The 102,374-nt window shown below is 43.2% G+C and overlaps 1 protein-coding gene across 2 annotated transcripts; it reads right to left on the reverse strand.

Annotated features, from left to right (window-relative positions):
- Positions 1-12,568: 12,568 nt before the first annotated feature.
- LOC144498650 (protein Wnt-7b) lies at positions 12,569-99,934 on the reverse strand. Of its 2 annotated transcripts, none has more exons than XM_078220097.1 (4): positions 99,404-99,934; positions 91,420-91,646; positions 22,066-22,337; positions 12,569-13,816 (listed from the first exon to the last, which is right to left on the reverse strand). In XM_078220097.1, the coding sequence occupies exons 1-4, from the start codon at positions 99,472-99,474 to the stop codon at positions 13,337-13,339; spliced, it is 1,050 nt and encodes a 349-aa protein (XP_078076223.1). In that variant the 5' UTR covers positions 99,475-99,934; the 3' UTR covers positions 12,569-13,336. The 2 variants fall into 2 exon arrangements, with proteins under 2 accessions (XP_078076223.1, XP_078076222.1); XM_078220096.1 differs by lacking the exon at positions 99,404-99,934 and adding an exon at positions 92,538-92,620.
- Positions 99,935-102,374: the final 2,440 nt, after the last annotated feature.

Below are 102,374 nucleotides of genomic sequence, written 5' to 3' on the forward strand. Positions count from 1 at the left end.
TTTTCAGGAGAGAAATTAGGAATCACTTCTACAAAGGGTGGTAGAAGTTTGGAATGCTCTTCTACAAACATTAATTGATGCTAGATCAGTTGTTAACCTTTAAACTGGCATTAATAGATTATTAGGTGGTCTTGTGGCACAGTGGTAGTGTCCCTATCTCTGGACCAGAAGCTTTGGGTTCAAGTCCAACACCAGGACTTGTTGGCCATGAGAGGAGCATTCATAATGCTCTTCATAACTGCGGGCCGATTATCAGCTCGGGAATCCTTCCACCACTTCCCCACTATAGGTGTGTGTGCATAGATATGCTGAAAAAAGACCGATATTTGTTAATCAAAGGTGTTAAGGAACATGGGCAGTGACAGCTGTATGGATTTAGAATGCAAATCAACCTTGAGCTCGTTAAATGGTTGAAAAGGCCAAATGGCTTACTCCTGTTCTTATGATGTGCTCATTATGCCCATTTAGTGTCAGCCCTGGCTCAGTTGGTGGCACTCCCACCTCTGAGCCACAAGGTTCTGAGTTCAAGTCACACTCTAGAGCTTGAGCACAAAAATCAAGGATGACACATCCAGTGCAGTATTGGAGGTGTCCAGCATTGTTGAAAGTTCCATTTTTCAGACGAGACATTAAACTGAGCACCCCCCAACACCCACCCCAACTCAAGTGGATGTTAAAAGACCCTATGGCACTATTTTGAAGAAGAGCAGGATAGTTATCCCCAGTGTCCCGCTCAATATTTATCCATCATTCATCACAAAAGAACAGGTCATCCACTTAGAAATCCTCATCTCAGTATAACACATCTATATTGGAAACCTGAGAAGCTGAGACGAGAGACATCAATCCCACCCTGTTCAGCTCCACACCAAAGCTCCTTTGGAAAGAACTTCCAGGCAAATATTGTGACCAGTGATCCATCGCCGCACGGAGGAACACCAGATCAAAAGCGTCAAAACCCTTCAAGCTTCATCCTTTTCATAAAGTTTTCCCACCTTTTTCCCAAAAGGTGTTTTTTTTCCCTTAAACACCAACTTCTGTCAACACCTTATTTGTTATGTCCTTTTTTGTGTAATTGTGTGTTAAGATTTAGAGGGATATATAGTTACACTTCCGGGTTACAAATTATATGTCAATCAGTTTTTGCAACTTATTTTTTAAATGTTTTGTTTCATAATAAATCAATCATTCTGAGTTTATTGAAAGGAGCCTGGTTAAAGTCTCTTTTATTCCAGCTCTGACAATAGCGAAAGTAAACAATTGGCCATTTTGGTGAGTGACTAAAACATTTACACTTACGGTGCAACCTGTAGGTAGTGGAGTTAGAGAAATGCCTTCCTCCCGGTTGTAACATGATCAACATTTTTTCCAAACTTTTAAACCACAACAAAATAATTGCTGTCAATTGTTTAAAAAAGAAAGTTCATAGTTTTGTGTTCCTCATTGAATTCCTGTAATTAAAATATTCTGAGAGGTTAGGCAGCTTTAACATTATTGTTACATGGCTATTAAATTCAGCCCTTTCTTCTGTCATGAGTTAAGCTGACATGCGATCCGAGGTTGCTGGTCCCTGACTCTGTGATCAAGATGAACTCACATTGCCGGTTCAGTGCAAGTGGAATTTGCAACATGAGCTGCTCAGGTGAGATCTTGATTTTCCCTTACAGAAAAATTCAAATACTGTATCGCTGAGCCAACCATGTGACAGACAATTATTCTCATGGGGTGGGGGAAGTAACTACTGGCAAAAGCATACTGTTTAACCCTCTTGTGTTGGAATTTACAGAGAGTCTCACATTTCAAGGCCTATTGCCTTTAATTTTTAAAACATTTTCCCTCTTTCCTAAATGTTCTAAAGGTATCAAGATTCCCCTTTTACTCTGTCCCAATTGGTCATACTTAATCTGTAAGCCTAATTGTCTTGTATTTATACTTGGAGTGTGCGCATCATTGGCATTAATTGTCCATCCATTGTTACGCTGAGAAGGTGGTAGTGGGCTACCTTCTTGAACAGGTTTACTCTAATACTCGCTTTGCTATAAAGGGCAGTTAAAAATCAGTCGCATCCAGACTGAAATCATTCAATGTGAAATGACTGCATGTTTTCTTGCCGAAAGGACGTTGGTGAACCAGGTGGAACAAACTGTGCCACAAGGTGCCCTGGAGAGATCCAAGATCAGGGCCTTGGCACCAGCTGGTCCCAATCATCACCAGATGGGAATCCCTCAAGAACAGTCTTAACACATGTAACTACCATCGCACTGATTATGTAGATCATTCTCTGGTGTGCACCAGGGTTAGGATGCAACTAGTGAAGTTTTTACATTCAAAGCAGAAAGACTGTCTTTGTATCAACATAAGCCATAGTGCCGACCCAGATAAGAACAAACAATTCCTTGTCTTGATTGAACAGGCACTTCTCAGCATTCATGCACAGAGTGCATAAGTGAAATGGAACACAGTTTGAGACACCATTAACAATACCACACTCTCAACATGTGTGAAGCAAGAGTGGAAAAAACGCTGACTGGTTCAAGGTTAACATTGCTGTGATGGAATCTGACACTGAAGTCAAGCAATCCGCTCTCTCTGTTACAAGAGAGACCTGAGCAAGCAGACTCTGAATTCACTAAGAGCTACTCAAAGTAAAGTCCAACAGACTGCCAGGCACTGCGCCAATGGTTACAACTGTGCCAGAATATTCAGATATCCTTCAACACAGGGAATGCTAGAGGAATGTATGATGGGCTCAAGAAGGCAACGGATCCAACAGCATAGAAAATGGCTCCATTGAAAACAAAGCGGGGGAGGGGTGAATCATCAACAAGTGCAATAAACTGTTGAAGAAATGGATGGAACACTACCTTGAGTTGTACTCCAGAGAGAACACAGTCACCATGAAAGTTCTAGACTCTATAGGGAGCCTGCCTGCCTGCCTTGGAAGAATTGGATTTTGAACCCACAGTGGAAGAGCTTAGCAAAGCTATTGACTCTCTTGCTATGGGAAAAGCTCCAGGTGCTATATGACCTGAGCTCATCAAGCATAGAAAACCAGCACTCCTGCAGCGTCTGCACAAACCTCTCTGTCTCTGCTGAAGGGAGGGGGCAATCATTCAGGATACTTCTGATGCAAAGATTGTGATCCTGTACTAGAACAAGGGTGACTGCAGCAATTGCAACAACTAGAGCTGGCCATTGTAGGAAAAGTATTTGCCCATGTTGTCAGATTGCAGATTTTGGTTGAATGTATCTATTCTGAATCCCAGTGTGGTTTCAGAACTGGAAAATCTACAATGGAGATGATCTTTTCTGTCTAACAGCTGCAAGAGAAATGTTGTGAACAAAAGTGGCCACTATATGTTAACTTCATCGATCTCACAAAGGCATTTGACCATGTGAGCAGAGGCAGTCTATTTAAGCTGCTGGAGAAAATTAGCTTCCCACCAAAGCTGCTCAATGTGATCTCTTCTTTCCATGACAACATGATGACTAAGATTATGGCAGGCAACATCAGGACCCATTGAGATCCACAGTGGGATCAAATATGGTTGAACACTGACACTGGCATATTCTTTGCTGCTGACATGTGGCTTCAGTTCATCTACAAAGGTTGCCTACTTGCATATTCATTAGATTGATGATGGTTGTTTACCCAAAGACCCTCTGTACAGTAAACCGAACACTGGGTCGGGAGCTGCTGGGTGTCCATACCTCCACTACATGGACACCTGCAAGTGAAACATCAAGATGGCAGACATTAACTCTGACAACTGGGAGACAGTCGCTGATGACTATGACCTCTGGAGACTGACTGTTTGGAAGGGCATTGGAAGGGATGAGCAGAAATGGGAAGCACAGCTGACCAAGAAGAACACCCAGAGAAAACAGAGGCCAGTGAATCGTGCACCTCTTGGCCCACTGTCTTCCTCTACAGTAAATGCAGCAGAGACTGCCATGTCAAAGTGAGGCTCCTGAACCACATCAAGTGATGTTTAACAGTTAACAGCCAAGGTGCAAACCATCATCGCATGAGATCGAAGGCTGCCAAATAACCAGCTTTTATAACAGTAAAAAGGCTTTATGGTCTTTTTAATAGATTTTTAAATTTATTTACATATTTTGAAAAACTGAATTCAGATTCACAAACTAACATGATGAAATCTGAACTCAGATTTTCTAGATAATTAGTCTAGTAACAAGTAATACACACTGCAGTGTCGAATTTTCTGTTTACCTTATCACAAGAGGAGCAGCTCAGCAGAGCCCTTTTCTAAGCAGGCCTATTGTGCACGCGCACATTTTCCAGCAAGGATCACTGAGTGACTTTCAGTAACTGTTTTTCCCTTCCTAATGTAGAGAGACTGAGTAAATTGGTTAACACCCCTATTGTGTCAGTTTGCTGTGATGATAGCCCTTTCATCTCTGGGTCAAAAGGTTTTTGGTTCAAGCTTCTTACTGGGGAACATAACCAATGTTGATACTCCCGTGCTGTATTGATGCTATCAATACAGATGTTATCCTTTGAATGAAATGTTAACCTGAGTCTCTGTCTGCTTGTTCCGCTGGCTGAGGTGAATGATAAGGATCTTTGTCACTCTCTGAAGAAGTGCATGGGAGTTCCCAACTGTCTGGTTAGCAGTTTTCCTTCAACCAATATCACCAGATTGGCTAAATCTTCTTCTGAAGGTTATTGTGGCACAATGCTGGTGCAGAATGCTTGCTTACATAACAATCATGATGCTTCAGTTTGTGTTCTGATGTGATGCTGTATATAAACAATTATATCAGGATCTCTGACTGAGAGCAGGTAACTCAGCATGGAACCAGATACCCGAACTGTGATTTTTCCTTGTCCTCCTGTAGTTGAACCTCATAATGCAGTGCACTTACTCATTCAACCATTAAAAGCAGTTATTTCTTAACTCTTAGGATTAGATCCAAAATTGAATCTTCAACACATTTGATTCCAAATTGACAAAGCCTATCAAACGTGAATCTGGAATGAGAGCCCTTGTAAGGTGGACATCCAACAGCTTCTTAAAAAGCAGATGAATGCATTTCCTACGAGTCGCATCAAGCACGTTCTACCTGTAATCTGCATGCTTATGAAGTCAGCAAACTTCACATTGCTTTGTTCTTTTAGTCTCGGCTGACACTTTTAAAAATATGCGAATATGTGCAGGAGAAATTCTGGACCACGGATTGAGTTTGTTTTCACATTTGCTTGAAATATCTTTGGGCCGCTTCCCTGACAAACACAACGGGGGGGGTGGGGGGGGGGGAGCGTGACCAACGGCAGTGAATTTCCTTGTGGGGAAGAGTTGAGGGAGAAAGGGGCCAGGGGGTATTTTGGGGGGGGCTAATTGGACTTGTGCAGGGATGAGAGACTATTGCAGATCCCTGGCTGGGAGAGCATTGACTCTGTTTCACCAGTCCTGTCACTTTTAGCACATTTTTTTTCTCTCTTTTCAGTCTGGGTTTTATTTAAGCAGCAGACACGTCGTCCCCGCGGTGAATTACACCAGAAGCATTAGCTTGCAGAATATATGCCAATGAACTAATGATTCTGACACTTTGACAATACTAGCCTTACAGCAAAGCACCCACACAGCAAAGCCCGTTTGTGTATCTCATATTTTTTAATGGTGAAATGTTTGTCAGAAAGAAACGGATTTACTTTCTGTCAATCCAGGCTATAATATCAGGGGTTATCCGGTTCCGGTCCTTAGGGCTTCAGACAACTAACAAAACACATCTTATTTCTGCTCCGATAGTTCCCTGTTATGCCTTTCAGATACAGGAAAAGTAGTGAAAGCATAAACTAGTTGAATGTGGCAGTGTCGCCTGCCATTGACTGCTTATGAAGCACCACGTGATATGCCTGCATTTTCGAACAAAAAAAAGTGTACCTGCAAAAATGGGAATAACAATTTTAAGAAGAAACAAGTTACAAAGAGGTACGTGGTTATTTGCAAGTATATAAATAAAATATCAAATAGAAAAATATTCTCTTTGAAAATATACTTAGTTGGGTTTCTAAATGGAGGGAAGCTCATTGCTGAAGCTAGCAATGAGAATTTTTTACATGCCAGGTAGAACGCTGCTGTTCAAATAGAACTGCCCTGGATCTGAGTTAGCAGAATGCTGGAGTATCTCTTGGTTGGTCTATATGTGAGACTGAACTTTAACATCACTTAAACACACACAGTTCCAAAATATACGATGTGAGCCTTTCATTCATCGTCAAAAATGTACATTTTTAAAAATCCAAAAAGAGCCATCATACAACTCAACTAGAAATTGCAAATCAATTCAGTAGGATTTACATTTTATTCTGGAGGATTCCAGATCAGAATATAAATATTCTATGCCAATATGATGTCATGAACTTCAATGACGGACTGTCCCCATCACAAATCATTTTAACCCAATAAATGAAATTATCAGCAAACTTAAAGCAGAATACTTGTGTCATGTTCTTTTTGGTAAGTATATTTATATGCTTTTTTTTGCAGGTCTCCTGCCATTTTTGCTCAGGCAGGTAACACCAGCCTGTTCCCAGACCAATGGCTCCAACAAACATAGAAATATTGAAAATCGGAGTAGGAGGAGGCCATTTGGCCCTTCAATCCTGCTCTGCCATTCATTAAGACCATGGCTGATCATCCAACTCAATAGCCTGATCCTGCCTCCCCTCCATGTCCTTTTGATTCTCTTTGCCTCAAGTGCTATATCTAACTGCTTCTTGAAAACATTCAATGTTTCGGTGTCAACGGCTTTCTGCAGTAGTGAAATCCACAGGCTTACCCCTCTCTGGGTGAAGAAATTTCTCCTCATCTCAGTCCTAAACAGTCTACCCTGTATCCTCAAACTGTAACCCCTGGTTCTGGACACCTGCACCACCAGGAACGACCTTCTTGCAGCTACCCTGTCTAGTCCTGTTAGAATTTTATAGGTTTCCATGAGGTCCCCTTCTCTTCTGAACTCCAGCTAATACAATCCTAACCAACTCAATCTCTCCTCTTATGTCAGTCCTGCCACTCCAGGAATCAGTCCGGTTAGTACCAACCTCAAAAGAATTGAATTGCGGTGACTTGTGTACCAATGACTTTTGGTCCCAAAGGGGAGAAAGCACAGGGCTCCTCTGAATACTCACTCTATCCAGTATCAACTGCTCATGTTTTGTGAATTGGATCTCATCACATTATGGCACTCTCTATGCAGTAGGGTACTGATTTCATTATAATCGTTAAACAGCTGCACAAGTTCTTGACATCCATGAGGCTGCTTACTTAACACCTGTGAAATTTGGGAATCTGGTACTTTGGGAGCTTTGTAAAGTAACTTATTCCCTTTGCTTCTTTGTTAAATATTGGAAAAAAAGGAAAATAAAAATCATTGGATGTCCCTTAGTAGATCCCATACAAATAAAAACTGAATGCCTGAGCTTAAAGTAGGTCCAAAATGTTAGCCTGTTGTCCCAATGAATCTGACGATTAAAACTGAGGGCTATGTTCAATCCCACAGCAAGACATCCTGTGGAGCTTTCCCGTTTAAATTGAGCAGCACATCAACACAATGCTCTCATTTTACAACTTCTTCAAATTTACCCAAGAAAAGTTACAATTTGCATCCAGAATGTGCCATGCTGTGCTGTCTTTGCAACATACCTCTTTGAAAGGGGCATTTGTCAGCAGAAATATTGCAAAATAAGACTTTCAAACAACTGAAAGATATCCAGTGAGAGTATTTATCAGTATACCAATGTCCAATGCCATGGGGTTATTATACCATATCTCTGTGTATTTTTTAAAAGGGGCCTTGAAATAGATCCCTTCAGCACTACCATTTCAATGTGAGAGTAATCTGTGCTATCTGAACCTAAAAGAAGGTGGAGCAGGGCATGGTGTACTTCTGTTACAACATAAAGCATTGAACACAAGAGCATAAGAAATATGAGTAGTAGACCATACAGCCCATCAAGACTGCACCGCCATTCAACATGAACATGGCTGATTTTGGGCTTCCAGCACCATTCTAGCCGCTCCCCATATCCCTTGATTCCCTGAGAGACCAAAACTCTATCTATCCCAGCGTTAATTATTCAATGATGGAGCACCTGCAACTCTCTTGGGTAGAGAATTCCTTTTAGTGAAGTAATGTTTCCTCATCTCAGTCATAGAATCATAGAATCCCTACAGTGCAGAAGGAAGCCATTCAGCCCATCGAGTCTGCACTGACCACAATCCCACCCAGGCCCTATTCCCGTAACCCCACATATTTACCTGCTAATCCCCTTGGTACTAGGTTCAATTTAGCATGGCCAATCAACCTAACCTGCACATCTTTGGACTGTGGGAGGAAACCGGAGCGCACGGGGGAAACCTATGCAGACACGTGTAAACTCCACACAGGCAGTGACCAGAGTTGAACCTGGGTCCCTGGTGCTGTGAGGCAGCAGTGCTAACCACTGTGCCATCGTGCCGCCCCAGTCTTAAATGATCATCCCCTCTTCCTGAGCCTGAACTCCTGTGTTTTACAAGTCCCGACCAGTGGGAGCAATCTCTCAGCGTGCACCCTAACAACTTCCTTCAGAATCTTAAGGTAAAAGCAAATTACTTCAGAATCATGTATGTTTCAATGAGGTTACCCCTCATTCTTCTAATTTCACGCTATAAGCCTAGCTTACTCAGCCCCTAACCGTATTACAGTCCCCCTCATCCTCGGGTCCAAGTTAATGAACCCCTTTGCTGTACCACCTCCAATACAAGTATATCCTTCCTTGAATATGAAGACCAAAAGTGCACAGTGTGTTCCAGATGTGGTCTTACCAAAGCCCTGTACAATTGTAGCAAGATTTATTTATTCTTATCCAATCCCTTTCTAATAAAGGCCAACATGCCAGTTGCCTTCCTAATTGTTTGCTATACGTGCATGCTAACCTTTTACGTTACTTGTATGTGCACACCCAATTCTCTCTGAATCTCAGCATTTACAAATTTCACACATTTAAATAAATATTCTGCTTTTCTATTTTTACGACCCAAGTGGATAACCTCACACTTTCTTATATTATACTCCATCTGCCATCATTTTGCCCACTCACTTAACCTGTCTGTATCTCTTTGCAGTCTTTCTGTTTATGCCCACTCCTCTACAGGGCTTAGTGTTGGGGTCCTTGCTGTTTGTGGTATATATTAATGATTTGGATTTAAATGTGAGAGGCATGATTGGGAAATTTACAGGTGACACAAAAATCAGCCTTGTATCTGATAGTGAAGAGAATTTCTCTGGACTCCAGAATGATATAAATGGATTGGTTGAGTGTGGACAAGATAGAAAATGAAATTCAATCTGGAGGGATATGAGGTAATGCTTTTTGGGAGGGCAAACCAAGCAAAGGAATACTCAATAAATGAGAGAATATTGAGAGGGGTAGAGGAAGTGAGAGAACTTGGAGTGCAAGTCAACAGGTTCCTGAAGGTGGCAGGACAGATAGATAAGATGGTGAAGAAGGCATCTGGGATGCTTTCCGATAATGGATAGGTATAAAATACAAAATGAGAGATGTAATGCTGGAACTATATAAAATGCTGGCTAGGTCATTGCTGGAGTTTTGCGTACAGTTCTGGTCACCACGTTATAGAAAGAACATGATTCCGCTGAAGAGAGTACAGAGAAAATTTATGAGAATGTTGTTAGGGCTTGGAAAATTGCAGGTGTGAGGAAAGATTGGATAGGCTAAGGTTGTTTTCCCAAGAGCAGAGGAGGCTGAGGCATAGCTGATTAAGGTGTACAAAATTATGAGGGGCGTGGATAGAGTAGGTAGGAAAGACTCGTTTCTCCTACTGGATTGGTCGAATATTGGGGACACAGATTTAAGGTGATTGGTAGAAGGATTAGATGGGATGTTAGGAAAAGCTTTTGCACCTGGAGGGTGATAGGTGTCTGGAGTTTGCTGCCTGGATTGGTGGTTGAGGTGGTACCTGGATCTGTATCTGAGCTGTTGTAACCTGCAAGACTGGGGGCTGGGTGCTGGAAGGTGGCATTAGAACGGGTGGTCAGTTTTTTCAGCCAGCGCAGACACAATGGGCTGAATGGCCTTTTCCTGTGCCATAACTTTTCTATGGTTTTTATGATGTTCAACTGTTTTGAGCCACGAACAATCCAGCTGTACAACACCAGAATAGGACTGGCTTCCCATCGAACTGAGTTGCTTGTTCCACCCCAAAATCCTCCTCCCCTTCATTCTTCCTGAAATGATGGCTCATGCTTCTTTGGATGTGATATCCACTGGTGTTTCTCCACAAGTAACCATTACTTTTATGGGAGCCTAGGCAATGGGTTTCAGCCAACAAGTTCAACAGCTGTAACACTACAGCAGAGCCCATTCTTGATGTCACTTGACACACAAATTCAAGCTGGAGTTTTTGCTCTCTCTAAGGGTGCTGAAGACGATTGTAAAACCTGTTAATGTTTCAGATGCAATCAGCAAACATAGATGTTTGGATGAATCCTATATCATATGGATGTATGTGTTTGAGAAAGCAGAGAGATTTTACACAGGATTCACTGATCACGATGAGTAATTCTGAAGGTTTACAGATTATTGCAATCTCCAGCATAAATAGGGCCACAAATATCTGAACTGAATTATTTCTTGTGAGCAAGCCACTGGAAGCAAAGAAAGAACTATTTATAATTTACCTGGAAAAATATATTTGAACTGAGTTTAGTACAATGTTATTGCCCTCTGATAGGTAGAGTTTGATTTTACAATACCTAAAATTTTTGAATGTTTGTACCTGTTGAGGCTGTGACAGCCAACAAAATTCTCACTCCTGGAGCGTTAATACAGGACGACCTTACTTCAAATAGGTTCACTGGAAAGTGAATGAATGTCTCCTTGAATCATGCTCTCAATCCAAAAGGTTGATGAAAAGCTGTTTGACATTTAGGCATGTTCTTTAGTCCTATGTCTATGGTAGAGCTTGGGGTCCACATTCAGCACTTAGTGATTACTGTGTGTGTGTTTTTGGTCAATTAATTCAAAAGGTTGAATTGTGGAAGGGAAAGCAGAAATGGCAGAACTCTGTGTACCTACAATGGTAAATTGTACAAATACAGATACAACTGGTGTCCTTAATGAAGAAGTGCCAGTCAATTTTAGAAGTGTAATCATGGAAGCAGTTTTCCTGTTAACTGACACAGATTGACACTGACATCAATTGTGCCACCATCCACACTCCCATCTATACTGCTTGGAAGGCCGAAGGGCCTGTTCCTGTGCTGTATTGTTCTTTGTTCTTTTGTTTTGTTCAATCAGGTGAAGGACAGTGTCAAAAGTGGAAGATATCAGAGACTGTAAAAGGAATGCTACTTTCAAAATTGAGGTTGAACAATGTTTGCATTTGGTCATTGATTACAGTCTGGAAATTGTAAGGACCAAGAGAGGAAGTATAGTTGTCAGATATTTAAAGACAATGAGTCATCTCATTTCAATTTCTCAGTCATGCTGTTATGCACTTTAGGGCTTCCTGCATGGCATCAAAGCTCTGGAAATGGTATACCAGAGGGCACCACGTTCAATTTCCAGCCTTGCCCTTTCCCCAAACCCCCACCTTCCCCCAACCGTGCAAGGGATTTCAATAAGATAATGCCTACAGCATGACTTATCTGCTGAGGTGTGATGCTCTGTGTGCTGTATGTCCCAGGGTAAACAAGCTGACTGGGTCTATTCGGCTGCCTGAGCAAATCCATACCTTTCATTGGCCAAACCTGAAGTGGCAATTTGTTTCCACTTTGTAACTGAAGAGGCAAAAGAGAAATGGGGACCAAAAGAGGGAACCAAGGGAAGGATGAAATAAATCTATCTCATCAAACCATAAGATGTGTGATGTTTTAGAATTCAGGGTTAGTTATTGAGCTGTCTGCTCCCATGACAAACATCAATAGGCCAGACATACTGTAGGTAAAATGAGAAAGCACCTACTGAAACCTACAATGCATTGTATTCCGCTTAATGCGTGGTGAGGAAACAAAGCTACATATAGACCAACCAATGGGCAAATTGCATTACAGTCACTTAGGGAAATACTTCTTGTAATAACCAACAGGACACAATTTCAGCCAAGATCACCTTTCCTAGGATGTCCCATTTCTGAAAAATGTAACATGACCAGGGGAAGTGGAAGAACAATATAAATCAAATTAAGTATTAATGTATTGACTTGGGTAATGAGATTTCCATAACTATAAAAAAACATTTTTGTCAATAATTATGGTCAGCCATACCTGTAGCATATAATATCCCTTTGTCCCAGCATTCAGGAACTTCCTTTCAAAATAAATTAATTATTTTAAAGCATATTTGAATCTATGAATACCTTGATGTAAATTTTAAAATTAATTTGTTCATGATTCCCTCTATATCAGTCCAGCCATGCTTCTTGTTAAACAATTGATGTATATGCAGAGTAGTGTCAGAGAAATATTGGGGAAATATCCAAATGAATGTGTTATAAGTCAGGAAAGAATCTAACAAGTTTACCTTAAAAAAAATTACAATATTACTACCCGTTAGTGCTTAGTTTTACTTTCATTCTATAACATAAATAAAATTTTCTTTAGGTATCCAAACAGCTCCAGTGAGACTGGACAAGACACATATTTAGTCATTTTCAAATGAAATGATCTGCACGTCTTCCTGTTTTGCTCTGAATGTCAGCACATCATTTCTGGGATGATGCAACTCAGTCATTTCCAGTCCTCAATAGCACTGAACAATGTTTGTGTTCCTTTGCCATCTGTTGACTCTCCTAGTATTCAGTTACTCACTTTGCTCCACACTTTTGTTTGATGTGCGCAAGTATTATTTTTGTTTTCTCAAAGCATAGGATTGTGCCATTGTCGAGCAGAATTTCTTGTGGAGAATATGAAAGTGGGGAGAGATTGTAAAGTGCACAGCATTCTGGGAGTTGTAGCTTGTTCACCCACTACTTGCCATACAGATATCAATAATACTGCCCATAAGAATGGACTGCAGCTCCCAGAGTGCATTGCAATTGTTGCAGACTCACACTGGTATTACTTAATGTCAAATTGCATCTGACTCCTCTTCTCTGATGATCATGAGATGGAAAGGGCAGCCAACCTATAACATCCTTTTAAGCAAAGAGTGCATTTTTTAAAAAAGTAGATATGCTGTGGTAGATTGGTATTAAATTCCATTCTTCTTTTGTTGATTCCTTCTCATTTCTTTCCTCTCCGTTTCTCTTTCATTGTGTCTCTTTTCCCCCTAGCGTTAAATGTCTTTTTTTCTGTCAGGGTTACTTCCTCACTTGCAGGTGAAGACTTCAGTCCTTTCGCTGCATGTGTTGCACTTGACAAAGCAGCACCAATGGAACTTGCAGTTGCACTGCCACACTTTGGTATACTGGTGGGTATTGTAACCTCGACCACAGCACATCAGGTCGCAACCATCTCCATGGTGAGAGGTGCGGTTACATAATCTTCCCTGTGTGCCCACACTACCTGTTGAGCTGTCCTCCTCGCAGTAGTTCGGTGATCGCTCTATGTAAACTAGATCTGTGTCCATGGGTTTTCGATAGGTCCTGGGTTTCTTGATTTTAAGAAAGGTGGGCTGTCGTAATCTGGTGGCCCTGACAGCTTCAACATGAACAGCCTCGCTGTACTTTTCTTTCAAGATGTATCCAATCTCTCGGAATTTGGGAAGAGTTGTCCAACACGTCTTGGTTGTACACGAACCAGAGACGCCGTGACATTTGCATTCCAACTTCATTCTTTCTTCCAAAATCTATTGAAGTTAGAATAACAAGTATTACATATGAACATTAAATTACTGACATTGTGCTCTTTATCAATATCTTGACTTCAGTTTTGCCTTATTTGAGATTTGAGTTATAATGAGAAAGTATCCTTGGTTGCTCTGCAGTAAGTATTGGGGGGTGCTAGTCTTTGATGGTAAGGCAAGATTTGCATAATTTGCTGGTTTGTAAACTTATAGAACTGTAAAAAGCTATTCAGTTAATTTATTTGAACAAATTTGCTGTCAGTGTATTGTCTTGTTTTTTTCTTTAACTTTTGTTAATATTTGAAATAACCACCCTCCATATTTTATCTTTTCAGTTAAGACAAGTCTGGCTGGATTTGCAGAAAGAAGAAGGAAGGACCAGGGTATGAAGCAATTAGGTGGATGGGTGAAGTGTTCACTTTGAATTCCAATTACAGGCCAGGCCTGCAGAATTTTAAGCTGCCTTTTGCATTTCAGACATTAACAGACTTGAATTTTCAGTTTTTTGGGGGGGATTCTTTAAGACCACTTTAAATCGATGAGAATGAGTTAAACCCTCAGGATTCCAGTGCAATGTTACAAGTTTTCTCCTACCTACTGATTTCTTGAAATTCTCTATTCCATCATCACTTTACACAACCATTTCAGTGTATTTTTCCTTATTAGCTCCCTGTATTATGTAACTACCTGGTCCCTGGATTTTCCTTACACATGTGATTCCTCCATTCTTTGCTTTCATTACATTTGATTTAGTAAAATTGTATATGTTGAAACCATCTTAGTGTATGTTGGAATTTTCTGGGGAAGGTCCACCTAAAAAGTCCCAATAAGTCTTTTAGACTAGTTTTGTCTCATGGCAGTTAACTTTGATACCTTTGAAGTTGTTTGACTTGATGTACACCTAGTGGAAGGTTTCCCTTCCCACCATCCGAAGAGTCAGCAGGGAACACATCCCCGGCCAACATTGCCTGTCCTGCAGCCATTTCACTCTCGAATGAATATTAATGGGCTGCAGAAGGGACTTCTGCAACTCGCTTGGGAGGAGGTCCTGCCTTAGAGAGTTGCCAGCCTGTCTGATTGGTCATTAACTCTCTAGCCCATGCAGCAATAGGAGCTGCAGTGGACGGAAGTGGAAGTTCATGAAGTGCATGGTGCTTCGGTCCTGGGAGTGCACGGAAAGGGGCGTTTATGGGAGGGGCAGGTAGGGAAGGCCTCGGGATGGATAGTGCAGGACTCGGGTGTTGGGGGAGAGGTGGTGTAGGAGGAGGGAGATCCAGTGGCCACCGGACCTTGGGGGTGGGGGCTTCGGATGGAGTCACCACTCCCTTCTTCCTGTCTGAGGCCTAAACCTGATCACTTTTGAGTTTCCCTCACATCACACCCAGGAAATTCTCCTGCCCCAGAAATTGAGGCTGGGTGGAAACTGGCCCTTAAGTGGTCAATAATTGGCCACTTTAGATCCTCATTTGGGGCAAGGTCTGCCAACCTTGTCCAAGCCTTGCCCGCCACAGCATGAAATCACAGAATTGGGGCAAGAGCCCAACAGGAAACCCATTTGTTCTATTTCATACTCCCCCCACCGCCTAAATACCTGCTCGCGGAACAGCGTGAAAGAGAGGCCCTAGGTTAGAGGTACTACAATTCTGCCACTAAATAAAACTGGTTTCCTTTCCCAAATATGTGAACAGCATTCCTTACTGTATTTAATAGGAATGGTTTGATTTTCCACATCAGTTTGTTCTCCATGTTTGAGGTACTTGTACACTGGAAATTGCTTTCTGTGTCCAACCACCAGCCACTAAATTACAGCTACTTAACCCAGCAGCAAAGTCATTGGATCCACCAGAAACTGGCTCTGAGTTTCTGCCACTAGAATTAAGCAGTTTAAGCTAATCTCCCAGAATCTAAACTAAACAAACTCCACAAACCACCTTGTGGTAAATTGCATCAGCACTTGGATTGATCCTTTAAATCTCAGGTGTGTTGAGGTACATGACAACCAGTGAGAAAAGGCTTGTGTGCTCCAGTAAACTGACAGACTCTTAGACTGCACAGAGACAGAAAATTACCGAAAAGCATGAAGCTCAGCCTTTTAATTGGATCAACCTGTTCTCTCACATCACTGATTTGAGTCTTTGACACAAGTTCAGGGTGAACCAGTTTTGCTATTTACTCCACCTGCTTCCTACAGTTAAGAAGTTTCAACTGTTATTCGGAATGCAACGTTTTTTTGTTTCTGCTTCTTTCTGTTGTCAGTCAGGAATGTGGAATATGTCTCGCGGAATGTGAAGTTTGTGTTTGCTCAGTTCCTGTACTACTGGTTATGAATCGGTTCTTCAGTCCACTCATCTCTTTGCCAGGAACCAATGACCCCTAACTAACCAATCAATGGACTTCAGATAGTATATTAACATGACCTAATACTAATTAGAATATGCAGATTTCAACTGGAAAGATTGGGCTTCTGAAACAATGGGATAATAATTAATTATGATATAAGTTGATTAGCTAATAAGCAATCTGCAATGTATCCCTTTGCTTTTCTTACCTAACTATTGATTGTTTTGTAACCCAGATGCTGCCCATGTACCATTCAAACTAAATAAATCCCACCCCAAATAAGTGTAATAGTCAAGTACCCATTATAAAATTATAGATGCCCAGTCTGTAAGGGGTGTGTAAAGATTGGATTTTTAGCTCTTTAAGTACTAGTTGCAAATGTTCATGCTTACATGCACTTAGCTGACATGACAAAATTTAAACCATCTGTACTTCAAACTGTAAATTATAAAATTATATCACAGATAATTTCTCCTATATCAGATATTGACATTCTGAAAGTTTGACTTAAAAAAATTGAAAGATTTGGTTCCATGTTACTGCATCCAATGAAGACAAATAATAATTCACATTGTACATGGTTTTTATTGTCATACTTGCTGGACAGCTAGCTGTAAATTAGTTTAGCTAACATATTGACTAACCAAACCAAAAGTGCACAAGCCAAATTCCTGCAGAATCAATGGTGTGCAGCCAGTGCTGAGGAAACCCTTAGCCAAAGAGCAGACTGGCAGCAAGTAGCAGTAATGTAGTATTCTGGATTTTTGGCTGAGCACATTGTTCATTGAAATTTCCACACTAACGTAACCCTTCAACTTTATGTAAAATTGCTAACTGATGCATCTTTTGTGTATGCAAGGTTTACTTTTGTCCTTCTTCTTTCATATCCTATTCAACTGTGATGTTTCCATCTTCACATCCACTCCCTTAGAACATAGAACATAGAACAGTACAGCACAGAACAGGCCCTTCGGCCCACGATGTTATGCCGAGCTTTATCTGAAACCAAGGTCAAGCTATCCCACTCCCTATCATTCTGGTGTGCTCCATGTGCCTATCCAATAACCGCTTAAATGTTCCTAAAGTGTCTGACTCCACTATCACTGCAGGCAGTCCATTCCACACCCCAACCACTCTCTGCATAAAGAACCTACCTCTGATATCCTTCCTGTATCTCCCACCACGAACCCTATAGTTATGCCCCCTTGTAATAGCTCCATCCACCCGAGGAAATAGTCTTTGAACGTTCACTCTATCTATCCCCTTCATTATTTTATAAACCTCTATTAAGTCTCCCCTCAGCCTCCTCTGCTCCAGAGAGAACAGCCCCAGCTCCCTCAACCTTTCCTCATAAGACCTACCCTCCAAACCAGGCACCTTGCGACAGACCAGTGAAACTTCCACTTCTCACAGGCACTGATCTTTTCACTCTGTGACGCCTAACAGGAGGACTGTATTTAAAAAATAGATTTGAGTTTGTATCATGTCTTTCACAACCACAGGATGTCCCAAAGCATGCTACATTGAATTAAGTACCTTTGAAGTATAGTTGCTATTGTATGGGGCCAACCTTTGTTTCCCTACACTCTCTCTAACCATTCAGAGGTGGAATCATAGAATCCTACAGTGCAGAAAGATGCCATTCAGCCCATCGAGTCTGCACCAACCACAATCCCACCCAGGCCCTATCCACATATCCCTACATATTTACCCACTGACCCCTCTAACCTATGCATCCTGGGACACGAAGGGGCAATTTAGAATGGCCAATCAACCTAGCCCGCACATCTTTGGACTGTGGGAGGAAACTGGAGCACCCAGAGGAAACCCACGCAGACACAGGAAGAATGTGCAAACTCCACACAGACAGCGACCCGAGCCAGGATTCGAACCCAGGTCCCTGGAGCTGTGAAGCAGCAATGCTAACCACTGTGCTACCGTGCCGCCCCAGAGTATTGCACTGACTTGGGGCAAGCTCTTTGGTTATGCTGCTGAAATCTGTCAAAGCAAAACTGAAACCTGTGTGTCAGCTTGGCTCAGCGGTATCCTCTTATCCTCTGCATCAGAAGGTTGTGGGTACAAGCTCAATTCTCAACATGAGACATATTGTAGGCTGACACTTCAGGTGGTATCTTAGAAACCTATGGTAGCATTAGAACAAGAACAGGGCATTCTCTCCGTGACCTGATCAAGTAATATCATCCAAAAAAAAACTAAACGCATTGTGGGATTTTGTTGTGCACAAAATGGCTGTCATGCTCAGCAATAAGAGTGACTGCACCACAAACGTAATTTACTGAGTAAATTAGATAATATGGTATGGAGTGAGTCAAGTGTCGGTGGGGGACAGCAATCATATCACAAGGTTTAGGTTGGCTATTGAAAAAGACAAGGAGAAATCCAGAGTAAGAATAGTTAATTGCGAGGGGACCAGGTGAGAATGAATCTGGCCCAAGATAAAATCAAAGATAGGCAGAGAAAACTAATGGAATAAAGGGCTGCCTTTAAAGAGGAGATCATCATGTACAGTCAAGGTATATTCCCATGAGGTGACAAGATAGGCCAAACAAATCTAGAGCTCCCTGGACGACAAGAGAGAGACTCAGATGAAGCAGAATATGACAGATGTTAGCTGGATAATACAATTGTGAAGCAGGCTCAATATAGAAGGTTCAGAGGAGAAGCGAAAAAACACTTGATTAACCCCGATAAAACAATGGTCTGGATGTGGCAAGACCTGCTGTAGAGAATGCAGCAGACGGACCAGCAAAAGGTCTGTTGGCTTTCGGCAGGACTGGATGATCCCACCCAATGGTTCAGTCTCATCTGGAGTATTGTGTCCATTTCTGGGCACCACACTTTTCAAGGATGTGAAAGCTTCAGAGAAGGTGGAGTAAAGATTTTCTATAATGGAACACCTGTTATATGGATATACTGGAGGAGCTGGGACTGTTCTCATTGGAGAAGAAAAGTTTGAGAGGAGATTTAATAGCAGTATTCAAAATCATGACGGATCAGGGCAGAGTAGATATGGAAAAACGTCCTATTCGTAGATGGATCAAAAATCAGAGGGCACCAATTTAAGGTGATTGGCAAAAGAAGCAATGGTGACATAAGGAAAGACTATAGAAGTTCTATAAAATCCCTACAATGCAGAAGGAGGCCATTTGGCCCATTGAGTCTGCACTGACAACAATCCCGCCACCCCACATATTTACCCCGCCAATCCCTCTAACCTACACATCCGATGACACTAAGGGGCAATTTAGCATGGCCAATCAACCTAACCCGCACATCTTTGGAGTGTGGGAGGAAACCGGAGCACCTACAGGAAACCCACACAGACACGGAGAATGTGCAAGCTCCACACAGACAGTGACCCAAGCTGGGAATCGAACCCAGGTTCCTGGAGCTGTGAGGCAGCAGTGCTAACCACTGTGCCACTGTGCCACCCTTTTTAAGCCCTTTTTAAGCAGCAAGTGGTTAGGATCTGGAAAGTTCTGCCTGAGAGGAAATTCAATCGATGCTTTCAAAAGGGAAATGGATAATTATCTAAAGGGAACAAATTGCAGGTTTATGGGACGAAGGCAAGGGAGTGGGAATAGATTAATTGCTCTTGCAGAGAGCTGACACACACATGACAGGCTGAATAGCCTCCTTCTGAGCTGTAAGCATTCTATGATTCAATGATTTATAAGAACTTTGAAATGTTTCTGAGAGATATGATACGATGTTATATAGATACAGATTCTTTCTTTGAGAATCAAAACTCAACTCAGCAATCCCTGAATAAACCCTTATTACAACCTGCTGAGCATGTTCAGCTGTTAAAATATATTCATGCTAAGCAGCACGGCAGTACCTTTTATAATGCAAAGATCACAGGTTTGAATCCTAGGGCAGCTTACCAATCAAATCTATCTGTTCTACTTGTGACCAGTGTTTAGCATGATACCCTTGTTTAGTACAGTGTTACATGTTATTGGGGCAATTCATAATGAGAGGGTGTGAAAAACTGAGCAAACTTGGCATGGAAAATGGTCTTCTATCATGCCACATTGTGGAGGAAATACTTATTGTGGAAACTAAGCAAATATTCCTAATCCTGAGCTAAATGAGAGCAGGGAATTTAAATGCTGGTTGCAGCTGGCTTTTGATTGAAGATTCTCTGGACTGATTGTTTAACATCTCCTCGATATTGGGGATCATATCAAACCACCTCCCAGAAACTGTTGTAGACTTATAGGTATGGTGCTTCAAACTGATGGAATAATAGTCTGCTGAAGTAATCAGGCCAGGGGCTGAGCAGGGGGGTGCCCCAAACAATATGATGTGCGGTGCAATTCTGGTGTAAACTGAGCATGCACCTCACCATTTTGGCACTTGCAGTGCTGTCTTTCACTGACTAACAAGCACAGTACAATCAAATTTGCAGGCTCTAATGTTCTGGTTGCATGGAATGAGGGATGAATATTGGTCAGGACACAGGAAGAACTCCAGCTTTTCATTAACTTGCGGCAGGTGGGCTTTTATATCTAATTGAGAAGGTAGGCCTTTAATATCTAGAGTACCTCCCACGGCGTAGCATTCCCTCAGTACTACAGTGAGGTATCAGCTTGTATTAACTCGGGAGTTGTGCATCTCTGCGGGAGGAAACCGGAGCACTCAAAGGAAACCCACAGAGGTACGGGGAGAATGTACAGACTCCGCACAGACAGTGACCCAAGCCAGGAATCGAATCCGGGTCCCTGGCACTGTGAGGCAGCAGTGCTAACCACTGTGCCACCATGCCACCCCAAGGATTGTTTGCACAGGTAGAGCAACTGCAATCTAATGTAATGTAAAATAGTTCATTGTACATGAAGGAACATGTATTTGTGTACACCGAAATCTTGCTCCCATTCCTGTCGGCAGGATCTTACGATCCCACCAACAATGCACCTTGCCGTGGGTTTCCCAGTAGTGAGGGGTGTGTTCAACGGAAAAATCCATTGACAATGGCGGGACTGTAATTTCTCGTTGCCAGCAAGCATGCGCCACCTCCCGCCCCTGTGGAGAGGGAGAAAAATCCTATCCATATTCCCTGCCACAATTTCAAGATATCACAAAGTATTTTCCAGCTAATGAAGCATTTCTGAAATGCAATGCAGGAAATGTGAGGTGTTTTGAGATGTTTCTGGGAGATGTAATAAGGCACCAGATAATTGCAAGTCTTTTATTTTCTTCTGGCTATCTTCAAATATTAAGTTTGTAATCTGATTACGTGCTCCCTCCATCCTTGTGATTAACAAGCCTTTCAGTCCTATTTTCAGATGGCTGTTCCTTCCTTGGCCAAATGCCAAACCATCTGCTGAGAACTGTACAGAAGTGGCACAAGCTGAGTTGTCTTCTTATATTCCTTATGTTGAAGCACCGAATCTCACCCTTGGGCTTCAGTTTAAATATCTTGTAGCAATTGTTAAGGGGCTGGAAATGTTTCTCTGTTTATTTACATATTGGAAGATTTACTGCATCTGTTTGGGTCCAGCACAAATTAACAGTGCTCGTGTCTCTCAAATTAGCACTGGAAATGCTAATTCTTGGCCTAGCTGTTGTTGCTCACAAGTCTACAGTTCAATTTTATCCCCAAAATGACTGCATTAAGACTAATGGTGGGCAGTCTCACTGAGGGCACAAAGCAGGCAGTGTGGAGATTGTGCTGTGACAGTATAGGGCTCAACATTGCTGAAAAAACGTGAGGGGTTCTCTGAACTTTATCTAACCCATGCTTGACTTGCTGTGCAGAGACAAAAGAATTTCATCTTGGAATATCTCACTGATGAGCACAAATACACACAAAAAGTCTACATATGCATCAGATACATTGGAATTGAAGTTCTCCCTGTTCAGTGTGCAAGACGCACAGATTTTACCTTTCTCCCAGCCTCATTGTTATGCAGATTCATCAGCCTCCTGGCATTTTTTTTTATTTCCCTTGCATCCACGAATTTCCTTGAGAAATCGATTCCATATTTGATGTCTGCAGAACAGCCTCCCCATTTCCAGCCTTCCTCTTGGTTGTAGTAGCCCTGTTTCTCTCGATCACAGCCACAGTTACTCAGGTTTCCTTGACTACATGCAGCAGTCACTGCATGAGCTACACCAGCCGCGGTGATGGCATAAGTGAATGCTGCTTCTCTGCTACCTGTAGGCACAGGATGGCAACCATTAGGACATCAGGCACCTGTGGGCTTTTTGATAACCAAATTATTTTTAAAGCATTAATGAAACAGTGCATGGGCTGACGCTTCATTTCATCACAGAATATCTAACAATCCAGCAGACTGAATGAGAAATGAACATTCTTAGTCTGATATTGTGGAGACCATTCACTGAAGTTCTTGGAATGCGCCATCTAAAATGAAAAAAAACTTTCTCATCATTAGAAGCAAGAACAGACATGAACTCATCTATTTATTCATTGAAACTAAACAGGCTGGCAGCAAGAGCAGCTGAGATTGAGATGATAACGTTTTTGAATAGATGTTAGATAGGTATTTAGTTGGGAAAAGGATAACTGTTTCTAGGGATAGATGCAGGCTGGAGTTTTCCAGCCCCTCTCCCGTGGCAGGTTTTCCCGGGCGGAACATTGCTGCAGAGGCAGGCGCCAATAGTTTCAGTGGGAGAACAATTTTGAAATCTTACTGAACTCGACAGGCTGAGTGAGTGATGTAATATCACAAAAAGGTCAGCAACATTAATGCAGAGCATCAATTTTCAGGATTTACTGAATCTAAGAGATAAATTAATAATAGAGGATACGAGATGATAGTGGCTGACTGTAACAATATAAAGGAGTTGGATTATCACTGAAAAGTAGTCATTCCTGCAGCAGCAAGCTTAATAATCCGTACACTGGTCGAGAAACTATCTGCAGCTTAGGGTTAGTGTCCTCTACTCGCCCCCCCCCATCCCCCCCCCGGCTCCCTCACCCCCAACACCTTCGCCCCCTCCCCCCCCCGACACCTTCGCCTCCCCGACACCTTCGCCCCCCCGACACCTTCGCCCCCCGACACCTTTGCCCCCGACACCTTCGCCCCCCACCCCGACACCTTCGCCCCCCCACCCCGACACCTTCGCCCCCCACCCCGACACCTTCGCTCCCCACCCCGACACCTTCGCCCCCCCCGACACCTTCGCCCCCCCCGACACCTTCACCCCCCCCCGACACCTTCGCCCCCCCCCGACACCTTCGCCCCCCCCCCCCGACACCTTCGCCCCCTCGGACCCCTTCGCCCCCCCGGACCCCTTCGTCCCCCCGGACCCCTTTGCCCCCCCGGACCCCTTTGCCCCCCCGGACCCCTTCGCCCCACCGGACCCCTTCGCCCCCCCGGACCCCTTCGCCCCCCCCGGACCCCTTCGCCCCCCCGGACCCCTTCGCCCCCCCGGACCCCTTCGCCCCCCCGGACCCCTTCGCCCCCCCGGACCCCTTCGCCCCCCCGGACCCCTTCGCCCCCCCGGACCCCTTCGCCCCCCCGGACCCCTTCGCCCCCCCGGACCCCTTCGCCCCCCCGGACCCCTTCGCCCCCCCGGACCCCTTCGCCCCCCCGGACCCCTTCGCCCCCCCCGGACCCCTTCGCCCCCCCCGGAACCCTTCGCCCCCCCGGAACCCTTCGCCCCCCCGGAACCCTTCGCCCCCCCGGACCCCTTCGCCCCCCCCGGACCCCTTCGCCCCCCCCGGACCTCTTCGCCCCCCCCGGACCCCTTCGGACCCCTTCGCCCCCCCCGGACCCCTTCGCCCCCCCCGGACCCCTTCGCCCCCCCGGACCCCTTCGCCCCCCCGGACCCCTTCGCCCCCCCGGACCCCTTCGCCCCCCCGGACCCCTTCGCCCCCCCGGACCCCTTCGCCCCCCCGGACCCCTTCGCCCCCCCGGACCCCTTCGCCCCCCCGGACCCCTTCGCCCCCCCGGACCCCTTCGCTCCCCCGGACCCCTTCGCCCCCCCGGACCCCTTCGCCCCCCCGGACCCCTTCGCCCCCCCGGACCCCTTCGCCCCCCCGGACCCCTTCGCCCCCCCGGACCCCTTCGCCCCCCCGGACCCCTTCGCCCCCCCGGACCCCTTCGCCCCCCCGGACCCCTTCGCCCCCCCGGACCCCTTCGCCCCCCCGGACCCCTTCGCCCCCCCGGACCCCTTCGCCCCCCCCGGACCCCTTCGCCCCCCCGGACCCCTTCGCCCCCCCGGACCCCTTCGCCCCCCCGGACCCCTTCGCCCCCCCGGACCCCTTCGCCCCCCCGGACCCCTTCGCCCCCCCGGACCCCTTCGCCCCCCCGGACCCCTTCGCCCCCCCGGACCCCTTCGCCCCCCCCGGACCCCTTCGCCCCCCCGGACCCCTTCGCCCCCCCGGACCCCTTCGCCCCCCCGACCCCTTCGCCCCCCCCGACGCTTTCGCCCCCCCGACGCTTTCGCCCCTTCGCCCCCCCCGACGCTTTCCCCCCCCCCAACGCTTTTGCCCCCCCGATGCTTTCGCCCCCCCCAACACTTTAACCCGCCAACCTTTCCTCTGCTACTCACACCAAACCATCCTTGGCCCCTCTCCCCATTTACTGCACTCTTACCAGTGCTTGGCGAGGACCCTGACATTCTGAATCAAGTCTAACATCGATGAAGCTGAAGCTGAAGCTGCTGCGTGGAGAAAACCCTCCACCCTGCCCAACCCGTTGGACCAGAGGACCCACCCGGACTATGTGTTCCTTCAAGCTCCAGTAGCTTCAGGCCTCTCATCCTTTCTCTGGATGTCCGTGATGTGAACAAGGCCCTGAAGATAGGCCCCGACATTTGCACACATGGTAAAGCAGACGTGTTCTGGACCAGTACGTTTTCCCACTGGTGTAACGCAGAATCAGAAAGATTCCGGATGGGCCTTTATCTGCCTTCCATTAACAGGATGCAGATCGGTTTCATGCCAGCCTCCAGTGAGATTCCCAATCTGCCATGGTGGCACCAATGGAAATCTTACAGGAAATTCATGCTGGTGTGAAACCGAGATTTGGACTCCTGCTGAATTCTCTCCTTCCCACCACCCCCATTCCCCCAAAACCATTGAATTGAACCTGCCGGTGGAGACATGGGAGAATTCCTCTGCATCAATGAATTAGATTTTGAAGTTCAATGCTCATATTTGTAGATGGCACCAAATTATCAGAGGCAACTGAGTCTGAGAAGGCAGCTCAGAAAATACGAAATGAATTGGACAAACTGTAAGTGGAAGAATGACAGATAAAATATAATACAGGAAACTTTAAAGTACTGCACCTAGGGAGGAAAAATGGACAACACGCAATTCTCCATGAGTGGTGTTGAAATATCTAAGAGCTGAATGAGATCGAAGTGTAAGAGCAGACTTGACACTGACCATGGCAAGCTACATCAACAAAGCAGCTGGAATTTTGAATTCTACAGTCAGAGCAGTACAGGAGATTAGATGTTGGTGTTCTTATAGACACAGAGAGCAAATTAAAAGTTCCTTATATCCAACCATGATTGCTGGAAGCAAAGTGGATAGCTTTCAAACGAAACTGATGTTGAGTACAAAACATAGGAAAGCACACAAATTATTTTGCTTGCTAGTCAAGCCACACCTTAAATACTGTATTCAGGTATAGTAATCATAGGGATGACATTCAGGTGCTGGAAGCATAACAGGGGAAGAGCTTTAACATCCAATATCTGTGCTGAGGAAATAATAGAATAAATTTGCTTTTTAGCCTTCAAAGCAGACAATTAGAAGGTGATCTTATAGTGGCAGATAAATAGTTAATGATAGAAACAAGTAACTCTCAAACTGTTTCAAAATGAATTGCAAGTTTCAGACAAGGGGGCACACATTCTATGAGTAAAATATAAGTTAAGATGTCTATTGAATAGATATTTAAATAGAATAATTGAGGTAGATGCTTTGGAATTATATAATACATTAGATATTGCAAAGGTGAACACTGTGTCTTAATTTGGATCTCCTATCTTAATTGTCCATTATCTTCTTTATTTATATTTACTGTGATCTTTTAGTTTAATTTGTGTTTTTCCAATGCCTATTATCTCTTCTGAAGTCTTCACTAAGTTTGAATGACTGGAATTTCCTTTATCATCCTACTTTGAACCCTCTCCAATACAACAGCATCCTTTGATGGGTAGCATGCACAAAATTTCTCACAAGATCTTGCATATAATCTCACTAAAATCCCATTCCAGATAAAATAACATTCAATTTGCATTCAATTAGAAATCATTGCAATTAATCTGTTTGATCATTGCTTCATAAATACAAAGGGGACTTTTTTGGAGAGGAACAGATAATGTATGATGTATCCGAGTGAAAACATGAGAAGTAAACTGACCAGAAAAATAGCATCAAAAAGTTGTCTTAGAATTTCCAAAGTCTCTTATCACATTTTAATCATGCTAATTAGAAAGAACATGAATTTATACAATGCTTCAGGAGCTCCTCAAGACATATAAAATCACTTCACAATCAATGAGTTCTTATTGAAGTTCAATCACTATTATTACATTGTTAAACATGACAGTTGCAGAATTATAGTTTATAGCACAGAAAGAAACATTTGGCCCACTGTTTCTATGCTGGTTCTTCGGTAAAGCAATAAACCACAGTAAATTAGATTAATCTTTTCTTTTTTGTGGTGTTGGTTAAGGGAAAAATATTAGCAGAACACTGAGAGAATTCTACTGTGAAAATTGCCATGGAATATTTGATATCTGCCTCAAGAGGTAAGACAGATCCATGGTCTAAAGTCTAATAAAAAACATGGCATCCTCAACAATATCGCACTCTGTCAATATTGCACTGAAACATCAATCCCAATCACGGTGGCACAGTGGTTAGCATTGCTGCCTCACAATGCCAGGGACCCAGGTTTGATTCCCGGCTTGGGTCACTGTCTGTGTGGACTTTGCACATTCTCCCCATGTCTGTTTCCTCCGGCTGCTCTGGTTTCCTCTCACAGTCCAAAGATGTGCAGGTTAGGTGAATTGGCCATCCTCAACTGCCCTTTAGTGTCAGGGAAATTAGCTAGGATAAATGCATGGGGCTAGGGGGATAAGACCTGGGTGGGATTGTGGTTGGTGCAGACTCGATGGGCCGAATGGCCTCCTGCACTGGAGGATTCCATCATTCTATAATGTTGTGGAATGGACTTGAACTCACAACTTCCTGAGATGCTGCAAACTGAACTAAGCTGACACACTCTGAATTTGTAAACTTCTGAAGTGTAAGTCAAGTTAATAACTGTTATCTTTCCTGCCTCTGAACTTTGTGAAATTAGAGCTGAGTTCAAAAAGCGATAAATATGGACTATATGCCTCATTTTAAAAGATCAATTTACAAGGTGGGGCGCTCTGAACAATCACCCTCCTTGAAAGGAAAGTTTTGAAGGTTATGATATTATTAAAGGGACTAACTTGTCTCCTCAGGTATCGAGTGAAGTCAGCCAGTCCTCTGAAACAGCATGCTCCAACAGGAACATTCTTTGATGCTGCCATGGTAACGTTCAGTTTGAGACAAGAATGACAGCAGAGAGATCTAATCTGATGTGATTTAATAGACCCGATAATAGAATCGTTCATGAATCTAGTGGAAACTGAGATTATTCTTGGTGGGTTTCATGTACACTTAATCAGATTTATGTTAATTCTGTACTATGATTGGCTCTTCCTTGGATATTTGTTCACACCTTTCTCTGGATGTTTGTTCACACACGATCAATGTCCTAAGAAAATCAGCTGCCGCTTTAGTATTTTCAAACTAATCTAGAATCAGCATTCATTTAAAGCACAAAGATACATTTCTTTCTTTTGTTGAAGGAGCCACAGTCCTTAACTCTCTGAAGGTGTGATTGAATAGGAGCAACATGTTATACCTGTGGAGTTAGGGTTACCCAGCTAATTCAGATACTTGATTTCTGCTTTTACCATCCAATCATGCAATTATCCCAGGCAGTGAGCATGAACAGAGTTGCACACATCCCAGCAAGTGTGAGTGCGCTAACTAAACACAGTGGCACTTGGTCTGTCACAGAATCCAAAGAGTTATGATCTGTCATAAGTGAGTGCATGTTTTGAAATCATGGTTTGCTCAGTCTGTCGATCACCATCCTGACAGGTATTGGACGCAAACAACCATGTGCAAGTCAGGTTTACTTTGATTTTCTTGAACTATATTATCTTTTCCCCATTGAAAGTATATTTACAATTATCCTTTTTTATTGTAAAGGAAGGTTGGAGGTAGGGTGGCAGAAGAGTACTGAGAAACGATGAAACATAGAATCATAGAATGGCTACTGTGCAGGAGGAGGCGATTTGGCCCTGTGTCTCATTTCACTACACTTTTCCATAGCCTTGCACTTTCCCCCTTCAGCCATTTATTTAATTCTCTTTTGAAAGTCACGATAGAATCCACCACAATCCTGTATTCAGGCAGTGCATTCCAGATCCCAAGCACTTGCTGCGTAAAGGATTTTCTTCTTCATATCACTTTTAATTTTTTTGCCAGTCCCTTAAATTGGTGTCCTCTGGCTCTTAATCCTTCCACCAATGGAACCAGTTTCCCTCTATCTACTCTGTCAAGATCCTCTCTTGTTTTTAAAAGTCTGGCAATACGCCAGCTGAAGCCAAACCATTGTTTCATAAAGGTTTATCATAACCTCCATGCTTTTCTATTCTATGTCCCTATTTATAAAGCCCAGAATCTGGTACACTCTTTCAGCCTGTCACCTTCAATGATTTGTGCACACATATCCCAGGTTCCTCTGTTCCTGCACTCCCTTTAGAATTTATATTGTCACTCCCTGTTCTTCCTATCAAAATGAATCATGGCTTCTATTCTGTTCGCCATACAATCTCAGTCATGGCAAAAACACATGAATGCTGGGTTTTGCTGACAGGTAGAATGTGTTGGGGGAATAGGTGTGTTAGAACTCAATAGTTGGCATATTCACACATTCCCCATTGATCTGACAGCTCCTCTATTCTGATGATACCATGCTAATTGTTCACACACAACCTCAGCTACAAAGACTCTTGGATTGTCTTCCTACCTGTAACTTGTTCTTCCTTATTATAGACATCTAGAAAACCCTGGTTCTGGAATATGGTGTCACATTTCCTTGATCACACTAAATAACACCCCACTGGAAGTGGTTAAGCAAATTCTGCGACCTTGAGTCCACGATGACAGACAATCTGTCTCTTGATGCAGAACTCGATACACACATGGGGAAAGCAGCTTCCTCCTTTGGCTGACTCGAAACGTGTATGGAATTACATCAAGCGGATTCTTAAAAATGAGATGCTGTTTTATGAAGCCTGTATTCTTCACACTTTGTGTGGCTGTGAAACATGGACAACTCATGACTATCGAGAAAGGAAAGTCAACAAATTTAATTTTCGCTGTTTGTGGTACATTCCAGACATTTCATGGAAGGACAAAAACATGCCAATCACCTCAAAGGCAGATCTACCGAGTATGATGGCACTCACCAAACATTGGTAACTTTGCTGCTTCAGACACATTGGCAGGTTAGGAGATGGTTACATATCTAACTATTTTCTGACTAGAAAGGTAGCCAGAGACAGATGACCATTTGGCATGCTCTGTCTGATTAGTGGCCTGATTAGTTCAGCCTTATGGTGAATTTTGCTCACTCTTTTGTGATCTGGCTGGCTCCTTTGACTCTCTGCTCAATCAGGTTTGCTAGTAAACCTTCATGCGCTCTGCATGTGCTCTGATGCAGCCCTTTTCAGCTTTACAGTGGACCTTTCTTCTGCCCTTTTTCCTCCACACTTGCATTGGAGTTTTCGAGGCAATCTCCAGTTTTGTCTTCAAATTAAGTGCACTTCGCTCGTCAGGTGCTGTTCCTTTACTGTTTAATGTCTTGGATTTTGGGTCCTTCACTTGCTACCACATTGTAGTAAGGCTGTTGGTATATTACAAAGAGGTCTGGAGGCTTATGTGGTTGAACATAAATGTTAATAACAGACAACTACATAGCCCAAACTACCTGTTACCTTCATGCTGATTTCTCTTAGACCCTCTCTATGCACCATCTACTATTACATGGATCTCTACATTGTAATGTCGGTGGCACTTTTTCCCCAGTCTCACATTAACTCTTATTAACCCAAACATTCTTATGCTACAATGGTGATATCATCTATTGGCTAGTGTGCATCACCATGATGATCAGTGGCTACAGCGACTTGGCAACAGGCCTGAAAACAATAACCCAGCAAATCCATGAAATTCTGAATTGGTATTTTATATCCATTAGTATTTGCTGTTGAATACTCTGGGCAGGATTTCTGATGTAAGTGGATGGGTCCTGGAAATACTGGTGGTGGTTGGTGTGCTAATTTCCTGACCCCATTCTCAGTGCCAATAATTCTTGCCAAAGCATGTTCAAGGCTGGCAGGGTTTCCTCCAGTCACCCTCCAATTTCCATATACTATGGGGGAGGAAGACAGTTTAATTTCTTGGAGCAGGGCACCCAGCAGCACACTACCGTATGCCAGCACTCCAGGCAAGTCCAGAGAGCCATTGTGCCTGCCTGGGTGTGAAAGCAGCTACAGGTAGCCTTGTAGAATGATTACCCTTAGCCTCCACTCCTCCCAGCCCCTACAGCGCTGGCCTGTTGCAGGAACCATTTCTTATTTAAAGTTTCAGAAATGTTGGAGAGGACATCTCCCTGTTGAAGCGGTACTTGTCGTGCTTCATACCATGTTGCTCCTCTCAAGCTGGAAGACCTTGTTGGACCCCCCACCCCCAGCTTTCAGAGCCCACCCACCCATCACCCTTAATTGGATTGGGAACCCATCTCCTTGTCGAATATGGGGGTCTCCCTGTGAAAATTCCAATGTGACTTCGTCTTCGAGGGTGGGTTCAGGACCCAGAAACAGTCCCGACTCCAACTTCCCACCCCAAGAGGGAACCAGCCCTCTCTGTGAACTCGAACAGGGGTGATCTGATCAGCCAGTGATCATGCACAAAGTTAATTATAGTCTGTTAAATGTCCGATTGGAGTGGGGGGGAGGGCTTGTGTGCGTGTTCATAGCAACCACCTACAACAATTTCATTTGGAATCTTTACGACACAGTCAAAGATTCCAGCAATTTCTCTTATTACCTTCCTCTCCTTTTCATTGGATTTCTTTGCACCTCCCCCCACCTCGCCCCTCTCCTTAAACCACCCGAGGTGCTGTGTCAATTCTTTCTTGATGGGAATTATGAGTTAATGATGACATTCACAATTCTGTGGAAGGACGATCTATAATTTGATTTTAAGACCAAAGCCACAAACCATTGTTAGGTTAGGAAAAATATGTATTTTTTTGTGTATCTGTAACAAAATCTAACCAGGTGGCCTACACAAGTGAGCACGGTGTCCTCTCACTAGAAGAACAGCTTAGACTATTCACAGTATTTACATGAGAAAAAAAGCAGTGATGTGACTCAATGTCTGACTCCAAAACAAAGATGGCATGACTAACTTCATGCTTCAAATTGCTTATGTGCACACTGGGAGGAATTTCTGGTGCTGTTCACATGCATCAAAAATGTCTACACATTCCAGTTAGTTTTAAATGGGAATGCTTCTGGGTGGGAACGAGTTAAAGATCTGCAAATCTTTTGCTGCAACATCTAATAATTCTGGAATGCAAACACAAGCAACAGATAGTCATCAGTGCCGATAGCATCACCCCAGGCATCACACAAGGTGCAAGATTACAGATAAATCACTGGTTCGAAAAACACATTGAATTTGAAGTTCTAAAAATAACCCCTGGATGACCAAAATCTAAAATGTAACAAGATAAATTCCATGATGTTTTACAGCTCTCTGTATTAAATGTGCAATATGTAAGGGGAGAAGGAAAAGCTAGGAAATTAGAAAGCCATTCGTTTACCTCAGTTGTTGGTAAACTTGCGGAATCCGTAATACAAGAAGACGTTAGTAAGGTGCAGTCAGTACAGATTTGTTTGAATCATGCTTGAATAATTTAGCTATAAGAGAAAATCTAGCGAGCGATTTTCCAAGCCCGTCGTACTGCAGTGGGGAGGCCATGTCATGTGCTTCCTGCTGGGTGTCATGGCCTCTGCGCATCTCCCAGCCGAAGATTTCCAGTGTTGTCAGCTCCACGCCGGAAATCGGTACAGAGCTGACTTCACTCCAGTGGAATTTCACAGTAACTTCATTGCAGTGTTAATGTAAGCCTTACTTGTGACTAATAAACTTTAACTGTGCCCCACTAACGGGGAATAGGCGGCCCGACCCCGCTGGAGGGAACAGAGGCCTTCCCAGAAGGTCAGGGGTAAGGGAGGTTGGGCAGTGCCAGCCTGGCACCCTGGGACTGTCCAAGGGGCAAACTGGCACTGCCCACCAGGCATCGGGCAATGCTAAGAGGGTGAGGTCTATTGGGGGGCAGAGCCTATTGGGGGACGATTGGTGGTGGGAGGACCCACTGCCACTCTGCAGTGGCCGAGGGAGGGAGGACGGCGATCCGAGCTGGCCATCTGGATAGGGGGCATGTGGTCGGGGCTGCCAGGGTATTGGGGCTGTTGGGGGGCAGGGGGGGAGAGGTCAGGACTGTGGGGTGGTGTCGGGACTGCCAGGGTGGAGAATCAGGAGATGAGGGCTGGCTGGGTAGGGGGTTGGGACTGACCCAGGAAGGTCCTGGAGGCCAACGATGGGGGTGGGGGGGGGGAGGGGGGTGTATTGGAGAGGAGGGGGTGGGAGGTTCTGTAAGGCCAGTGATGTGGGGTTGTGTGGGCTGGCCAGCGAACTGGAGGCTGGCAGTGCGGGGCCACTGCATTGCGTCAATCTCTGTGCTGACAGATCGGCGCACACACAGTGTCCCGCTCAGCACTATGCTGCCGGCCTCTCCAGCAGGAAAAGGCCCCATCCCCCAGATTTTCAGAGTGAATCCCGCTGAGGCACTCTGCGATACTCAGAGTATCGGAGATTCATTCTGGAAATCCCGCTAAAAAAAATTGGTGGGTGTTACTCCCGTTTTCTCGCGAATTGGGGACTTTGAATTTTTTTGGGTGAATCCCGGCCTATAGCGTTTAGATGAAGGGAATCTTGTGGATGTTGTATATTTTGGTAAGATGCCACATAAGTGACTTATTATGAAAATTAAAGCAATGAGGGTAAAAGGAATGGTGCAGAACCAAAGCTAAGAGTAGGGATAAATGATTATTTTTTTAGGATTGATGAGATTTGCCCATAGGTGTCTCTCCAGGGAAGTGTTCCAAAAACATCACAAGACTATGTAACATCCCAGCTGGATTAAAACTTTCTCTTGATTTAAATTATGAATATTTAAGTTATGAATCTTAGATTTCTTTTAGGGGACACCATCAATTTGATTGTGACTTTTGCCTCAATTCAAAGCAATCTTTCTGCCAGTGAGCAGTACTGATAATGGAGGTTATTGGCATGTCAAGCAGTATGTCTGGTATTCATGTCAAATTGTGCAAAGCAAGGTCCCAGAGATGAGTCATGAGTTGATCCCTTTTGCTGGTTTTGGTTGAGGGAAGGACAACAGGAAAATTCCTGTTTTTTCTTCAAATAGTGCTGGGGATCTTTCCTATCCATCTGAGTCGGCTGACATGCAGCATATATCCCATTTCTGTTCATAGGTATTCTATAGCTTCATAGGGCACTAACTGGCAGGGTGAGCTGGGATATTTCAACCAGATTGAAACAAGGAAAGTCCTTCTAACAACTGACAGGCTCCTAAAGAAATGAGTTTGGGTACTGACTACACAATTTATCTCATGCCAATGAATCAATAAGAAAGAAACTGTCCCACATCAGCACCAAATGGGGGTAAATTGCTTATCTCCGAGAGACCAGAAATGTAGATGAAGGAAATGGCAATGCCAATTCTATGCAGCTTTAATTATGTCACTAATATGCACTTAGGTGTAATTAAAAGGCACAAACCTAAATTAGGTATTTACATAGTTAATATATGTCAAATTTATGTTAAACTTTTACATATATTAACACATTAAATCTCAGGGTCAAAGCTAATCAATAGATTCAGTTGATCTAAGTATAGAATAATGAAGGGTATCCTGGATGTTTTTGGGTCCAAGGATTCTGATAGTTTATATATAAAATAATAGGGACCAGGCAGTACGTTGATCAAAGGAATTAGAGTTTTTATAATGATAGATACCTTGGTGTTATGGGTAAATTTAATTATGGGATTTATACAATTTTTGTTTGGAATCTGAAATACATGTAAGTGAATTACAGGCTGGAATTTATATTATAATTATGGATGCCTAGAAGTAAGTTGAGCATCAAATCATGAAAATTACAGCATTAACAGAGACCATTTAATACACTGCACCTGTGCTGCTGCTCGCTCTCCAACTCAAGCTCTGTATTGTAATCCCATTGCCCTGCCTTTCCCCATTTGACTTAAGGTTCTTCTTTCAAAATTCTTACTGAGTTTCATTTACATTATATTATAGTCTCTGGCTTAGTATCAACTTGTGGTAACGTACTCTTCATTCTAATAAATACTCTTGTGAAAAATAATCTTCTAATTTTCCCTTTCTTTCAAGAATAACTTTTTCCTATTCTTTCATTGCATGTGAGCACCGTTGGTAAGGCCAGCATTTGTTGGTCATCCTTAAATTTCCTTAAAAAGGTGGTGGTGAGTCACCTTCTTGAACTGCCGCAGTCCATGTGGTGTAGTTATATTTCCAAGGCAGGATGGTGTGTGACTTGCAGGGAAATTTGCAGGTGGCGGGGTTCCCCTGTGATTACTGCCCTTGTCCTTATTGGTGACAGAGGTCATTGGTTTGGAAAGGATCATAATTGGTCAAGAGCTGACCCTAAGTTTAAAGAAGGAGCGATTAGCATTGCTCACTAAAAGCTCAGTTAAAGGGGTAGGGTTTATGGAAGGTCTTAAAAGAGGAGAGACAGATGGAAAGATTTAAAATAACAACAAATTGCAACTAAATAGACACTTAAAGCAAACTGTTACTTCAGAGGAGTCAAAAGAAATTTGCCATTGATCCAAATAAAGAGATGTTAGAACAGATTACAAAAAGCTTGATCAAAGAGGTAGATTTTAGGAAGCAAACTCAAGGAGAAAGTAGCAGTTGAGAGGTGAAGGAATTTAGGGATGGAATTCCACAGTTTAGGACATGGGCAGCTACTAATAGTGGAGCAAAGGAAATCTCGGTGCACACGAGATCAGAACTGGAGGAGCACAGAGAACATGCAGGGTTGTAGGGCTGGAGGAAGTCACAGAGATTGCAGGAGGGCAGGAGTTCCAGAGCTTGGAGCCTGATGGCCACGTTTAGTGGCAAAGGGAGAAGAAGGGTTAAGTGAAGAAACATCATCCTAACTTTTTACAGTGAGAAAAAAAAACAATTTTTCAAACCTTTATTCTTTCATTCCTAGTATCATTTCCAGTGAAGTATCACTTTTGCTTTTCTAATATGCTTCCCTATAAGAGAATGTCCAGGACTACACTCAAATTACAAATCATGATCAGTGGCTTTATGCAAGTTCAGCTTCACTTCCCTGCTTTTATATTCAGCATCCCTTTGAATTAAATTATATCTACACTCCCAGCTTTAAAGTTTAAGTTTATTTAAGTTTAAAGTTTATTTATTAATGTCACAAGTAGGCTTACATTAACACTGCAATTAGGTTACTGTGAAAATCCCCTAGTCGCCACACTCCGGCACCTGTTCGGGTACACTGAGGGAGAATTTAGCATGGCCAATGCACCTAACCAGCACGTCTTTCAGACTGTGGGAGGAAACTGGAGCACCCAGGGGAAACCCACGCAGACACGGGGAGAACGTGCAGACTCCACACAGACAGTGACCCAAGCTGGGATTGAACCCAAGTCCCTGGTGCTGTGAGGCAGCAGTGCTAACCACTGTGCCGCCCCTAGTCGTAGCAGTAGTTAAAAAGCTAATACTTGTAGCTTTCCACTTGTAATTTCAGAAAAGAGATATCTTAACATAGTTTTCAACAGCTTTAGGCATTCTCGATAAATAACCTAAGATTGCTATTTCAACGGGGTTTTTACTTCAGCAGCTTACAGCAGGAGATTTGGCCTACAAGAGGATTTAAGCCCCAACATTGTTGAGAAGTAGTGTCTGTGTATGTTATATTCATCAGATAACTGTAAAGTGTTGTGATTACCTGTTATGCAAGAAAATTCCAAGAGAAAAACCTCGATACTTCAGTTGCCACGTTAAAAATTTCATTCTCATCTCGAAGTCAGAAGGTTGTGGGTTTAAGACCCACTTCAGGGCCAGGAGGACTTTTAGAATGATGGGGTTTCTCTGCCCACCATCTGAGATGATGTGGAGATGCCGGCGTTGGACTGGGGTCCAAATCTGAATGGCCATCAGTTCCCTAATCCCAACAGTGCCAAAAGCTGCAGTGGACAGTACTGGGACCATCTGAGAGCCAGTGGAAAATGTATCTCCACCAATACTGGCTGCCCTGCAGCCATTTAATGGTCCAATGAGCACCAACAGACTGGCGATGGGACTTCTGCCCCTCACTCAGGAAGAAGTCCTGCGATAGAGAGCTGCAAGCCAATCTGAATGGCCATCAGTTCCCTAATCCCAACAGTGCCAAAAGCTGCAGTGGACAGTACTGGGACTGCAGGAGGTACCCAGCATCTGTGTCCAGGACCAGGTAAGTGTGGGGTCTCAGGGTGGGGAGGGGATGTGAAGCCTGACAGGGAGGGCAGAAGTGGATTGGTGGAGAGGCCAAGGTGGAGGAAGCACCTGTAAGGGACAAACCTTGAGTATGGCAGGTGGGGGGGTTACGGTGGGGGTGATTTTGATGGAGGCACCAACCCCTTCTACACCCACGGTCTGAGTGGAGTTACTTTCTGGGCTTTCCCCTGCCCCTGAACTCCCCCCATCAGCTTGTGACTTGAGGCTGGGCGGGAAATAGCCCTAAAGTGGTTATGAATACGTCACTTAAGGACCTCAATTGGGGAAAGGGTAGGCGGAGCAACTCTAAATTGTGGAGCGTTTGGGGCAAGTGGGAGTACATTGGGAAGGCTATCGAAGGAATTTTACAGCCCTCATTACCGCCTTCTTCATCTGCGAACCCACCAGCAAGGGGAGTAAGAAAATTCTGCCTCAGATATGAGCATATGTATCAGCTGAGACTTCAGTAGAGTGCTGAGAATGCTATGTTTTTGGAGGTGCTACCTTTTGATGAGATATTCACTGAAATTCTATCACCCCGGAATCGGAGTGGGCGAGGGGCAGACAACGGAAATATCCATTGACCTCAGGCGAGCGAGGCTGTAAAATCCTGCCATTAAATCTAAACCTCAACAGATCAACTGGTAATTCATTTGTACACTGTGGGGACTTGCTTTGGGCAAATTGGCTGCATTTACCTGCATACAAACAGTGACTATGGTTGAAATTTTACCGGCACGCATGCCCGCCTGATTCAGGGGGGGCGGGCGAAGCTCGGAAAACTGTATTCTCCGTTTGCCTCAGGCGGGAGCGTACGAACCTCGGGCAGACATGCTGGTAAAATTCCGCCTTTAAGTTCTGATGTAATCCATTAATTGTAAAGCACTTTGAGACATCCTGAGTTTGGGATAAGGTGCTTCATAAACAACAATTCTTCCTTTATTCAAGAAGCTAAGTGAACCAGCTCAAACAGTTGGCACCATGGTATTTATTTGACAGCCTCTGACAGTTTTAGTTTTATAATTGACAGATTGTTGATTATTAATTGGAAGCGAGTCAGTGCTTCGCCACCACTGTTGGGCAGTCCGAAGATGTGTTCATGATGGGTCAGATTATCAGTTTCTTGGCTGACATTGCCGGTTCATCTTGACAATTCATCTTGAAATGGAGAATTTGTCATTGATGGATATTTTGAGTGCTTATCCATAAACTACTTGATTTGGTCTACTCCTTGATCAATATTTTCCTTTTTATATGAATGAACAATGCCATCCCTCCTGGACCTCTTCTTCCTTTACAACAACAATCGTATGTTGCTGTTTCCTGTCCTCGCTGCAACCCTGGGAATTCCATTAACTGTGCTTCCAGTTTCCAATTATTCTTCACCTTCTGATCCTATAACTCTTTCCTACATTTTCTGGAATTTTTGCTCTTTCTATCTCTGATAATGTACTTTCAGGAGACAGGTCACAAGGCCAATGGTGCAGTGGGTCGCGTCTCTACCTCTGAGCCAGGAACTCTGGAGCCAAGTTCCACTCCAGGACTTGGTGACCATGGAAAGTGCATTCATAGTGCAGCAAAACAAGTTGCGTATCAATTTGCTGATCTTTCCAACATATACCAATGGCAGCTGACATTCCTGGTCAGCCATGTGATGGAAAGAAAATTGGTGTCTATATGATCATCATTCAGAGCTTTGAAGTACAACATGTATGTAAAAGTGTATGTTGCCACATCACCTTGGTCTCCGTGGGGGGGGGGGGGGGGGGGGGGCGGCGGTTGGTTGGGTTGGTTGGCTCAGTTGTCTGGACAGCTGGTGTGGATTAGATTGGTGCCAGTAGCACAGGGTTTGATCCCCATTCTGGTTGGGATGGATTCGGTACCTGCTCCTTGCCCTATCCATGCTGGAGATTGCAGCACTGTAAGCCAGACCTGCCTTTGGACAGAGAACTGAAGTAGAAGAAGTTACAAGCCCACTGACTCTTAGCATACCTGCAGTGGATGGCTTCCAACCCTGCTTCCTCAAAGGACACTATCGTGTTCTTTCAATTTCTTCATCGGAATTGAATCCGCTGTGATGACTTGTTCGTTCCCACCAGGGCTCCTAAATGTAATTGATCAACAAGGTCCTCCACTGGAATGGTTATACTTCTCTTGCTTGTGCTCCACTCCTTCCTTCCCCTTTCAACTGTGAGAGTGCCCTTGGTCCTTACCTTCTATCACACCAGCCTATGTATTGAACAGATCATTGTCCACCAATTCTGCCATAATCAAATATATCTTCCCTTCCTCATCCCTTGTATCTTTATTTTATCCAAACAGATTAATAGATAGCTGTGTTTGTTTTTGTGTGTGTGTTATACAGAGCATAGCGGACCACACACAGGTTAAGAAGGGAATGTGGCAGAGCTAAAAGACTGAGGAGTAGTAGCTAAGTGAAAAGAGGCTTAGAAAGGTTATTGAGAGGGCAATTGCTGAGTATATAAACTATGAATTGTAGGAAGAATAGGGATGCAGCTTGGATGAAAGAGGAGGTAACAACAGAGATAAAGGAAGGGAACTCCAATGTTGTAGGATATCTGGAGATAGGGGAGTATAGATCAGTATAAGGAGCAATTCAGAAAATGTAAAACGGTTGTTAGAAGAACAAAAGAGGCGACATTACATCAAAATAATGAAAGGATTTAATAAAACTGGGAAAAGAACAAATACTTTTGGAAAAAGGAATGAAACACCAGAGGTTAAAGTCACTGGTTACAGGAACAACAGTCACAATTAGTGACATAGGCAAAATGTGAAATGAGCTTTTCAATTCAGTACTTTTTTATTTTCTCGTGGGCATGTGAGGGTCACTGGCTAGGAGAGTATTTTTTGCTCATCTCTAATTGCCCTGAAAAGGTGGTAGTGAGCCATCATCTTGAACTGCTGCTGACCATCTAATATAGGCGCACCTGCAGTGCTGTTAAGGAGGGAGTTCCAGGATCTTGATTCGGAACGGCGATATAGTTCGAAGTCAGGATGGCGTGTGGCTTGGAGGGGAACTTACAGGTGGTGGTGCTCCCATGCATCTGTTGCCCTTGTCCCAGGTCTCATGTTTGGAAGATGTTGGCTAAGGAAGCTTTTCAGTCACTTGCAGAGATGGGACCAGAGGTAGGCAGGCCATCAATTTCCCGCTAATGGCTGGTTTACCCACATGTTCTCACTACCAGGCCATTTTAGAACAAGCTGGATCAGAGGGTGTAAACCATTCTGCCAATGCCAACTGGAATTTTAAAATCGGCATGCAGACCCTCTCTTTCTCCAACCTACATTGGCAGTGTTATCCTCCGACAGTGGGCTGCCACTCCTTTGAGTGCTGAAGGGTCTCCAATTGGCCTCCAAGCCTTGAAACCTGCCTGCTGTCCTTAATTGGACAGGGCTCTTGGAGACGGCCTTTTAATTGGCCACCACCTCCAAAATCAACTGCACAGTCCCCTTTACTGGTATCGCTGGCTTTGCAATCTGTTGTTGATGCCAGCATTGGGCTTGGGACCTTGGAATGAAAAGTCAGCCCTCTAAGTCAGATAGCTACTTAAGGACTAAAGCAAAATATATATTCCATGAGGTAGATTGAGGTGCACGATAGAATGACCTTTGCTACAATACAAAGGATAAACTGCAAATACTGGAAATATACAGCAAGTTAAACTGCATTTTTGAAGAAAAAAGCAGGTTAATAATGTAACAAAAACACAAAATGCTGGAAAATCTCAGCAGGCCTGACAGCATCTGTGGAGAGAGAATAGAGCCAATGTTTCGGGTCTGGATGTCCCTTCGTCAGAGCTGCTCTGACGAAGGGTCATCCAGACTCAAAATGTTGGCTCGGTTCTCCCTCCACAGATGCTGCCAGACCTGCTGAGATTTTACAAAATGTTCTGTTTTTGTTTCAGATTCCAGCATCCGCAATATTTTGCTTTTAGGTTAATAATGTAGGTACTCTTCATAGACATTTTAGCAAAGCTCAGAAAACGGATTTCCATAAAAATGAAAGCATTGGAAAATAAGGAAAAATTAGAGAAAGGAAGAAAATATAAGGTGCAAAAGCAGCCAATTTGCAATTAAAAATAAAAATGCAATTGAAACACAATGGATTCACTAGTGGCAAAAAAAAACAATCTTTACGGCAAGCTTAGACCACAGCCAAGATTAACATTACCACTGAACTGGTAGCTGGATACTTGAATAGGTGCCAAGTAATTAAATAGCCTGAGTCAGATGGGGTACAGTCTAAGGTTCTAAAGATAAACTCGTAACACCATTAGCAGAGATATTTAGGGATTGGCTGGAAAATTGATAAATGTTACACATTACTTGAAAAAGAAACTGGGGATTCTGGCTGACTGTGGATCAAATTATTTGACATCAAAACCAGGTAAATTCCTGGAATCAATTATCTGGGACAAGATGGTAGAGCATTTGGAAGTACCTGAAAACATTGGATAGAGTGAGCGTACTCAAGGAAAACCAAGTTGAAGGATTTTTTTGATAAAATAACAAAAGATTTGGACTTGGGCAAGAATATAGGGCAACATTTGGATTTTAATAATAATTCTGATTAAATGTCCCATAGAAAGGCAGTACACAAAATCAGCATTCTCAATGGTGGAAGTACATAAGACAGATCAAAACTTGTCTTAGTAAAAGGGAACAGAGTGTCTGTGAATGGGAAATGACCTGGACAGGGAGGTGTACAGCCAAAATACATATGCGATGTAGATCAAAAGAAGTAATTTACCCTTATATGGAGCATTAGTCAGACTCCACCTAGAATACCGTGTGCTGTTTACAACATATACCACAGAAAGGATGTAGCTGAACCAGAGAGGTACAAAATAAAGCTGCTAAGATAATAAGGGGGCATAGACTTTGGATATGGGGGCTATTCTTTTTGGAAAGAAGAAGGGGATTGGATTAATATGATTGAGATATTCAAAATAGTGAGGCTCGGAGACAGCTAAACAAAGGTGTGAGTTTAGGCACAGCAGCATTACATTCAGGGAACATTATATCACCCACAGAGTAGCTGGTGATTGGAATAGCTGAACGAGGGAGGATGTGGAGCAGAATACTTCATCTCTCGTCAAGGCAAAAGTGGGCAAGAGTCGCAGTGGAAACACATTATCAGATGCTACAGCTAGGTGGAGCTAGGTCTTTCCAGCTTTCAGCTTCTCTGTCTCTACAATAGCAAAGGTTACAAGGCAGAGAACAGAATATGGAAACTGTGTTGCATGGAGGTTAATGATGCGAAGGTAATGGAAATACATATTGCAAGGAATATGATCACGGGTTAGGAGGATGTTCAACAGAAGATAAGGGAAAGATTGGGGTGCATCAAACAGGAGCTAAGAGAGCTGTAAGTCACTAATCAATGGTTGAGGAGAAATAGGAATGTGTTTGACAGAATCTAATGGAGAGCTGGAGTTGGCTTATGCAGTGGGGAGCCCACTAAGCAGACAGCAACAATCAACAGAGACCAAGGAACCCATTAGAAAGAGGATAATAGCAAACTGAAGTTACGCTCAGGATGACAGGGCGTGGATAGAGGAGAGGTGAATGTGCTCCACAAAGAAACAAAACAATTACAAAGCATGACTGATGCGGTCAAGTGTAAATGGGAAGAGCTGGAAGTTTACAGATGTTGGAATCCTAGTTTTTTTTCCAGACACTTCTTCCTTATGAATAATGAGCAGTAAATAAACACTATGATTGATGCAATTGCTGTTTGTTTTCTGTAATCTGTAAATGTTCATACTACTGCAGCATGTTGTACGGTGTAATGTAATTTTAGATGAACCATGTAGCATGTAGTTGTTCATGAAAAAACTTGCCCACCAGCACTGCTGATTTTCAAAAAGCAGGTAAATATTTCCATCTAAAAAGCAAATTAAAACATCTCTGATTCTACTTTACACATTACTGGAATCCTTGCTGTTTGATTATTTGGAAACACACCTGCACGTTGTAATGTGCTCTTTATGCAGAAATATTTGCCTGCTTAATGAAAATCAATAGTGCAAATGGGCAAGCAAGTTTTCTCTTGAACAACTGTGCCGCATGACTCATCGAGTTATATTATACTGCACAGCATATTGGAAGTAATGTGAACATTTACAGAATATTACAGGAAACAACCTGTCTTTTATAGTAATTGTATCAATCACAAGATGCTTAATTACTGCTCAAATAGCTCACATGGAAGGAGAAATGTGTTTGAAAGATTACCAAAAGCTGGCTGGGTACTTGGCTCTGGGTTGCCAGCAAAGGAGGAGCATGGCTGCAGGTATCATGTATCGCTTAATGGCACTGGTGCAGTAATGCCACCAGCTGGCTGCTCCAGGCAGGGTCATAGAACCATATAATGTTACAAGGCAAGAACAGGCCATTCAGCCCATCCACTCCATGGAGCCTAACCTGTACTTTCTCCATCTTGTGCTGCTGTTGCCTTATACCAGGAGAGGGAGTGCCAATGATTAAGAAAATGGGCTTCAAACACTTGTACTCAGACAGGCTCTCTGCATGAAAAAAGATCAACAAATAGTTTGACTTGAGAAAGGGATAATAGTGCCACTGTCATCCAGTGCTGGTGAAAGATTGGGTGGAGGGGGTGGGGGGAGTTCAAATCATCAACTGACATATTTATGGACACAAGTAATAAGGGCTACGAGGCACAGTTTGCCAACATATGATTTCTCCATAGTTTCAAATGAACATGAGCTCTGATGTTCCATATGCATCTGTACTTGTAGCTTTCAACCTACTTTTAACAGTTCTTCACCCAGCTCTTGATTGGATGTGTCACTGATATGACATTAGTTTTACTGCAATTTTATTCTCTGCACACAGTACTTTGGGGAGGAGGGAAGAGAGGAAATTGTTGTCTAAACTTTAGTTTACTTGGGAGTGTTCACATTGAAGTGCTGGGATTCCAGTTTGATCCTCCCACACCAATTAGTTCCTACTCTCACCCATATAGCTATTAAATGCTAACTGGCAGCCAGAATATGCTTCCTGAAGTGAATAGAGGAGCAGTCAGCAGAAGCAATCTGTTTGTACTTTCTGGAAGCATTTTTTAAAATATTAGAATCACCTGTTCAGTGTGATCTCTGCTGGAGAAGCAAACAAGGGAATGGTGCCAATTTGCTTGGCTTCATGAAAATGACAATGATCTGGGTGGAAGCTCAGGACTATTCTCTCACAGAGCAAATTTCCAAGGAGCCTAGTACCACTGTCTTGTGTGAGAAATGCTTCAAAAGGATTTTGCACACCACCTGTTCTGCAAGACAAGCCTGTTGTAAACACTCTCAAAGGGTGGTGTCAGTCTGTTAACTAAAGTATTCTGTTTCTGACAGTGCGTTCCAGTTTATTTTTAAAAACCTAATTTCTTCAAAAGTAAGTGGTCTCTACTTAAACAGAATTGACACGTGAGGAGACATGGGGAGGAAAAAGAATCGACAAATCACAATATGGGCTTCTCTGCTCACTCTTGCCTTGCCTTGTTAGCGGCTATTTCTGAACATGGGGGGTTTGCACATTTAAGAGACTTTTTGGCTCATGACCAACTCTCTGTAATCTCTCCTTTTTTATGCCAATAGTTCCCTATTGCTTTCAATTGTTGTTTCCAACATATTTATTAAAATGAAGGCTGAACACATTTGAATGTTCCCGCATTGCTCTAATTTGCAAAAAATGCACATTTCAACTCTTATTGACAGGCACACAACTCAATTGTTTTGCAAAAGCTGCCAGCTACCAGCTAAGCAAAACCAGTTCTTCAGTGAGCATCCACTGTGTCACTAGATTCCCCAAGAAAATTTGAAGAGCAATTGGACCACTGTCCTTCCAAAGGTCATCCCTATTTTCAAAGCTCTTCACTGAGCGGTCCCACAGATCTGAATATTTCATCAGTTAGAGGCAGCCAGAGAGAACAGCAACAGAGAAGATAACAAACAGCAAGCTATTTTTCTTGTTTCATTTAGTCTCCCTCCAGCTTCCAGATCACTAGAATTGGGATAAACACAGTCACACTCTGACTGATATATGATTCCTGCCCAAAAGCATCTTGGTTCGTTCTTCCTTATTTAACTGGGGATGGCTGACAAATAGCAGTGTAGTGTGAGATATCAATACTTATACCAAAGCAACTTTAACACCATTCAGTATTGTATGGCTCTAATAAGTGAACGGCATCAATTTGCAATGTAACTGTGACCGTTTAGTCACAGGTGGCAAGGGTATTGGACAACACTTTTCTTCAAGCGTGGTTGTTAGGACAATATTAAACAAAACCAGTTTTCAGTCAGGATGCAGAAAAGCAACAAAATAGAATTTAACAAGATCAACAAAAATGGTAAAGGGAAAAGAATTTTCAAGATAGTAACAAAGAGATCAGTTTAAAAAATACATTTGAAAAAGGAATTGGACTCATTAGATTTAGATAGGGCAGTAGTGGAGGAGAAAGGCAGAACCGCTCAATGGACATTCTGGTTCAATCTTCACAATGGAAAGTAAGATACTCTACCAGAAGTTAAAAGAAGACTAGAGATAAGTGAAGAACGGGAAGTGGTATAAACAAAGAATAATGCTGGCTAACATAATGTACTGAAGCCAGACAAGCATCCAGGTACAGATGGTTTCCATCCAAAAATGTTAAAAATAATAGTCAAGTAAATTGGAGCTGCAATGTTTATAATTTATTCAGCACTCATTAGATTTGGCAACAGTATTGGGAGATTGTGAAATTGTAAATGTTCCTTTACTGTTAAAGTGTAAAAGGAAGAAACAACAGGAGATGAATTTATTGGGGTCTATAGGAGTGGGTTGGGAGGGGGTCCAAAAGATTGGGAAGGAAAGTAGGGGATGGGATGCCCATGATCTTCCCGTCACCATGGCATCTGCCAGAGGCATGGAAGGTGGAGAATGGCCCTTCTGCCCAGAGGCCAGTTGTGCTACTGAAGTGGCCCATTTGAGGACCTCTTCTCACTATCACTGACCTTTAACCAGCAGAGAGTGGGCCCTCTGGCATGTGGGGAGACCACTTGGTGAACTCTGGCATCTTTCAGTGGGCTGTTGAGGAGAGTGGGTGTGTTCTCCTATTCAGAACACCCTGTGGGCCACAAAGGAACCCCCCTCCCCCACCCCAAGCAGTAATGGTTGAATTACATTAGATACCGACTCCCCTCACCCCTTGCCCTCAGCAAACACTGCCCCCACTCCTCCTGACTGGTCCAGTTGACCCCACTTACCTTGTTCTGAGAGTGACGTCCATGTTTCTTCCCTCACCTGGGTGCAGTCCCAGCAGTGGCTACCACTCCTAATGGCCTTGCTGGGCCTAAGAAGCCTCCAGTCCTCTGGTTGGCCAGAAAATCTTGGAAGCAGGTTCCTGTCCCTTAAAGGGATGGGAAGCCTGACAGCAACTCGAGCTACTAAACTGCCATAGAATGTGGTCAAGGCTCCCCCAAACAACCAAAGCAAATTCCAGTCCAATAATAGCAGTCCAGTGGTAGGGAAAATTGCAAAATCCATGAACAAAGAGCATTTGGAAAATAGAAGCTAATTAGACGTAAAGATGAATTATTACATTCCTGATATTTTTTTCATTATCATGTACACACAGGGGAGTGTGATTAAAGGGAATAGCTCTTTTCAGAGCCCCTATACAGACAGATACAACAGGCAAAGGAGCTTCCTTCTGTGTTTTAAAATTCCATATCTAACTATTCTGAGTCCTTTTCTGTCATAATTGACATGCTAGGTAGAAAAAGATCAGTAGATGTCTCATGCAAATTTTGGATCTGCCATAAATATCTTATTGATTTCAATTGCGCAGGTCGTTCTTGCAAGAAGATCCATATCCTTATGTTCAAGAGGTTACCCATAAGGCTCAATATCTAGTTTCATAAGTCAGTGTTATTCACAGATGTGACCCCTATGCTGCTGCCATCACCTGCACTGGCAATGGGTCAGGATACTGTATCACGCAACATCTTTCATTCATTCTCAGTTCGTTTTGTAGATGTTATAATAAAGGAAAGCTCTGCAGTGATACTATTGTACAGCTCCTGTTGGTGATTGGATCCTTCAGCCATATCACATCTTAGTGCTCAAAGGGCTTCAAAGTGGTTGTGTAACAATATGATAGGGTTGCCAGTGATAGTTTAGAAGATATTCCAGCAACCTGTTTCTCATGATGATCAGTTTGTTGACGGCATTACGGACACTTCATCTGGTTCACTATATCTGTTTCTCTTTGCTTCTTCATCGTTAATATTTGTGTACAAGCACAAATAACAGTATCATAGTGTTTCTGTTTCAATGATAATCTCAGCCTTCAGGTATTCACTGATGCCTTGCTTGACTTTAAATGATGTACAATGTGGCTCCACTATAGGAAGGTAGAGAGGGTACTGTGCAGACTCACTAGGATGCTTCCTGGTCTGAGGAAATACAATGGAAAACTGGAAAATATAGGGCTTTGTGTTTTAGGACACTTTAGGGTGATTTGATAGAAGTGCTTAATTTTATAAAGAGATAGGACAGTGTGTGTACAAAAAGACACCGGTGGTTAAGGGATCTAGAAGAAGGGGAATTAGGTGTAAAATCAAATTTAAGATTTAGAACAAAGAGCAGGAGATGTCCCCTGTAAATGTACTGCCGAAGTTAGTGTTCGAAACAGAGATCACATGAACGTTTTGGAAATGATTAGATAGATGGTTGCAGGAAAAGGAAATAGAGTTATGCAATTAGAGCAGACAGTAAGGTGGCAGTTTGTGAGGATAATCACCAACATACTGGTTAGGCTTCATGTTTTAATTTCAGTATCATCCTATGTAATTGTCATTAAGAATTACAAATCAACAACACCTTGCATTTATATTGCACTTCTAACATCCCAAGCTGCTTCAGAGGAGCATGATCAAACAAAATTGATACAACGTCAAAGAAGTAAACACTAAGACAGGTGACCAAAAGCTTGATCAAAGAGGTAGGTCTTAAAGGAGGAGAGAGAATGTGAGAGGCAAAGAAGTTTAGAAGGGGAATTCAGATTTAGGACCTAGACAGCTGGAAGCACTTTGAGCCATTCCACTATCTTGTCCCAACAGCAGATGAAGGCAAAGTGGTAGCTTTTAAATTGTAACGCATGATGATCCAGAGAAAATGCTTACACACACTCATCACCTTAAGCAACAAATATCACTGAGACTGATCCATGGCTTACTCTAGGACGCTAACCAAACTTCCCAGAAATGACCGTTAGTTGCTTTATCTGTAGCGTTTGACTTTTCCAGGTGTGAGTGACCCTAATGCTAGCTAGCAAGACTACTGCTGGTGCAGCTCTTCATGTTACAGGCACACAAATTCCTTCACAATGCTGAGTTTGTAGACAACAATGAGACAACCAAATATCAAAGAAATCTAATACCATTTCCCGAATACCAGAATATTATGGACACAAACTATCCTGCTTGAAAAATGAATAAAACTCAATGCTAAGGTACTTGTTAATAAATCAAATGCTTCTAACTGTGATGAATAAAACCCAGAGTAACCATGAACAGTGTGTTTGCTGGTAAATCCTCATCATTCAGTGTGAGCACTGGAATGTGCACTTCACTTACCAGCCTTGTAGTAGCAATGCCTCCGAATCAAAGATTCTCACCTCAAACCTCACTCCAGAGACTTGAGTACATAATCTATGATAACACTTCATTACATGCTGAGGGACCTCTGCACTATTGAAGCTGCCACATTTTGGATTAAGACATCAAACTAATGTTTCACCTGTTCTCAGGTGGGGATTACAGGACAAAGACTTCTCAGAGAATCCTGATCAGTATCCATTGCCTACGCTTGTGGTCCTCACCACCTTCCTACATGGTGCTGAGTGCTGGGTCCTGTATGGCTGTTATGTATACCTTCTAGAGGGCTTCCATTAGTGCTGCCTCAGTAACATCCTCAACATTCACTGGCAGGACTGCATCATAAATACTGAACTCCTGGAAACAGCTATCTCCAACATCAAGGCTATCCTTCTGTGAAGTCAACTGTATTGGGCCGGTCATGTTGCCCAGATGGACAACATCTGGCTGCCCAAGATCATGCTGTACGGAGAACTGAGCACTGGCAATGGGCAGAGGGGCCACTCTCTGAAGAAGTCCCTGTCTGTGTGCCACACTGACCATCATCAGTGGGAAACACAGGCCCCCGATCATGATGCCTGGAGACACTACATCTGGAGTGCTACAGGCACCCTTGGGACTGAGTGAAAAACCATCATGATAGAGAAGGAGGAGAAGGAAAGATCAAATTGCCCTCGGCAGCAATTGTATCTCCACATGCAGCCGCTGTGGGAGAATCTGCAGGTCATGGTTAGGCTGACTAGGCACCAATAAGCCTGCAATCTCTTCCTGAAATCCTGCAGTGTGAAGAAATGCTGAGAACAGCAGCAAAACAGCCAATCGAGTCATTTACCTCATTGCAGCACGTGGTGTGGAAATTAGCTGCTGTGTTTCCTATTCACAACAGTGACCATTTCATCAGCTGCAAAGCGATATGGGACATCCTGATGATGTGGTCGGCAGTGTGTGAATGTAAATTCTTTCTTTACTATAAAATTTATTTCCTAAAATTGACTCCTGGAAGTAATTCAGAGCCAGAAATTGATGTTTTCATTGGCGATAATCTCATCTTGACACAAGAACCCAGTAGAAATAAAAAGAATCTCTAATGCAAAGGAGGCCTCATGATATTTGAAAAGAAAAATGTTAACCAATGAGAGGGGATGATTTTAAACCCCGAGGATGCCGTTGGGACAGACTATCAACCACTAGGTGTCACTGATTCACTTGATGAGTGCGCGGCTCCCTCAGGATACGGTTACGTTTGGGAATATTAGAAAAAACATGGAAATGCACAATATACTTCCAGGACTAGTTCATATACAGTTTACATAGTCTCCCTTCATTTATGAGAGCCGCATTGTGTGTTATCTGAGACTAAAATATATGCATGAATGTTAGAGATGCTGAAAGTGTTTGATGTTTGCTGAGGAAACTACAATTGCTGTGTGTGTAATATTAGAACATAGAACATTACAGCGCAGTACAGGCCCTTCGGCCCTCGATGTTGCGCCGACCAGTGAAACCAATCTATAGCCCATCTAACCTACACTGTTCCAATAGCATCCATATGTTTATCCAATAACCATTTGAATGCTCTTAATGTTGATGAGTCTACTACTGCTGCAGGCAGGGCATTCCACGCCCTTACTACTCTCTGAGTAAAGAACCTACCTCTAACATCTGTCCTATATCTATCACCCCTCAATTTAAAGCTATGTCCCCTAGTGTTAGCCATCACCATCCGAGGAAAAAGGCTCTCACTATCCACCCTATCTAATCCTCTGATCATCTTGTATGCCTCTATTAAGTCACCTCTTAACCTTCTTCTCTCTAATGAAAACAACCTCAAGCCCCTCAGCCTTTCCTCATATGATTTTCCCACGATACCAGACAACATCCTGGTAAATCTCCTCTGCACCCTTTCCAATGCTTCCACATCCTTCCTATAATGCGGGCGACCAGAACTGTACGCAATACTCCAAGTGCGGCCGCACCAGAGTTTTGTACACGTGATTGGAAGATGTTAGTCTGGTTTCCCAATTGCAGAGCTTTTGATAAAATCATTTTGTGAACAGGCTATTCAATGCAATTCAATAATTCAGTGTTAATCGTGATTTTTTTTGTCTGTTGAGGTTCACTATCCCAAGCAGCTTTCAGCTTGGGGACCACCCTCAGTAACACTCCTAAATACTGCTTTATACAGTGATGGGACCCAGGCCTGTCTCTGCTATTTCCAACATGTTGAGTATTCAACTCAGTTTCTGAGTGGAGGCCAAACTCTTCTCCACAGTAACGGAGTAAAGAAACCAGCACTCAAACCAGTTATTTAAATTGAATGATTGGTTTTTATGTTGCAATGAGAGCTTTCAATTTACTCTCTGGGTGTTTTCTCTTTGTTTGTGCTGATGAAAGAGCAAGAAGACAGGAAATAGCAAGGATTCCAGTTACGGTGATAACCCAGAGCCTAGCTAGGTGAAGGTTCATAGATACAGAGAGCAGCAAATCTGCAAATGGACACAGGTGAAGGGGAGGAATGCTGTAAGAGGAAAGTCTGCATTGTGAATGTCGCTGCACTGACAATTCAGCATGAGTGATAGTGATCAGAAAAGCTGATCACACACACCCCCACACTCTCATTCACACACACCCACACACTCTCATTCACACACACCCACACACTCTCATTCACACACACCCCCACACTCTCATTCACACACACCCACACACTCTCATTCACACACACCCACACACTCTCATTCACACACACCCACACACTCTCATTCACACACACCCTCTCACTCTCACTCACACACACCCACACACACTCATTCACACACACCCTCACACTCTCACTCACACACACCCCCACACTCTCACTCACACACACTCACACACTCTCACTCACACACACCCTCACACTCTCATTCACACACACCCACACACACTCACTCACACACACCCTCACACTCTGACTCACACACACCCTCACACTCTCATTCACACACACCCACACACTCTCATTCACACACACCCACACACACTCACTCACACACACCCTCACACTCTGACTCACACACACCCTCACACTCTCATTCACACACACCCACACACACTCACTCACACACACCCTCACACTCTGACTCACACACACCCACACACTCTCATTCACACACACCCTCTCACTCTCACTCACACACACCCACACACACACATTCACACACACCCTCACACTCTCACTCACACACACCCCCACACTCTCACTCACACACACCCACACACTCTCACTCACACACACCCTCACACTCTCATTCACACACACCCACACACACTCACTCACACACACCCTCACACTCTGACTCACACACACCCTCACACTCTCATTCACACATACCCTCACACACTCATTCACACACACCCTTACACTCTCATTCACACACACCCACACACCCTCAATCATTCACACACACACACTCTGAATCACACACACCCTCACACTCTAAATCACACACCTGACGCTGTCATTCCCACACACCCTTACACACACATTCACACACACCCTTACACACACATTCACACAGACCCTTACACACACATTCACACAGACCCTCACACACTCATTCACACACCCTCACATACTCAAACACACATACCCTCACACACTCATTCACACACACCCTCAAACTCTCATTCACACACACCCTCACACTCTGAATCAAACACACCTACACGTTCTCATTCACACACATCCTCACACACTCATTCACACAACCCCTCTTGTTCTCATTCACACACGCCCTTACACGCTCATTCACACTATCACTCACACACACCCCCGCACTCTCATTCACACACACCCTCACACTATCACTCACACACACCCCCGCACTCTCATCCACACACACTCTCACACTCAATCATTCACACACACCCTCACACTATCACTCACACACACCCTCATACTCTCATTCACACACACCCTCATACTATCATTCACACACACCCTCATACTATCATTCACACACACTCTCATTCTCATTCACACACCCCCACACTCTCATCCACACACACTCTCACACTCAATCATTCACACACACCCACATACTCTGAATCACACACACCCTTACAAACTCATTCACACACACACTCCCACTCACACAGACCCTCACACTCTGAATCACACACCCTGACGCTCTCATTCACACACGCCCTTGCACGCTCATTCACACACACCCTCACACTGTCACTCACACACACCCCCACACTCTCATTCACACACACACCGTCACACACTCATTCACACACACCCTCACACTGTCACTCACACACACCCCCACACTCTCATTCACACACACACCGTCACACACTCATTCACACACACCCTCACACTCTCATTCACACACACACCCTCACACACTCATTCACACACACTCTCACACACTCATTCACACACACCCTCACACTCTCAATCATTCACACACACCCTCACACACTCATTCACAGACACCCTCACACACTCATTTACACAGGCCCTCACACTCTCAATCTCACACCCTCACACATTCATTCACACACATCTTCACACACTCAGTTATTTGCACAGATACAGGGTTGGGTTTTCCAGCTGCACTGGCCCCGAGACCGAAAGATCCTACCCGAGGTCAATGGACCTTTGCATGGTGTGTGTCCCACCCACTACAATTCCGGCTGCTGGTGTCCGGGATCGGAAAATTCCACCCACACATTCACACCCTCTCACAATCATGCAGACACATACCCACACACACATAGGGCCCGATTTTACCATTTTCATTCTAAGTGCCGAATCTGGGCGTAATGCAGATCCGACTTAGAAACCTGCTTTCAGGCGCCCCCATACGCACTCAGCCATCTCCAGTCCCATTCGCACTGTAGGCGGGGCTTAGCGCGGCCGAAACGATCGAAGCTCTGAACTGCGCATGCGCAGTTGGAAACAAATTTGAAAAGCGTGCCCGTGTCAGATCGCTCCCGGGCCGCAGAAAGTGGAGAAAGTGGCCCGGGAGCGAAAAGCGGGAGCGATGGTGCACAGACATCACTGTCCCCCTTATCCACCCCCCCCCCTACCCACACACATCACTGTCCCCCTTATCCACCTCCCTACTACCCACACACATCACTGTCCCCCTTCTCCACCACCCCCCCACTACCCACACACATCACTGTCCCCCTTATCCACCCCCCCCACTACCCACACACATCACTGTCCCCCTTATCCACCCCTTCCACTACCCACACACATCACTGTCCCCCTTATCCACTCCTTCCACTACCCACACACATCACTGTCCCCCTTATCCACCTCCCTACTACCCACACACATCACTGTCCCCCTTGTCCACCCCCCCATTACCCACACACATCACTGTCACCCTTATCCACCCCCCACTACCCACACACATCACTGTCCCCCTTATCCACCCCCCCAATACCCACACACATCACTGTCCCTCTTATCCACCCCCCCACTACCCAGACCCATCGCCACCTCTGCCCCCCTCCCCACCTATCGCCCACAGAGTGGCAGCAGACCCCCCTGTCCCCCCCCACCAGACATCCATCTGCCCACCCCACCAGAGATGCATCTGCCCCCCCCCCCCACCACAGTGAGCGATCGGGCCTCTCCCCCCACCCCCCACCAAGATATGTCTTACCCGCCTCCTCCTCCCTCCCCACCAGACAACGATCGGCCCTCTCTTTCCCCCCCCCCACCAGAGATACATCTGACCCACCTCCTCCTCCTACCCCCCATCCAGACAACGATCTGGCCTCGCTTCCCTCCGCCCCCCAAACAGAGAATGATATGACCCGCCTCCCTCCTCCCACCCATCACTGATCTGAGTCAGAGTGCCGTTGGAAGCTCTGAACGCGCTCTTCAGCAGCTGGAGTGCCCGATTCAGACTTTTATTTAGCAGGTCCATTACGGCACGGTTCCAGATTGGCAAACGCGGTGGTGAAGGGGAAAATGCTGATAAAGTTGGGCGCGCAGTTCATTAATTCAATTTAAATGCATGCAAATGCATTTAAATCATCGTTGCGCCCGTTTTGGGCGCAAATCGAATCGCCGCCATTCCCGGGTTTCGGTAAAGTGGCAATCTGCGCGGATGTGGGTGCAGATCGCGTTAATGGCCTCACACCCGACTTTACCATGTTTTCGCGCCCAAAAACGGGCGCGACGCAATGGTAAAATCGGGCCCGTAATCCCATGCACATGCGCACACAGAGATGCAGCACACTTGCAAACGCACACATGCACAGACACATAGACAGTGAACAATGGAAGCATTCATGTTTACTCAGTAGAAATGTTAAATACGCCAGACGACACTAGTGTTATGTTTTTAAAAGGATCTTTTTGTGTGAGAAGCCAAGTTATTCATTTAATTATTTAAAATGTGTAACTAGTGCTAAAATAACCCTAACCAATTGTAAGAAAAAGTTACTTAATTAAAAATCTGTTTTAATTCTGTGCATGCTGTGTCCAAGGGCTTGTTTGGTTTGTTTTTAGGGCTGTCATCTCTCATCACTGCATGGCAGATTCACCTCCACCTTTCTGACAGCAGCCTGGCCTCTTACTGCACTCACACGAGTGACTGATTCTTCTGAAGGGAAGCAAACACAGGATATGTACTTCTCGACTGAATGTGCTCAGGGTAAATCTTCGCTGAATTTTGTTCCAAAGCTGATTTCTTTCCCCCAAAGCTAGAGTTATTTTGAGCTGTATTTGACATTCACTTTTTATTCTAGAATTGATTACATTGTTGTCTAGAGCTATAGAATCCGAATTTGATTCCAGTGCACCAGACAAGAAACAGTTGCTGCCCTCCAGCATTGCACCCCATCCCACCCTCTTCAAGAGCATGTCTTGAACAGGATTAATAATACCATTCTGAAAAAATCCACTGTTCACTTGTAGCTACCACAATGGTTAGCACTGCTGCTTCACAGCGCCAGGGACCCGGGTTCGATTCCCTGCTTGGGTCACTGTGAGGAGTTTGCACATTCTCCCTGTGTCTGCGTGGGTTTCCTCCGGGTGCTCCAGTTTCCTCCCACATTCTGAAAGACGTGCTGGTTAGGTGCATTGACCTGAACAGGCACCGGTCAGTGGCGACTAGGACAATTTCACAGTAACTTCATTGCAGTGTTAATGTAAGCCTCACTTGTGACTGATAAATAAACTTTAACTTTTAACTGTAGCTTTCTGTAGCATGGATTGCTACTTTCTGAGTGTAATTAGGGCAGGGTTTTCCACTTGCCCTCATGGTGTGCTTTACGAAGGTGGACCACCATTGGCCAGCGCGGGATCTTCTGGTCCTGCTGCTATCAATCGGGTTTCCCATTCTTCACACCCTCTGCTGCTGGGGAACCAGCAGTTGGGGGTTGTTGTTGGCAGAACCAGAAGATCCCACTGGTGGGAACTGCTGGAAAATCCTGCCCATTTGTCACTTGTTTCATCTGTTCTTTAAATGTTGTGAGGGGAGAGCAGTAGTGCGTGTTTGCTTTCACCTCCTGGACTGGGTGATACAAGAGGTTAATACAAACCCTTCACATCAGGAACCTACAAAGAGCCCAGACTGATGGGATAAACATTTCTTTTTAATGCTTGTATTGTCCGAGGATAAATAAATCTGGACAATCTTGATAGGCCAAAGAACCTCCCTCTATGCTGTCTGACTCTATAACTGAGTTAGTCAGGTATCAACGTGCCCTGATTGCCCAGAAACTAGTTTGTTTGGCAGCATTGTTGGAGGTTTACTGCAAGAAATAGAAATGTCACAGCCTCATCAACCCTTCTGACGCTGGGGTGTGTAATACTATGAAAAGAAAGAAAGACTTGCATTTATATAGTCCTTTTAAGAACAACCACTGTTTAAAAATAAGGGGTTGCCCATTTAAAACAGATGAGGGGTTTTTTTCTCTGCGTTGTGGGACTTTGGAGCTCGCTTCTTAAAAAGGTGGTTGAGGCTAAATCTTTGAGTATCTTCAAGGAAGAAGTAGCTAGATTCTTGATGAAAAGTTATCGGGGGTAGGCAGAAATGTGATGTTGAGGTTAAAATTAGATTAACGATGATCTTATTGAATGGCAAAGCAAACTCGAGGGGCCGAGTGGCCTACTTCTGCTCCTAATCATATGTCGTCAGATGTGTCAAAGCACTTTACAGCCAAAGCCTTTCTAAAGTGTACTGATTGTTGCAGTGTGATATTGGAACTGTGCTATGCTGCACCTGATTTATAAGCATCTGATGATACACTGGAAACATTTTCCATGCCCAGTACAATCGTCCCTTATCTTGAACAACCTCCTGTAAACACGTTTTTAAAACAAACCATTCAGATAGTTGTTTGGAGTACTACTGTATCCAGTTGCAGGATACAATATGGAAAAGTGCCAGTGGAACCGTGACTGCTGAAACAAAGCACCACACCAGGGCTGCCTTCCATTCATGTGCCTCTTCAGGTGTGAGTTCTGTGCTTGTTCACTCAAGCAGGAGGAAGTCACTGGCTGAATTATTTGGTACTTTCTCTTATTGAGGTAGCCGTACATTCAGGCTGTGACAGGATATTCATGCCTCCAGTATAAATAGCACGATGGTATCATGGACGAGTATTGCTCAAACATAAACACAGGTTTAAGTTGGGGTGGAGCTGAAACCGACAATTACATTTTTTTTTGCATTAATGATGCAACTACTGAAATGAATGTAACTTTCTTAAGTCACAGACTGAACTTTTCCAGCTATGAATGCAAGCAATGCTGAACATTTGGCTTTAGAGAAGGAGGTCAGTCAGAATCAGGAAGAAAGCTCTGTATTTCCTAGAGTCATACCTTGTAAAAAGAAATAGTTGTGGTTGCTGGAGGCCAATCAACTGGCTCCACAACACTGCTACAGAAGTTCCTCAGAAGGAGATAGTCATTGACTTCAGGAAGTGTAGCTGGGGACATGCCCCTGTCTACATCAATGGGGATGAAATAGAAATGGTCAAGAGTGCAAGTTTTTAGCTGTCCAGATCACCAACAACCTGTCCTGATTCCCCCCATGCTGACACTACAGTTAAGAAACCAACGCCTCAGAAGACTAAGGAAATTTGGCATGTCCGCTACGACTCTCACCAACTTTTACAGTTGCACCATAAAAAGCATTCTTTCTGCTTGTATCACAGCTTGGTATGGCTCCTGCTCTGTCCAAGACTGCAAGGAACTACAAAAGATCATGAATGTAGACCAATCCATCACCAGAAACTAGTTTGTTTGGCAGCATTGTTGGAGGGTTACTGCAAGAAATAGAAATGTCACAGCCTCATCAACCCTTCTGAGGCTGGGATGCGTAATTGTATGAAAAGAAAGAAAGACTTGCATATATATAGTCCTTTTAATAACAACCACTGTTTGAAAATAAGGGGTTGCCCATTTAAAACAGATGAGGGTTTTTTTCTCTCTGCGTTGTGGGACTTTGGAGCTCGCTTCTTAAAAAGGTGGTTGAGGCTAAATCTTTGAGTATCTTTAAGGAAGATTCTTGATTCTTGATGAAAAGTTATCGGGGGTAGGCAGAAATGTGATGTTGAGATTAAAATTAGATTAACGATGATCTTATTGAATGGCAAAGCAGACTCGAGGGGCCGAGTGGCCTACTTCTGCTCCTAATCATATGTCGTCAGATGTGTCAAGCACTTTACAGCCAAAGCCTTTCTAAAGTGTACTGATTGTTGCAGTGTGATATTGGAACTATGCTTGCAGTTCCCAGTCTCCCATCCATTGACTCTGTCTATACTTCCCACTGCCTCGGCAAAGCAGCCAGCATAATTAAGGACCCCATACACCCCGGACATTCTCTCTTCCACCTTCTTCCGTCGGGAAAAAGATATAAAAGTCTGAGGACACATGCCAACCGACACAAGAACAGCTTCTTCCCTGTTGCCATCAGACTTTTAGAATTATAGAAGTATAGAATCCTACAGTGCAGAAGGAGGCCATTTGGCCCATCGAGTCTGCACCGACCACAATCCCATCCAGGCCCTATCTCTATAACTCCATACAATTACCCTAGCTAGTCCCCCTGATACTAAGGAGCAATTTAGCATGGCCAATCCACCTAACCCACACATCTTTGGACTGTGGGAGGAAACCGGCGCCCCCGGAGGAAACCCACACAGACACAGGGAGAATGTGCAAACTCCACACAGACAGTGACCCAAGCCGGGAATCAAATGCGGATCCCTGGTGCTGTGAGGCAGCAGTGCTAACAACTGTGCCACCATACCGCTCACATGTTTTGAATGGACCTACCTCGCATTAAGTTGATCTTTCTGTCCACCCTAGCTATGACTGTAACACTACATCCTGCACTCTCTCCTTTCCTTCTCTAAGACTGGTATGCTTTGTATAGTGCGCAAGAAACAATACTTTTCATTATATACTAATACTTGTGACAATAATAAATCAAATCAAATCAAATTCTCAGGACAATGTCCTTGGTCCAGCCATCTTCAGTTGTTTCATCAATAGCTCTCCCTCTATCATAAGGTCATATGTTGGGATATGTGCTCAGTTGCAGTGTCCTGTACAACGTTCAGGCTTGGGCTGATAAATGAGTAACATTCACATCGCACAGATTCCTGGCAATGATAATTTGCAGCAAGAGAATTTCACCATCTCCCCTTGATATTCAACAGCATTACCATTGCTGAAGCCCCCATCATCAACATCCTGGGGGTTACCATTGATCAGAATCTCATAGCATAAATACTATGGCCACAAGTGCAGGTCAGAGGCTGAGAATTCTGCAATAAATAATTCACCTCCTGACTCCCCAAATCCTGTCCACCATCTATAGAGTCATAGAGGTTTACAGCATGGAAACAGGCCCTTCGGCCCAACTTGTCCATGCTGCCCTTTTTTGTTTAAAACCCCTAAGCTAATCCCAATTGCCTGCATTTGGCCCAAATCCCTCTATACCCATTGCATCCATGTAACTATCTAAATGCTTTTTAAAAGACAAAATTGTACCCGCCTCTACTACTACCTCTGGCAGCTTGTTCCAGACACTCACCACCCTCTGTGTGAAATAATTGCCCCTCTGGACACTTTTGTATCTCTCCCCTCTCACCTTAAACCTATGCCCTCTAGTTTTAGGCTCCCCTACCTTTGGGAAAAGATATTGACTATCTAGCTAATCTGTGCCCCTCATTATTTTATAAACCAGTATAAGATCACCCCTCAGCCTCCTACGCTCCAGAGAAAAAAGTCCCAGTAAATCTTTTCTGCACTCTTTCTAGTTTAATAATATTCTTTCTATAATAGGGTGACCAGAATTGCACACAGTATTCCAAGTGTGGCCTTACCAATGTCTTGTACAGCTTCAACAAGACATTCCAACTCCTGTATTCAATATTCTCTCCAATGAAACCAAGCATGCCGAATGCCTTCTTCACCACTCTGTTCACCTGTGACTCCACTTTCAAGGAGCTATGAACATGTACCCCTAGATCTCTTTGTTTTGTAACTCTCCCCAACGCCCTACCATTAACTGAGTAAGTCCTGCCCTGGTTCAATCTAACAAAATGAATCACCTCGCATTTGTCTAAATTAAACTCCATCTGCCATTCGTCAGCCCACTGGCCCAATTGATCAAGATCCCGTTGCAATTGGAGATAACTTTCTTCACTGTCCACTATGCCACCAATCTTAGTGTCATCTGCAAACTTACTAACCATGTCTCCTATATTCTCATCCAAATCATTAATATAAATGACAAATAACAGTGGACCCAGCACTAATCTCTGAGGCACACCGCTGGTCACAGGCCTCCAATTTGAAAAACAACTCTCTACAACCACCCTCTGGCTTCTGTCAAGAAGCCAATTTTGTATCCATTTAGATATCTCACCCTGGATCCCGTGAGATTTAACCTTATGCAACAACCTACCATGTGGTATCTTGTCAAAGGCCTTGTTAAAGTCCATGTAGACAACATCAACTGCACTGCCCTCATCTATCTTCTTGGTTACCCCTTCAAAAAACTCAATCAAATTTGTGAGACATGATTTTCCACTCACAAAGCCATGCTGACTGTCCCTGATCAGTCCTTGCATCTCTAAATACCTGTAGATGTTGTCTCTCAAAATACCTTCCAACAATTTACCCACCACAGATGTGAGGCTCACTGGCCTGTAGTTCCCAGGCTTTTCCCTGCAGCCCTTTTTGAACAAAGGCACAACATTTGCCACTCTCCAATCTTCAGGCACCTCACCCGTGACAATCGATGATTCAAATATCTCGGCTGGGGACCCGCAATTTCCTCCCTAGCCTCCCACAATGTCCTGGGATACACTTCATCAGGTCCCTACAAGGCACAAGCCAGGAGGGTGATTAAATGCTCTCTACTTGCCTGGATGAGTATGGCTCCAACAAGCCTAAAAATAGTCCACACCATCCAGAATAAAGCAACCCCTCGATCATCACTACCTTAAATATTCATTCACTCCACTACCATTACACAGTGGCAGTGGTGCATACCATCAACAAGATGCACTGCAGCAACTCAGCAAGTCTCCTTTGACAGCACCTTAAAACCCACAACTTCTACTGTCTTTAAGGTTACAGATGCATGGGAACCGCACCACCTGCAAGGTTTCCTCCCAAGTCGCACATCATCCAGACTGGGAAATATACCACTGTTCCTTCACTGTCGCTGGGACAAAATCCTGGAACTTCCTTCCTAACAGCACTGTGGGTGTACCTACACCACATGAACTGCAGTGGTTCAAGAAGGTGGCTCACTGCCACCTTCTTGAGGGAAATTAAGGATTAGCAAATGCTGGCTGTTTGTGACGATCGCATCCCGCAAAAGGATTTCAGAAAGGAAAAGATGAACAGGCTGGGAACTATTTTCGCCAGAAACACAAAGGCTGAGAAATAACCTGTTAGAGGTCTTTAAAATTATGAAGGCTTTCATTAGTGTAGAAGGAGATAAGATGTTTCCATTTGTTCAGGAGACCAAAACAGGGGGCCATAAATACAAAAGGAGGTTGTGGTTTTGCAGATCACGCGATATCCGAGTTGTTGTGGCAACAGGCACTTTGTAAGTATGTTGTTGTCTGGAGCTATGGGTAGTGATGATGGGGGCTCCAATCTTCTTTCCATCACGTGACTGACTAGGAATCTCTCCTACTCTTACCACCAGCCGTTTGCATGTGTTGGAATGATTTGCAGGTTGCCAACAACCTATTTGGGCACGTTTTGAGAGCACCTTTCTTGGTCTGAAATCCTGGGTTGACACCAATGCTGGAGCTTCTGGCTCAGAGGTAGGGACACTACCCACTGCATACAAGACCTCCAAATACAAGTGTCACTACTAAATCCAGCACAGAATTCAGGAGGAACTTCTTTACTCAGAGAGTGGTTAGGATTTGGATTATGCGGCCACAAGGATTAGTTGAGCTGAATAGTATAGATATATTTAAGGGGAAGTTGGGTAAGCATATGAGAGAGATGAGAATCAAAGGATATGCTGAGATGATAAGATGAATTGGAAATTGAGTCTCGTGTGTTACAGTCCACTTGGTCCAAATGGTCTGTCTCTGTGCTGTAAATTTGATATAATTCTATATAATGTTGCAGGAAAGAATTTGCATTCTCTTTTACTATAATTATTCAATGCTAATTCACCGCCGATCCTTCAAGAAAATTTGAGCTTGGAGAAGAACACCTGCTGGCCAGCCAATTGCACAATTGGAATAAACTATCGACTGCTTTGGGAAAATACTATCACAGCATTGAATAAACCAGTGAATTGGTGGATGTGAAAGATCTGAAGTATTTAAAACCAGTTTTGCCACATTTATTTCAAACAAGTTTGCCACAACTCAGTTTAAATCAAACAAGGAAGTAGAAATTTGAAACTTGCAGACTCATGACAACTTTCCTCATTTGTGACAACATGATGGCGAGGTCAGTTATGACTGGGCAACATTTGAACTCTTTGACATCCACAGTCGAGTCAAATGGGGTTGAGTTCTGGCACCAACACTCTTTGACATATTTTTCTCTTTGCTGCTATCACTTGCTTTCAAGTCATCTACAGAAAGTGTCAACATATACTGCAACTAATGGAAAGATGTTCAGTCGTGTTTGACTGAGATCCAAGACAAAAGTTGGCCATGTCTTCATCAGGCTCTATGCCAATGGTGCCACACTAGCAGTCCGTAATGAGGAAATGGCAAATGGCCAGATTTTCTCACACTGTGGAAAACATTTGATTTGACCATGAACATCGGGAAGACAAATTTTATAGTCCAGAGTGTTGCTGTATCACCATCGATCAGCATTGGGCAATGGGATACTGGAGATTGTTGCCAAGCTCCAGAATCACCAGCAATCTGTCACTTGATGCTGAAATTAACATGTGTCACAAAAGTTGCAGCCGTTATGTCCAAGCTGAGTAAGACCAACACAACCTGGCTGAGAATACCAAACTGTGAGTGTACCAAGCCTGGGTCCTCAGTACATTCTTCTAAGATGGTGAGACCTGGACAACATATGCTAGGCAGAAGAAACGCCTGAACAGTTTCAATCTTCACCGTCTCAAATGTATCCCCAGCATCTCTTGACAAGACAAGGTCAACAACTCAGAGGCCCTGCAGAGCACTAATTCCATCAGTATACACTCATTGCTAAGCCAACGATATTTGCACTAGCTTGACCACATTCATCAGATGGTTAATAACTGTATACTCAAAGACCATCTGTATGGTGAACTGGCAAAGTCCCTCATGGTAGGCTGGTGAAAAAGGTTGGATCTCATGGGATAAAGGGGGAGGTGGCTAGATGGGTGGAGAACTGGCTTGGTCACAGAAGACAGAGGGTGGTAGTGGAAGGGTCTTTTTCCGGCTGGAGGCCTGTGACTAGTGGTGTTCCGCAGGGCTCTGTATTGGGACCTCTGCTGTTTGTGATTTATATAAATGATCTGGAAGAAGGTGTACCTGGGGTGATCAGTAAGTTTGCGGACGACACAAAATTGGCAGGACTTGCAGATAGTGAGGAGCATTGTCAGAAGCTACAGAAGGATATAGATAGGCTGGAAATTTGGGCAAAGAAATGGCAGATGGAGTTCAATCCTGATAAATGCGAAGTGATGCATTTTGGTAGAAATAATGTAGGGAGGAGCTATATGATAAATGGCAGAACCATAAAGGGTGTAGATACGCAGAGGGACCTGGGTGTGCAAGTCCACAGATCCTTGAAAGTGATGTCACAGGTGGAGAAGGTGGTGAAGAAGGCATATGGCATGCTTGCCTTTATAGGACGGGGCATAGAGTACAAAAGTTGGGGTCTGATGTTGCAGATGTATAGAACGTTGGTTCGGCCGCATCTGGAATACTGCGTCCAGTTCTGGTCGCCACACTACCAGAAGGACGTGGAGGCTTTGGAGAGAGTACAGAGGAGGTTTACCAGGATGTTGCCTGGTATGGAGGGGCTTAGTTATGAGGAGAGATTGGGTAAACTGGGGTTGTTCTCCCTGGAAAGACGGAGGATGAGGGGAGACTTAATAGAGGTGTATAAAATTATGAAAGGCATAGATAGGGTGAACGGTGGGAAGCTTTTCCCCAGGTCGGTGGTGACGTTCACGAGGGGTCAAGGTGAAGGGGGGGGGGTTAACACAGATATCAGACGGACATATTTTACACAGAGGGTGGTGGGGGCCTGGAATGCGCTGCCAGGCAAGGTGGTGGAGGCGGACACACTGGGAACGTTTAAGACTTATCTAGACAGCCATATGAACGGAGTGGGAATGGAGGGATACAAAAGAATGGTCTAGTTTGGACCAGGGAGCGGCGCGGGCTTGGAGGGCTGAAGGGCCTGTTCCTGTGCTGTATTGTTCTTTGTTCTTTGTTCTGGCCACTGGGCAATGACCTCTTGAGCATCCATACCTCCACTACGAAGAACTCTGCAAGCAAGATATGAAGATGGCAGACATTGACTCTGATTTCATTACGACTATGATCTCTGGAGGCTGACTGGAAAGGTATTGGAAGAGGTGAGCAGAAAGGAAAAGTTCAGCTGGCTGAGAAGAGGACCCAGAGAAAACAAAGGTCAGCCAATCGTGCATCTTCTCAGCCCTCTGTTTTCCTCTGCAGCAAATGCGGCAGAAACTGCCATGTCAGAGTGGGGCTCCTGAGACCCACCAAGCAATAACTAAGACAGTTCTCCACCATACATACCAACATCTTACAAGACAGAAGGCTTCCACTGCCTTACAGACTGGACACTGGCTGGTTATACTTCCAGGGAAGCTTTGATTTTGTTCTGCCTTCACTGCTCAGGATCAAAAAAGCAAGTCAGTGATTAGTGCACAACAATACTTTACTACTTTCCTATGCAAGACATTTGCTCTCTTTCCTCTCTCTGTGATATTCTTGTAATAAGTGATATGCTCTGGGTGAATGGATGACCTGCTCCTGTCAATCGTTCTTCATAGTATACAGCTCTAAGCAAAGCAGCTATGGGGCAGTATTGGGTTGAAAACAGGTTCCAGGTTCAAGCTGAAGGATCCAGCTCTACCCATCACAACCTCCCCAAATCCAATGGAATCTCCCTTCAATCCCTTCTCGATACCCAAGAACTAACAAATCCCATCTCAAAACACTGTTCACCTCCATCCACCGTTAATCTCTGATCATGAAGGAGTGCTGACCTATGTTGGGCTTTGGGAAGTAAGTGGGGTGAATCTGCGCCAGTGACCTTCACAAACTCTTGCTGGCCTTAAACTGTCCAGATTGAAGCTGATTATCAAGCATGCATTAGAATGCAATTCAAACTAAAATCAAATGACCCTAAAGTAACATCATAACACAATTTACAGAAACACACTGATTCTACATCATTCATCTGTGACAAAGAAGCTATACACAACCACTCAACTTATACTTAACCCAGGGTCATTTGCAATCATTTGTGAGGCTTGTTTAACATATCATAATAAGGCAGTAGGGTAAGTTTTGTGCATCTGGTTCCAGTGGGTGGGAGACATGATTAGTCCGCGACTGATCAGGGTAAGGGACTGGAAATTCAATGACCTTGGCTGGAAGTTAAGGGGAGGCAATGGCCTGGTGGTATTATCGCTGGATTATTAATCCAGAAACTCAGCTAATGTTCTGGGAACTCGGGTTCACATCCCGCCACAGCAGATGGTGGAATTTGAATTCGATAAAAAAAATCTGGAATTAAGAATCTACTAATGACCATGAAACCATTGTCGATTATCGGAAAAACCCATATGGTTCACTAATGTCCTTTAAGGAGGGAAATCTGCCGTCCTTATCCGGTCTGGCCCACACGTGACTCCAGAGCCATAGCAATGTGGTTGACTCTCAATTGCCCTCCAAAGGATAGGCAATAAATGCTGGCCAGCCAGCGATGCCCATGTCCCATGAATGAATAAATAAAGAAGTGAGATGCTAAAGATTGGGGACTGGGGGGGTGGAGAAGGCAATCAGTGTGAAGATCTTTGTGGGCATAGGAGGAGCAATCGTGCTGCAGTGGGTTTTTGAAATGGACGGCATGAGCCCCCTTAAGGAGCTCATACAACTTGCCTAATGAGACACTAAAATTGCATCAGAGTTCCACAAATGGGATGACAACCCAATTTTCACATTCTAAACCATGCATTTGTAGCACAGACAGAATAAAAGATTAATTTTAAGCTATTAGGGCATGGCATTGACAACAGCACACCAGTTCAAGACTGTTGGCTCATGATATTGAATATAAAAGAAATACTTTAATTTATATAGCACATTTCATGATTTCAGGTGTCTCGAGCATTTTACAGCCAAAGCATTTTACAGCCAATGAAGCAGTTTTGAGGTGTAGTCAGTGTTGTACACTTCACACCAGCAAACTGGAAACTAATGGTCAATGGCACACTATAACAATATGCTGACTATAATCCATTGGTCTGTAATACTGCAAGGTTAACACACCATAACAATGCATTAATCATGAAGTATTTGTCTGTGGCACTGAGACTATAATACGCTTTACAGTTGTTGTTAGAGTTGAGAATGCTTTGGGAATTGAAGAGACAGAGACCATTACTTTTTAAAGAAAAGATTAGATAAATATTAGACGTGGACAAAGGTGCAAGGCTATGGGGGAAAGCATAGTTCTGGATTGTTATAGAAAAGACCTGTCATTTACAATGGAGCAAAGGCCTCTTTCTGAGCTGTAAATTTCTGTGGTTTCGAACCAAGAATCTGTAGCATAGAGAAAAACACTTACGAAAGCCACCAGTCTATAGCGTTGAGAGCACAACTCCCTTCACAGCAATATGTTGAACAGGAGGTAGTCATTTGCACATCATCAAATGTACTTTTCTAATCACTCTTCTGTATCACTGAGTATGACCTGATTCATGAGGACATGCTAAAGCCAACTGATTGTATTGAGAGCAGGATTTTCCAGTCCTGCCCACTGCTAAAATTGTCGTGGGCAGGACAGAAAATTTGATGGATCAGCAAAGGGTATGTTCACTTTGGGTGGGAATTTCCAGGCCCACAGTGGGAAAATCCCACTCAATAGATTTTTGTTGGTCCTTTTTTACGGGCCACATTAAAATTGAGATTTATGTGGTACCTTTAATATAATAAAACAGCCCAAGGTGCTTCACAGGAGCAAATAAAACAAAATATGACAATTAATAAATCTGGAATATAAAGCTAGTTTAAAGGTGACCGTGGCATCTACCATCAATTGTTGACTGATGTCCTTTAGGGCAGGAAATCTGCCATTCTTACCTGATCTGGCCTACATGTGACTCCAGACCCATAGCTATATGGTTGACTCTTAAGTGACCTTTGAAATGGCCTAGCAAACCTCTCAGTTCAAGGAAAATTAACGAGGGGCAACAAATGCTGACTTTGCAAGTGATGCCACATCTCATGAAATGAAAAGAAAAAAATTCAGTGAATTCTGTACTTCAATGCATTTCCATATTCCTGTGATTTGCTGCAATATATTTTGTTGTGTCTTGTCTATTTAACATGGAGTGATAGGCAGTCTTTGCATGCTCAGACTGGGGAAGTTTCATGAAGTATGCAATGGTCAAAGTCCCCAATGACAAGCCACCAGTGCTCTCAATTCTATAACAATACAACTATGAATTGGTCACTAAAGTGTCATTTTGTAATTCTCACATAATGGCTAGTTCTCTGCCAAAGTCTTAGAGGCAACAGAAATAGCTCCTAAAACAAATTACAGTTTATTCATAAAATGATATAAAAGTATCAGTTTACATTATCCAATGCTACTGCAGTACTGGAAGTCCCATGGCAGTTCATTATTCTATAAATTTTAAAAGAACATTGTCCATTTACAAAATGTATTTGACAAGTCCTTTTTCTCTGTTGAGAGGCTGAAAACATTTTTTGCTGTAAATTGATGGAATGATGAATGGACATGATTTATAGGATCACATATTTGTCACCAAACTGATCAATAAGAACAAAGAACAAAGAACAGTACAGCACAGGAAACAGGCCCTTCGGCCCTCCAAGCCTGTGCCGCTCCTTGGTCCAACTAGACCAATCGTTTGTATCCCTCCATTCCCAGGCTGCTCATGTGACTATCCAGGTAAGTCTTAAACGATGTCAGCGTGCCTGCCTCCACCACCCTACTTGGCAGCACATTCCAGGCCCCCACCACCCTCTGTGTAAAAAAAAAACGTCCCTCTGATGTCTGAGTTATACTTCGCCCCTCTCAGCTTGAGCCCGTGACCCCTCGTGATCGTCACCTCCGACCTGGGAAAAAGCTTCCCACTGTTCACCCTATCTATACCCTTCATAATCTTGTACACCTCTATTAGATCTCCCCTCATTCTCCGTCTTTCCAAGGAGAACAACCCCAGTCTACCCAATCTCTCCTCATAGCTAAGACCCTCCATACCAGGCAACATCCTGGTAAACCTTCTCTGCACTCTCTCCAATGCCTCCACGTCCTTCTGGTAGTGCGGCGACCAGAACTGGACGCAGTACTCCAAATGCGGCCTAACCAGCGTTCTATACAGCTGCATCATCAGACTCCAGCTTTTATACTCTATACCCCGTCCTATAAAGGCAAGCATACCATATGCCTTCTTCACCACCTTCTCCACCTGTGTTGCCACCTTCAAGGATTTGTGGACTTGCACACCTAGGTCCCTCTGTGTTTCTATACTCCTGATGACTCTGCCATTTATTGTATAACTTCTCCCTACATTATTTCTTCCAAAATGCATCACTTCGCATTTATCCGGATTAAATTCCATCTGCCACCTCTCCGCCCAATTTTCCAGCCTATCTATATCCTGCTGTATTGCCCGACAATGCTCTTCGCTATCCGCAATTCCAGCCATCTTTGTGTCATCCGCAAACTTGCTGATTACACCAGTTACACCTTCTTCCAAATCATTTATATATATCACAAATAGCAGAGGTCCCAGTACAGAGCCCTGCGGAACACCACTGGTCACAGACCTCCAGCCGGAAAAAGACCCTTCGACCACTACCCTCTGTCTCCTATGGCCAAGCCAGTTCTCCACCCATCGAGCCACTTCTCCTTGTATCCCATGAGCCTTAACCTTCTTAACCAACCTGCCATGTGGGACTTTGTCAAATGCCTTACTGAAATCCATATAGACGACATCCACGGCCCTTCCTTCATCAACCGTTTTTGTCACTTCCTCAAAAAACTCCACCAAATTTGTAAGGCACGACCTCCCTCTTACAAAACCATGCTGTCTGTCACTAATGAGATTGTTCCGTTCTAAATGCACATACATCCTGTCTCTAAGAATCCTCTCCAACAACTTCCCTACCACGGACGTCAAGCTCACCGGCCTATAATTTCCTGGGTTATCCCTGCTACCCTTCTTAAACAACGGGACCACATTCGCTATCCTCCAATCCTCAGGGACCTCACCCGTGTCCAAAGAAGCGACAAAGATTTCCGTCAGAGGCCCAGCAATTTCCTCTCTCGTCTCCCTGAGCAGTCGAGGATAGATGCCATCAGGCCCTGGGGCTTTGTCAGTTTTAATGTTCCCTAAAAAACCTAACACTTCCTCTCTCGTAATGGAGATTTTCTCTAACGGGTCAACACCTCCCTCCGAGACACTCCCGGTTAACACGCCCCTCTCCTTCGTGAATACCGATGCAAAGTATTCATTTAGGATCTCCCCTATTCCCTTGGGTTCTAAGCATAATTCCCCTCCTTTGTCCCTGAGAGGTCCGATTTTCTCCCTGACAACTCTTTTGTTCCTAACGTATGAATAGAATGCCTTAGGATTCTCCTTAATCCTGCCTGCCAAGAACATCTCGTGCCCTCTTTTTGCCCTTTTAACTCCCCGTTTGAGATCTTTCCTACTCTCTCTGTATTCCTCCAGAGCTCCATCTGTTTTCAGTTGCCTGGACTTAACGTACGCCTCCCTTTTCATTTTAATCAGATCCTCAATTTCCCTGGTTATCCACGGCTCTCGAATCCTACCTTTCCTATCTTTCCTTTTTACAGGCACATGCCTATCCTGCAGCCTTATCAATAGTTCCTTAAAAGGCTCCCACATGCCAGACGCGGACTTACCCTCGAACATCCTCTCCCAATCAACACCCAATCAAAAAGGATTGCTGCCTTTGATCAGTAACCCATCAGAAAATCAGGACAGATCAGGAATTGGTGACATTATCCACTAAATGGGCAGGAAGAGATTCCCAGTGTATAGGAATGATATTCTGTGGTACTATGAGCTTTTCTTAGTAAAGTACTATAGTGTTTAGCAAGGTTGTTGATCCAGTAAAATTTTGGACCTATCAGTTGATGGTTGATTTACATGTTAAGCTACCAAATATGTTAACAATTGTGTTCCATTTAATACAAGATACCTGGAGTAAGGAGAACTTCTATTTACGATCAGGTCAATTTTTGCCTTGCCCATGCAAGCCAACAATTCATGGGCCTGATTTTACCATTTTCATTCTAAGTGCCGAGTCTGGGCGTAATGCAGATCCGACTTAGAAATCTGCTTTCAGGCGTCCCCATACGCTCTCGGCCATCGCCAGTCCCATTTGCGCTGTGGGTGGGGCTTAGCACAGCCGAAACAATCGGAGCTCTGAACTGCACATGCGCAGTTTGAAAAAAATTTGAAAAAGCGCGCCCGTGTGAGTTCGCTTCCGGGCCACAGAAAACGGAGAAAGTGGTCTGGGAGCGAAAAGCAGGAACGAAGGTGCAGACACATATCACTGTCCCCCTTATCCACCCCCCCCCCCCCAGTACCCTCACACATCACTGTCCACCTTATCCACCACCCCCCCACCCACACACATCACTGTCCCCCTTATCCACGCCCCCGCTACCTACACACATCACTGTCCCCCTTATCCACCCCCCACTACCCACACACATCACTGTCCACCTTATCCACCCACCTCCCCACTACCTACACACATCACTGTCCCCCTTATCCACCCCCCCACTACCCACACACATCACTGTCCCCCTTATCCACTCCCCCCGCTACCCACACACATCACTGTCCCCCTTATCCACCCTCCCCTGCCCACACACATCACTGCCCCCCTTATCCACCTCCCCACACACATCACTGCCCCCCTTGTCCACCTCCCCACTACCCACACAGATCACTGTCCCCCTTATCCACCCCCCACTACCCAGACCGATCGCCACCCCGCCCCCCTCCCCACCGATTGCCCGCAGAGTGGCAGCGGACCCCCCTGCCCCCCACCAGAGATCCATCTGCCCCCCCCCCCGCCAGAGATCCATCTGCCTCCCACCACCAGAGATCCATCTGCCCCCCTCACCAGAGATCCATCTGACCCTCCCCACCAGAGATCCATCTGCCCCCCCCCCACCAGTGAGCGATCGGGCCTCCCCACCCCCTCCAAGATACATCTTACCCGCCTCCCTCCTCTGCCCCCGCCCCCCCCCGACAATGATCTGGCCTCACACCGCCCCCCCCCCCCCGACAATGAACCGGCTTCACTCTCCCCCCCCCCCCCCCCCCAGAGAATGGTCTGGCCTCACTCCCCCTCCCCTCCAGAGGAACATCTGACCCGCCTCCTCCTCCCTCCCCACCAGACGATCAGCCCTCCCCCCCACCACCAGACAATGATCAGCCCTCTCCCCCACCACCAGACAACGGTCGGCCCTCTCGCCCCCCCCCCCCCCCCCCCCCCCCCGCCAAGAGATACATATGACACACCTCCTCCTCCTCCTCCTCCTCCCCCAAACCAGACAATGATCTGGCCTCACTCCCCTCCTCCCCCCGCAACCAGAGAATGATCTGGCCCACCTCCCTCCTCTCCCCCCCCCCCATGCCCCCCCACCACTAATCTGAGTCAGAGAGCCGTTGGAAACACTGAATGCGCCCTTCAGAAGCTGGAGCGTCCGTTTTAGATTTTTATTTAGCAGGTCCATTACGGTGCGGTTCCGGATTGGAAAACGCGATGGTAAAGGGGAAAATGCTGATAAAGTTGGGAGGGCAGTTCATTAATTCAATCTAAATGCATGCAAATGCATTTAAATCGTCGTTGCGCCCATTTTGGGCGCGAATCGAATCGCCGCCATTCCCGGGTTTCGGTAAAGTGGCAATCTGCGCGGATGCGGGTGCGGATCGCGATAATGGCCTCTCACCCCACTTTACCACGTTTTCACGCCCAATGGTAAAATAGGGCCCATATGTGTAAATATCAAAAGAACTAAAATTGGCCATTTTTAGTATGTTTTTTGTGTAAATTAAGAGCTAAGGCAAGACTTGCCTTGGTGCCTGGAATTTATAAGGTTTTTTAAAAAAACATTTTGTTCAGTCTTGGAACATGGGCGTCGCTGGCTGGCCAGCATTTATTGCCCATCTCTAGTTGTCCGAGGGCAGCATTATGGCTCTGGAATCACACGTAGGCCAGACCAGGTAAGGATAGCAGATTTCCTTCCCTAAAGGATATTAGTGAACCAAATGGATTTTTCCAACAATCAACAATGGTTTCCAGGTCATCGGTAGATTCTTAATTCCAGATTTTTTTTTAGTGAATTCAACTTCCACTACCTACCGTGGTAGGATTTGAATCTGGGTCCCCAGAACATTAGCTGAGTTTCTGGATTAACAGTCCAACAATAATACCATTAGGCCATCACCTTTCCATAAGGTGACCAACAGCCTGGAGTATTGTGTTCAATTCTGGGCACCACACTTTAAAAAGACATAAATGATTTGGAGCAGGGATAGAATGGATTTCCTAGTTTGGTTCCAGGGATAAGGGGTTCTCCTTAGATCAGAAAAGGCAAAACGGAGAATTGATAAAGATATTTAAAATCATGAAGGAATTACATAGAATAAATAAAGATAAGTTGTTACCAATGGCCGAAGGGTCAATCTTGTTCAACCTTGGTGAGGTGAAAATGACCATGTTCATTATCTGAGGTGCGTGGTAGGGTTTCAGTGGGTACAAGATTGCTAAGATTGATCTGTGCCTGGAAGATTCTGTGGCAAGTAGGGAGGAGACTGGAGACAATTGTGTTCTGGATGCATTGCTGGGTTGGGATTTCCTCTCCTTACCTTTTCTCTCTGCATCTGATCAGATGGCAAAGGGGTAGAGGTGAGAAGGAGAAAACCTTTTCCTATGCAACATGTGGTTATGATCTGCAGTGCACTGCCTGGTAGGGTGGTTGATACACACACAATAGGAGCTTTCAACAGGAAATTGGATAAATATTTGAGGGAGAAAAATTGCAGGGTTTATGGGGTAAGATTGGGATGTGGGACTAACTGGATTGCTCTTTAAAGGAGCTGGCACTGACAATGGGCTGAATGGCCCCCTGTGTTGTAATATTCTGGATTTAAACCATCTACACTGCTGTAAATGTTCTTTGTTCTCAAATTAGTAAATTTGCTAATCAAACCAGAAGGATCATATTTTTGAGGTCTGAACAATATTTATTTCTATGTGAATTGTATTGAATTCATTTTAGAGTTTGTTTGGCACAGAGATGGAATAGCAGTCAGAATATTAAGTCATACCTGACTTTTTCTGTCTTTATTAAACTCAAAGTGGTGTTTATGCAAATCAAATAGGATAGATACACACCAGACTTGGGGCTGCTGGAGGGAACAGGAAAGAAAAAAATGTGACATTGAAAGGTGAATTTTAACAGTGGCTAAACTTAGGTGGGCACATGTGCTGCCTGCCCATCCAAAGCCTTGGTGGCAGGACCAAATCATTTTGAGGGCTGAGACTCCTTTCCACAAATCTGATTGCTGAGCAGCCACTCATGGTCAGCTTGCCAGTTGGTGTGGAGGGTGGGGGGAGGTTGATGTGCTGAAGTTGAGTTTATAATTCTCTCCAGGGGTGAGGGGATAAATAGTAGGCAGTGAAGTAGATGTTGCATTCGTGGGCCAACAGTGGGGGAGAAACTTTCTTTGGGGCCTAGAAGCAACTCAGTGCCTCATTGTTTGGCACCAATGGGCGGAACATACATACTACACCTCAACAGTTACAATAGCGGAAATTAAATTTGAGCAATTTCTCTAATGGCCGTGGAACCCATTCTGCCAACTACTGCATCTATACGGTGAAAATGCAATTTGCTGTTCTGTACATGCTTTCACTTATCATGGTTGCTATAAATCAACTTAGTTTGGAGCCAAAAATTAACTCGAGTTCGGTCTGTTGCTATAATACTCAATGCAGTATCAGTGCGTGATGTACCAGCTGTATTACAGTGTTCAGTAGTGTTCTTGATGCATTTTAGTGCGTTGTTGTGCTCAGTACAGTGTTTCAGTATTAATGCAGTATTGCACTGATGCATCAGTGTAGTACTGGAGCAGTGCAGTGCTTTTAGAGAAGCTGTCTTTTAGATGAGACGTTAAACTGAGGCCAAGTCTGCCTCTCAGGTATATGCTATTTGAAGAATAGCAAGGAAGTTCGACAGTAGTTGTACTGTGGGTAACATTTATCTCTCAACCAACATCATTAAAAACAACCTGGGTAACATATTTCATTGCTGCTTGAAGAATCTTTCTGAATGTAAATTGGTGCAATTCTTGACAGGACAACAGTGACTACACTTCAAAAGTATTTTATTGGCTGTGAAGTAATTCGGGAAATCCTGAGTTATGAAATGTGTTATATAAATGCAACTTATTTATTATAATGCTTATGATATGACTGTGGAGTATTTGACAGTGTTGTGCTGCATTATAGTGCTCAGTACAAGATTTCACAATTTGATATAATGCTGTACTGTGCACTATAATACCATCTCATTTGTTAGTGTTGTAGCACTCAACAACAGCTACCAGTTAGATAGCATCTTTAACGTGGAACAACGGACCAAAGCATTGCACAAAGATGTAAGTAGAAAACATACAGTCTCTTATTCAATGTAACATCATAGCGCTCAATACTATGTTATTGTGATTGTGCAGTGTTTGATGCAGTATTAAATGTTTGACACACCTTAGTACACTATTACAACATTCAGCATAGTATTGTGTTGGATATTGCATTATAGTCAGTAAAGGATAATTGGCCTGGAATTTGCAGTGCTAACGATAGCAAAACTGTGAATGTTTACTATCATTACTCCTCTGAAACTGACAGCAACATCAGGAGTCCACATATGTACAATTAAATGTGGAAATTTGGAAATTGCTCTCAGAGATTCTACACTTCTTCAGAGGGTTTGCAGTTGAGGTTCCCGTATAATGCAATTTAAAAAACATTGAACAATTGAAAACTTCCACTGTGATGCTCTTAAATTAGTTATAAAACCTTTGGAAAAAGTTACATCTTGTTGGACAGAATGTAACTAACTGGGTTTTTTTATGGTGTACTAATTCAGTATTACTGCTAAATAGCTTCAATGGTTCTGAATTTTATATTTACTGAATGACAAATTTCCCCACTCCGGTAAGAAATTCTGCATATATTTAACGTATTGATTTTTAAAGTTTGTGATATTTTTGCTTCTACCTCAGTTCGACACGCATTTACTTCACTATCTAAAAAACTTAAAATTAAAAGTGAAGGGATTCTATGGTTGTTATTTCTTGTTTTATTGTCTGTGGGAATACTTCAGTATGATTGGCCGCTTACCCTATTGGATCATATCATTGCTGCTGGATGCCTGGAGAGCCTCTTGACTTAGTGCCAAATTCAAACTGACATTGGGTAAAGGAAATGCGTGCTACAGAGGACACCAGACCTTTGTGGACTGCTTTCTTTGAGGTCAGCAACACCAAGCCAACAGTGTTCAGCAGTCTTGCAACGTTCACAGGTCCAGTGTCAAAGTCCAACTCTGTCAGATTGAAGAAGGTCTCTTCCCTTTTTTTAATGGCACTGGCTGCTGTAAACCAGGTAAGTTAAAGGTCCCATTGCAGTCGACAGACAAGGGAGAAGATTAGGCTCCAAGGTAAATGGATAGGATTTTGCTTGGGAGGGAGGAAACAGGAGGTTGTGGGAGTTGGAGTTGGAGTTTGAGTGGTGGTTGGATGTCGCGGGGAGGGGATCAGATATCGGAGGGTGGTCTTCAGGGTTGGGGGATCCTGTCGGATTGAGGGAATCACGTGAGAGGGTAGTCAGGTGTGTTAGGGGGGAAGGTGGTCATTCTGGGTCTTCACAATAATTACCGAGAAGTTAGAAGAGGTTTCAAACTTCTAACTTTCTCTGGGTTACTATTGGTGTAACACAGCCAGAACCATCCAATGTTTGTGATTCAAACCGCATTTTTGGATGGTTCCCAGTGCAGGGCAGTTACCAAGAGGAAGTTTGCACTTCATGCAAACCCTTACCCAGGAAGTTCAGAGAGGGATTTTCCAGCACATCTTTAGGGTACCCCCAAATCCAACACTGGGGAACTCTAATGTTATGGTCCATTCATTCTTGAAGATACACTGGACACAAATTGCTCCTCAACCTCCATCCTAGCTGTTCACTGACAGCAGAAGAAGACAATCCTAAACGACATGCAGACACTCTTCTATCGCAGACATGGGTGACCTGTTGGTCTCATGCCAATAGCAAGCTTACAATACAGGATGTCTTTGGGAATGTAACTAACATCTATTTGGCTCACTTGACCCAGCGGTGACTCTGTTTTGGCAGAACAACTTGGTAGAATTTGACAATCCTGGAGAGTTGGGTATGAGATGGCTGCATTATAGAGTACTTGATTTACCCAGATATCCAAAGTGCTACCTAAAGATACCAGTGACTTGCCCAATAAATCCTAAGCCTTATTGTGTCTATGTTCTTCTTTTGTCTTTGGTTGCTGCATGGACATTCTGAACAAAAATCCAAATAGCTACAATTCTTGGACTCATAGAAAGCCAAAAGTGTAATTGAATGCTGGTGCTAAATAGCAAATATTATAAAGCTGTTAAGAAATTCTTAGTCACCTCCTCAATGCACACACAGGCAGCAAACTACAGATGTCCCTAGCATTATTCCTGGAAAGAGGCAGATGCATAAAGGTTGAGGGCTATGGTGAACTGTTCAATAAACAGTGCTCATCAGTAAATCCACTTTACATCCAAGAGGCAAATTAGTGGTGGGTCCATGCTGGTACACCATTCCTGCTCCTGTTCATTCCTCAGCCAAATTGTGTCATGGGCGCACTGAATGCAATCCCCATTGTGTCTTGATTTCAAAATTCTCTTCATTCTTCCAAATCCCACCATGGCTTCACCACACACTATCTCTGTAACATCTTCCAACTCCACAATGCTCTGAGTTATCCAATCCTGGCCTCTTGCCCATCCCCAGTTTTGATCACTCCACCATTGGCAATGTCCACTCGCTGCTGTAAGCTCTGGAATGATCTCCCTTTAAACCCTTAGCCTCCCTTTCTTTCTCACCTTTTAAGATGATTCTTATGAACTATCTGTCTGATGAAGCTTCAGTCATCTGTCCTAACATCATCTTATATGGTGCAGTGTCAAATTTACTTTGTACAATGCTGTGAAGGGCCTTGGGAAATATTACCAAGTTAAAGGTGCTATTTAATTGCAAGTTGTTTTGTTATAAACTGAACAAATTACTACAAAGTTAACCATTCTTTTGAGAGTTTCTTCTAAATGAGATGTTGGTTCAACTGCAACCCCTGAATTCGATGGGCAGAAAGAATTCATCACTTGTGCGATGCAGAAGTTTGCAAATATTGTTGACTGTCTCCTGTTTTTCCGGTATTAATAGGCTTAGTAGCCACAGTTTTGTTTGTATTCTGCTCTTGAATACAGTGAATTATTTTTGTTGTGGCAGCTATATGGGCTGGATTGGTGAATAATCAGGAAATATGCACAAAAACACACTTCTGATTTTATGGCTACTATTTCCTCAATTATTATGGCATAACCCTTCACACTGACAACAATTTTCAAGCTTTACATTAGTGTAAGCCTATAAATGGTTAGTGCAGCATTTCGGTTTAACTACAGGCCATTAGAAATTGTTGAATGAATTTTTACCTGCCCATTAACCATTGTGAATGCTGCTTTTACCTCTGTGTATAAAACAGGTTATCCCCCATCCATACGGTCAGAAGTCATTATCATGTAGAGTATTTAAGTAGTTTAAGCAGGCATTTAATGCCCAAAATCCATTGATCAAGAGAAAAGGACTCTCCTGAATGGCTCCTCCCTAAAAGATATCTAGTCTAAAAAGCTTGTCTTCAGAGAATCATAGAAATCATAGAAACCCTACAGTACAGAAAGAGGCCATTCGGCCCATCGAGTCTGCACCGACCACAATCCCACCCAGGCCCTACCCCCATATCCCCACATATTTAACCGCTAATCCCTCTAACCTACGCATCTCAGGACACTAAGGGCAATTTTTAGCATGGCCAATCAACCTAACCCGCACATCTTTGGACTGTGGGAGGAAACCGGAGCACCCGGAGGAAACCCACGCAGACACGAAGAGAATGTGCAAACTCCACACAGACAGTGACCCAAGCTGGGAATCGAACCCAGGTCCCTGGAGCTGTGAAGCAGCAGTGCTAACCACTGTGCTACCGTGCCGCCCCTGAGGGACGAATTGTTATTCTCTGAGCCAAGCAGACCTGGATACAGTTCAGAAAGAAGTGAGTTGACCTGACAAAATCAACTAAGGTTTCAATGCTAAGTAATTGCCCAAGTTGAATATACAAACTGTAACCTGATAATTTGTAAAGGATTTTGTGCTAAACCTGTCTAAGCATTAATCGAAAGTGTTGTGTGAGAAACTCACTGAATGTAAATCAGCATTGATGAAACAAAGCAACAACTTATAACTCAAGTAATGGTTATACATAATCTTAAGAGACTGAACTCAGCCAACTAGGAACATGAGGCATACTCATATAGCTTCAGATGGCCTGGAGAACAGCCACTTATGTGACACAATCCATGCTACCTAAACCAGCAAAACTTGTGATCCACTGATACTTCTTAGTCCCCTTTATGTATATTTTAAATTCCTTCCATTACTATAACTCCTTAACCATTTGTAAGTGCTCAGTCCAGTATTATAGCGTCAGATGCAATATTAGTGTTTAGTACAATGCTGACATATTTGATATGGTGTTATAATGTATTGAACATTACAATGCTGTATTTAACACTTCAATACTGTATTGATCTCTACAATAGGGCCCTGAACACTTGTTATATTGAACACTAATACCACACCAAACAGCATTAGAGCATTCAGTACAATCAGTCCAGTGTTGTGTTTAAAGTGTTTCATACCATATAACAATTCTTAAACAATATTAAACCTTTCCAGTGTTTGTTATTATAGGGTACTGTGCAGCTTAAAAGGTTTTCTGCAGACGGTGGTAATGAACTGTATTTTATTTGCAAAGCACAAGATCTGATACAGTACTATGAGACTCAGTATAGCATTATCGAGCTGTATATAACACCATTGGTTTTCTGCTAATATTGTAGGGTTTTGGACACCATTATAAATTTCAATTCATCTTGATAGGTCTTTGCACAATATTATAGGCTTATGTACAGTATTATGCTTCTATATTCTTTTGTACAACATTGTAAGAATTAAGAGTTCAGTCGTCATTATGGTTTAATAATTATCTATATAATTATTGACTTATGTAGAGCATAATAGCATTATGTGTATTTTTACAGGGTATTGTACACTGCTACTGGTTGTGTACAGTATTGGAAATGTTTCTACAGTGTCGTGAAGCTTTGCACAGCACTATTGGATTTTGTACACTATTAACAGGTTCTATACTGAATGATAATATTTTGTATTATATTGTACATTTTAGGATTCTATACAGTATTATATAATTGAATACACTCTAATAAGGGTTTCACAGGTCTGGACAATGAGCAAGTTCAGTACTACATGACAGTACCATATAGTGTGGACTTCTAAGCACTATTGAAGGGCTCAATGCAGCAGTGTATTATTTTGTACTACATCAGTGAAGTATAAACTCTATGGTATTGTATTGTACTGTTATGTACAACCTGATGTTTCCTCTTAGCACTTTAAAGTTCTGTACAATGTTATTGGGTTCTATACAGGCTTCCAAATTTCTCTTTGATATTAGAGATTTACAGCACTGTAAGCTTAAATGCATGGAGTTCTCTGGAACACCATAGATCTCTGTAAAATTCTATATAGCATTACAGTTTCAACGCTCTGTACAGCATTCTATGCATATTGTACAGTTCACTCATGCATTATTATATCCAACACAATGTTGCAATGTCTGGCATAATATTAATGCAGTAATAAATATTGTATTAGGTACGTGGTCATAGGATTGTGTGCAACATTATTGTTATAGGCATATATACAGATTAGGAGCCCTCTGAAGTATTAGTGTTCAATACAATGTTAATATGCAGTGTTGTAATGTTCAGTACTATGATATAGAATTTTTTGAAACAATAGAGTTCAATAAATATTCCAATCAGGTTAGTGTTAGTGTATATCATAATATTAATTGTACATTACAGTATTATAGGAACCTCTGAAGCATTATTATATGGCTCACTAGGTTTTAATGTTCAGTGTGGTTTCCAATTTAGTGTAATGGTGTTATAATCAGTACAGTTATATAATGTATGGTGCAGTAATACACCCCAGTGTGTAATATTGCCAAAGCTTTCAGTATTACTATAAATATCAGTACTAATATATAGTATAGTATTATAGTTAAATGTAGAGTGTAGGAGTCTACATTATGATATATTCTAGTTTTCAGTCCAATGTTATATCATATAAATTTGATTTATTATTGTCACATGTATTGGGATACAGTGAAAAGTATTGTTTCTTCCTCGCAATGCAGACAAAACATTTACAGAGTACATAGGGGAGAAGGAAAGGATAGCTTGCAGAATATAATGTTGCAGTTACAGATAGGGCAAAGAGAAAGATCAGCTTAATATGTGGTAGGACCATTCTAAAGTATAGTGGCAGCAAGGACGAAGCTGTTCTTGAGTCAGTTGGTACATATACCATAGGGTTCTGTGCATTTTTATCATCTTTGGTATAGTACCTAAAGGGCTGTACTGTATAACAGGCAGTGTGTGATATTTTATAAACATATGGCATGTTTATATATTTGACCTTCACCAACTGATGGTAAATGATGAAAGAGTGAAGGTGAGAATTATCCTCAGATTATGTTGTATGATATAATATGTACTGTATAGTAGCATAGAATGTGGCATACGTGTGATAAATTAAATTTAAGAGTGATATTACAAATAATGTTATTCACTTAACCATTCTATTCTCTTATCTGTTTTGACTGTTGTATCAAGTTTGGCGAGAAGGCAATAATGGGATGCAAACTGAACTGCAATGACAGCATTGTAAAAACAGTTACACAGCTATTATGATGAACAGTGGACTTATGCCATTTGCTTCATTACAATATGCACATTACATTGCAGTGCATAAAATATTTTAAAAATGATTTTAAAAAGGGCCTTGAGAGGAGTTCCTGCCACAGTTTATTGCCAAATGGTTTCTGTGTAAGTTGTAAGTATATTAAAACTTGAATGTTAGTACCTGGTAAGGCAGTTTTTACAGCTAATAACAATGCTTGTCACATTAATTACCAAAAGTGCTTGACCACAGTGTCCGGTGAGGTGAAAAAGATTCTGAAATGTCACTGAATTGGTTACTAGGTGATTTCCACACCTACACAAAAATACTTTTAAATGGATCAGCTTTAGTGGGACAGTATATACTGGTAGTACAAAAAGAGAAAGTTCATTTCAGTTCATTTCCATTCACAAAGGGCCAAAATGCCACCTGCTAATCTGAAATCTTTCTTCAATGGCAGCAATTTTCCTCAAATTGATCTAGAATTTTGCATATTTACAGCAAGTAGAGTTTGTTACTTTAAAGGGGTAGATAAAGTTAAACATACACATTAGTGGCAGAATAATATATTGCATATTGTATGGTATACGTAAGGATAATCCAATTTGCTATGAGCAAGACCATAGAAGATTTGTATATAATGTTCAGTATGTTATTGCAACTCTTTCGGGAGTTGTATATTTTCTTGTATTACTACTGAAGTCAGTCAAGTTGCAATCATTTACCTTCACCTTTGTTACACTGCTTTTGTTATACTCAGCTTGCTGCTGCAAAATAGCTGTAGAAATTGGGGGATCAATACTGTTAACAATTTAAATGTTTCTGTTTATTTAAAGTCATTAAATAATTTGGGCCCTGAAATTATTCCGGTGGACCCTGGCACGTGAATGTTTAATGTTTGTGCCTGAACTTCCTCTCTTGCTACTGAAAATAATTAGATTAACAACTCTGATAAAGCAGGGCATGAACTTTCAGACAAATACACTGAGTTTTAGTGCATGATTTTCCCAAGGTATAATTTAAAGGTCTTTAACTTATTCCCAGTTAGCAAAATAGTGAAAACCACCCAGCTTCAGTGTGGTTTATAAATCCCCATATCAGGTATTGTGAGTGCTATAAAGTGATACAATGGTTTGGAACGCTTTCCATCTTCGGCAGCCAAGTTCCAATCTAGACTATTGAGATGAAAATCCCTTCTGCAGTTGTTGGGTGGCAGGATTTTCAGTGAAATTATTTTATAGTAATTTCATCACAGCTCTTTGTGGAATTGCATTCACATCGTAAAATTGAAAATTCATTCATTAGGACTATTGGTGCGGTAGAGATTGTTAATCTGTGGTTGGGGGCGTGATACATTATCTGGCATCTAACCCAAGGATCACGTGACAAGTGTTTGATCCTGATATCAGAGTAGTAAGTGGAAAGATATTCCATTCCCCAGCATCAATATCCCTCACTCTATCAAGCACTAAGTTGACAGCTCACAGGTAAAGCATGTATCAGTAAAACCATCTTTATTTATCAGATTAACCTTAGTTAGCCCTGGCCTGCATCATAATCTTGCACAGCATCTCAACTTGTCACATTATATAGAGCTACACAGCAGTAGGTAGTTAACAATGATAAAGGAAGGTAAAAGACTTTAATAAAACTCTAATAAGAACAGGAAGGTAGATTCTATATATTGCGAATAAAAACTGATATCTCTAAAGAATGACCCTGATGTGTTTTGAAGGATGCAAAAAAAGCATGAACTTTGTTGTTGCAGTTTTTAACATCATCTGAATGCCAGGATTATATTACAATACCTTTCCAATCACCATTTAATTTCTGTCTAACTATTTATTTCCCTTTCCTTCAGACAGAGAGGGATTATGATGCACCATGAATTTTAAGGACTTCATGATCTTTCATCACATTTTCTACTTCCCAGTTACACTTCCTTGCCATTTGCTTAACTTTTTCTTCCAAAGTGAAAGCTTTTCCTTATTTATCTAATTGCAGACCTTCTTTGGAAAAATCTGTCTTTTAGCTTGCTCTCTCTTCCCCCCTTGTTTTCACGTTTCTAATGTTTTTAATCATCTGTATTTATGTATATGCAGAAACACTTGTGCTACAAATGCACCTTTAACATAATAAAACATCCCAATTCGCTTCACAGCTGTGTTATAATGCAAAGATTGATACCAAGACACTTCGGTGGTATTTGGGCAGATGGCCAAAAGCTTGATCAAGAAGGTAGGTTTTTAAGGAGCATCTTAAAGGTGCAAAGAGAGGTAGAGAGCCGAAGAGGTTTAGGAAGGGAATTCTAGAGTCACTGCTGAAGCCATAGCCAGCATTGGTGGAGCAATTAAAATTGGGAATGCTCTAGAGGCCGGAGTAGTGCAGATATCTTGGATGGTTACAGGCTGGCAGAGATTACACACAAGAATACACGAGAAATAGAAGCAAGGGTAGGCTACCAGGCCCTTCAAGCCTGCCCCACCATTCTACATGATCATGGCTGATCTATGCCGGCCTCAACTCCTTTTCTGTGCCATTCCCCCACAGCCCTCTATCCCTCGATCTATCAAATATTTATTCACCTCCACTTCAAATACTTCTAATGATCCAACCTCCACCACCCTTTGGGGCGGAGAATTCCAGAGATTCACCACTCTCTGCGAGAAGAAATTTTTACACACCTCAGTTTTAAATGAGATGAGAGGTCACACCACACTGGTTTATAGTCCAACAGGTTTATTTGAAATCACAAACTTTTGGAGCGCTACTCCTTTGTCAGGTGAAGACTATAACCTGGTGTCGTGTGACCTCTCATCTTGTCCACCCCAGTCCAACACCACCATCTCCACATCATGGCCACCTGTTTTAAATGGCTGGCCCTTTATCTTGTAGCTATGTCACCTTGTTCCAAGATGCTCCCTCTCATGAAAACATCTCATCATCTACCCTGTCAAGCCCCCTCAGGACCCTATATGTTTGAATAAGGTCACCCTTCACTCTTCTGAACTCCAAGGAATACAGATCCAGACTATTTAGTCTCTCTTGATAAGACAACCCTCTCATCCCAGGAATTAGCCTGATGAATCTCCTTTGGACTGCCTCCAGGGTGGCACAGTGGTTAGCACTGCTGCCTCACAGTGCCAAGGACCCGGGTTCAGCTTGGGTCACTGTCTATGCGGAGTCTGCACATTCTCCCTGTGTCTACATGGGTTTCCTCCAGGTGCTCCGATTTCCTCCCACTGTCCAAAAGACTGGTTAGTTGGATTGGCCATGCTAAATTCTCCCTCAGTGTATCCGAACAGGCGTTGGAGTGTGGCGACTGGGGGATTTTCACAGTAACTTCATTGCAGTGTTCATGTAAGTCTACTTGTGACACTAATAAATAAACTTTTAAAAACAATGTTATATTATTTTTTAAGTATGGGGACCAAAAGTTTACGCAGTATTCCAGTGAGGCCTCATCAAGACCCTGTACAATTGTAACAAGACCTCCCTATTTTTAAACTCCAAATCCTTTGCAATAAAGTCCAAAATGTTGTTTGCAGTCTTAGCTACTTGTTGGACCTGTCTGCTTGCTTTTTGTGATTCATGCACTAAAACACCTAGATCCCTCTGTACTTCACTCACCTGCAGTCTCTCCTCATTTAGATAATAATTTTGATTCCTCCTACTAAAGTGCATGACCTCACATTTGCCAACATTAAACTCCATTTGCCAGGTTTTTGCCCAGTCACCCAATCTATCCATATCCCGTTGCAGAATCATAATAACCTCATCACAACATGTCCTTCCACCTATCTTCATATCATAGGCAAATTTTGAAACCTTACATTCTGTTCCTTTCTCCAGGTCATTAACGTAAATAGTGAACAATTGCGGGCCAAGAACTGATCTCGAGTTACACCTTTCCATTCTGAAAATGACCCATTTATTTCAACTCTCCGTTTTCTATGTGACAAGCAGTTTTCAATCCATGCTAACACACTTCCTCCAATTCCACGGGCTTTTACTTTATGCACCAGCCTCTTCTGAGGCACCTTGTCAAATGGCTTTTGGAAATCTCAATACATTACATCAACAGGTTCCCTCTACCTACTCTGCTCAAGGAATTCAAGCAAATTGTTCAAACATGATTTACCTTTCATAAAATCATGTTGACTAAGTTTGATTATATTCAGCTTTCCTAAATGATTAGCTGTTTCCTCTTTGATTACTGACTTCAGGGTCTTCCCATTAATAGGTGTTAAACTAACTGGCCTATAGTTTCCTGCTTTCTGCCTTTCTTCCTTTTTGAACAAGGGAGTCACATTGGCTGTTTTCCAATCTTCTAGTACCCTCCCGGAATCTAGAGAGTTATGAAAATGTCAACCAATGGGTCCACTATCTCTGTGGCCACTTCCTTTCAAATCCTCAGCTTTGACAAAGGGTCATCTGGACTCGAAACGTCAGCTCTTTTCTCTCCTTACAGATGCTGTCAGACCTGCAGAGATTTTCCAGCATTTTCTCTTTGGTTTCAGATTCCAGCATCTGCAGTAATTTGCTTTTATCCTTTAAAACCCTAGCATGCAGTTCATTGGGTCCTGGTGACTTATCTGCTTTTAGCCCCTTGAGATTTTCTAATACTCTCTCCCTTGTGATTGGGATTTTGTAAGTTCTACCATATTAATTGAAATTAGCCCATCAGGTATCTAAGGGATATTTGCAATGTCTTCCACAGTGAAGATTGATGCAAAATATTTATTTAGCATATCCGCCATTTGTTTGTTTGCTGTTATCAATTCACTGCATCGTTCAGTAGAGGTTCCATATTTACCTTAGCCACTCGCTTCTTATTTATATATCCAAAGAAAATTACTGTTTGTTTTGTGGGTCAAATGTTTCATAGGCAATCAACCTGAAACATTAATCAAATCCCCTTTTCTGCATACATGCTGCCCGATCTGCTAAATATTACCAGTATTTTCTGTTTATTTTTCAGATTTCCAGCACTTGCAGTGTTTTGTTTTTGTTTTACACATCTTCCAAGAATGAAAATAAAATACAAGAGAGTTATAAAATGGTCTGCTGTTTTGTGGAGAATACTGGGATCTGTGTGGACTAAGTAAACACAGTAATAAGTCTCACAACACCAGGTTAAAGTCCAACAGGTTTATTTGGTAGCACAAGCCACTAGCTTTCGGAGCGCTGCCCTTTCATCAGGTGAGTGGGAGTTCTGTTCACAAACAAGGCATATATAGACACAAACTCAATTTACAAAATAATGGTTGGAATGCGAGTCTTTACAGGTAATCAAGTCTTAAAGTTACAGACAATGTGAGTGGAGAGAGGGTGAAGTACAGGTTAAAGAGATGTGTATTGTCTTCAGCCAGGACAGTTAGTGAGATTTTTCAAGCCCAGGCAAGTCGTGGGGGTTACAGATAGTGTGACATGAACCCAAGATCCCGGTTGAGACCATCCTCATGTGTGCGGAACTTGGCTAACATGGACTAAGTTGCGCAAGCAAAAAGAAATTCTCATGTACAGTCCTTAGCTGGAGATCCCCAAGAACAACTTTCTTCAAGTGTCAGAGTGTGAGAGATTTTCCATTCATCTCTCCACCACATAAATGTGCTATTGTGCACACACTGGAATGCAAAGACCTGCTCGTGCAGAAATTCCTGACTAACACTACCTGGAGGATATTTTGTCATTGATGGTGAGACAAAGCTCTTCTTTCATAAGTGTGTCTAATGTCTCCTTTTTAAATAAGCAAAATAACCTGAAGCTGAGCATAAGTTGGTGACTGAACTGGAGGTTCTGTTTACTCTCTAAGCATGTGACTCCTAGTGGCACCTGATTATGTATTTAGATCAATTCCAGAAAGCCTGCATGCTACTGAAGGGAAAGGAGAAAGCATGAACTGTGCACTTTTCCATGTTAGTGCCTCCTTTTAATTGTTATTTATGAAAACTCCAAAGAATAATAAAATGTTTACTTTATTTATTTCAATGTTAGGAACAAGCCTCCAGCTGCCTCCATTTAGTCTAACGACACCCTACTGCTGGCATTCATTATGGGAAAGTGAGGATAAAGCTCTCCTGAGTGATGTGTTAAGAATGCACTGGAAAGCAGCTGTCTCTGCCATTTTTGTCACACTTGGACTGTTAAAAGACAGCATTTCCATGACACAATTAAGTGAAATGGTGACAACCAGGAATCTGCTCCTAATATAAAAAGTTAACTCTTCATTCAGTAGGTATATTTGTTTAATTGAAATGTACCAAGGTTAACACTGAGGGACATTTAAGAGTGCTGTCCCACACTTTCCTCCCCCTTTTACAGACATTCACGTGAGGCAATGGACTTTTACTTCAGCATTTAAAGTATTTAACTTTAAAAAAGATAATAAGTAAATATCAAGTGTTGCATCCTTGTCTCTCATTAAATTACCACAATTACCATTGTCTGATGCCCCTGAGCTCCTTTTGACAATGAGCAGCAGGAGTTACTGGGAACTAAGATTAATAGCAATGATTGATGTTTCAGTGTTCAGCATTGGAAAGGTGGCAGCTTGAATTGGATGGGCAAATGTTTAAAGTTATTTGCAGGATGTATCTGTGGTAAATAGTTGAGTGTAACTACTGCCTGGCTTTATTCCAGTGTAGATCTTTCAAAGAGAATGTTTCTGTGAGAACATAATAGAACATTTCTTGCACATTCACGTCAATTTATTGTGATTCAAGAGCCTGTGAGGCTGGCTATTGTGTAGTTTGAGCAATCTTTTTCCATTTGTTTACCAAATATAGATGTTGCATCTGATACCTTTTATGTATTTTTTTTGCAATATTTCTTTAATGAGTTTAAGCAATTATGTAGCTCAAAGTCTTGCTCTGCTGACACACCAGACAAACATTTAATTCCTGTCAATGCTCTCTGCTGACACCAGTCAAAGCTGCTCAGTCTTGTGAAATGGAACAGAATAACAACACTAAAATCCAATCTGCATGTTCACAGCACTCAGTGTAGTCCATGAACATAGTTTTGGTCGAAGTTAAATGCAAACAGTGGAGGTGTCAGAATGAAGCTTTAGGACATACAAAGTGGAAAGGAATGGCTTGTACCCCAGACTTGCGACACATCTGACATTTTGTATTTGCATATTACCATTGTTCAAGTTTCAATTCTGGCAAAATTATTACAAAACCCCACACTGAATGATAAATACCTGACAAGAATGGGAAGGTTCTAATGTAATATTAGTTACATCATAAAACGTGAGGAAAGAACACTTTTGTATCCTTCACCTAACTCCTGTTCCAATTATCAACCCTTGTTCTATGATTAGAGTGTGCCATTTCAATTACTCCAGTGTATCAATCTTTTTCATTATTTATACTCTTTATTTTATAGGGTAGATTCAAACTCCAAAAGTTGTTTGACCCTATTAACTGGCATTAGTTCACTCCATGGCTGGATTTTAGAGGGGCAGAGTCTGGCCCACCTGCCATTTCGCAGCCATGCATGGCAGTGGAGATGGATTGTGGCATTTAATTACCAATTAATTGGACATTTAAGGGCCTCAATAGGCCTAAGGGCAGGTGTCTTAGTGGAAACTTACCTATTACCCCCCCCCTCTCCCCCCACCCCCTTATTATGGGGAACAGGTCAGGGGAGGGAAGGAGGTGGGTTGGGCACCCAACATATTTTATATGTCACCGCTCCCCCACCAGAAACATGCCTGATGGGATGTTGTAAAATCAAGCTCCATGTTTTCAAGTGTAATGATGTTCCCATTGAAATATTGTGACCATCAGAACTTATCAGGAATTAATTTTGCATTTAGAAATTCTCTACTTTCTTGAAAGATTTTTATGTTTAAACAGAATGTAATATGCTAATGGAGGAGCTCTCCTGTTACAAAATAAACAAGATTCACTTAAGATATACAAGGTATGACTCTCTCTCTTTGATCAGAAATTTAAATATTGATATTAATCACAATGTGGTGATTCAGTCAAGGGTGCATTTAACCCATGACAACAAAAATCAAAAGCAGCAAACAACAGTTAGCATCATACAAAATAAAGCACACAGTGGAATACATTTCAAAGCAGTAACTTCATGTTGGCATGGGGAAAATACATGGAGGAAACAAACTGGAAGGGATTAAAGCTTTATATTGTCTGAACTCAACTATATGTTGCTGTTTTGCAGCACACCACAAGATCCTAAATAAACTATACCTCATTGCACCTGATACAAGTGAAACCCTCCCAAGAAGAAACTTCCCGACATTAGAAATGCTTGTAGGTAAGAAACAATCTCTGTACATCATAGCAGGGAAAGGCAGAACAGCTATCAGTAGTTTGGGAACATTAATATGCAAGAGTCATAAATTGGCATGTTTGTGTTGGTATAAAATAATGTAACAATTTCATTATTATGCCCAGTGCAGGGTTAATGAGGTCTGGTACTTTATTTTGAGATTTCAGGCTACTTATCTAGTTTTCACAGACTTAATTTTTCTTCATCACAAAATTAACACAATGGTAAAGGTAACAGATTATCCTCAGTGATATGAAATCCTGAACAGCTAGTGTTCTGTGTGTACGGGGATTTATTTGCAAAGAAGCCTGTTATGGGATTTGTATCTGAAATAAGTGTTTACATCATTGGTCTATTGTGATAATGTGAACCTGAATTGTGTGATAACAGCTCCGAGTCTAGATATTAATATTTGATGGATTACCTTCATGGTGTTGCAATTTAAGGTTGAAAGAGCTGTGTTAATCATTTGATCACAATTATTGGTACCCTGTCTCCAAACTAATTAAAGGTATACAACAGTGCCATGCAGTCTGCGGCGGTGCTGATAAACATTCAGAAGTCTTTAAGCAAGTGGCTTACATATTAGGGCCAGGAAGAGATTTCAGAGGTTTTTCAGATGTAGCTGAGAAATTGTAGGTGTCGGTGTTGTAAATTGGTCTTGTATATTATTTGTCTGCATTTTTACTTTTCTAAATAATCGTATTGCAAATTGAATTTAATTAGCACTGAAGCTGATGAGTAGATTTAGCCTGTTCAAAGTGGGTGTGGTATTTGATATTTTTCTGCCTTTGAAATGACAAGAGACAGAAGCCTGGGAATTACTCCTGACAATATCAGCAGCAAAATACCCACACATTTATTCCTACAACTTTAACTAAAAAAGAACCTATTTATGTTTTTAAAAATGTGTGTTGTCATTTAAGAGGCTTTGAGAGCAATTTCATAGCCACATGCTAATATTGTCATGATAATTTTGTAATCTACAGCAAGTATCATACATGGCTTCTCCTGCAAGTTTAGTGCTAATTTAGATCATTAGATCAATGCTGTCACAGTGATCAGCATTGCTGCATCATAGCGCCAGGGACTTAGGTTCGATTCCCGGCTTGGGTCACTGTCTGTGCGGTGTCTGCACGTTCTCCCCGTGTCCGCACATGTTTCCTCTGGGTGCTCTGGTTTTCTCCCACAGTCCAAAGACATGCTGGTTAGGTGCATTGGCCATGCTAAATTCTCCCTCAGTGTACCCGAACAGGCGCCGGAGTGTGGCGACTCGGGGATTTTCACAGTAACTTCAGTGCAGTATTAATGTAAGCCTACTTGTGACACTGATAAATAAACTTAAACAGTCTGAGCTACACAACATAAAATAGTCCCTACTTAATTATCCAGTCCATTTCTGGATAAATGGTTAAAGGCTTAGAAATGATTCCTGAGGACAGATACATTCCGGTATGCAATGAGGGCAATCTATCTACTAGGCCTGCTCACTGTGAGGTTAGTGCAGCGATTTACTGGAGTCCGGGACATCGCGGGCCTTCATCTCAAACGTTGCTCCCTGGTCTGATCTGAAAAGTTTACATCGGAACAGAGAGCTGCAATTGTCTTTTGACTCACCCACTCTGAGCTCCTGTCCGAAGACTGTTTTCTCTCCAAGTGCTGAGCAGTTCCAGCGGCCGTACCTGAACTGATACTGACACTCGTTGATCCCCATCTGCGCCCCTTCCCCGATCACGATGATGGCATCCGGGCGGCTCTGACAGATCGCCCGCTGCCGGGGCGCCAGACCTGGGATCTTGTTGCAGATGATATTCGCTCCCAAGGCGACCACCGAGGACAACGCTCTAAAAGACAGAACAAAAAAAAACCCGATACAAAATCACAAACGGACACAAAGAACGGCTCAAATCAAATCGCAACTGAAGCATGAACTAGTGTGACCTCTGGGCAAAACTTTCTCTGCGGTGGGAGTTAGGCTGAATCTGGCAGCCTTCCACTTTCTGATCTGTTGCAATGGGCGTAAAACTGCGGAAAGTTTCCATTCAAGTGATCAATTTACGGTTTAATAGACAGCCACAAGACGGAAGGGTTAAAGTAGAGAACACGTTTCCACCACAATGCTGAATTTTCTATTCGCTCCCGACTCAGGAAACTTGCATTCTGTCCCATTCCCCGAAGACAAATAAACAACCATAGATTTTCTGAAGGATTTGGGTAAATATATAATTAGAGAGAAAGAGAGCATATGTGGATTAAGTTTAAAGGGATGAAACTGAGAGTGAGCTTTTTCACACAGGATGGGAGGGGTGGGAGAATGAATATCAGATCCGGAGGTTACAGGGCACCGTGTACCTACCTGCAGGAGAGAGAGAGCCAAGGCTGGGAGAAACCCTCCCAGTTTAGAAGCGCATTGTGCTTTTGCTTGTTTCCACCCTTCTCTGACACAAAGTAAATGTCAATTTGACAATATATTTAAACATTTTAAGGGGAGGGGAGAGACATCCAACTTACTGGCTGGCGGTGTGGAGAACATAACCGCAGCAAGTGGCAGCTGAACCGCAGAGCAGTACACAGGTAAGCCCAGGCGTCTGAGGAAGAGCTAGGGACCCAGAAACAATGCAGCCACAGCACCTTCCCTCCCCAAATATTACACCTTCCAGCCCAATCGACGGAGCTACGATTTAAATCCTCGAAAATCTTAAGTCATTTAAAAAAAAAAGATGGTTCTGACTTACAGGTAACTTCCGCTGGTGAGGATAAGAAACATCTGCGGATAATAAACTGATAGGAGCACACTGCGTGATAGAAAGATGATCATGGTCGCTCTCTGCGTCAGCTCCTATCGGTGTTGTTTGTTTTATTATAGAAATGTTGGATGCTACTTGTGAGCAGGATCCTTGTCTAAGTCCTCGGTAATTAGTCTTGTCCAGTGTCTTGTCGCTAGATTGGTGTTTTTGCCTCTCTTTCATGACGGAGCAGTGCTTTGCAATTGTTGGGAGTTGCAGTTCGAATGGTTGAGTGTTTTGTGAGAGTTCATCTGCTCTCAGGAGACCGCCTGTTGCAATTGGGCAGACAGGCTAATCCCAGCCACTGCAATCCGCCCACTCCCTCTCAAATCACAATGGGGCAAAAATGACAATGGAAATCACTCAGATCTGCTTGTAGACAGTTAGGCAAGTCCCACAACTACTGGACTCACATTTTAAAGGGGAAACTTAGAGATTATGCTTGGCCACGGGATACAATTAAATGAAATTGTCTGTGTTTAAAGGCAATCAATTTCAATCTTATGTTTGTGACTGCAATGGCAAGGAGAAATGGAAATCAGAGCAGTCATTCATTATTTTGAAGAATATGTTCCCAAACCAATAGGTCACACATAGATATCACTCGCCCCAATCTGCTTCAATTATCTGTTTTTGTTTAGAATATTAGATCCGACGCATAGAGAGAAAAAAACAGAGCTTGCACATGCAACTGTTCTGTTTGTGAATCCATCCACAGATGGTTATTGCCAGCCAGTGGGGAGAGAGCACATAACACTGAAGTGCCTCACATTGGGAGACCGCCTGACAGCCTGGAGGTATCATAATGCCCGCTGGATAAGTGAAGTCCAGGATGCACTTCAGACATGAGTTATGACGGTGGGGCGATCTCTTGAGGTATAATTATTGCCTTAAACTTACTGTCTGCATTTGATAATATGTCTGCCATCTCAATATATATATAAAAATATAACTTGTTTGAACCGTTTTCCGTCGACTGTTACTGATGTAGGTGGTGTAGAAGGATGAGCATAATAATGCAAGACCTGTTCGATACAGGACACCAGGTGTAACTGTACCTTCAAAATGTCCAGATAATATGGTACAATAAACCCGGATTGGTGAGGAAAGGGGCTGTTGGTGGCGATTACCAGGAAACAAGAGATATATCGTGTATAGAGAATACATAGTGGAGAGCGGTAGAATATATGGTGTATGATCAGTTTGAGAAAATGAGTTCAGAGTCCTAAACAGAAAATGTGCCCTTAGGACTAGGACTGGACATATATTGTTGCCATTAGGTGCAGGGAAGAGGTTTCATCAAGTTTTAAATTAATAAACTCAATCTTTTAACTTAAAATATGCTCTTGACACAGGTATGGAAAATGTGCATTCTTATGAAATTTATGAGAATTATGAATGGGTCCTGACTCCACAAACTGAATGCCACTCAACTCCAGCCATTGTTTCGATACAAGTAGAACTGGAGATTTACAATAGTGTACTTAATGTTTCCCTTTCTCTTGGAAAAAAAGTCGAATCAACCTTTTAAACGAAATTAAATGGTAAATACATTTGAATTGCTTCGTAATACCAAGGTTACAGTGATGTAAAAAAAAAGTTACCGCATGTTAATGACGCTACCTTTCTATTGCATTTCACTCTGATGCTTATTTTACAGCAGCGCCGAGTTCTAATATCTAGCCCACTTTGCTACTTTCAGCTCGGCGCTGAGGAGAATCCCAATACCAGCGACATGTAAAAGCTAATTGTAATCCCGCCTCCCTACTGGAGTTACAAAAAAAAGGTGTTATCCCACTCAAGTTTTGTAAACTTGCGCACCAAATATTAAAACGGTTCATTTCACACCAGTTGCAGTTATGCTCCAGCCAATAAAAATGGAAGTTAGGTTCACGAGCATTGTTTGACTTTATTTATTGTGAATCCAGTTGCCCCGTTCCCTCAAACGCAGACACGCTGTCACTTTTGTATCACCATAAAGCTGTTCGAACCTAGCAGCAGCGATGCAAACATCCAATACCAGCCTGAATGTAATCTTTTGACCTGACTCGGTTGGCGTCAGACTCCCGCCCCTGAACTGGGATTTCACACTGTGGAGTTTGAAAGCACGTGGAGTATAACTCCAACAGAGTCACAGACTGGGGTTCAGACTCCGACAACTTTTACAATACTTTTAGCTGGTGACGTTCCTCTCATGTTCTTTTAACACTCAAAATGGCCCAGTGTCTGGAACAGGCTCCTGCCAGTGTTTAAACAGAAATGCACAGAGCTGCTGCTTGGTCAGTGAAGCCCCTCGGAATGGTTTCAGACGAGCAGAGCAGTCTAATCCGCATCCGACAACATGTGAAACAAGATCTGCCAGAAACACCTAGGCGGATGAGGATGCAGAGTGAGGATCTAACGGTCTGGATTGATTAAATTCTATTCGAGCACTTAATGGATGAGCAGAACCGAAACAGAAATTAACGCCAAGATTGAAGTTACCAATGGTAACGGTGCGGCGGCACCTGGGGATATTGCGGGTTTTATTTCCTGGATTTACTCTCCACGCCGGCGAATAAATGGTCCCACGCAGTCATGGCAACAGCGTAATATAAGTGTATAGTTTGAAAGAGTTGATGTGAACCAATTAAAATTGAGAGATCATCTCGAAGGGATGGTCTTGCATAACTTTGGTTTCACGTTGGCTGAGGCATGACTGGCATTAAGCCAAGTTTAAGAAAGTCAGCAGACTGCCGTTACCTTGTGTTAATGCTACATGGCCATTGACTCTTCACTGATGCTTTGTTTTTAAGCAGCGTTGGGACAGCGTCGAGCAGATCACACCTGCATCCAACTCTTCTGTTTGACATGTGGAGCAGTGTCTCACACTGGCCTGACGCAGCTAGCTACCCATGGTATAAAAGTAGAGTTATCACACGGGTACCCTCATAAATGATGTACTTTTCCTGGGGTTCCACTTTTGATGGCTGGATTACTGAGAGCCAAGCACTGCAGTAAAGATGTTAAAAATCATTTATATCTGCAACCAATACACTGGATATTTCAGTCTTGTGTGCAGTGCCTGTCTCCTGTACAGTGTGTATTGTTATGATGTGTGTTGGAGGGTTAATACATGGTGCATCCTAAAACTGAGCTGCTATTGGTTCAGAAAGGCAGAATTGTATTTGTACCTCCAGTCAAGGTAGTTGCTGGCATCATCTGTGTCATCTGAGTATGATATTGGCGTTTTAAAAATCATTTCTATTATTAACCTTTTAGTCTGTTGGTGTAAAGTCATTAATCGGCACAACACAATGATAACACTACAAATGATTGATTAGACGCGTCTGAATTATGCCAATATGCCATTAAAACAAAATACTCGCGATTTAGATAGGACACAAATTTCAGATAAAGGAACAGAACGTCAAGCTTTAACATTAGGGAATGAGTTCCAGTGATTTCTTAATTCCGAACACTGACAATCATTAATTTACTGTGATTGAGGTTACCAGGTCAGAATGGATAGGTGCTCCTGCTGTCAGTCTGTAATATAGATACATTTTCTGGGACCACCGAAAGCCACCATTGCAGTTAAACACCTGGCCTCGGTTCTGACGGACAAGGCATATCTGCTTATTGCCATTGTTCCATCCATTCCTGAATATAGCTACCAGGGCCAACTACTCCCTCAACTGACCATTAAAGGAACATATATTTTGTTCCCAAATAACGCGCGTCTTCCTGTTCATTCTTGTTACTGGGAAGCCTTGGGGATTTAAGGCATAGTTTTAGGAATTGCGCTCAGGTGTGATTGCAGCTGGATTTAACGAGTATCTTTTAGTTGATTACTTCTAAGGAGCTGGGCCAGTGACATGTGACTTAATAATATCTAGTGGCGCGGTTGAAACTACCTTAATTGTTGTACATTTCAAAACTGGCTAACATTACCTCTTGGATCTTACTATCCATTACCCTTAACAATGCAGCCCATCAAAATCATTTTACAGTTTGTAAATGATCGACGTTTTCCAGGTAGTGCCCAGAGTGAAACACCTGCATGAGAGACAGTGGGCTTTGTGCACAATAGCTAGAGTACCCGAGGTGCTCTGTATGTGTCTAATCTAACTGCTACTATAATCTGCACCGTCTAACTGATCTCTTGTCAAGCATAGAATCAATGCATTTTAGCCCATTATTGCCAGTAAATAGTTTTAAACAGCACGTTCATTTGAACAGATTAAGATCACTTCAGTAGACCTGTCCTGCCTCCGAAAAGAACAGGTTCAAATAGAAACTGGACTCATAAATACATTTTTAATTAAACTGTGAAAGGTACAACAGTTCCACATCCTGGGGAATAATATTGTTCGTTATGAACTAACCCGGCTGCCTACTAAAACGGGCATATGTCCTTTGCTGAGGTGGGGAGGAAGGGGGTGTAATTTAATATCTGTTAATGATCTCCATAATAAGAGGCTCTTCCCGCGGTGGCAATTGACTTTAAATAGTAAACGTTATGTTCAACATAGAAAAATGCTGCGGATCCTGGAAACTTGAAATAAAAACAGAAAATGCTGGAAAGGTTAGGGGCCATTTTTCACTAAACTCTACATACGGTCTCTTTATAAAGTTTGAAGTTTAGACGGGAATTGGCCGTATAGTATCTGGATAGATATCTAAGATTTTTGTTCGTTAAAAGGCAATTCTGCCGCGTAATCTTTCCTGAACGGTATAGCTGCTGCTAATTGGATGAGCCCTGTCACACGAACACATCTGAACGTTCAGATTGTCACTGTCCATGGACCTGTAAAAGTGCTGGGTTAATGCAAAGTGCACTTTTCCCTGGTAAAGAGGGCTGAGCCGAGTGCGAAGCTACAACTCTCTACATGTGATGCACTGAACTGGCGTTTTCTGATTCAGATCAAATCACAGATTTCTGGATATAAATCATGTGCCGTCCGCTGATGGTTACCAAATGGATGTCGGCAACTGGAAAGTCACAGCAGAGGAATATTCTGGGTGCTACCTGCAATCAGTGATTTCTAACCATAGAAGAGGCGCGCTTCAAAGGTGAACGGAACTGGATGGCATCTGACCTGAGAAAACACCAAACAGGGGAACTTCATCCCCCTCTGGACATAACGTGTCTTCCGGACAGGTGTTGGGTCACATTACCCTGGTACAGATTAATCCAGGTGAACATAGGTAGCGCAGACACCGCATTACGGGGAAGACTTTATACATAACGAAATATTTCAACACACGTCTTTAAGGGGCTCACCGACTCGAAGTGTGAAATCAGGATATCTAACGTGCGGTGTATCAATGAAAACTCCAAGCTGATTTCAGATACCTCCAGAAGGTAAATGACAGGGTCTCAGTCCGCGACATAACCACATAACTCACAAATGTAATCCCGTCCTCCGCAAACCTGGTGTAATTGTACCTGCCCCTGTGCTTATCAAAACTGTGTGCCAACGATCAACTTCCCTGGTGTGTAATATTCACGTGTTAAAATCGCCTAAACACTGCCGCACTGCGTCATTCACCCAGATACGCTGGTATCTCATCCCCTAATGCTGCTTTCTATCAGAATTTCCTGCAAATCGGTTTTGTACCGGCTGCCGTCCTGTACTTGGGTCAGATCGAGAACGAGTGTGCACCTAGTGCGGTTCGGAGCTGCCACGGGCAAGGGTTAGTTGTGTTCTCCAGGTTAGAGCAGGGGAACAGCGCACAGTAACCAGCACTGCTCAGAATGGCGAGCGCTGAAAACCCCAACGATTGGGTGGGAATTTGGACAGGTTCCTCAAATCCAATCATTCCCTGTGCATGTGGAGTAAGGATTTCAGCTGAAAGTGGGTATTTCTTGAAGCTATATTGTGTGGCTGAGCTGGTTCCTTTCTCTATTTGATTTGTTTTGATTCTTGGGGACTGACCCGTTCCCACTTTGTTTCACGCTATCCTGCTAGGCGAAGTGCACCCGTACAATTACCAGATGCAGCGCCAAGTCGTTTTAAGAGATGGGATTTAGCAGACTCAAAAAAAAAGTTATGCATTCTTCATACAAAATCCCACAACTATGCAGCGGCCAAAAGTATTTGAGTTCGGGGGGGATAACAGGTAGCAGCGCATTCTAACAAACCGGGACTGTTGGGTTAGTGCTGAGGAATGTGGAAATACAACCCAGCCTTGCAACTAATAAGGGCATAGAGGCAAGAAAGTTGGCAAATATTCATAACCGCACAACCTGTTTATTGTGAGTAAAATCTCCGCTTTGAAGTGATAGAACGAAAAATCTGATTTCCGAATAGCAGGTATTGCTTTGCCTACACATTTCCACCACTTCGGCCGAGTTTTTAAAAAAAATAAACCTTGCTCGTTCCTCTGCACGCGTTAAGCTCCCACTTTTCTCCAATCTGTTGCATCAGAAGAGGGCAGACAAACCAGTTGTCAAATAATTTCAACATGTATGTATGATGGATAGCATCGCCGATTCTGCCCAGGCCTGTACATTCGCTATGCTTCGGAAACTGGCTGCTAGAGATCTCTTATCAAGTGATTCATTCTTTTTCTAATTTTGTTTTGAAAGAGATCCGATTTAAAATCATTCGGTGATAACGTCACATTTTTTTGGGGGGGTGGGGGCTCTTTACACGCGTGCCACCCAGACACCTCAATATTAAGATCGGAATATTATAGATAATATGGAGAAAACTCTGCAGTCTGAACATCCCATGGCATTGAGCTATCTCGCTGCAATCTGTTTTGGAACAATTTCAAGATTAATTGCCCCCACCTCCCCTCCAAGATTGTTGGTTTATATTACTTACCCTAATTTGACGTAGATGAAACCCAGACAGAGAAAGACATACAGAATCCACCGTCGAAAGTTCCTGTGCATGTTCTAGAATCGGTTTCGCCGGAAAGCCCAAATTGTGCGATTCTGTTGAAATTAAACACCCCACCCCCCCAAACACACACACAATCAAACTCTCAGAACTTGTATCCCAGTTTCAGCGGTCGGGCGAGACTCAGATCACTGTAGAACCTGCTCTCTTGCGCAGTATCAATGATGGGCCGTTCAGATCCTTCCAATTCCATGAGGATCTCTCTTCCCCATTTGTATTCAGTTCACATAAAGAGAGGGAAACAGACTGACTCCACAGTGTAAGCAAGAGAGGACACCAGCGGGTTATTCCAGGTCTGTTCAGGCATTGCATTGCATGTGTTGTTACTTGTCCCGAATTCTCCAGTATTCTGCTATCTGGGATCTTTGTTGATCTGCTGGGCTAGTTGCAGACGATCGCCAGTTGCCTTGAGTTTTAAAATACCTCGTAACTCGTTCACGTCGACCTCCGCCTGACGACATCCATTTACCTGCTGATATAGGTTGGAGCAGAGCAAGAGCGACACGATCGTCACAAAAGAGCGAAATGAGGGAGATGCAGACAGAGATACGCCTCTAATAAATCAAGATAGGAAAACGGTGTCTAAGCAAGCTGCTGCCCATAGCTCACGAAAACACGTGTTACTTTTGTTCCAAAACCCCTTCGCTGCCAACTGAAAAGATAGAATGTGACAGGTTGTGAGATAAAGGGTATTCTCTTGAAAGGCGATTCTTGTCGAATCTCTGCTTCTCTGTCTCCCTGATATATTTTATTTCATTTATTAAGTTATGGAAACGCCCAAAAAAGATTTTAAATAGAAGATACGGCTTTATCTCTGGTGTTCTGTAATCGAGAACAGCAAACCTGAATCTGACATATCAGAGCATGAAATGTGTGTTCTGGATGAGAATGTTTTACAATCATTTCACGTCGAAAACAAGAATCTCAACACAAAATAATTCCCAATAATGAGCACAAACATGTTATTAGCGGGAAAACAATATTTTATTTTTAATGTAAGCTGCACATTCTGTTCATGTCATTCGGCCACAAATAAGAGTATTTTCAATATGACAGGTTGTTGTAAAGTGATGGTGAGGAATTGCTGCAATGGCTCATTCTCCGAGAGGAATGTCCACACTCACCCTTAACCGAAGTAAGCAATTTAAATCTACAGATTGTGTAAATTTGATTAATGGGGGCTTGGGCCAGGGAACTCCATAAAGTTAAATAATCAAGTATAAATTTGACCTTGTGTAAATTTGACCAGTTTTGCACTAACGTCACTTAGAATTCCGCCCAACCCAAAAAATCTATCATTGTCTCTGAGAAGCTCAGTGAGAATCGGACTGAGCTGGGGCGGGGAAATGCATTTGTGGTAAGCAATGTGGTACAATCTGGTGAAGCTGGCATAATCCTCGTGTGGTCGAGATGAAATGGAGGAAGCACTATTTAAAACCACACGATTTTTTTCCAGAGAACTTGTTCACGAGGAGGCGGCTCTCGTTGCCCAAATGTCTCTCTTTACAGATTGAGATGGTGAAGGACTTCATGTGTTGGGCACACACCTTTCCAGACCATCCATTCTCAAGTGGCTTCTTGAAGAGAGCCGCGAAGGTGTCAAAGATTGTGCAGCCTGTTACTGTCCATCATCTTGTTAGTCTAACGAAAAGCGTCAGTCTGACGCATACGTTTTTGCAGCTACCTTGAGTGTTGACATATAGATTTCCTCCTCGTAAAAGAGCAAGACCCAATTTCCACCTGGGAGTAAACAATGCTGATCAACCAGGGAACATCATAAAGTCCATTGCATGAAGAAGATCAAGCAGATCAAGCAATATATTGTGAGAGTAACATTATGCACAAGACACCCAGATACAGGCACACACACAGATACAGGCACACACCCAGATACAGGCACACACAGATACAGGCGCGCACACAGATAGAGACACACACACAGATACAGGCACACTCCCAGACACAGGCACACACACAGACACAGGCACACACCCAGATACAGGCACACACACAGATACAGGCGCACACACAGATACAGGCGCACACACAGATACAGGCACACACACAGATACAGGCACACACAGACACAGGCACACACAGATACAGGCACACACACACATACAGACACACACACATACAGACACACACAGATACAGGCACGCACACAGATACAAGCACACACACATACAGACACACACACAGATACAGGCACGCACACAGATACAAGCACACACACATACAGACACACACACAGATACAGGCACACACACAGATACAGGCACACACACATACAGACACACACACAAATACAGGCACACACACAGATACAGACACACACACACATACAGATGCACACACACAGATACAGGCACACGCACAGATACAGGCACACACACATACAGACACACACACATACAGATGCACACACACAGATACAGGCACACGCACAGATACAGGCACACACACATACAGGTGCACACACATTCTCACACACAGGTATAAACACACACACACACACAGGTCCACATCCAATCTCTCTCACACAGAAGTCTGCATTTGTGTGTGTGCATGCCTGTGCATGTGAATGTGAGCGCATCTGTGTTAGTGTGTGTGTCTATCTGTGGTTGAGAATATGTGAACCTGTATGCGTGTGTGTGCTTGTGTCTGTATCTGCATGTTTGTGTCTGTGGGAATGGGTGATTCTATATGTGTGTGTGTGAATTTCTGTGTGCCTGTATCTCTGTGTGCACGCGCGCTTGCATCTCTCTGTGTGAATATGTGTGTCTGTATCTGCCTTCGTATGTCTCTATCTGTGTCTTTATGAATGTGAGTGTGCTTGTATCTTTGTGTGTGCCGTTTGTCTAAAATCAGTGACTTTCAGTTTCCCATACAG

This window comes from Mustelus asterias, chromosome 9, assembly GCF_964213995.1.
Source record: "Mustelus asterias chromosome 9, sMusAst1.hap1.1, whole genome shotgun sequence".
Classification (NCBI taxonomy): Eukaryota; Metazoa; Chordata; class Chondrichthyes; order Carcharhiniformes; family Triakidae; genus Mustelus; species Mustelus asterias.

Bases quoted from the DNA above. Each gene is read 5' to 3' on its own strand.
- LOC144498650 (XM_078220096.1), bottom strand. From the start codon at position 92,620: ATGATCATCTTTCTATCACGCAGTGTGCTCCTATCAGTTTATTATCCG. The intron at 22,338-91,419 runs GTGAGTCAAAAG...CTGTGCCTACAG, and splicing joins CGGACAGGAGCTCAGAGTGG to GTAGCAGAGAAGCAGCATTC. The intron at 13,817-22,065 runs GTAAAATCTGTG...TAACTTCAATAG, and splicing joins ACAATGAGGCTGGGAGAAAG to ATTTTGGAAGAAAGAATGAA.